General features: G+C 55.0%; 5 protein-coding genes across 9 annotated transcripts; 4 read left to right on the forward strand and 1 right to left on the reverse strand.

Annotated features, from left to right (window-relative positions):
- The first annotated feature begins 19584 nt into the window (after positions 1-19584).
- On the forward strand, positions 19585-77751 carry FRMPD3 (FERM and PDZ domain containing 3). Its single transcript, XM_068157522.1, has 17 exons — positions 19585-19615; positions 40528-40646; positions 41368-41522; positions 47374-47536; positions 47799-47901; positions 48280-48325; positions 49588-49692; positions 50726-50833; positions 51376-51507; positions 52020-52139; positions 52272-52408; positions 53226-53349; positions 54019-54108; positions 55583-55762; positions 67283-67427; positions 70942-71763; positions 72526-77751. Exons 4-17 carry the CDS (start codon positions 47386-47388, stop codon positions 75402-75404), a joined length of 5142 nt encoding a protein of 1713 aa, XP_068013623.1. The 5' UTR covers positions 19585-19615; positions 40528-40646; positions 41368-41522; positions 47374-47385; the 3' UTR covers positions 75405-77751.
- Positions 77752-87259: 9508 nt separating this feature from the next.
- PRPS1 (phosphoribosyl pyrophosphate synthetase 1) lies at positions 87260-101142 on the forward strand. Its single transcript, XM_068157523.1, has 7 exons — positions 87260-87547; positions 90526-90709; positions 91038-91136; positions 92856-92980; positions 94836-95009; positions 96538-96697; positions 99076-101142. Exons 1-7 carry the CDS (start codon positions 87426-87428, stop codon positions 99166-99168), a joined length of 957 nt encoding a protein of 318 aa, XP_068013624.1. The 5' UTR covers positions 87260-87425; the 3' UTR covers positions 99169-101142.
- Positions 101143-104341: 3199 nt separating this feature from the next.
- Positions 104342-105907, forward strand: LOC137450663 (thymosin beta-15A homolog). Of its 2 annotated transcripts, none has more exons than XM_068157477.1 (3): positions 104342-104429; positions 104800-104904; positions 105383-105907. In XM_068157477.1, the coding sequence occupies exons 2-3, from the start codon at positions 104805-104807 to the stop codon at positions 105418-105420; spliced, it is 138 nt and encodes a 45-aa protein (XP_068013578.1). In that variant the 5' UTR covers positions 104342-104429; positions 104800-104804; the 3' UTR covers positions 105421-105907. The 2 variants fall into 2 exon arrangements, with proteins under 2 accessions (XP_068013578.1, XP_068013579.1); XM_068157478.1 differs by having other exon boundaries at positions 104362-104429; positions 104791-104904.
- A 7037-nt stretch (positions 105908-112944) lies between these two features.
- Positions 112945-119443, forward strand: RAB9B (RAB9B, member RAS oncogene family). Of its 3 annotated transcripts, none has more exons than XM_068157525.1 (3): positions 112945-112999; positions 114640-114707; positions 115950-119443. In XM_068157525.1, the coding sequence occupies exon 3, from the start codon at positions 115985-115987 to the stop codon at positions 116588-116590; it is 606 nt and encodes a 201-aa protein (XP_068013626.1). In that variant the 5' UTR covers positions 112945-112999; positions 114640-114707; positions 115950-115984; the 3' UTR covers positions 116591-119443. The 3 variants fall into 3 exon arrangements, with proteins under 3 accessions (XP_068013626.1, XP_068013625.1, XP_068013627.1); XM_068157524.1 differs by lacking the exon at positions 112945-112999 and adding an exon at positions 113353-113967; XM_068157526.1 differs by lacking the exon at positions 112945-112999 and adding an exon at positions 113353-113866.
- Positions 119444-125526: 6083 nt separating this feature from the next.
- On the reverse strand, positions 125527-131601 carry PLP1 (proteolipid protein 1). 2 transcript variants are annotated; one of them, XM_068157528.1, is made up of 7 exons: positions 131478-131601; positions 129035-129221; positions 128411-128567; positions 127360-127528; positions 127083-127156; positions 126913-126978; positions 125527-126448 (listed from the first exon to the last, which is right to left on the reverse strand). In XM_068157528.1, the coding sequence occupies exons 1-7, from the start codon at positions 131479-131481 to the stop codon at positions 126377-126379; spliced, it is 729 nt and encodes a 242-aa protein (XP_068013629.1). In that variant the 5' UTR covers positions 131482-131601; the 3' UTR covers positions 125527-126376. The 2 variants fall into 2 exon arrangements, with proteins under 2 accessions (XP_068013629.1, XP_068013628.1); XM_068157527.1 differs by having other exon boundaries at positions 128306-128567.
- Between the last annotated feature and the right edge of the window lie 5906 nt (positions 131602-137507).

Here is a 137507-nt window from a genome sequence, read left to right on the forward strand (position 1 = left end):
AGCAGTGCTTGGGCTATGAGTCAGATCCAGACTTGTCACCATCCTGTGGCTTCCCAGTCACAAGGACATGTTTGTCCCCTCTCATATTTGTGCTGCTGTGAGCCTCAAAGGAAGAGGAGCCAGAACTCAGTTCTGTGGCTTGCTCTGCCATAGGTCTACAGCAAGACACTCAGTGTCCAAAGGAACAGATCTGCTTGGAGGTTCACTTTGTGCAAACCCAGGTGGCAGTGTGGGGACTGAGAAGCAGGAAGCCCATGGTCAGCTGCCCTCCCCAGTCACAGGCTGGAATCACAGAATCACCAGCGTTGGAAGAGACCTCAAAGATCATCAAGTCCAACCTGTCACCACAGACCTCATGACTAGACCATGGCACCAAGTGCCACGTCCAATCCCCTCTTGAACACCTCCAGGGATGGTGACTCCACCACCTCCCTGGGCAGCACATTCCAATGGCTAACAACTCTCTCTGGGAAGAACTTCCTCCTCACCTCCAGCCTAAACTTCCCCTGGCACAGCTTGAGACTGGGGCTCTTAGCAGCACTCTCCCATCCAGAGGAGGTTCTGTGCTCCTTCCTGGCTATGGGTGCCTGGGAAAAGACCTTCAAAACGTGTATCAGGTACACTTAAACTGAGTCAGCTTTGCATGTGTGGACAACTTGCCCCAGAGGACAGCAATCAGCTGCATTAACAAAGCCTGGTTTCCAGGAATTTTCCTTGCAGTGGGCGTAGGATAAGCTAACATGGACCTTGGTGATCAGAGCTGGATGTGTCTCTCATCCAGATGGGTTCAGGTGCCTCACAGATCCTGAAACAGCATGCTGGTTTCCCCCAACAGTGGGAGCATCAGTAGGTTTATCTTCCACCTAGCTGAGTTTTGAAATGCAAGGTGTGAAACCGTCGCTCCAGCTGCTGCTGACAGAGGCATAGAGGTCTCACTGTCGTTAACCACCAAGCTCAGAAGCTGCTGAGAGTGGAAGGGGAGAGGAGCTGCAAACAGCACAATGCTATCAGCTGCCTCTTTATCAGAACAAAACAGGATGAACAAACAATTAAACTGCTTAGAGAGCCTTGGGAGTGGGGAAACAGGACTGAAATCACTTTGGGGAGAGAGTGGTGCTACAACAGAGCTCTAAAAAAACCTCAGAGCAGAGTGGCTGGGGGTGGTGCACATCACGCTTGCAGTGGCTTCAGGCTTGAAGGGGTTAACTGTGCTGTTAACCTTTCCACTCCCAAAACCTTAGGCTACACGATGGAGCTGGGCTCCCAGGCAACACCCCATCCCCAGGCAAGCGAGCTGTAAAGTGCAGCTCCTCTGGGAAGAGGCAACCCCTTCAAAACCCAAGTGCCTGCACTCCCAAACTCTAGCCTGAAGGGAAAGGCAGACACCCAGCACCTGGGGACTCCATGCTAACAAACAGGAGATAACAACTTCGACGTTCACTGCAGGGCCACTTTGGGGGCTTCTTTTTAGGGTATGAAGAACTGGTGAAGTCTGCCTGGGCCATGCTTCACAGACAGTGGGGTGGCCAGTTTGGACACTCTCCCCTAGAATGGGCAGGGGTGGTCAGACTACTGCCTTCCCTGACCAAGAGCATCCTCACTGGCCTCAGCCCTGCAGTCTCTCAGGATGCAGCTACACCGAGCATGAGTGAAGCATCCTCTAACAATGTTTCCTTTCTATATCTTTCACTTTATTGACATCTGTCTCCTGACTTCTGGCCTGACACTTGCTGAAGGTTCATTCAGGTTGTTAATGGAGGCAAAAGTCACTCCCCAAGCCTCAGGTCCCCACTTGCAGCTGCTGTGTGAGCTCTGGAGCAGCTCTCCATCACCGTACTGGCCTAGCTGGGCAGGGACCACAGCTGCCCTCGTGTTGGTGCCATGCCAAGCAGGCTGTTAGCTTCCAATAAAAACTAATTAATGCTAAAGCAGACATGCAGAGTCTCTTCTCTTTCTGGTGCTTAGGCTTTTAAAGGCAACAGGATCACAGTGGCTTGACTTTCTTCTCTGGCCAAAAGAAAAGAGGAAGAGCACTTAAGCTCCTGACCTTGCATTTATCTTCCGCCCTTCATTAGCACCATCTGTCTCCCTCTGCCTGGTGAAAGGCGACAGTGCTTATCCTCGTGGCTGGGACAACACAAATATTGCTCAGGAACAGCAAAGCTCTAAATGCAATTACTCAATTGCCATGTTAATTGAATTATTTGAGTTTAATTACCCCGTTAGGAATTCCGGCAGTGCAGCTTCAGTCGCTGTGCTCTCTCCCTGGGCTAGTGGCACGAGGCAGCATCTGGCCACACAGGGAAGGACTGGTTTCACCCAGACAGCCCTAACTAGGCTGGGCTTGACACAGATATGGAGGGATTAAGTGGTGAAGTAGTTGTGCTTTGAAGAACTTTTGCAAACGTGGTCGTCTTCACCTGCCACGTTCCTTCCTCACTCACAGAACAGAGAGCCTGGCACATTCACCCTGGCTGCGGTGCTGGGAGCAGCTGGAGCTTGCAGGTAGAAGGACCTCCTGTGGTTGCTAGCTGTCAGATCCACTTTGCAAGTATCCCTCCCTTCCCTTCTGAAGGAGAGAGACAACATACTAGACCGTACCCAGCTTGGGTGAGCATTGACTCCACCAGGCTCTCCCAGTGAGGCTCAAGGCTTTTTGAGGCAGGGGTGCCTGACTGCAGGCACAGATGTGCCTTTGTGCACCCCAGCACAGGACTTCTACTGCTGATAGAGCTGGCCATGGCACAAAGCTGGGGCTAAGCAGCTGTGCTGAGCCCAGGAGGCTGCAGCACCAGGGGAGGCAGCTCCACATGGCACTCAGGGGCATGACAAACACCACCCAGCTGAAGCACTTAAGAGACTTCAAGGAGCAGAATGCAGTTAAAGCTCTCAGCCCTCTGCTAGGATGCTCTGGAGCTTGAGTTTGGTGAGGCGAACAGGGCTCTTCCTTCACTCCTAGCTGGAAGCACAGGGTTTGCAAAAGCTTTCTGCATAGACTTTTAGTGCTGATCCAGCTGATGGTTATGGGTGGCAGGGAGGAGTCAGGACAATGCTGCCTTTGGAAACCTTGCCTGAGGTTTTCTTTAAATGGAAAATCTGGACCAGGAGGGCAAAGCCACCAGGAAAAGCTTGGGGCCCTTGCTAAAGACAATCCTGAGTCAGAAGCTGTTCCCCAGCACACTTATTCTGAAGCATTCTCAGATGGACACCAGTTTAAATAATTGCCCTTCAGTCTGGAGATCCTGGCTCTTGTATCAAATCACACCTAATGTCACTGCTGCTGCAAGAGAGCAGACAAAATTGCCTGCCCTATTCTTCCCTCTGTGCTGGCTTTATGCACTTGGCAGCATTTGGAGTCAAATCAATCTTTCTTACTTCTGCTGGACAGCTGCTTAGTTTTGCTAATGGCAGGGTACAGCTTTCGTGCAGAGAAAGGAGAGGAGGCAAACTGTGGCTGAGAACGTGGGGAAGAAGGCTGCAAAGCCCCACAGGCTGGGAGGGAAGCTTGAGGCTAGAGCCTGCATCTGGGATTTGCTCTGTCTGACTCCAGCTCCTTCCCTGGCAGGGAGCATCCTCTGGGCAAGCTGCTTATGCACTCTAAGACCCCAGTCCCACTCACAAGGCAGTTTCAAATGTTCAAGGGTATCTAGGTGCCTACAGAGGTATCCACTTACCATCCAGGCTTCATGGTATCTGCCCTGCCTTTCAAATTGTTCCAGCCTCCTCCTTGAGATGGGAGGAATCACAGAATCACAGAATCACCAAGGTTGGAAGAGACCTCAAAGATCATCAAGTGCAACCTGTCACCACAGACCTCATGACTAGACCATGGCACCAAGTGCCACATCCAATCCAATCCCCTCTTGAACACCTCCAGGGATGGGAGCTGAGGTGATGCTTGTGTTTGAAAGTCCACATGGGCCAAGAATTGGCAGTCACTCCTGCCCTCCAAGGTACCAACCTAACACCCTGTGTGGTCAGAGCACCAAGGCAATGCTCCCTCCCATGGAGAGCTCAGGGTGGGGAGGAGAGCTGAGGCAAGAAAATGATGGTGGTTGGAGGTTGCTGCTTCCCTGTGGTGGGTGAGGCTGGAGCTAGGCACACCACAGAATTCTCAGCAGAGTTCCCACTGGTTCTTTTCACCCAGGCTCTGCTTGTCAGCAGGTCACAGCCACTGCTGGATGTGTAATGCAGGACTCCTAGCAGTGCAGTCAGACCCCTTACACACCACAGCCTCTCTGGAGCTGTGGGCTGTTAGTACCCTCCAGGTGCATCCCTACTTTTGTATTTTGTGCCTTTGCTACTCTAGTGACTCTCCTTTGATCTCACTTCTAAGCTTTGAGGGGGGTTTGTTATCCTGGAGCTGTTCTATGCCTCTGTGTTCCCTGGCTATGAAGCAGGGACACTAAAGTGCTGAAGACCTCTGAAAATGAGAGCTGTTAACCAGGAAACAGGATTGTTTTCCCTGAAATCATTATTACTTGGATTTAACAGCAGCAGAAGGGAACCATGGCAGCCCTGGCATGTCCCAGCCTGTTGTTTCTCTTCACACACAGCCTGAGGAACAGAAGCTGCTGCAGCATGCTCTCTTCAGCGAACGCTGGCTCAGCCACTAGGAGCTGTGCCCTCACCAGCACTGCAGAAGCTGTGCAGTGGGCAGGCAAATTGTCCTTTCCTGTCCATTCCCTCCCAGTGATGGCCATCTAAGGGACTGTTTGGAGAGCACACTGCCTTGGCACCATCACCCCTGGCTGCTCTTCTCATCCTGTGTGGCCTGCACCTAGCAGAGACGAATCTCTTCCCCTTGGCCAAGCCAAGCCATGCTGCATCATGTGGGAGCTGATGGCTGACTGAAGCCATTTCACACCGTTTCCCATGTAGGAGTGCTTGGGGCTGCTGCAGGAGAGCAAGTGCCCAGAAGATGCTCTACACTCAACTGCCCAGCATGGCCACCTGGGTCTGCAGAGGGCAGCCTGCCATGCTGTCTGCCTGAGCGTGCTCCACACAGACCAAGGTGCCAGTGAGAGGGCAGCAAGCCCTCAGCTAATTACTGCTGCCATAGCTACACATGAGACAGGGGAAGTGAGCAAGAGGCACACACTGGTGCTGGGAACTCGATGGCCTTAGGTGGGTGAACTGAGAGACAGGACACTCCAATTAAGTTTCTCCTTTAGCTGTTATCCTTTCCCTAGCTTGCCCGAGGGGCTGGACCTCCTGCAGAGCTCCCCGTGGCAGCAGTCTGCTGTGGGGGGAGGAGGGGCACACACCCCTGGGCAGGGAGCAGCAGGAAGCCTGTGTGATACAGGAGGGGCACAGGGACTGGCAGCAGTGGGGGACACCCTGTCCCACCATCAGGGTTTATAATAACAGCCTTTTGCTGCTTGCCATGCAAGCGTGAAACAAAACACCCTGTTCCCTTAACCAAGGTTTCCAAACGGCCCTAAGGCACAGAGTGCTCCAGCCCTGCATGCCTGGGCGCTGACAGAAGGCAGGGGAACAAAATAATTGATTGCTTTCTCCCTCTGATCCGAAATGGTTTCTGTGTCAGGCCATTCGTTGCGGTAGCTGGAACACTAACACAATTCATTGGAGCTGCAGCCCTGCAAATGAGTGGCTTTGCTAATGGCTAATCTGGGATGATGGATGAGCTGGGGGGATGCTACTGCTGAGTAAGGAGGCAGCAACAGGCTGGGACCCAGCAGGCACTGTCCCAGCTCTCTCCCAGCCAGCGTGGGGGATTGAGGGGGAGCGGGCAGGCAGGCTGAGCAGGTACTGGGTGGCCACGTGAGAGGTAACATCCCAACGCAGCCACCTGAGTTTTGCCAGGCCTAGCCTACGTGTTAACAAAATGATGACAGCCTTCCTGCAGCCCTTCTTAAACATGAGGTTCATTTATTTTTAATGAAAAGTGCCCCTGGGCTGCCAGTGCTCTCAGGTAAATGAAAGGCAAAGCTGAGTGTGGAAGACAGGGCAGCACGGAGCAATGCGGTTGGCCATCTCGGGGGAGAGCAGCCCTGGTAATTAGCAGCAGGCAGGGGCTGGAGCCTTTCCCAGCTCACTGCCCGAGCTTCCCGTGGATCCAACGACTGGTTCCACCTTCCCAAGCACATCACTGTGCTTTGGGGGCGTTGGTCCTGATTTACACTGGGTTGGATGGCAGGAGAGGTGGTGACTGTCGTCCCCACTGCGCGCTCTCCAGGGAAGGTCTGACTGCATCCCACCCCCAAACCGTGGCTTGGGATGAGGATTCAGTTCATGGCAAGGCTGGTGGTTCGGGGAGGAGGACTCTTGGGAAGAGGAGTAGGGTGCTCTGCATGGAGGGGTCCACACTGGGCTCTCAGAACAGCACATTTCAGTGGCTGCAGGCAGGTGAACAGATTGACTGGTAAGCGCTTGCAGATCACGAAGCAGCCTCTCAGCTATCGATCACTTACTGATTACTTCAGCACTTGGTATTCAGCTTGTAAATAAGATTACAGGGCAAATCTCAAAAGGAAGCAGCCTGGTGATAAGATTCTGCTCATTCACAAGAAACTCAAAGAACTTCCCCCCCCACCCCCCTTCTCCTCCACCCACCTCCAGCTTTATTCCAAAGTCCACTAAAATACCTTGGGGAGAAGAAGGCAGAGAGGGGAGCGATTCAAAGGCAACATCAATAAGCACCACTATCCGTGTCAGCATGTCAAGCAAAAGGCACTGAGAGGTGCTCCCAGCCAAACACAGCAGCTGCTCTGAGTACAGCAGCCTGGCACCCTCCCTGCCAGCCTTGGGTCAGCCCTGCTCAGCCCAGGGCTTCACCTCCTCCTCTGTGCTGGAAGGACAAACCCAGCCCAGGTTTGGGGTTGGGTTTTTTTGTAAGATCTCAGATAAGTTTCTATTTTGATGGCAAGCATTTGAAGTGTTAGATGGGGAGTTCAAAGCAGTAGGCTGTTCTCACTGTTTTCAGCCCATCTCTGCAAAAGGGGAAAAATAATGTATTCCTCTTCTTTCCCTGTGCTGCTGCAGTGCTCTGCTTCGGGCTCCTAGCGGTGCCAAGTGCCCTGGATCTACCAAGACAAGCTGAAGGAGACTGTGATTTAATGGCTAGACATTGAACTGCTAAGCACACCACTGCCAGCCCTGGAAGCATCACTCTTGTGATATCAGCTGGCTGAACTAAGTCCCAGCTGCTGGAGTCGTGGGAATCATTGGGAATGTTTAAATCTGGAAGAAAGGTAACCTCTCTTCCACTGGGCATGGAAGGTTTCTCACAGCTCCATCCTGCAAGAGCAGGGAATGGGTTTTTCCTTCTCTGAGCAGCAGCCAGGACATAGCCACGGGGAAGCTGTGCAGGCACTATCCATAAAGCAAGGATCCTCTGGACCTTTTCTTTTTATGGCTGCCACTGCTTTAAGGAAGGGAACAATCTCCTTGGTTTGAGTTAATTAAGGACATGGCATCATTCAGCTCCAGGTGCCCCAGTGACATTGGTCAGGAGCAGGCTTCCCCCTTCCCAGAATGATGGCTTCCCTGCATGGGGTACCAAGGAGACTTGAGAACATTGGGCATCCTGGCCTGCATCAGGAATAGTGTGGCCAGCAGGAGCAGGGAGGTCATTATGCCCCTGTACTCAGCACTGATTGGGCCACTCCTTGAGTCCTGTGTCCACTTCTGGGTCCCTCAGTTTAAGAAGGACACTGAGACTCTTGAACGTGTCCAGAGAAGGGCAGCAAAGCTGGGGAGGGGTCTGGAGCACAGCCCTGTGAGGAGAGGATGAGGGAGCTGGGGTTGCTTAGCCTGGAGAAGAGGAGGCTCAGGGGAGACCTTATTGCCATTTACAACTACCTGAAGGGAGGTTGTAGCCAGGTGGGGGTTGGTCTCTTCTCCCAGGCAACCAGCACCAGAACACAAGGACACAGTCTCAAGCTGCTCCAGGGGAGGTTTAGGCTTGAAGTGAAGAGAAAGTTCTTCCCAGAGAGAGTTATTTGCCTTTGGAATGTGCTGCCCAGGGAGGTGGTAGAGTCACCATCCCTGGAGGTACTCAAGAGGGAATTGGATGTGGCACTTGGTGCCACGGTTTAGTAGTCATGAGGTGTTGGGTGATAGGTTGGGCTTGATGATCTTTGAGGTCTCTTCCAACCTTATTGATTCTATGATTCTATGACTAAACTTTGCTTTTCCCCAGCAAGCTTTGCAGTGATCTGCCCTTAAGCAGGAATGGTCCCAAGTTATCATCCTTGGTGCCATGCCAGGGAAAGCTGTAACCTCCACCCAGCCCTTCCCTGGGAAAGATTTGCACCCCTCAGTGCTTCCAGCAGCTCCTCTTGGCTGCTGGCAGTGGGGCACCTGGTCTGTGAGCCTGTCAGGGTTCACACCATGTGCCAGCATCAACACTGAGCAGGGAGTGCTTGGGGGCAAGCAGTGGTCCTTCAAGAATCAGGCTGCTAAATGCAGCAGGGCTGACAGAAACCCAGATCCATTCATTTTTAAACACAAGCTCTCGGATTCTTGTCCTCTGCTTCTCCATGTCTATCCCCCCAAGCCTCCCTGGGCATTTATGAGTCCTTCAAATTTAATCCTTAAAGAACACAGCCAAAATTCAGTTCCTTGTGCAGCTCTGTGATTTGGGGGGCTGAAGCCTGAGAGAACAAACCAACACCATGAGATGCACGGCCAGGCAGTGAGAGCTGGCAGCGCTCGGTGCCCGTGTGGCTGGGACATCAGGAGCCCCGTGCTGATCCCTCTGAGGCAGGAACAGCCTGTGCCAGCCCTGGGCATTTCTAAAGCTGGCTGAATGAGTGTGCTGCTGAGCAGTGCTGCTGAGCAGTGCTGCTGCAGGAAAAGACAGGGCTGCAGCACAGGGTTGGCCACAGGGACACTGCTTTGCGGGAGCAGCCTTGGCACCTCGCTGCCCGCTTTGGCAGGGCAAAGCCACCTTGGCAGCTTCTGTGCTCCAGAGACTCACACTCTGGTCCTTACCTCTAGGCTGTAGAGATTGCCACAAGCCTTGAAGCATGAGGTGTGGGATCCCCTTAACGTTCAGGAGCTGGTATTGGTGACAGTGCACAGGTACACCCCTGCTTGGGACCTGCAGTCGTGCCAGCTGCATGCCTCCTGCAAGCCTCGTGGCATGAACTGATGGACCTTGTGCTTTCATGGCCTTTGAGTAGCTGCTGACATCCCCCTTTTGCCCATATTAAGAGGAGGAAAAAGCCTCCACTTTCTGCAGGGCAAGGACTTGTGCTTGTGATCCACATACCTGAGGCATCCATGGATTACTGCTTGGGGTAAGGAAAAAGATAAAGTGTCTTAAGTCAGTACATGTGCAGGGCAAATTTCCAGAGGAGACTGTGCCTCCTGGGGAAAGTTCAAAGGCATCTGCAAAGCCTCTCACAGGGTTTTCTGCTGCCAAGGGATGAGGCAGCCCCTGAGCCATGGAATCATTGCCAAGAAACTTCCAGATATTTGCAGGCCCAGCTGAAGGTCCCTTCCTGATTCATACATTCTCAAGCCCACAGCCCCATGCAGCTGCTGGGGAACCTGTGGGTTTTCAGCAGCCTGCCCCAAATCCTGCCTGCTGCCTGAGGCATCCCCAGCACAATTCACAGCCCTGCTGCTGCTGGGCTGGAGCAGTTGGGGAGGAAGTCCTGCAGTCACATTTCCCCAGCAAGAGAAGCCCTCTCACAATGAGTGATCAGGAGAGCCAAGCTCTGTTTCTCTTCTTCAAGGGCCAGCACCTGAGAGCTGTCCATTTTGCCTTCAATCCTAAGCCTTGAGTTCCTGAATCTGGTTCCCATGTGAGTCCAGGCTGGGACTTCTGCTAAAGCATCAGTGGTGATGCTGACTCCTTGCCTTCAGGGGAGCTGGGCTGAGTACTGGGATTGTATCTTTCTGTGTAAGTTTCATTTTAATTGTTATTCTTTTCATTAAAGTACTTTAAGGTTTTCTTTTCTACCTCCCAGGTCCCTCATTCCCTTTCTTTTCCCCTTGGGGAAGGAAGAGGGGATTCACAGAAAGCATTTGGCACTCATTTGTGGCTGACCCAGCCCTCACCCTTGGCACCAATATCTGAATGCCTCCGGTTCCTCCCTCCAGATGAATCACCACAGGACTCTAATGATCACACCTGCCCTGGGTACAGAGCAGCTTCACACCAGCAATGAGTGGGGAGGATTTGGTTCATTTCTTTTATTGCTGCTGATCCTTGGATCTTTCTTCTTTTTTTTTTTTTTTTTTTCATTCTTTTCTTGATATTAAAACATGTTTAATTCATTGCAACGTGGATTAAAATAAGGAAGGCCACAGGCAGCCTCTGGTTTCACTCGAGGGAGAATTTGGTTGCCAGGGTTTCAGTGATGCTGCCCACACTGGGAGCTGGACCGTGCTGGCTCCTGTGCCCTTCCATGCTGAGTGAGAGGCAAAGCCTGGCTGAATCACATTTGATTTCACCACCACACTTCTCTCTGGCTGTGGATTGGTGGTGATTTAGACACCAACCCTAAAGAGATGGTGCTGCAAACGCGTTGCTTCCCTCGCACAGGCAGGTTAATGCCGAGGTTATGACCCCGTGAGGTGCTACAGGAGCAAGAAGTTTCTTGGGCTTTCAGCTTTCCTTAATAAACAGCCACCTCTGCCAGTATGAATCAGCCCTTGCTTTCAGATAATATCTATTTTTATGTTACAAGAGCCTTTGGCCTTCAGTGCTCAGACAGCACTGAATCCTCAGCTATTGTGGAAGCATTTCTCATGCAGCCTGGGAGCGTGCTGCAGAGCCCAAACCTTTTCTGCTTGGTTTGCTTTTCAGGGACAGCAGCATGGTATGGCCTCTGAAGGGAGATGGCACCCTGGCCATTTACACAAGACCTTCTCAGCTGCTTTGGTGCAAGCAGGATGCTCAAGAGGTGCAGAAGCCAAGCTAACAGGCCCTGCTGCCCGTGGCTATGTCACAGCTACTCAAGAGTATCAGTGCCCACCACAAGGGCAAAGACATCCAAAGCCAGGAGCACATATGAGCATCTAGACATCCACATCCCAGCAGAGCAAAGGATGGCTCCCCTTTGCTCACCCTTCTCAGTGCCCCCCACCCCTTCTAGTGCCAGCCCTCCAGTCCCAGCTCAACCATGGAGGAATGTGCCATCACTCCCCAGCAGCAGCTGATGCCTGTGGCCACCCTGGCTAGCTTGCTGTACCTTTGCCAGAGCCCTGGCCACTCCTGCACTCCCCTTCTCCAGCTGTGCCCTGGCCACTGCTTACAGCCTTCCCCCAGCACCTGTGTGTATTTGGGGTTGATTTGTGCCATGGCAGAAAAGCCACTGAGGCACTCTTGTTAGCAGAGAAGGAAGAGGTCTGCTGTGGCCCGTGGCCTCTTCAGCAAGCCAGGATGAGGGCAGTAAATAAGTTTTCACTCTATTATGATGATTTGGGAGTCTTGAAGGAGAGCAGCAGGCTGGCAGAGCTGCAGAGAAGATGTCCTCCAAGGAGCAATTGCCAAACAGCAATTTGCCAGCGTGGCTCTTTGCTCTCCATTTACCTTTCTACCCAGTCAGAGATGGTTTCCAGCAGCTCAGGCTGCCTAGGGTGGGCATGGTTACCCCTGGGGTCCTCCTGTGGGACAGGGCAGGGTGGAGGTCCCCTCCAGCAGCAGAGGTCTGGCATTCATCTGGGTTATGGGCAGTAAATCTGCTTCCTAGGCATCATGAAGCAAGGTAAACCACAGGAAGGGCTTCTCCTACCACATGTAACATGGAGACAGAGCAGCAGCTGTCCCCAGCTAGGATACAGAAGGTGGTGGAGGTCTCTGCTCCCACTGTCTCCATTCCTGACCTCAGTACCTCTGTGTGTCAGCTTCATTCTGTGTGCAAAAGGGAAGCAGCACAGCTTTCCTCCCCTCACTGGGTGGCGGGAGACTTAAATCATCAGCATTGATGAAGCACACCTGGCTCAGCTTCAATCATGGTGATATGGCTCAGCTGAAGGTGGCTCCAGCCCCAGGGAGCTGTCTGCTGGAGGAACACTGCTGCCAGCACTAGGAGGTTATAGCCCTCAGTTTCCCCTGCTGCTGAGTAAAAGCTGGGCTCAGTTGCAAGGCAGGTCACAGAGTCACTGGCTAGGTTTTATGGGGTCCCTGGAGCATGTCTTAGCAGCACCAGTGGTTCTGCAATGGGCCAGCCTAGCAGTGAGGACTGATCTCAGGGGGGTGCTGCCCCAGGCCCAGGGACAAAGGCTCTCTCCCATGAAGTTAGGAAAGGAGCAATGCACAACCAAGCCCTTGCAGTGCTTAATTCATCACTCTGAAGGGCAATGCCAGGTGCCTAAAATTAGACTCCCACCTCCTAATTTAGGCACTTCAATAAATAGACTGAATTCTCTCTCTCTTTTTCCTCCCTGGCACTGCTCAGCACCCAGAGGCTCCCAAGGAGGTGTCCTGTTTTGAGGCAGGTTGGATTAACCCAGCAGCACTATGTGTAAGAAGCCCAAATCCTCCTCTATCCCTGATTGACCCTGGGTAGAAGGTAACTACAGCATCTCCCCACGATAGAACTGTCAGGGTTGGAAGGGACCTCAAGGATCAGCCAGCTCCAACCCCCCTGCCATGGGCAGGGACACCTCACACTACAGCAGGTTGCTCACAGCCACAGCCAGCCTGGCTGCAAACACCTCCAGGGATGAGGCTTCCACCACCTCCCTGGGCAAGCTGTGCCAGTCTCTCACCACCCTCCTGGGGAAGAACTTCTTCCTAACACCCAATCTGAATCTACCCATTTCCCTGCGGGCAGAGCCTTCCAGCCCTGCAGGAGGCTGGTGGCCGGCAAGGGGCACCTACTAATGGGCATTACAATGAAGTACCCTGGTACTTCTTTACCCTCAGCATCCCCAGGTGGGCTCAGCCTGTTTGTTTGTGCCCCAAGGGGCTTCTGATACCCCACTGTAGTGCCCCCCATGGCACCTCCCTGCTGCACGTGGCCTCCCCAGCCTCAGCGGGGGCTGACATGGTTCGACCCTTCTTGGTCCCATGACAGGGGACCAGCGCAGGAGGAAAGTGTCAGACACAGCCAGCAGCGTGGAGATCTAGCTGGGGGTACAGCTCTCTGCAAAGGGAGCCCCAGGGGTGCTGGAAAACAGTCACAGGGAAGAACAGTTACAAACGTAATTAGCTCGGCAGCCGGCGGCACCACCGCAGTTGTTTAACCACATCCTTATCGCTGAAGCTCCTCTGCCTGTACTAACAGAGAGTCCTTCAAAACCAGCAGGAGCCAGGTGATAGCATCAAGTTCCTGCCAAAGTGATGAGCTAACCAAGGGCCCTGTGAGGGAAGAAGAATTCAAGAAAGCTCCTCTCCCAAGGACCCTCAAAGACAGCTGAAGACCACCTGAAAGACCCCCCAGGATGATATGAAGCACACAGAGAGGGGAGGGAAACTCTGCAAATGATTTCTGGGAGCTCATTAGCAAAAGACAGCCTTTTCCAGGGAATGTAATGACTATGGGACCAAAATGTGCATGAATTAACTAACCCCTCAGCAAGCAGCCTGCATGCTGGGCAGGATGATCCCCTGCCCATCCAGAGTGCCTGCTCTTTAGTGGTGCTTTGGTGTTAAGGGGTTTGAAGGGGAGCTCTCTACAGCTCCCCGAAAGGAGGCTGAAGTGAGGTGGGGGTTGGTCTCCTCTCCCTAGTATCAGGTGACAGAATGAGAAGAAATGGCCTGAAATTGTGCTAGGGGAGGTTTAGGTTGGGGATTAAGAGTAATTTCTTTGCTGCAAGAGTGGTCTGGCATTGGCACAGGCTGCCCAGGGAGGTGGTGGAGTCCCCATCCCTGGAAGTGTTCAAGAAACCTGTGGCCATGGCACTTGGGGACAGGGTTTAAGGAATGGAATGGAATGGAATGGAATGGAATGGAATGGAATGGAATGGAATGGAATAGGATAGAATAGAATAGAATAGAATAGAATAGAATAGAATAGAATAGAATAGAATAGAATAGAATAGAATAGAATAGAATAGAATAGAATTAACCAGGTTAGAAAAGACCTCACAGATCATCAAGTCCAACCTATCACCCAACACCACCTAATCAACTAAACCATGGCACCAAGCACCCCATCCAGTCTCTTCCTAAACACCTCCAGGGATGGTGACTTCACCACCTCCCTGGGCAGCACATTCTAATGGCCAATCTCTCTTTCTATGAAGAACTTCTTCCTAACATCCACCCTAAATCTCCCCTGGTGCAGCTTGAGACTGTGTCCTCTTGTTCTGGTGCTGGTTGCCTGGGAGAAGAGACCAACCCCCACCTGGCTACAACCTCCCTTTGGATGTTGATGATCTTAGAGGTCTTTTCCAACTGAAACAATTCTCTTTTATGATTCCCAAGTTTTGGTGACAGGGCCAAAGTGATGCCATTCTGGTCCCTGCCCACAGATGCTCACTGCAGGAGGACCCCACAGTGCCTGGAGATAGGCAGCTGCCTGGCAGCAACCCATGGGAGGCTGCAGCTGGAGCGATCTGCCTGCACATGCTCCACAGGACGTGTCATTAAGAAAAAGATCAGAGTTCCCAGGAGCTAAAAATAGCACCCAGCAGCAGAGATTGGTCAGGAGCTGAGAAGGGACATGTGAAGCAGAAGGTGTCATTTCACTGCTGGTTCCTCCAGTAACAGGGAGCAGGGAGAATGGGGACTGGAGAGGACAAGGCTGCACAGAGGAATGTGCTGTGGAAGGTGGGGTTTGGACATGTGGAGAGACAAAGCTGGGAGAGGCAGGAACAGTGACCTGGAGGCTGGTGATCACTGTGACACAGCTGCTGTTGGACTTTCCCCCCAGACCTGGGCTGGGCAGCTCACACCTGTGAGTGGGGCAGATGCTGCTACCAAACCTCCTTATGACTCTTCAGGAGTCACTACGTCACCCTGGGTACTTCTGGTTCTGTGCAAAGTGCTTGTGTCCACCCTGAGGATCCTTCCAGCTTAGCTCTGTGCATGCCCCAGGTTTCCTGGCTGTGACAGCTGGGGAGTGGCTGGCACGAAAGCTTCATGTCCTTGCTGCCAGTTGGTGACCCTAGGAAGAATGAAAGAAAAGGCAAGAGCCTCCTCACAGCTGTAGTTTTGAAACTGCACATTCTGGGCTGCCTGGGGCTTGCCAGTCTCCTTGGCAGCCCATGCAAAGGAGCATCTCCATAGTCCCCTGAAGTGATGGCAGGTGTTAGTGTGCCCAGCCCACTGGTGACAAACCCTTTGGAAAAGGCAATGGTGTTTCCCTGTTCCTAGCTCTACTCTCTCGTGCTGCTTCTCTCCTCTCAGCTCTCCTCTGAGCCTGTTGCTTATATAAACTGCTCACTCTCGAGTGCTGATGGAGCTGTTTGCTTCCCACCCCACTGGGCTCTGCAAGCTCATTTTATTTTTTTCTGGGCTTAATGGGATGTTTACTCTGCAGCAGCCTTCCCTCAACACCCAGCAGGAGGGACTCTCAACCATCACCCCAACAACACTCTTGACTTTCCCACTGAGGCAGGAGCTGACGCTCCCTCCCCGCTGCAGCTCCCAGTGCTGCTGGTGTTGGATGCTGGTCCTCAAATCCCACCTGGCTGACCTTATTTCTGCTTGGGGAAGAAGCTGCTTCTTTGAATTGGAGTCTGAGGACTCTTCAGCCTTGTGAGCAAGTAGGGTTGGGGCCACAAGAAGGGCCAGAGTCCTGCCGTGTCATGACAGTGCAGCTATAACCAGGCAGCAAGGATCTGGCTTGACAACTGTCAGGCTTGTTTCATGACAACTGCCAAACAGCCATCAGGTAGTCGTGATTTCTCCTACTCACTCTGGCTTGGAGCGAGGGACAGAGTAGGAGGGGGCTGCTCTGCTTTTCTTCTACAAGAGAGAAAACCTAGATAGCACAGATGCCTCTTTCACCTGTCCCCCTTACACAAGTGTGACACTTGTTGTGTTCCCCACCTTCCCTCCTCGTGGGATCCCTCCTGTGTGCTGCTCCTGGGACACTGAGCATTGTGTACCAAGGCAGGTGCTCTTACAGCTGCTGTTGGTACCACCAGCATCACTGGTGTGGCTGTGCACACTGGCTCCACGATGCCTCTGCCAAATGCTGGTGTCATTGAGAGAGCTGTTAGCCATTGGAATGGGCTGCCCAGGGAGGTGGTGGAGTCACCATCCCTGGAGGTGTTCAAGAGGAGATTGGATGTGGCACTTGGAGCCATGGTTTAGTCATGAGGTCTGTGGTGACAGGTTGGACTTGATGATCTTTGAGGTCTCTTCCAGCCTTGGTGATTCTGTGTGATTTTCCTTGACCCAAGCTTCCACTGCTGGAGTATCCATGCAGTTTCTGTGGAGAACAAGAGTGCCCCTGATGTTGGCTTCTCACTTTCCATGAGCTCTGTGGTGTATGTTTGTTTGGTCTCCACTTTGCTGTTCTTTCTGGCCACCAAAAGCCCCAGCAGGGTCTCATTTCAGGTTCCTCCAATACTGCTCTCAGCAGTGAAAGACCTCACCTTGTCATCATGAACAGTGAGAGTCCCTGGGAAGAGGGCAATAACGTAGCTAATTAGTGAGAGGCTAAACCAGCACGGAGCAGAAGGGTGAAAGAGCAGCAAGTGTTGCAGTGTGAAGCCAGAGAGCTTTGCCTTATCCTGCAGCAAGGAGCTGGGTACATGCAGGGCAGGGTGCTGCGCTGCCACTGCCCATGAGCCCACAGCACCTATGGGAAGCATGGGCTACAAAGTGGATGTGTGTGGTGGTCACACTGAGAGATTAGGAGATGCCAGAGGAGGGTCTCTGAACGAACTATCCCTGGTGATGAGCATTAAAACACTGAAAGGTGGCAGAGAATACTCCCAGAGCAACCTATTCAGCCAGCTAAGGAAAAGACATAACTTTGGTTTGCACTCTGGGGCAGTGCACAGGACAGGGAGCAAGGTGCATGTGGTACAGTTTTTCACCCCTTCCCAGCTCTCCCCTAGCAGAAGAGCCTTCTGGAAACAAGCTGGGCAAAAAGTAAGGAACCTTAGTGGAAGAAGCAGCTGAAAGAGTAAAATGCTCACAGACAACACTGCTGCTGTGAGGCAGCCAGCTCCTGCTTTTGAGCAGGCTTTATAGCAGCAGCCCAACTGAAAGAAAGAAGAAGTGGCAGGTGTATATAGGCAGATGGGAGCAAAGAAACAAATCCCAACACTCCACAAGGAACAGCTTCTGTTTTGTGAGGGATGTCTTCATGTACAGTCAGGCAGAGAGAGGCATGGGTGGGGGTTTTTGTATGGAATACAGGATACCAAAATCTAGAAAACCATTTGAACTTTGTTGTATGGAATGGAATGGAATGGAATGGAATGGAATGGAATGGAATGGAATGGGATAAATAGAGTAGAATAGAATAGAATAGAATAGAATAGAATAGAATAGAATAGAATAGAATAGAATAGAATAGAATAGAATTAACCAGGTTGGAAAATAACTCACAGATCATCAAGTCCAACCTATCACCCAACACCATCTAATCAACTAAACCATGGCACCAACTGCCTCACCCAAGTCTCTTCCTAAACACCTCCAGTGGTGGTGACTCCACCACCTCCCTGGGCAGCACATCCCAATGGCCAATCTCTCTCTTTGTGAAGAACTTTCTTCCCACCTCCACCCTAAACCTCCCCTGGCACAGCTTGAGACTGTGTCTTCTTGTTCTGGTACTGATTGCCTGGGAGAAGAGACCAACCCCCATCTGGCTGCAACCTCCCTTCAGGTAGTTGTAGATAGCAATAAGGTCTCCCCTGAGCCTCCTCTTCTCCAGGCTAAGCAACCCCAGCTCCCTCAGCCTCTCCTCATAGAGCTTGTGCTGATTGTGTGATTTGAAGGAACCCAATCAGTGCACTGCTGTCTCCTTGGGTCTCTGTGGCTGCAAACAAAATCTCTGAGCTAAGGGCACTGCACAAGCCCCAAATTAATTTCTTTACATCAGTATCTGCCAGGGAGGATGTTGGGAAATTCACACCCTGTGCCCTTTCCTATGGCAGATAAACCCGAAGAACTCTCTCAAACTCAAATGCCAAAAAGAGGTTTTGGGGGGAAATATTGATGAAATGAAGAGCAAGGGATTGCCAGGATCAGGCAGGATTTCCCTAAGGGCTCTGGAAGAAGAGCAGCATGGAGCTGCTGAGCTGCCAACACAGCCAGGTACACTGATGTCACACGAATGGGAGGCAGGAAATGTGACTGCAATCTTCCTAAAAGCTGAAAGCCAGCAGGCTACAGGCAGGTCCAACCTCTGCACAGAGCAAAGGAGTCGCTTCAAGCTCGGATGAAGAACAGAATGGGGGGATTTGGAAAATTACATAATGGGAGCCAGTCAGATTTTCCAATGAGGGATTCATGCCTTGCAAACCTATTAACATTCTTTCTTCAAGATGTTACTCAGCTAATAATGTACTTAAACTCCCCAAATCCATGGTAACCTCCCTCCCAGCTCTCCTTTCCCACCCTGTTCATACGAAATGCACACAGCCCTCCGCTTGTGGATTGATAACAGAGTTTCCTCAAGAGCTTTTGTTGACTACCTTTTTTTTTTTCCCCTCTTCCCAGACTGGGAGGGATGTTACCATGGAGTTACCTATGGATGGGCAAGCAGACAATCCCATGCATTTGGAAGAGGATGGAGAGTAAGGTGTCAATGTTTGCACATGACACAGAATGTCTAAAGGTAATCATTGTTTTTAAAACCCCCAAACCCCACGCTAATGGAGCACTGCAGAAGGGTCTCACGAGGTTGTGCCCAGATGATAACATGGCAAGTGGCATTGAAGAAGTGCCACAGGCAGAAGAGCTGGCAGGAGGGGCTGGGCAGGCACAGCGGTGGACCCGGAACGGGCTGGTGCTCGGAAGGCGCCTCGGCCGCTCCAGACGGGTGCCCCGGGCAGGCTGGCGCAGCACCCAGCAGCAGGGGCAAAGGCAGCCCGGCCGTTTGGGCGCGGACGGGGAGCGGAGCAGCGCTTTGCAGGGGCTGCTGCCGCTCTGCCCGCAGGCCTGCCTGGGCTGTCTATAGCGCTGCAGAGCTGGAAGGGGGAGACCCTGCAGAAGGGACCGGAGAGATGCTTCGGCTACGGATGGAGCCGGCGGAGGCCTGACGAGGCGGGCGAGTGGCATGTCCGGTGACCGCTGATGGAGTCGCGGTCCTCCGGTACCCACCGAAGGTGACCGTCCAGGCGCGTCCAGAAGGGAAGGGGGGGTAATGCCCGCCGGCTCCCCAGGCCCGGCGGCGGCAGGCGGACCCCGCAGCTTCCTGCAGACCCCCGCAAAAGACCCCCCTCCTCCCCGGTCCGCCCGCCCCGCGCCCCGCCCTGCGCCGCCGCCGCCCGCCCGGGCCCCGCAGAACCGCGCACAGCGCCCGCCGCCGGCCGCCGGCCGGGGAGGGACGGGGAGCACTGGGCCGGGCCGGCATGGCGGGGGCGGGCGCTGCGGGGCGGAGGCATCGGAGGCGGCGGGCCCCAGCTGAGCGCTGAGGGCGGTGGCGGCAGCGGCGGGCCATGGGGGCGGCGGCGGCGGGGGGCTGCGGGTGCCCTGCCCTGCCCGCCCGCCGCGCCGCGCCGCCCGCCGCGCCGCCCGCCTGAGTGCCGAGGGGGCTACGGAGGGAGCGGCGGCGGAACCCAGGTGAGCCCTTGTCCCGGGGAGCTAGGGGTGCCTGCTGGGGTGCAGCGGGGCGCGGCGGCAGGGAGACGTATCGGTCTTGTGCCCCACCAGGGGCACTGATGGCTGGCGGGAGTTGCTGGGCATCCCCAGAAACGGGCCGGCCCGAGCAGGGTGAGTGCGAGGGGCAGGAAGACAGCCATCACCTCCCTAGCGCTGCCAGACACCCTAGTGCCAGGCGGATGCGTGTTTCCCACGGGAGGGATGCCCGGCTCCCCGAGCTCCGGGTGCCCGGCAGCTGCCGGGAGTGTGGAGGTGCTGGAGCAGAGCTCTGCCTCGTCCTTCTGCGAGAGCCCGGGCTACGGGGGCAGCTGGAGATGTGTGTGTGGCCCTTCATAGGTACCGAGGTAGTGCCAGGGTGTCCCCTTGCTAGCAGTTCTGCTGCCCTGTCGCAGCCCCCGTGCCCCCGGACGGTGTGTCTGCCGAAGGTACGTGCCGTGATGCACGGGGAGGAGGAAGCTGGTTTGAGGGGTTTGCGTGGTCTGAACTGGATTAGTGCTGCTCAGCACCACTCTCACTGGAGATGGCTTTCACCTCCTGGGACCCCTGGGCAGGGCAAGACTGTGGAGAGAAAATGGGGTGCAAGGGAGGGAGCGCTGCCACTGCCCCCCAGGTCACCTTGGCACGCTCCAGGGTGGTGGCATTCTTGGTTAGTCCGTTATTGTAGCTGTTGTCATCATAGATCGTGGCTGATTGAGCTGAAAGAATAGAAACAAATGTACTTGGCTCCAGGCTTGGGGCTTGTTTGGGTTTTTTCCCTCATTTCCCTCTTCTGGAGCAATTTGGATGGGATGAGTTTTCCTCCGTGTCAGCAGCAGGACTGATAGAAGTAGCTTGGGGGAGAGCAATCTGAAAGCACTCGCTTCTTTCTTTCGCTTCTTTCATGACAACCAATGCTCTGTGCGTGTTGCCGTCCCGTGCCTCAGTTTCCCCATGCCTGCAAGGGAAGGTTGGAGGAGGGAAGAGCTGGTTTGCAGCAGGGCAGCCTGGGATGTGTGATCGATGTCATGTGTGAGAACCTTGCCTGGCACAAGACTGCCTCGGGGGCAAGCGAGGTTCTGGGTCAGGCCCAAGGGAGGCTGAGCGTGTGGCCTGCCTCTGAGCGAAGGCAGGTGCTGAGGGCAGAATTGGGCTGGCACTGCCTCCATTCCGGGCAGAGATCGGGGCAGGGTGCTTCCCTCTGTTTAGCAGCCCTCCATACTCATTCATGCCTGTGCTCGAGCTGCTGGCATCCATGTCATCCTGCAGCGAGGAGTTTGTGCCACACCTGAGCAGCGAAAAAAAAGCCCATCTTTTTCGGAGAGGCTTGTTGTTTGAGAAGGGACTGCTCCGGCATCGCCTGCCCAGGCAGTGCCCTCTGCCCGTGCCTCTGGGCAGCCTGTGTGGCTGCGCTTTCAGCCTGCCGCTCTCCAGCTGCTCGCCGGGGACCTGCTGCTGTGCTCAGCCCCCGCCATGCTGAACTTTCCCTTGCTGACACCTTGCGTCTGCCTCCTTCCAGCGTGGCTGCTGCCGCCCGGGGACGAGCCGGCGCTCCTGGCTGTAAACAGCCGGCAGCTGAAGCTGGGCTGCCATGGGGAAGAGCTGAGGTGGGGTGGGGAGCAGGCTCTGGGGACTGTGTGCACCGAGGAGTGCTTGGTGTTTAGTGAGGACATCGGCCAAGAGCCGGCTGAGCTCCTTGGGCTGTGTGATGCTGCTGCAGGAGCCCACGGGGGAGAGCAGTCCCCAGGGCTCCCCGCTGTGGGTCCATCTCGGGTAGCGTGGCTGCTCTTTGGGTTTGGCAGTTCGGTGTGCCGACTGCCCGCCTGATTGGCATGGCAACGGCCACCCTTGTGCTGCAGCACCGCTTCCAAGCTCCAGCTTCAGCACTGTTGCTGTAGAACCCACCTGTGAAGGGGACACGGGGTGCTGCTGAGGGGGTGCTGCAGCATGGGTAGCCTCCTCCCAGGGCTTAGCACTGCTGGCAGCAAGGGCTGCCCCTACAGTAGCCCCAGCTGTTGCAGCTTGTCCTAGTGTGAAGTCCTTCATCCCATCCCAGGGGTCAGTGCTGGTGAGGGCCAGCAGCTAACTTGCCTTCCTGGGAGACTTTCCCAGGGCAGGGGAATTGGGATTGCTTGCTGAGGAAGGCCTGTGGAACAGATGTAAAACCATGTCCTCTGTACAGTGGCAGTCAGGGGAAGCACACTGGGGAAGACTCAGGTTTGGTTCTTCCCTCTGTAAGCCAAGAAATGTGCTGGAGATGAGGCTGGAGAAAGGAAGAGGTGCCACCTGATCAGGTGGACAGGGACCTGCTGGCTTCAAGCTTCCTGAGGCAGGAAGGTGGCTTGATGCTTACAGTGGACAGTGGTGTGCTTGTAGCAAGTTCTGGGGATCATTTATGTCTTGAAGTAAGCTAGTTTGAGCTTTGAACTGAAGCCTTAAAGCACAAAGCCCAGTCTAGCACAGAAGTCCTTCAGTCAGGAGGTAAGGTGCTGTCTGCATCAACTGCCTTCACGCTCTGCTTCACCACCCGAGGTCATGGGAGCTGACCTGCACAGTGGGGGCAAGCAGGAAGCAGGGCTCTGAGGCTCACCTGTGCCTCTGCAGAGCTGGTATTTTGCATCCAGTTGCAGCCCTGTTACTGTACCAGGAAGAGGCTTTTATGATTTCTTTGGTGGCTGCTCCCTGGCACCAAGGGACAAAGCCTCAGTCTTCAGCTGTGCCTTGGCACCTTAGGGTCCTTCCCCTTTCCCACTGAAGTCAGCAGCAAGCCTCTTTCCCAATCAGTACCCTTGAGCTCAGTGTGATTTGTCAGGATGCTTCCAGCCCACAGGCACCATGTTTCTGCTGTCTTGAGGAGCCTCCAGTCTGGCTGGAAAAAGGCTCAATTCATCTTGGGTTTTTCCATCAGATGAGGCCCCCACCATCACTGGGGCCTGGGGCAGCAGGCTCCCATCTCTTCTGCCTGGGGAAGAGGGCAATTGAGGTTTTCTGGGGCTGAGATGCTTTTCAAAGTCAACTTCCCCTCCCATGGCTCAGCTGTGGCATTGCTGGGTGATGTCTCAGAGCCTGCAATGGGAGGAAGGTGAGCTGTTGTAGTGGGGCCTTTTGCTCTCTGGCAGGGCAGGGCTTGTTTGGCCATGTTTCATCCCATCCAGCACCCATCCTCAGCACCAGTGCTGTTGGGTTGCTTGAGAGTTTGAATTAGGGAATAAAGACATGGACCCACATCAGCCAGGGAGAAATGCTTGGGAATGTGGAAGGAAAAGTGGTGCCATCCTCAAGACCTGTGCTTTGGGGAAGTGGTACCATGGGCTGGAAGATGCCCCTGAGTTGCTGAAGGAGACATCTTTTTCTGATGGGTTCAGCCTACCTAAAACAGAATCTTCTATGGCTTGTGCTGTGAGACTGTTGAGATCCTTGCTGCTCAGAGGACTGGAATCTCTGATCTGGCTGAACATGATCTCTGGGCAGTGCAGTGGCAATCTGTTGGCACTGTCAGGACTGTCTGTAGGGTTCAGCTCTTCTCCACAGGGAGGAGTGGGATGGCTCCTTCACAGCCTTCCACTGGCTTACCCAGCTAGGCTTCAGGAGCTCTGCTCATCCCCTGCTCTGACTTGTTCTGGAGGGAGTAGTCCTTTCCCAAAAACAGAGGGCCAGGTTGGGGGAGGCCCTGCATGCACCACAGAAGAGACTTCTGCAGCCAGGTCAGAGGCAGGAGCCACCTTTGAGGGCTTGGCACTCAACAAATCCTTTCGACTCACTCCAAGTGATGATCCAAAGACCAAGGCTGGGTGAGGGATGGCAGAGGAGCCTGAAGCCTGGTGCAGCCACAGCTGGACTCAGGGAACACCGTGTCCCATTTTAATTTGTGCAGAGCACAGCGAGTGCTCATAAGGATTCACAGATGGACCTTTTCTTCCCCAAGGGTGCATGGATCCTCAGCTGAGGAGAAAACCCTGTAGCTCTGCCTAGCTGTTCCTTGTGGTCCCTGCTGGGTTCAAAGAGACTCAGGACTCTGTTCTCAGGTCACAGGGGCATTTGAGAGTGGAGTTGCATCCCTCTTAGAAGATGGGTCCCTACACAGCCCCATCCTGTTGTAACCTAGGGACAGATGGCCCAATCCATCCTCAACCCAAAACATCCCCATGTGCACATCCTGAGCACACAGGACTGATGCCCACTGATGTTTGGAACACTTCTGAGCTCCCTGTTCTTTCTCTCTCTAAAATTAATCAGGAGCTGGCCTCAGCAGCCAGTCAATAGTGAGATTTATCTCTTAAATAGCATTATTGATTGCCTGGGAAGCCTGGTTTTGTACTGATAGATACATACACATGGAGACAAGCCCTGTGCCAGGGCCTGGTGGTGAAAGGCACAGTGTGATGTGCGGAGATGGCTTGGTGCAGATGGGGTCATGTGTGTGTCCACGTGAAGGAGATGCAGCTCCCCTTTGGAGAGCAAGGAGGGGCACCCCCACGATCTGTGGCTATGAACCCTCTCACATCTGCCCACTGTTGCTGTGCTGCCTTGACCACGCATGGGCTTCTGCCCCTTTCTTCCTCATACATGGCACTGCAATGCAAACCTCTGCCAGCTTGCAGTGCCTCTTCTTTTGCAGCTAGGATGCTGCATCCTTCCTGGGGATGAGATGTGCTAATATCTGCCCACAAATTGCATGGTCTCCCCAAAAGCCATTGACCTTTCGGAGATTCTTCACCTGGGAGACTTGAGATGGATGTGCAAAACAAAGTCTGCTGTAGCATTGCATGGAGGGGCTGCTGGGAGAGAAGGATGGATGAGACAGGCTGGACCCACCCTGCCAGGGAGGGTTTGTCTTTGTGCCCCTCCTTGGGCTGGCAGTGCAGGCTGTGAGCATGGTGGAAGCATGGTGGGATCAAGCTGAGCATCCAGCAGGTGGAACTGTGGGAGTGTGACAGGGGAGACTGCTCACTGCCACATCTGCTTGGGAAAAGGCAAAGTCTGCCACTCTTGAGCCATCACCCTCCTAGTAACAGGCAGCAGGTAGAGGAAGGCTCCCATGGGCTGTGGGAACTTCACCACCTCGGGGTTCAGAGTGGCTCTTGTCCCTTGGAGGTGGGGGAGTGCTTGCACAGCTGGAGTTGTGGCACTGCTGAAGGTCCTAGCTGCCTGCACTGTGCATGCCTCTGTGGCTTTGTAGTGGGGGGGGACACACACAGTTGTTGGTAGCACTGTAGAAGAGGGGCTGAGGACTGGAGCTGAATGTGAACCAAGCCTTTGTCCTTTTAGTTTTGGGAAGTGCTACTAGGCTCTCCTTGAAGCAGCACTATGGTGCTGGGAGCCTGGCTGCTCTGTCTGCCAGGGTCGTGGAGCTCAGCCAAGGTGCAGTGATGCTCGTGAGAGGAATTGCAAAACCTCTTGCTGGGTTTGCCAGAGCAAAGTCCAGGCTGTGGCAGTTTTGCACTGATCCTGCAGAGCCTTGCCTGGCACGGGAAGCCCTGCAGGTGCCCCAGCAGCAAGCCCCACATGTGCTGATTCTCACTCTGTGTGGCATGAAAGAGCACAGTCCCGTGGCATGCTCCACTCTGGCCTGGGATTAGCCAAGAGCATCAGCTGTGCTGGCACAGGCAGCTGCAACAGATGATCCAAAGGCTTGGATTGCTGGAGCCCAGCAGAGAGGGGCCTTGTGCACGTGTGTCACTGTTCAGCTGATCACCAGGCACGGGGAGTTGTCGGGTGTTGTCGTGGCTCTGTGTGTGTGTGCGTGCACAGAGCTGTGTGGAGCACTACAGCATCTTGCTGCCATTCAGAGCCCTTCAAAGCCCTTCCCTAGGCCAAGCTTGCCCCCAGCAAGTGCCCAGTCACCTGATCTTAGCAGGCCAATCTAGGCAGGGATCTTGGGAGGGAGCAGTTGGGGTTTTATGAAGCTGGCATAATTTACAGCTAAGATAGCACACCAGAAAGATGTCCAATCCAATCTCCTTTGTAATCTTGTTTTCATTTAAGCCTCCAGGGTGGTGATGGGGGCAGCAAGGAAAGCGAATGGCAAAGGGAGTTTATGACCCATGCCAGGGAGATTTGTGTGATGCTCTGTACCAAAATGACCTCAATTTGCAGAGGTTAAAGCTGGCTGTGGTGTTCCCTGGCTCGAGGGGTTGTCTCCTGCTCGTGCTGAGGGCCTTGGCCGCAAATCCTTTTGCGGATGGCTGTGTGGCGTTCTCAGGACTGTCCCCACCGTGGAGCCATCCCAGTGCCTGCTCTCCAGCCCAGGCAGCAAGAGCAACGGTGATGCATCAGTGCTCAGCGTGCCTGTGGCAGCCTGGCCAGCTCACCAGGAAGAGGAATGAAATTCTCTCGCTGCCGCCGCCGTTGCGGGTTGCATCGCTCTTTAGTTTTCAAGCCACATATTGTCCCAGATCTCCTGCCAATAGGAGGGAGCAAACTGATAATGCAGCTGCTATTAATAAAGCAGCGTTGTTACATATTCATATCAATCAGATTCCTAATTCCACAACATTCATTTCTCTTCCAAAGGCAGCAGTGCTTCACCAGGGCGATGGAGGAAGGTGTCAGGTGGGATCGTGTCGGAGATGCACTCCGCCAGCGTCGGCAGAGCCCGCTCCCCTCATGCTGCTTCTCCCAGGGGATTCCTGTGCTGAGCTGGCCCTGGGGTCCTCACCCACTACCCCCCACCTCAGCCTTCCTTCTCCCTGGCAGTGCCAGGCTAGAAGGTGGGATCCCACAGGCGGTCGCAGGGTCCCCGGAGCAGTGGCACCACGTGGAAGGAGGAGCGGTGCGAGACAGGGGAGCACTGAATTCGGGTGGGGGGGGTTGGCAGGGGTGGCTTGGTGCTCTTCCCCCTTTCACAGGGAAATCTTCCCATGTTATGTAAATGACAGAGCAGAGTGTGGAAAGCCTGGGTATAAATCTGGGAGGTATGTGTGTTTGCACAGCCATTAGAGAGGAAAACCTATCACAGAATCGTAGCCAGTGGATAAACATACTCAGCACTGCCATTCCTGCAACAAAATGTGTTTTCTCCTCATTGCTACAGTGTAGGAAATACTCCAAAGTGTCTCCAAAACTGTGGCAGCATTTGATGGGAAGCCCTACACTGGAGGAGATGCTGCATTATTCAGAGTTTGAGAGAGGTGCTGGTAAATGACTTCATCATTAAGGCTGCACCGAGACTTGTCCCTAAAACAAAAGCCTCTCTCTCACCTCTTAGTGATTGAATTCGATGCCCAGAATTGGCCAAATAAAATCTTGCAGGGCCAAGCAAGTTTTCCATGAGCACTGGTCTGGAAACTTGCCCTTATCCTCCAGCTGGGAACATTTTGAAATGCAGCTGGTGGGATCTCTTGAGTCCTCCAACAAGCCCCGTGGTTCCTGAGCCTTTCCTGGCTCTCTAGTCCCTGGTGTGCCAGAGCTGCTCCCATCTCATCTCTTCTTCCTCTTGCTCCCAGCATGTGCCAGCAAAGGGAGCATGGTTGTTCCACTGGTTTCTCAGCACTGGCAGTCCTGGGGAGCAGGCTGGCGTCGAGCCCTCCTGACAGTGGCTCTTGGTTGCTGCAGCAGTTTCCAAGCAACATGGAGGCTGCTGGTTTGAAAGGACTCTTGCTTGAGGCAGGTAGTGGTAACTGGAGCTATTAAAGGGACCCCTGTGAAAAAGGTTGTAGGGAGGGCAGCTGCTGTGCTGTAGCCATCACCTGTCTCCTAAGTGCTTTAACAAATCTAGAGGCATATCTCAGAGGCCCAGCAAGACTGCAGGCAGCTCTGGTTCCCAGCCTGCTCCTGGGAGTGCTGGGAGTGGGCTGGGTACAGGGCAACTCTTGTCCTGCCAGCTCTTCAGCTGGGCACTCAGAAAGATGAACAGAGTGCAAAAGATGTGGATCCTGCCCCAAGGAGCTTGTGTCTCAAACCTCCTTCCATCTTTTTTCTTTGGAGCAGTTCTGTTACCTGGCTGTAGCATAGCCCACAGTGAGTGCTCTGCTCCTCTGGGAACAGCAGGGAGAAGGATGCTGGGTGGGTGGGTTCAGATCTTCCTGTGCAGATATCCAGCCTTGGTCCATGCCCCATTGTGCAGTTCCCCTCTGAAGGCTTAGGTGCTTATTCCAGGGCCCTTTTCCTTGCTCTTCTTCTCTTTATTTTCAGTCTTTCAATACTCCTTTTCATCCTGCTCCTGCTTCTGTCACTGTCTGCAGCCACCTTTAAGTTCTGTCCCCCCCTTCATCTTTGTTGTTGCCTGCTCCCTTTGACATTGGGCTGCAGCAGAGGGCTTTGCCCACACCTGGACCACGGACTGGGCAGTACTGAGAATTACCAGACAGTGCTGCATCAGTGTTGTGAGAGCAGCAGGAAGGTCCCCAGGCACTCCAAGCAATCTGTCCCTTCACAGGGAGTGGACTGGAGGTTGCTCCACAAGCCATCTCTGGTCCGAAGCCATGCAGCATCCTGCTCCCACAGCACTGCCAATGCTGCCAACAGATCTGCCACCCTCCCTGCCCCCAGCCAGCTGCACTTGCTCCAGGTTAAGAGAAAGCTCCAGGTTAAGATAAAGGCTCAGCAGCCTCTCAGTGCAGGGATGCCAAAGCACCAGGGCTGGCATGCTGGGGGTGGTCTAGCAGGGTTGCTGGGGGACGAAATGTGGTGGAGCAGCCTGTGGGGTGCTGAAAGAGGCAGGGGTGGGGTGCTGGACGAGGAGGGAGAAAAAGACCAGGTGCTGCCACCTGGTCACTTGGTCCCCAACATCATGTTGCAGTCAAGTCCAGGCTTGTTTTGGCTAAAGGGGGTAGAAACTGGGGTTAGTGCTGCTGGATGAGCTGGCACTTGCAGCAAGCCCCTTTCTCCCCCAGCAGGGCAGGTACTTGATTTGAGGAAAGAATACGAGGGCTAGAGGTAACTGAGAGAAGTCAGGAGCTGTACCAAGTGGGTTTCCTGGTGTCAGGAGGGATCTGCAGGGTGCCTGCCCTGTTTGCTGTGGTTGTAAGTAGCAAGAGGAGCCAAGCTGTTCTCACCTTGTCCACACACTTAACTTTGTGTCTCTCCCGAGGTAGTGTGAGCCCAGGGTGGGGTAGGAGACAAGAAGGAGGTGTTTTGGCCTTTTTTTTGCTGATCAAAAGCAAATCCAACACATACATTGTTGTGAGCAAACACTGGCATTGCAGGAGTGCTGAGAGGCCAAACACAGCTTTCTGTGGGTAGAGAAGAGCTGCCTGAGGCAAACAGGGTTGGGAAGAGGCTGGGCAGCCAAGGAGGGGCTTGTGGGGCAGCTCCAGTGAGATCCATCTCTCCCTGGGCATGGGAAAAACCTCTTGGATTCTGAAAACATCACTAGGACAGTCGAATCCAGGAATGGATTTGAGAAGGCAGCTGCTGTCATGGTCTGAACAGTCAAAGTCTTGGTCCTCAGGCAGGCATTTCACACTGCAAATGGAAAACTGACTTCAAAGCTTTCCCCTGTGCTCTGTGGCGCTGCCTGAGCTCCCCAAGTGGCCACCTGCACCAGGGCAGCAGCCAGAGGAGCCACATAGCTCCCGGGCAAGCATTGCCATGGGTCTGTATGTGAGACTTCCTACCTGTGCAGGTTGCTACGCCAGGCTGCTCGCAAACAGGCTGTGCTGGAGGTGCCCAAAGAGGCTGTGACAAGAGGGACAGCAGGGTCTCCCCACAGAACTGGAAGCATAAAACCTGTCTTGAGGCTTAAGGTCCCACATGCCAGGCTAGCTGGACCACTGGGAGTGACTGAGAGGGTAGCTGGCCATCTGCTGCAGCCTAGCATCTCCTTCAGTGGTCTGGGGTGGGTGGGGAATCATTTTGGTGGGTCCCCAGAACTCCTGCCACATCTGGATCCCTAGCCACCCTGGAGCAGCAGAGTAGGTGCTTCACTATCTCTGTCCAGACAGTGCTGGCAGTGGGAAGAGGGTCACCAGTGCTGCTCCTGGAGCCTGAGGGCTGCAGGAGGGCACACTGGGCTGCTGGACCAGCATGGCAGTGCCTGTGCTGCCACCATCAATCTTCCTGGCACTGGCGCATGGGGACAACGCAAAGAGCATTCCTGCTGACTTATGGCTCCTCTGCTCTATGGGGACAGGAGATGGCATTGTGTGGTTGGCTCTGGTAGCACTGACTGCGTCATGAGTTGTCCTTTCTCCCCATGCAACATCAGTGGGACTTGGCAAGTGACTGCTGCCAGGCAGGCAAGCGTGCGCGAGGCAGGGACTGGCGTGCCGGCAGCTGGGGGGCTGGTGGCTCCAGCAATGGTGTGAGAAGTGGCTGCTCTCACTCAGGGCTGCTGTGTGGTTATGGCACAGCAGCATCATAGCAGTTGTGCCTGCTAGAACCAACTCACACCAAGAGAAACGTGGTGGCCAGGCATGAAGCTGTGTCACCACTGCTGTGCTGCCTGGTGGCCCTCGTCTCACCTGTGCCATCCTCCACCCTTCCAAAGCTACTTTGCTTCCAAGGCTGAAACAGCTGTCAGGGATACTGCCACTGCTGAGGATGGCAAGATGCTTGTGGCCTGCTCTGCTTTCAGCCCTTCTGGCTCTGGCAGCAGCTAAACAGCCTGCTCAGGGGGTTGGGGTTGCAAACCTGACCCAGTGTCCCGGCAGCTGAGGCTGGGAGAAGCCCAGAGCGGAGAAGCATGACCAGGGCTGTGCAGCAGTGGGTGGCACACTGAACCCTGCTCCTCTTGAGCTGCTAACATCAGCCCTTGGGAACACTGTTGCCTCTGTGCCAGGGTGATATGCTGAGGCTGGATCAAGACTCACAGGTCCCCTGTAGCTTTCTCCTAACCAGCTTCCTGCCTGCCCTGGTGGCTGCTCCTGTCCCAGCCCATAATGAGTAGGGTTCTTTCCCCCACCCCATTTACCTGTTGCCTCTCTCAGCACCTCTGCTCCACACAAAGCTGACTCCAGCATGTCTGACCTGTTGCACCACAGCTGCCCAGGAGCACTCAAAGGAGGATGGGAAGCAGTGTGGTGCCCTGCTCCATGCCTGGCTTGGAGCATCCTAACAGCAGCACCTTAACCTCTTCTCTGTTTCCACTCACTGGGTCTCAGTAGCCAAGTACCTTCTCCTTCCGTGCCTCAGCTCCCTTGTTCTTCCAAGGGGAGTGACAGTACTGGCTCTGAAGTGCTTTGGGAAAGGGAAATGCTGAGGACTGTTCCTGGAGTGACAGTCAGTGGGCTGTGGTGGCCTCCTGAAGCCCCTCCGTGCCTCTTGGCACTTCAAAGAGATGTGATGGAGCTCTTGGCTAAATGGTGAGGGTTTGTTCTCTGCAGCTCTTTTCTTTCCTGCTCAGCATTCAGGGAGCATCGTTCTGGTAACCACGGTATCTGCATAATCCCTATCTCGGGGTAATTGCTTCCTTTCAGGAGAGGTGCTTATCATCCCCTTGGGTTTTGGGGACCTCCTGTGATCTTTGAGACTGGGTGAGGAGGTGGTCCCCAAAGGGGAGTGGCTGGGCTGCTGCCATCTGGCTTGTAGGGATACCTCCCTCAGGGAGAAGATGCTCAGCAGAGCCTTTTGCCCATAGGCTTCTGCACCATCAGCGATGACCTACTGCCTCAGTTTCCCCTCAGCCCCAGAAGCTGTGAGCTGGACGGGGAGGATTTTCTCACACCACGTGCCTCTGTGCAGCAGGAGGTGAAGCATCTCTCTCTGCAGGAGTTGCCTTGCAAGGGCTGCTCCCTTCTCTCCCTGATGTCCTGGCATGGCAAAGCAGCCGCTGGGAAGCAGTTATCTGTGCTCCGGCAGCACCTGGGGCAGCAGAGCAGGGCGGGAGGGGTGGGGCTGTGTGGGGAATGCCAGCCCATGGGGACACTCTGGCTTTCTGCTCCGTACCACCACGCACCATACACCGTGGGGAGTCTCAGGGGGCAAGTGGTGGCCAGTGCCCAGCATGCCCACGTGCCACCCTCGCCCGCCTGGCAGCATGACTCACTCCCCAAGTGGCAGCTCCCACGCAAAAGCGTTTCCAGGAGACTGAGGAGTTGTCTCTGAACAGCAACAGCTGAGCAGGGAGCACAGGTCCTTGGCCTGGGTAGGGGGTGCAGAGTCCAAGGAGAGCCGGGAAGCAGCTAGGGTGACAAACCAGGCAGCCTGCGTTGGAGTGGAAAGCAGCAAAGCTTGGCCTTGCCCAGCGTTGGCAAAGGTTGGAAAGGCCACGAGGAGGCAGCTGCTTGCTGTCTGGGATGTGGCTGCAAGCAAGGGAAATGCCCAGCTCCGAGGGCTTGGCCTCCCCAGCCCTGCAGACGAGGGGCAGGCAGCCAGGCTTGCAAGCTGGCTCTCAGGTTTGCTGCAGTTGGAGTGCAGGGAGGCAGAACCTGTCCTGGTCTCACACTATTTCTGTGCTGTGCTCTCAAAGCCTACGTGCGCTGCCCATAGCTCTTGGGATGCTGGGGGGTCTGGGACAGGCAGCAGTGTGGCTTGTGCTACCGAGGTTCAACCACCGCTGTGCTGCCTGCCTGCGAGAGGAGACACAGTGTGTGCTCTTCCAGCACCCTGGTGCTGCCTGACCTGACTGCTAAGCAGCGCTGAGGTTTCTCCCCGCACTGCTCTCAGCGTGTGCCAAGCCACGCCGGCCCCACAGCCTTCCCGGGGCGGGAGTAGGGTTCTGTGCCCGTCCCTGTGCCACCATCGCTCCCACCGTGGCTCTGCCATGCAAACTCAGCTCCTCTTCCTTCCTGCTCTGCCCTGCAGGCCCTGCTTCTGCTCTGCCATCAGCCAGATTGCAGAGGCTGCTGCTGCTCCAGCACCAGTCGTCTCCTTGGCTGTACCAAGTCTCCATTTATCTGTGTAAAATCTCGTGTCATTTATCTTCCTAAAGGCTGGCAGCTAACTCTGTAATTGCCATTCCTCCTATGGTGCTGGCTTCTCCTCTCTCCTTGCCAGTTTGATATCCTCTTCAGGCTTAATCCCCCCAGGAGTTTACATTGTCTTTGCAGTCCCCAAGGAACTACACTGCTAAATCCAGATCCCAGTGCCAGCCTCTCTACGAAGCCCTTCATTCCTTTTCCCATTAGTGGGATGCCTGGTTAACAACCCTTTGTGGTTCCTCTCCTCATCCTTTTCCCCACAGAAGTGCTCCAGCTGCTGGAGTGTGGGGGTTTGTGCTCTTGGCTGTGTTGGGGTCCATGCCCTCTCTCCTGGGAGCTCTCACCTGGCCTCAGTGCCTGGTTCTGGCAGACGGTTCCCCCTCTGGGACAGTGCTTCCCCCACACCTACAGACCTCCCACTCTGATTCCTTCCAGGAGGAGGTGAGTGATGCCTCCTGCACCAGGGAGGGCTGCAAAGCACTTTGCACCCAATGCCTTGCCTCAGAGACCCCATGGAGGTTTCTTTCTGCAGCCCCCCTGGGAGGCAGCTCATTGCCATCTCACCAGCAGGGATGGGTGGTGGGATGCAGGACATGGGGAGGCTGTGCTGGAAGCATCTCTCAGGCTGTGAGCTCTTGCTGGCAGAGGATCATTTCTTCAAGGCAGTGGGCACTTGTAGGTGATTCAGTGCCTGGCTGGGGTTTATGCTTTGCTTTCTGCCTTGTCTGTTTAGCCCATATCTGGAGCCAACCTGTAGCTGTTGCTCTATGGCTCAATCCCAGCAGGGAATGGCAGTTGGGAAAAGGAGAGGAGACCCATGGGTTGAAATGAAAATGAAACAGCCAAATCAATGCCAGTACAAAGTTGTACTCACCCCAGCAAACATGTGGTGGTTACAATAAATGTGAGTCCCCAGGAGGAGAAAGGACCTAAGCAAGAGGAAAAAGCCTGAGCAGTGGACTTGCTCCTCAGCAAACTTCTCCCTTTATCCTAAGCTTGACACACATGGTCTGGGATGCACCTGTGAGCCAGTTCAGGACAGCTGCCCTGGCTGACTCAGAACTGCTGATGGCCTGCAGACCATGGCTGGCCTAGGATCTGTCCCAGCAAAACCAGGACATTCCCTTCAGTGGGAATTATATTGTGTGTATGGGGCAGCTGGTAGTTCCCCTGGCTGCTTCTGCATCACCTCTGAGCAGCAGTTGTGAGGTTCCTCTTCTCACTGGCTGTAGAGAGAACTCGAGCAGAAGAACCTTGGGTCTGCTTCTGCTGTAAACCTACTGATCACCAGAACGAGAGGACACAGTCTCAAGCTGTGCCAGGGGAAGTTTAGGCTGGAGGTGAGGAGAAAGTTCTTCCCAGAGAGAGTTGTTAGCCATTGGAATGTGCTGCCCAGGGAGGTGCTGGAGTCACCATCCCTGGAGGTGTTCAAGAGGGGATTGGATGTGGCACTTGGTGCCACATCCATGAGGTGTTGGGTGACAGGTTGGACTGGATGATCTTTGAGGTCTCTTCCAACCTTGTTGATTCGATGATTCTATGCTCAGAGAGGTGTTTCTGAGAAGGCATCAGGTACCTGGTCCTGCCTGGGGTGGGGACACAGAGGAGACCTTGCAAGCAGCATCCCTAGGCCATTAGCTGCAGCTGTCAGCCTGGGGCTCTGCAGGATCATGGCCAGCACAGCACAGTGTGTGCCTCACTGGTGCCTGATAACAATACAATGCTGATTGACTTATTTTTCCTGAAAGCACTCCAGTCAGAATCCTGTAATCCCTGAGGGCACCCGGGCCCGAGCTGGGGGAAGGAACAGAGTGTTTCTCAGAATGCTGGGGCCATCTCAGAGCTGTGAGCTCCCCCAGGGAGGGAGAAAGACCTTTGTGCTGTGGGAGGGAGCCTGAATGCTCTGGGCTCAGCTCCTACCCCTTGGCTGTGTCAGAGGAGGATGCCAGGGCTTGCTTTGTCTCAGCTCTTCAGAGATTTCTTGGTGGCAGTGTGTTCCCTCGCTACCTGCTCCTGCAGGATGAGATCCAACTTAGATAGTCTCCACTGACACTGCTGCTAATAACTTGTCTGTGTTTACCTGCTCCTGGCAATATGCTTGCAAATGAGGTGTCAGCAGGGATCCTGGCACATGTGAGCTGCTGCATGTGGCTTTTACAGGAACAATAAGGCGACCCCGGGGTGTGTGGTCAGGAGGAATCCTGCTGGCATCCAGACAGAGAGCCAGTGACAGACGGGGAAGGGCCTTCTCCTGGGCTGGTTTGAGGTGACAGCATGTTCCCACTTGCTTCTTCACTTGGGGCTTGTTGAACAGAGGAACCTTGTGGAAGGGGCTTGATTTCGAGTGTGCTGACCACAGCTCCTGCAGGCTCCTCTGCTGTGAGCTGGTAGTTTGGTGCCCAAGCTTCAGCACAGGCAGCTTCCCCGGGGTTCACTGTAGCTGGCATGAGCAAGGGCCAGGTGTCACAGCTGTGGGCCTCCTAATCCCTGTGTGACTTGGCTCCTGCATGAAGGAGATGTGCCACAGAAGTCTCCAGTCTCCCAGCCCTGCACAGGGTGTCAGCAGTGCCCCCAGCCACAGCTCCAAGGAGACTGGGAAGCAGCTCTCAGTCAGTAACACTGCATCTCTGCAAGCCACCTTCACCTGCATCCAGGCAAGCTGGTTGCTCCCCTCCAACCTCATTGCAACCCCTTCCCGTGCTTGGAGAGACCTCAGCCAGACCCCAGAGGGGCTGGTTTGATTTAGCACTGACATAGTGGCCACAGAGCCCAGCTCCAATTTCCTGAGGTTTTGTATGCACCTTCCTTCTAGGGCACCTCTGCCCAGCAGGTGGCTTGCAGAGTCAGAAGAGTCTGGGGGGTTGTGACTGACCCAGGGTGCCCTTTGGTGGCCTTCCTGCTCCCTATGCTGATGGCCTCCCTCCCATGTGCCTTGGTGGGTTCCATCCCTCATGCTTCACTGCATAGGGCTATTGTGAAAAACACTCCCCTCCCACGAGGGCCTGGCCACTGCTGCTGCCACCACTGAACCCCCAGGCTGGCTCTTGGCTGCCCACTTCTTAGCTGGAGCTGAACCCCCAGGCTGGCTCTTGGCTGCCCACTTCTTAGCTGGAGCTGAACCCCCAACCTGCCTCTTCCCACTTCTTGCCCCAGGAGCCCCCCAGCCTCCCCAGAGGGACGTCCATCCCAGCCCCAGGACGGCTCCTCTTTCCCGAGAAGCTGCTGGCAGCCAGGAGATGTTGAGGACCAGCTGGCTCCTCTGCTGAGAGCATTTGATTGTTGTTAGAATTTTGAGTGCCTCCTTTACAGGCTAGCAGAAGGATTTTAATCTGGACAGTGAAGAAGGGAATGGAAGAAGGGAGTGGGAGAAGGGAATGGGAGAAGGTGTGCCCAGAGCTAGATGAGGAGGCAGCTGGCTCTCGTGGCTCCCTGTCCACATGTCTGGGAGATGATTTTTATGCTCTTGGCCAAACCAGGAGCATTAGGGAAAGGCATCCCTGGCCCAGCCTCACAGAACAGCAGCTGTGCCTTGTGTTCTCCACCAGCTACCCACAGCTGGTGCCCAGCCTGCCTGTCATGCTTCACCCCAGCCTCACAGATGCCCAGAGCCAGTCACTGCCTCAGAGCATCGATCTGAGCAGGCAGAGGAAGGGGCAGTGAGCTCCCAAGGCTTCAGCTCTCCCTCCCACTTCTTGTGACTTAGCACAGACAAAGTCATCTAATATGTTCTCACCAGAAGCTACAGACTGTCACTCCCCAGAAGTGCCAAGGTGACAGCCATGGAGACCACGGGCAGTGTGGACCCTGCCTCCCTGATGCAAGCTGGGTGCTAATGCAGTGCTGTGAATGGCTGTGGGGGGTCTAGGGAGCTGCTGCTGCCGTGGCAGGCTGTGCCATCTCTCCTTGGAGCCTTGGCCACTGCCCAGCAGCTGCAAAATGAGTTTGTTTCAATCCCTCTTGGTGAGAGCAAAGCAGCAGTGCTGTAGGCAGGTATTTACTTCATATTGCAGCAGCTTGGGCACACAGATGGGGACAGACAGCTTGTGGGAAGGGAGAGGATGGCAACAAGGAGTGGAGCTGCATCCCAGGGCACTTGTCCAGCCCCACCAGGGCTGGCATGGGAAGGTGCCTTGCCCCATCACAAGCTCTCCCTGCCAACACCAGCTCCCTCACCGGGGATGTGTCCCTGGAGGGTTGTTGCAGTGAGTGTGAGTGGCCCAGGGCTGTCACACAGGACCTCCATCCCTCCCCCTGCCATACCCCTGACCTCAGCTTCCTACCTCCCATGCCAGCCCCTTGTCCAGCTGCTTGAGTGGCAGCCAAGAGGTTGTTTCAGCCTGACCCCAATGGCAGCAGGCTGTGGGCATCCTGCTGTAGGAGACGACGTGGATGGGGCCAGGTGAGCAAAACAGCGGCCGGCAGCCCTCGTCTGAGGTGCTGCCTGGAGAGGCGATGGAGTAGAGGCAGTGACCCCACATGTTGAGGCACAGCAGGGTGGCAGGGTGAGGTGCAGTCATGTGTTGCAGCTAATGCTATGTGCCAGTTTGACAGGGCCTTCCAGGACAGCTGGGGCTGCCATGCCATCTGAAGAGCTGTCACTCTCTGGCTTGCACAGCGCAGCGTTTATGGTGAGCAGGCGGCGTGGGTAACGCTTTCCCCCGGTGTTTAAGGACTGGGAAGGGCTGTGGCTCTCTTTGCATATCCTCAGGAAGATGCTCAGCCCCATGTTAACTGGCACTGCTCTGTATCCTTCAGACAGATGGAGCTGGTGGCAGGGAGGGCAGGGAGAAGGGGCATCCAACATGCCCGTGGTGTGGCAATGCCAGATTGCTCACACTGCTCGTCGCTGGCATTGCCACACCCGTGGTCTGAGGAGGGGATTCCAAGCACCTCCCCTTGAATGATTCAGGGCTCTGGCAGGAGCTCAGCTGTGGGGCTCACCCCTGCCCAGCCCCAGTGAGGGGTTTCACACCCACCTGGGCAAGCCACAGCTGCTGCTCATGGTGCCCTGGCTGGGGAGCAGGTGGGGATGCCATCAGCTCCAGGGTTAACTGTGGGGCTGGGCAGGAGCTGCCTCAAGCACCTTCTCTGGGTGAACCCCACTTGAGCATCTCTAGCCCCTTCCTTCCTAACCCTGGAGCTGGATGTGGAGTTTCAGATGTAAAGTGCAGGAGCAGAAGGACATACCACTGCCATCCCCAGCCCCCTGAACTTGACCCAGGATGTCAGCAACATCCTGTAGGTACCACTGTCCCTCTGGCAGGAGCTCTGTGGCACGACAGGCACCCCAGGAAGATGCTTGCAGCCTTCCACTGCTCTGCTCTGCCAGGTGCTCTCGATGCTCTCAAAGAGCAGTGAGGCTCCCAGTGCTCAAAACCTCTCCCTCTCCTAGAGGAACAAAGCAGGAAGATGCACAGCAAAGCAGAATTACCAGCATGTCTGGAGAGGCAGGGAGCTGGAACAGGATGAGCTCTGACAGCTGCTTTCAGGGAGGCTGCGAGAGACTGAGCAGCGTTTCTGCCGTGCACAGCTCCTCCTGCAGAGCATCAGCCCTTCTTCTGCCCAGCTGGCTTTTGGCCCTGCCTGGCTTTACCTGTGGAAAATGCATTTGGAGTGGGTGCTGGAGCAGCAGCTATGGGCTGTGCCCTCATGGGAGGGTGGCTGAGTGGTGGGGATGCACTGGTCCCAGTGATGGGACTGGGAAGCAGCATGTGTTTCCAGACTGAGTCATGCTGAGGATTGTGTCTTGTTCCTTTGAAGAGTCCAGACAGGATATTTGCTTGCCAGGAATCAGCTCATCCACCTCTCCCCCACCTGTCTGTCTCCATCCATTCCTCCCAGTTCCCTCACGTAGCATCTGTAAGGGGCAGGGGGAAGTCTCAGCCAGGCAGATTTGGGCTGCTCTGCAGGGCTATGAGGTCAGGAAAGCAAAAGCTGGCACTTGCTGTGCAGAGCACGGAGCCAGTGCCAGGCAAGCAGGTACTCAGCTGCAGGTGGTGACTTTTGGATGGCATTGGCCTGGTGGAAGGGAGGTCCCCTGGGGCATTCCCAGCACCCCTGCCTGTGACCCCAGGTGCCTGTGTGCCATGGAGGACCATGCATGCATGCATCCCACGAGGACCCCAGGTATCTTCATCCCACAGGGGGCTGAGCATATTTGCCTGCATTCCACATGGGCCCTCGCTGCCTGCATCCCACAGGAAGCCACCCTGGGCTCCCATGGGGGCACTGGGGCACGCGTGCCAGCTCATGCCGCCGCAGGGGCAGCTCCACCTCTCCGTGTCCCATTTCCCCAGGCAAGTGCCTTGGGGTGGCTGGTGGAGGAGGAGGTGTGTGGCTGGTGAGATGTTCACCTCCTGTCGTCAGAGAGACACCGACTTGCCAGGCTGCTGGCTGTGTGCAGGGTTGTACACACACGTGTAGAGAGCGGCGTGGGCGAGCGTGCCTCTAAAGATAGGCCTGCGCTCACCAGCCTGCCCCCTGCAGCTGGCAGAGTACCCTCCTCACCCTGCACCCCGGGCACACGCTGGCACAGGCAGGAGGGCTCAGAGCAGGTTATCAACAGATTGTCAAGTGTAAGTTGATTATCAAGTATAAACTGAGTCTCTCTGCTAGCAGCGCCGGCAGCCCCGGGCTGCAAGCATCGCACTCAGAGGTTCCTCCTGCTCCTGTGGTGTTGTTTTGGTTTGGGTTTCTTTTTCCTTTCATGTATTTTGCCTGCATCTGCCATCAGCTGAAGAGCTTTACCGAGCCTTGGAGCGTGGAAAGGGGACTCAGAAGGGGCAGGGGTGGAGAGGGACCCAGTGATGCTCCGCTCGTCACCTCCTGTAAGCGAGTTGCTGCGCAGCTCTCTCTGAGGCTGGTGACAGTATCTGGGACTTGGGGGGACAGTCTCCCCTATATCACACAGGCAAGCTCCTGGGCCAGCTCTGTCGTGGCTTTGGGGACCTTCTCACCAATGTTATGCTGTGAGGGTTTGCCACCATGCTCCAGGGTTTGCCACCTCTGTGCCAGGGCCATCTCTTGCCATGGATGGACTTTCATAGCTGGTCACTGGACCACCCTGGGAGGTACTTAGTGAGTTCATGGGGTCTGACTCACACTCCCTCTGCACCCAGGGGCTGCCACACAGCCCTCTGGGCTGGGGATATTGCTGTCACTTTTGCAGTCCTGCCTCCTCTCTGGGCATCCCTTCTCCCAGGCCCCTTTTTGCTTTGCTCTGTGCTGGGCGGTGATTGTAGTCCTGAAAACCTCCAGCAAGTCATCAGCTGAGCAAATTGCTCTCTGTAAATCCAGAGTGAAAGCCCTGAGGTTCATGGGGACCCAAGGGAAGGGGCTTGATTGGATTTTCTGGCCTCTCTCTGCAGCACTGGGAGAGAGGGGTTGACAGTCTCCCTGAATCTTCCTCACTGCCACCTGGGAGGGGATGCAGACTGTGCTCCCTCACTAATGGGATGTAAAGACTCCATAACTCTTCCCTGTTTATTTAACTCCCCTCTGGACTTCTGTATGCAGCAATAAATTTCTCCTTCTGCAGAGCCCTCGGAGCGAGGTGGGCAGCTGCAGGGTCCCTCTCACCCTGTGCCTGGGCAGGCGTGGAGGAAGCCGTGCTCCTGCGGCCTTGCCACCAGAAAGGTGCTGCTGTGCCGGGCAGCCTGCCCCAGAGGCTCTGCAGACACGCTGTGTGCATTTGGGGTCTCCTGCAGGAAAGGTTTGGCTTGGATTCAAGGTGCCTGTGCCATCCTGAGAGGGGCAGGAGCGCCTGGGGCTGCCACCCCTTGCCTCCTCCTCAGCACACGAGCGAGCGTGCCTCTGCAGCACCACCAGGAAGCAAAGCTGCTACAAGATGAAGGTGTCTCAGATGAAAATCAGGCAGTACAGGAACTAAGTGGTTCAATAAGCAGCAGCAAATGAGCAGCAGGGCTGTGATGGGGAATTGGTGTCACTCCGAGCCCCCCTGGCAGCTGAAGTGGCAGGCAAGTAAGGGAGAAAAGTGCCATGAATTTTATTCCATCGCTCCTTATCTCTGATTAATCCTCTTAGGTGTTCATCTCCTATTAGCCCACTGTTGACTGTCTGTTTACTGCATTCCTGTAGACCTCGCAGAGATAGAAACCCCTCCGAGCCTGTAACATCTTCCCCAGCCCTGCCCCGGCTGGCTGAGGGGGGCTCCTGCCTGCTGGCACCAGAGGATCACTGGAGAGGAGAGGACCAAGGTAACATGGGCCATGGGCATTTCAGCAGGTGCTAGCAGGGGAGGGGCAGCAAACCAGCTTCTCTCAGGCCCTAGATTAGTGCCCAGCTGCTTGGGCATCCCTAGAGTGAAAGACAAATACCCTATAAGAGCTGTCCCCTGGTGTGGCTTCACAGATCTCACTTAGGGCAGGTGCTTGACACACTAGAGGGGAGATGAGCTTTCCTCTTCCCATTCCTCTCTCACTGCAGGCAGATTCATGGAGCCCTGCAAGGGAAGCCTTGCCTGTCCCAGGTGCCTCTCCTCCAGCCTGGGCTCTCCAGCTCAGACTGATTTTGCCAGCAGCCCCAGGGTAGCAGCTTCCCGTGCCTGCTGCTGGATGAGACAGGAGCGCAAGCCCTCTGGGCCTGAACCTGTTACTAAATGATTTTGCTTTGATCCCCTTCTCAGCAAGGTGCTTCTTCAGCTGGGGAGAACAACAATCCCCTACACAGACAAAAACATCAGGGAAAATCAGAGGAGAAAATGGTGGGAGCCCCCAGGTCAAAAACATCTGTGTTTGTAGGAGAACATTGCCTGTGGAAGCCAGCACAAGGGAGGCAACCCACTGTCTCTGGGGCACATGCAGACAGGTTGCATAACACCCCTGCTTGTCCCTGGTTTGTGCCAGGCATAGTAAGGCTGTGTGCACAGACACAGACCTGGAGGTCTTCAGCTCAACTCAGCATCCTTCGCTTCCACAGGTACCTGATGCCCCGTGGAGCCACTGCCCAGCACCTGCCCTGGAGACCTGCAGCCTCCTGAAGGCACCTGGCAGCACACTTAGGCACCTGCAAGCAGGGTCCCATCTCTGCCACGCTCACCTTCAGGAGCCCAAGCAGCGGCCTGACACGAGCAGGTAGGTATCTGCGCCATGGCGGTGCAGAGGTGGGCTCAGGTACTCTCTTCTCCTCTGAACTGAGGATAGGGCTCATCCCACTTGCACTCTGCTTGGGGTAAGTTCTCTCAGGATTTAGCCAGCTATAGCATGGACATTTTGGAGACCTCTGGCTTTAGTGGCTGGAAACTGCTTTTCAAAGCCAGCTGACTTTGCAGCCTCCTTAGCATCCTGTGGCTGTGAGCTCCAGGGATTCATTTGCTCAAGGGTGGCAAAGGTCCTGCCTTTTGCATGTGTTAAACCTCCTTCCACAGGTGCCCTCCAGTTACCATGTGCTACCTGCTCCTTGCCCCATGCCAGGCTGGGTTTAGGGGCCCTGTCAATGTCCCTTTTCCTCTTCTCCTTTCCAGGCTGGAGGGACCAAGTCTTAGATGGGGAAGGCAAGGTTTGTGAGTGTTTGCCTGGGGAAGTTTCGGATTCTCGGTGGTGCTGCTGGCCATGTCTCACAGGGCTTGTCCCAGGACACTCTCACCCTGCTCAGAAGCTGTTTGTTCTGTTGATCTGAGCATGCCTGGAGTGTGGGGTGCAGGGTGTTTGTTAGCCATGCTTACACTGTATTTTCTGTTGATAAGCAGCATTACTTTGGGAATGGCCTCTCTCACCCTCCAAGATGCAGCTTTGAGTGGCAGGTTGGGCCAGTCCCACTCCCTCCACCTCTCTCTGCCAGCCCCAGGGGTGGGAGTTCCACTTGGTTCCCATCCCTCTCTGCCCCTCTGCCTGTGATGATCTCTAGCTGAGGTGCCAGGACCATTTGAGAAGCTGCAGGCTGAGCAGCAGAGAGCTGCAGCTGCTGCCGAGAGCCAGGCTGCGGCTGCTGCTTCATTATTTACAGCTGCCCTTGGCTGCTCGCTGGCCCAGCTCAGCTCAGTCCAGTCCAGCCCAGCCCAGGGGATGCTGCTCTCTGTCTGCTTGTTCCTGTGCTGAAAACCCAGAGTATTTTTGCCCTGGAGTGGTTGCCATCTGGCACCCAACCTGTGTACCAGCAGTGTACCTGGTGTACCTGCCAGCTCCGAACAGACTCAGCACCCACAGTAAAGCCAACCCTTGGTAACCCTTTGAAGAGCTCTTACTGATTTCCAATTGTTTCCTAACATTGACAGCAAGTCTGAGCTGGAGCACAGAGGGTAATGTCCTGGGCCATATGGCAGAGCTATACAGAGGCTGCAGGTCTCCAGGCTGGGCCCATGAAGGACTTACCTGTGAAGGTCTGGGTCATTCTGCTGCCCTTGACATCGGTTTCAGCCAGCCTGGCATCCCTCAGTCCAGCCCTCCTTGCTTCAGCCAGCCATTAACTGCCACCACAGCAAGGGCAGGCATTACCAGCCCGTCAAATGCCACCTGCCTGCCTGGCATTTCTGAGCAGCTTCGTGGTGGTCTGGAGACACAGCATCTGTTTGCCCTTGCTGGAGACAGCTGACATATTGATGTGTTCTAAATGTAAGCGAATGTTGGCTGGGCACAGATGTGCAGGGCTGGTGGAGAGGTGCATGTCACGGTGGATCCCATACCAGACAGCTCTACCTGCTCTGCTCTTGACCCTGCAGTTGGTCCTTACACACCCTGCAGGCTCCCTCTGAGATGGAGACCGGTGTGTGAGGCTGGAGCTGCCGTACGCTCCCCGTGAGACACTTCTTGGCCCATTCCCCAGCGTTTCCTGCTGCTGCCACACATGGTCAGGATCCCACATGCCTTGCAAGCCGTTCACCAACTGCAGCCTGGCAGATGGAGGAGCTGGCCATGGTTCTGCAGCAGGAGAGACAGGAATCCACGAGCTCTGTTTGTTCTCGGGGTGTTCACGGCAGCAGAGGAAGGGGGGTGAGAGCTGGCACCCACCCCTGCAGCACCATCTGTGCGAAGGGCCCCACCAGAAAAGGCTCAGGACCTTTCTGTACCCCGGGGCTCAGCCCTTCTTCAGCTGTGGAAGGGTTTCCACTTGGTGCCATCCTGTTTAAAGGCAGTTTACCAAATCCCAGAATTGTCAGGGTTGGAAGGGACCTCAAGGATCACCCAGCTCCAACCCCCTGCCATGGGCAGGGACACCTCACACTGGATCAGGTTGCCCAGAGCCACATCCAGGGATGGGGCAGTTGGAAAAGGTGTGAGTGCCTTGAGTAGGTGGAGACCATTGGTCCTCCCAGGCAGGTGCTGCTGGTTCGTTCTGGTGGCTTTTCCTGCCAGCAGAGAGGGTCAGTCAGCACTAAAAGCCAAGGGAGAAAAACAGTCTTCAGAGGCAGCAGAGATTGATTGCAGGAGGAAATTAAAAATGTACAGATCAGCTTTTGCAGTGACTCTTGCCCTGCCTTTATCTGTCTGGGAGGGAATGAGGCCTCTGGATTCACAGCAGAGCTCTGAAGGTGCTCAGCAAGCTGAAGGCTTGGTGGCACATTGTGTTGGGGAGCGACCAGATGGAGCTGATGTCTCTCTTGCCTTGGGCAGCAGAGCATGACCAGACAGTGTCTGAGCTCTGAGCACAGGGGGCATGTGTCCAAGCCCCAGGAGGGAGGATCTCTTCGTGCCATATCAGTCGAGACACCATGAAAGCTGGGCGAGGAGCAGACATAGTCCCACGGGGACATGTCTGTGGTGGGCCCCTGCTGGTGATGGGCACAGGGAGGATTCTCCTGGCAAGTCCTTTTGCCTTGTGCTGAGACATTTATCCAATGACCTCGCACCACGGTGGTCCCCAGGGTTGTGAGGGGACGTGGTGCAGCCTCTGAGGCTGTGGGCAGGCAGCAGGCAAGCAAGGACACAGGCGGGGTGGGGACATGGACATGAGCAGCCATCTGCTTCCTGTGGTGGGACAGGGTCAGTGCTGCTCTGTGCCCACCGAGGACAGTGCTGGGTGTTGTCCAAGCAGCGTGGCCTGGATCACTGCTAAGCCCAGAGTGGGGCTGGGGTTGGGTGCTGCTGGTGGGGCAGAGCTGCAGTGCTTCAGGGGCCGTTTTATACCCCAGCCCTCTGCTGTGAGAGTGAGGCCAAGAGATTTGCAGCCCAGTGGGCTCCTCTGCCTGGGAATTAGGAGAACAAAAAGCAGGATGCAGAGCAGCGATGGCTCCTGCTGTCCTGGTGTGCAGCCAGACTGCAATTACCAATGCTGGGAAGAGTGCTACCCACTGCTGCTGCCTCTGGTTTTCTCCAACGTCTTGCTCTGGTCCAGAGCAAGCACATGCTGTGCCCCAAGCCCAGCGTGGTAGAGCTGCCTCAGGAAGGATGTTCAGAGCCACAGCCTGGAGAAGGCATGGCATACCTGCTGCTCAGCACATCACTGCCCTTCCAGGAGTGGATAAGCCCTGCTTAAAGGACCCTGGTCCTCTTTTATTTAATTTCCTGGTAATGCTTCTGCAGCATCAAAGTCTTATCAGGAGAGGAGCAGCTTAAGAACCTGGTAAAGGAGTTGCATTGTCAGTATCCAGCTCTTTATTCCCCTCTTCCCTGTAAAGCTGGACAGCAGACTGGTTGTGGCTGAAATGAGGTATATTTTCTTTCCCTTTTGTCAGTTTAAGTCTCAAAGATTTCCCCACTAACCGTTTGTGATGGTAATTCAGCTGTGTGAGAAGCTGCTGTTCCTGAGCTGTCGTCAAAGGGTTGTGGCTTGTCTGCAAGGCAGCACTGCAGGGGGAGGGAGAGGCACTGAGACCCACTCCCACATTGCCCACAAAAGGACAGATCTGGGGACACAGCTTTAACTGGGCAGCTGTAGATCAGGACTTAACCAGCCACATGTTTATGACTTGATGAGCAAACCCCTTCCTCAGTTTCCCCAGAGCAATTGCACTGAGTTCTGCCACATCTCCCAGCGCTCTGAGCCCTGCAGTTGATCCTCACGCTCATGTGCTGTGGAGTCTTGTTGGACTGGGGGCTCTGGAGCTCCTGTGGGCAGCTTAGAGGGGGCAAAAAGGAGGTGATGTCCCCTGGGAAGCCAGCAGCTCAGCAGCTCTGCTGTCTCTTGGCAGCCAGCCCCCTCTCTGCAAGCAGCAGCCACGCCAGGCGTGCGGAGATGCAGCGCTACACTCAATCCCCTTTTCAGCTGCAGACAATGGCTTTGGACAAGGTTTGTTTGAGAAAATTGGTTGGATCTTGTGATATTTTTGTTGTTGCTGTTGTTCTTTTAAATGCTCATGGGAGTAGCAGAGCAGCTAATGAGGCAGCACGTAGCTGGTCGCAAAAGAGATGGTCTCGCCTGCACCTCCCTGCTGGTGCACTCTCCTGGCGATGGAGCCAGCCCTGCACCCGTGGGTGCTGCACCCCATTGGGACTGCTGACAGGTTAGGGACTCCCTCCTGTCCCAGGAGATGCTCACACCCTTCCACTCCTCAGCAGTTTCCTTCCCCAGGTCTTGTTTTGCTTCTCCATCTGTGTGCCACTGCATGAGTAAAGGGTACCCGTCCAGCTGGGTCCCAGGGATGGGGCAGGGTGGACCCAGCAGTGGTGGGGTCTCGTCACCACAGAGTGCAGCTCATCCACAACCACTGCTGTATCCCTGACACAGAGGGGAGGCAAACGGAGCACAGAGCCCCTCTGGCTCCCATGGGAGACCAGGCAGCAGGGACAGGGCCAGAAGCTGCTTCCTTAAAGGAAGCCGACACATGTCACCTGGGGGCTCAGGGCTGGCACAGGGCTGCCTTTCCTGGCAGCAATGTACTTAAGCCTGAAGCTGCACTTGCGCCGGCCCAGAGCTGCAAGAAGATCCTGTTCCCTTTCGGCCCCACACGCTGTCCCTCTTCCCTCTGCAGCAGGGACGGGCGAGGGGCGTCAGAAATGCAGACAGATTGCATTAGATGGATGATGCGTCAAACCCTAAACCGATAAGAGAGGGAACAATTGATGTGGTGCCAAAAGGCTGGGAAGGATCTTTTTTAAGCCAGCTGAATAGTCTGAACAGGAGCGAGCAGCGAGCGGCGCAGCAACAAGAGCGCGTTCAGCACTTTGGTTTCTGGTCACGGCCCCGCACGCTGCTGTCTGTCTGTGCTGCGCTGCGCAGCGCGCCGCTGCCAGCCCCATGGCGCTGGCACTGCTCACAGCCCTGCCGGGGGAGCTGAAGCCACAGCTGGTGCTGCTCTGGAATACCAAGGGCAGGCTTGGCACGACCTTGCCCTAGACTAGGTCCTTCTGTCTTTTGGCTGTCAGTGCTGAGGAGTCCTGGGGCTGGCAGTGGAGACTCAGTCGTGGTGCCAGCAGCTGTGGCTGAGGCTGCTTTAATCCCAGTTTTAAGACTGGTTACCCCCTGAGGGGAATGGAATGGAATGGAATGGAATGGAATGGAATGGAATGGAATGGAATGGAATGGAATGGAATGGAATGGAATGGAATGGAATGGAATAGACCAGACCAGGTTGGAAAATACCTTTGAGATCATCAAGTCCAGCCTTTCGTCCAACACCATCTAATCAACTGAACCATGGCACCAAGCACCCCATCCAGGCTCTTCCTAAACACCTCCAGTGATGGTGACTCCACCACCTCCCTGGGCAGCACATTCCAATGGCCAATCTCTCTTCCTGTGAAGAACTTCTTCCTAACATCCAGCCTAAACTTCCCAGGCTTTAAGGCCAGGCTGGATGTGAATCTGAGCAACCTGATCTAGTGTGAGGTGTCCCTGCCCATGATCCGTGAGGTCCCTCCCAACCCTAACAATTCTGTGATTCTATGCCATGCAAGGGAGGACCGAGGCGGGGAGGGGGCCGCAGATGTCCCAACGAGCTGCTGGCAGCTGCAGCGCAGGGGGCGAGTGGAGCGGGGCTGCCCTCTTAAGAGGTGTCAGAGGAGCTGGGGAGGGCCGGGGTGCCTGGCAGCCTGCCCCTTCCCTCCGCAGCGCAGCCATGTGATGCCGGAGGAGCGCAGCGGCGATGATATGGAATGTGGGCAGCTGGCCGCGGACACGCTCCGACAAGTGACGGTCCAGCGGCACCCCCGCCTCGGCTTTGGCTTCGTGGCTGGCAGCGAGCGGCCGGTGGTGGTGCGCTCAGTGGCAGCAGGTAGGGTGTGCCCCGGGCCGGCGGGGCGGGGGGAGGTTCCCTGGATGTGTCTGCAGGGTGTTAGGAAGCGCAGCAGCACCTTCCCCTAGTGGGACCCCTTCCCGGGCTCCTGTCCTCTGCTGTCCCCGCTAGTGGGACTGTGGGGTGCCCTCCACAGCCACATACATGGGTAGGCATTTTAGGATGCTTGGGACCCTCCTGCTTCCCCCTCACCTCACAGCCTCGGGTTGCCTGAGCTGGCCCTGACCCTCTCTCCCGGCAGGCGGCCCCTCTGAGGATAAACTCCTGCCAGGAGACCAGATCTTGGCCATCAATGATGAGGACGTGAGTGAAGCCCCCAGAGAGAGATTCATCGAGCTTGTCAGGTGAGGACAACACTCGTCCCCCATCGCCTCCAGAGTGGGCCCGTGCCTGGTTGCTGTGCCCCGGCTGGAGCCTTAGGGTGTCAATGCACACCCCAGGCTCTGCTGTCACTGGTGGTCACTGCCGGTGTGGGGAAGCCTCAACCTGAGCAGGGGGAGTGCCTTGGAGAAAGAGCCAAACCTGTTTCCACCTGAACAAGGGGTGGGCAGCACTAGCAAAGCACCCAGAGCTATATTACCAAGGACCCCAAGGAGCCTGCAAGGGTCCCAGCCGCCCTCAGGCTCGGGAGGTTGGGATGTGCTCTCTCAGTAGCCAAATCCACATGTTGAGGTCTGCTGCTGTGAGGTCACACCCACCTTCATTTCTCCTTTCTGTCACAGGAAGGCCAAGGACTTCATCATCCTCACGGTCCTGCACACCCACCAGGTGAGACCAGCAGGGCCATGGGCAGCCTGAGGGGAGCCATGGTCGAGGTTAAGAGCCCTTTGGGAGACCAAAGTGGGGTACCTCTAGGTCCTGTGGGATCACTTAGGCAGCTCAGTTGGGGTGCTGGAGTCATGTCCAACCATCTCAAGGCTCTTCCACCTGGAGGGTCTGAGAGCTGCTGCAGCCCCACAGTGTCATTTTAGGGATGCAGGCAGACATCTCCCTGTCTTCATAGCTAACTCCTCACAGGAGGGAGGGAGGAAGGGAACATATCACCAAACCCATATGGTTTGTGAGGGCATCAGGCGTGTCTGACGAAGTGACCTGTCAGGCCAGAGGCAGCATGAGACATGTTGCCATTCCTGACAGACTCAGACATCCCTGGGGAGATGGGAGTGCCAGGCTGCAGCCCCAGGCAGCGTGTCTGGCAGGGGTGCTGGCACCAGATAGTGCCCTGGGGCTGGGCACCTGTGTCACTGGAGCAGACTGAACCATCATGCCAGCGTCGCTGGCGGCAGGGTATCATTTCTGCTTTACTGAGCCCTGTGATGTCAGTGAAGGAGATGAATGTGAGAGCTCCCCCGTGCTCCCCTCCTCTCCAGGAAGGAGATGGCACCATGCAGTGCTGTTCCATCAGGAGTGTGTGTCAGACTCCAAAAAAAGCTTTCTCCCTCCTGGCCCTTGATGGCTGCCACCCAGGACAGGCTGCTTGGCTGACGCTGCTGCTCTCAGATGCGGAGGGCTCTGTGGCACCACAGCCTCCGTACCACAGGGTGTGCAGGCAGAGGCTCCCCAGCTCTCCACACTGCCACCAGGTCTTGCAGGGCTGCCTAGGATCCTGCAGTCTTCTATCTCCAGGTCACTTGGCTCCTCCCTTTGGCTGGAGACCCACATCAGAGGGGCTCGTCTCTCCCAGCCGGAGCAGTGCCAGAGCCTCTGGGCAAGCCCTGGCTCATGTCTCAGAGCTCAGCCTGCACAAGGGGTGCCAGGCACGTGTGTCCTCTGGGGGTGCAGCCTTCCCCATCACACTGAGGGTGCTGGTTTGACTTCAGGGGCTGCTGCTCGTTGTTCTGGCCCTGCCTGCAGCACTCTATAACCACAGCAAAGGGAACTCACTTTACAGCCTCCCATTTCATGGTTTGCTGCCCATTCCTCACCGTCACACCAGCTCTGGAGCGGCTTTTTCTGGGACCCATGTCTGACTTTTGCTGCGCCACAACTCCAAGGGCAGGCAGGTGATTTACCCAGTGCTCTCTTTCCAGTCTCCCAAATCTGCTTTCATCAGCGCAGCCAAGAAGGCGAAGCTCAGGTCCAACCCAGTGAAGGTTCGATTTTCAGAGCAGGTGACAGTCGGTGAGACAGACCCAGTAAGTGCTGCCCCACCTTCCCCCATCATCCACCCCCTTCAGGCATGCCCTGGGCTGTACAGTACAGGATGACTGGAGGCCACAGGGCTCCCTTCCCCCAGTTTGGGCTCCATGGGTGAGAGCAGCCCTTCAGCCCAGGGAACCCCACAGGACAGGTGCCCTGGAGCACATCAAAGCATTGGGTCAGTGCTGAGGGGATATGCTGTGGTCCTCCCTTGTCCCTCCACCTGGATGGAGGCCCAGAAACTATCCTTGGAAATCTGGTCCTATCTGAGTCCCCCTGGGCACCCAAAGGTGCCAGAGGAGTGCCAGCACCTGCCCTGAGGAAGGTCTGTGGCTTCCAACCTGGTGCCAAAGGCTTGAGAGGAGAGCCCATGGATGGGGAAGCTGTTAGGCTGCAGCAGCATTCCACCCAGTGCCATTAGCTCTTAATTGCAAAGAGGTTTGATTAAGCAGCACACAAAACAGCAAAAAAAACCCCACCCCAAACCTGGAAAAAGCCTGAAACAACAACAGCAGCAACAAAAAACAACCCTGGTGAAGTGCCTCTAGTCATTTCTAATTTTAAGCTAAATCAATTAAATAATTATCTGATTGCAACCCTCCTTGCTAAACAAAAGTCAGATCTTCACCCAGCTCCCTGCACAGGGCATCTGCAAGCTGGAGCTAAGGGTCAGGAAAGGGAGATTGGCTCTGAGCCACCTCGACCAGCACCTCCCCTCTGGGACACCACCTGCCTGGTGGGCAGGCCAGGCACAGGCACGGCTCTGGGCTGTGCTGGATGGAGTGGGATGCCCTGGGAGCTGGGGGAGGTGGATCTGTCAGGCAGCTCTGAATTGCTCCAGCTCTGTGCTTCCCAATGGCTCAGCAGAGCTGCTGGATTGCTGGGGGAAATGAGCCTCTTAGGTGGAAAGCCCAGAGAAGAGGAGGAGGCCATAACTGCTCCATCACTGGCACTCATTCTCTCCCCCCGCTATCCCTCTGTCTCTCTGTGCCCCTCACCCTCTTTGCCCTCCCTGCTGCTGTGTGCCAGGACATGTTGAAGAAAGAAGCTCTCCTCCTCATTCCCAACGTGCTGAAGGTTTTCCTGGAGAATGGGCAGATCAAATCCTTCACGTTTGATGGCAGAACCACCGTGAAGGTGGGCCCCTCAGCTCCCCTCCATGGCACTGGGATGTGTCTCTCCTCCTGCCAGCCCAATCCATTTTTCCTTGTCTCCTGCTTCCTTGCACAAATGTCAGCAGTGCTTGGCTGGCTGCAAACTGCCACCACATGATAGATAGCCCCTTTGCCTCCCCGGGTGACACACTTTGCAGCTGGCAGGCTTGAGAATTTGCTGTCCTTCTCCCATTCCTGACTTTCTCCTTGCTGTGAACCTGCCCCCCAGCCGGGATGGATGCTCCTGTGAGTCCCACTGCCAGGGGCCAGCTCCCTGAAGCACCCCCTCCACAAAACATTGCAGTATTACCAGGGTTTGGCTGCTGGTCCTTTCCTGCTGCAGTGTCACTTCACCCAGCAGTGGCTGGGTACCATCCTGTGGCCCCTCTGAGCACTGCAGGTCCTCATTCTGCACTGCACAGCCCCAGGTGCCAGGGAAGAGGGGGTTTTCAGGGGGTGCCAGCCACCACCCCCCCTGGCAGGGAGCCAGTGCCTCACTCCCAAGCCTGTCTTTGATGTTTGCAGGACGTGATGGTGACGCTGCAGGACCGCCTGTCCCTCAGGCACATCGAGCACTTTGCCCTGGTCCTGGAGTATTCCAGCCCCGAGCAGAGCCACCGGTTCCTGCTGCTCCAGGACAAGCAGCCACTGGCCCATGTAAGCTGCTGGGTGTGGGAAGCAATGGCCAGTGGCTGGGGCACAGGGAGGCTCTCCTCCCACCAGCAAAGGGCATGACCAGGCTCGTGGCAAGGGCGATGTAACCTCTCCTTCCCTCTGTGGGCTCAAGGTAGCCAAGGGTGGCCAAAGAGGGAGATGATCAGGGTGCTGACCATCCCACCCTGGATGCTCTGTGCTCCAGCCTAGGCAGCTGCAGCCAGCATTCATGAACATTCTTGGCCTGCCCAGGAGAACCAGGAAGCTGGTACTGCACAAAACCAGGGATAAAATGGGGACCATGGAGGAAGCATTAGCCTTGGTGACATAAACCCTTGCAGCACTAAGCAGAGTTGTCACACCAAGGAGCGTTGGGGCTGTTCCCAGGATGAAGGCGTCAAGTGGTGCCTGGAGGAGAGAAGTCAAATCTCCACTCAGGGGGTGGGGAGTCTCCTGCTCTGCAGACAAATGCACATGGCTCCTAGGCTCACCACTGCCCTCTGCTCCCACCCCAGGTTGTGCAGAGGACACACTACCATGGCATGAGATGCCTCTTCCGTGTGAGCTTCTTCCCCAAGGACCCGGTGGAGCTGCTGCGCCGCGATCCCGCAGCCTTCGAGTACCTCTACATCCAGGTAGGGGACTCGCCCCTGGGAGCTGATGGTGCTTGTGGCCCATGCATCTGCCCAGGCTGGGCCCCATGGAGACATCCCTCGGGTGGTGAGTGCCCTGTGGCTGTCGGGGGACACCTCTCCTCCCTCCTGCAGAGCCGCAACGATGTGATCAGAGAGCGCTTCGGCACGGACCCCAAGCCAGAGATGCTGCTGGGGCTGGCCGCCCTCCACATCTACATCACCGTCTCAGCCACTCGCCCCAGCCAGAAGGTCTCCCTCAAGAATGTGGAGTGAGTCCTCCTCCCTCTCTCCACGCTGCCACACAGCCCTCCTCTGTGCCCCCTGCCGGTGCTCCTGCTCACAGCCCCTGTGTAACCGAGGCGCTCCCAGCAACATCACAGGGTGCTGGGCATGCGATGCCCTAGGAGCCCCCTTGGAACTGTCTGGTGGCTTGGTAGCAGTGAGATGCCACCCCTGGTCCCACCACAGGACCATGTAAGACCCCCCACATCCAGCTGCACATGGCAGCCTTGCCAGCACCAGCAGGGATATTTGCTGTGAACCCAGGATCATTTCCATGGGAACCTGAGCTGATTTTCCACCTAGCTTCAAAGGCAAGGAGGCTTGGTAAGGAGCTTGTGGCTGCATGATCTCAGCCCATCACCATGCCATGCAGCCCTGGCTCAGCCCTCCTGTGGTTCCTGGTGGTCTTAAAACCATACAGAGTCCATCTGTGCAGGCTGGCCTTGCCCAGTCTGCATGGAGAGGAAGGAGGGAGGTGGCACCTTAGAAGGACCCCAAAAGGGGTTTGGGGATTTGCCCTCCATCCCTTCACCTTACATGAAGTTGAGTGGGAGTTGGGCTCGGCTGTAGAGCTTGGCACCTCTGTGTTCCCCAGCCCATGCTGGTGGCTGTGACACCAGCCAGGGATCCCATCCTGGCTTGGGGCTGCCGCAGCTCCTGCTGTGGTACCAAGGAAGCGCTGGTGCGGCTCCAGCTCCCTCTGATGGCAAGAGGATGCTCTCGGGCAGCAGCCGTGGTTTCTGTCCCTCTGCCGGTCGGAGGTGTCCCTGGCTTGGCGGCTCAGGCAGGCTTCCCTCCCCACAGGAAAGAGTGGGGCCTGGAGCCCTTCCTGCCCCCCTCGCTCCTTCAGCTCGTCAAAGAGAAGAGCCTCCGGAAATCCCTCTCGCAGCAGCTCAAAGCCCACCAGAACCAGTCTGGCAGCACCAAGGTGAGCCCAGCCTGCACAGCCACGGCTCAGGGATGCCTTCTGCTCCAGCCATCCTGTTGTCTCTTGACTGCATGGGAACAACCTTTATTGCTGATTAAGTCCCTTTGCCTGGGAAATAAATCCTGGGGTGACAACCATGCAGCCACTCTCTCTCCTGAAGCCACTTCCAAGAGCTGATCTGGATTTTGGAGACTGCAGTGAGGATCAGTTGGGTGAGAGCAGCCAAGAGCAGTAATCAGCTTGGCTGGAGCAGCACACCTCGGCTTAAGCCTGTGTTTATCATTAGCTCTGCTTCTGGGCTTGTGGGGCTCTGGAGGAGGCTGCTGAGCCACTGCCTGGGTCCCTGCAGCCTTCAGAGCACCCCAGGGCCATTGTGTGTCCCCCAGGAGGGCTATACAGCTCTGGGGGTGTTGTACATCAAGGATCTGGGCTCCTCCCTGGCTGTTCCTCTGCTCTGAGTTCCCTCCCAGAATCTGCCCAGGATGGCAGGGGAGTGGAGAGCCTCCAGCCCATGTTGAGCCCCAAAGCCTGCAGCCAGCACAGGCCATGCCCTGAGCTGACTGTCCATGTGCTGCACACTCCTGCTTGGGACCTCCCAGATTCATGCCAGCCTTTGCATTTCTTCCCTGTGGTGCTGGTGCTGATCACCTCTGTGCTGTGTTTTGTCAGGTCTCCACAGCCCAGGCGAAGCTGCAGTACCTGAGGATCCTGAACGAGTTGCCCACCTTTGCTGGGGTCCTCTTCAACACAGTGGGACTGGTACGGTAATTCAGGATGGGCTGGGAGCTGCTTGGCACTGGTCCTGAGTGTGTGCTGGAGGGGAGAGCCAGGGAAGATGCAGCTCCCACAGCAGTTACTTCCCTCAGTCTCTTACTCTGCCTTGCTGGGTTCCAAGCCATCCAGAGCAGCCTTCAGAGCCGGTGCTGACAGTAGGTCAGATCTTCAGCTCCACAGGGTCAGGTTTGGCTCCTTTCTTGCCAGCCCTTTGGGCAGTGACTTGGCCTGCTCAGCAAAGTCAGAGTAGTTTCAGACACATGCTTACAGCTTGGTCCTGCCCTGGCAGCATCTGCCACCCATTTTGCTGGAGGGCCACCCCTGGCAAAGGCCACTGCCTTCCCTGCTTGTCCACACAGGGAATAGCCTGGCTGGCCCTTACCACCTCCATCAGCAGTGATCCATCCCCACCGCTGCTGGCAGCTCTCAGGAAACATCCACTGCCATGGCCCACTCCTCCCTCATCTCCATCAGAGGCATCTCCACCTCTCACCCAAGCCACCTCACTTTCTCCATGGCAGGAGGAAAGGCACCAAGCCAAAGAGGAGAACGGTGGACCCACCAAGGCTCCTCGCTGCCTGGCTCACCTCTCCATCCCTCTCGCTCCACCTCCCATCCAGGGGTCTCCATGTAAGTGTCACCTCTCTGCCATCCTTCCCTTTACCCTCACCCAAGGTCTCAGCACTTCCCTGGCTTCCCTTGTCCCGGGTTCCATCCCTTGCAGCCTTTGATCTGCTCTGCTTCCACCACCCCTCAGAGCTCCTCACCTCACAGCTCAAAGGGCTGCGTGTAGGAAATCAGCGAAGGCAGAGCCATGTGGTGCCTGGTCAGGGCCCTGGCTGAGGGGCCAAAGCCTGCCTCTGACACTGCCTGGGTGTGCAGCATGGGGCACCTCACCTCTGCCCTTTTCCAAGGCAGTCAAAGATCCTCAGCCAGCCTAGGAGATATGGTCAAAAGCATTCACTTCTGCACTGGTCTGCCCAGCTTCTCTTCCCCTCTAGGTCTGGCTTGAAGCATCCTTCATGGGCAGACCAGAGCAAGAAAGGTCTCTGCATTCAGTCAAGGCTTTAGTCTTTCTGGTTTTTTCTGAACTGCATTCACTCCCTCCTCTGCTTCCTTCTCTCAGGGGCAATGTCAGATCAGGCAGATCTGTAACACGCTCTTACTCTCTGTAGTGACACCAGCAGCTTGAATATTTCATGTGGACAGCCAGCTCTGCTTTCTTTCTAAATACCCTTGGCATCCTGCACACCTGTTCCCAGCTCTGCAGAAAGGCTCAGGGAGGGCTGTCAATGGCACCAGCTTCACCTGCTGCTCTGCAAAAGCCATCTGGAACCCAGCCAAGCTGCAAACTTCGAGGTTTGGCTCCACAGAGGGAGCCAGGGTTAGGCTGTGAGGTCCCAGGGTGTGTTTATTCACCCCTGTCTGTCTCTCTTTCCCCATGGGCTTGTGCTACCAGGACGAGAAGCAGCCAGCCACCACGCTTCTGGTGGGCCCCCGGCACGGCATCAGCCACGTCATTGACCTGAAGACCAACCTCACCACAGTGCTCTCAGAGTTCAGCAAGGTCAGCAAGATCCAGCTGTTCAGAGAGAACCAGGGAGTGGCCCGGGTGGAGACAAGCATCCTGGATGCCAAGGTAGGCACCAGGCATAGTGTGGAGGCTGCGGTTGGAGGTTTGGGGCTAACCTTTGGGGAGGTTCAGGGCACAAATGCAGGTTGGAGTTATCTGCTTGGGGATGTCTAGGGACTCAAAAGCTCCTTCCATGTTGCAGTCACAGGGGGGGTGGTCTGTGGCGTCTCCTCTGCCTGTCTGGCTGCTCGTGCCTTAAAGACAGGGACTGACACCAAGGGTATGTGGTGCCACAGACCCACATGGTGCCACTCTGACCATGACCCAAACGCCTACCCTCTGAGACTTGGCCCTCTCTCCAGCTCTTGCCTTGCAGTCTCTACTTCAGCTGGAGCCTCACAGATGTAATTGCAGTGGATTTGTTTAGGATTCTTCTGCTGCCTCCTCTCCTAGTGGATTTTAGCACTTCCTCCCACCAGGCTCATTAATTCCACCAAGGCTGTTTGCCTGCCCTCACTGTGCCTGGTCCAGTAGCTCTGCTGAACTGCAGTAACACCCCAGTAGCCTCTGCCAGAGCCACGCTCATCCTCATCCCCTCTGCTTCAGCTGACCCCTCCAACAGTCTCCTTGGGGTCTTTGCATTTGTAACTCAGTGGGTATTTGGTAAACTCTCATGTCTGTAATATTCCCTCTTCTGCATCCCACTGAGGTCAGTCATTGCCCAGGTGAAGCCCTGGTGTCCTGCTGTGCCTGTTCCTACCTTTCAAAACCCTCAAACCCCCTGCAGCCTGGGCTGTGCAGGAGCCCACTGGGTCTCCTCTTTGCTGCTTACAGAGCAGGGATATTGTCTTCACCATGAGTAACCCTTCTGGTTCCTCCTGGGCTGCATGTGTAGATAAATCACAGTGTTAGTACATCCATAATAAAGTGGCCACAAGACCACACCTGACTGCCCATGGCTCACCGGGAGCACTCAGAGCATGTTCCCCCCCTCACATCTTGCTGGCCAGCTCCCCAGCTGCAAGTAGATTGCAGGGAGACGTGTGGCACTAGCTCTGCTCCACCCTGAGGGGTGCATGGTCCCTCTGGTGCTGCTGTGCCCTCCCTGGCATGGCAGAGGGCAGCTATCCCTCTCCTGGTGCTGAGACTGGTCGCAGGAGCAGCAGATGTGCTGGATGCCGAGGTGCTGCTGACGTCCATGTGCTATAAATTAGGTGGCAATTCCCAGGAGGCTTCTCCACAGATCCTGCAGTGCTGCTCCCCTCAGCCGTGCTCTGCAGCAGCAATTAACTCCATGACATCACCCACCCTTTCCTGCTGTAGGAATAAACTTTCTCTTGTGTCCCCTCTTTCCAGCCTCCCAATTGCTGGAGAAAAGGCAGCTCACACACACCTCACAGGCATGTACACATGGCCAGCCTGAGAAATTCCAGGCAGCTGCCTGGAATGTGGTGGAAGCCACCAAAAGCCCTTCTGCCTGCCCGGAGTGGAGCAAGCATCCCAGCTGTGAATCCCAGCAGGTTCCACAGCATCTTGCCAGGGCAGTGCCTGCTGTGTTTAAGGAGGGCATTGAGACTCTTGAACGTGTCCAGAGAAGGGCAATGAGGCTGGGGAGAGGCCTTGAGCACAGCCCTGTGAAGAGAGGCTGAGGGAGCTGGGGTTGCTTAGCCTGGAGAAGAGGAGGCTCAGGGGAGACCTCATTGCTCTCTACAACTACCTGAAGGGTGGTTGTAGCCAGGAGGGGGTTGGTCTCTTCTCCCAGGCAGCCAGCACCACAACAAGAGGACACAGTCTCAAGCTGTGCCAGGGGAAGTTTAAGCTGGAGGTGAGGAGAAAGTTCTTCCCAGAGAGAGTTGTTATCCATTGGAATGTGCTGCCCAGGGAGGTGGTGGAGTCCCCATCCCTGGAGGTGTTCAAGAGGGGACTGGATGTGGCACTTAGTGCCATGGTTTAGTAGTCATGAGGTGTTGGGTGACAGGTTGGACTTGATGATCTTTGAGGTCTTTTCCAACCTTATTGATTCTGTGATTCTATGAATGTCCAGGCAGCTGCCTGGAATGTGGTGGAAGCCACCAAAAGCCCTTCCGCCTGCCCAGAGTGGAGCAAGCATCCCAGCTGTGAATCCCAGCAGGTTCCACAGCATCTCGCCAGGGCAGTGCCCGCTGTGATCTGTCTTCATTTAACCATTATCCAGAGGGCTGAGTTTTAAAGCCAGGATGTCTGCTCCAAAACGAGGCATGTGCTGATCTCCTGCAGGACAGCAATGGATGAGGCAGGCTAAGAGAAGCAGTCAGGAAGATCATTACTTCGCAGTGCTAATCTGCCTTCTGCCACGATTCTGTTGCACTGAACGTGTCAGTGGCTGAAGCCCTGGGTTGCAAATAAATCTGGTTTCCACCATGGGTCGTAAAGCACTTGAAGCAGTGTCCTGACTGCTCTGGGGACCTGGCTGAAAGCCACACTGCCCCTGGAAGCCTGTCAGAGCCCTGCGGATTGCGGAGCAGCCGGCAGCGTCCCTCTGGGGCCGCCGTGCTGTGCCGCCTGGTGCTGTGCTGCAGGATGTTGGTGCTGGGGCAGCTCCAGTGTGTTCCCCAGGTAACAGCAGGGATGTGGGTGAGGCAGCCTGAATCAGTGGGGCGGCGGCAGCCTGGCACTGCTCGCTGGGTTACTGTGGAAACGGCAGATGGTCAGTGACGATTAAGAGACTGGTGAGGAAAGGCCCTTTGGAATTGCTGAGGGCCAGGTGCCTTGATGCTGTGCAGCTGATCCTAAGGGTTAAAAGAGGGGTCAGGTTCTGGAGCAGCCGTCAGCTGGGAGGCCTGCAGCCCCCGACTGCAGCAGCCAGCGCCATCCAAACCTCCTCCTCGGCGGCTCGCCTGCGACCGCAGCCCAGACGTAGCTGCCAGGAAGGAGCTGGGGAGGATTTCCAGGTAATAAGCAGGCTTGAGGAGATTGTAAACTGTTTGCATTTAGTTCAGGGGGAAAAGAAATGGTGTTTGTCTTATAAATTATTCACTGTGTAGTTAATTGGTTTGTTTTGGAGCTTTTCCATCCTGGGCTCAAGTTTCTGCTTAAAACAGCCCGTGTGAGATGCAAAGCCAGGGGCTGGTGCCTCTGCTTTGCTTGCTTTGGTGGTTGTCACCGTGGGGGTGGGCAAAGCAGGGGCAAATGCTGCAGGACTCCTTGTAGGGGAGCTGCACAACCTCAGGGCAGAGGAACAAAAGCCTCCAAGCCTCTGCTGCTAGATCCAAGAAGGATTTTCATTCCCTGCCATGTCTGAAGGAGCTGCTGGGAGGAAAGGAACAGGTTTTGCCTCACCAGTCACAGAGGGAGTGGAGCAGGTTTGCTTGGAAATGCTGAGAAAGTTTACAGCAGGCAGCTGGGGGCAGGGTGGTGCTCGCCCAGCTGCACAGCAGTGGTGGTGGCATTTGGCAGGATTGTGTGGTTGTTCCCACCTGGCAAAGTTTCATCTCTGCTGGAGCCATCACTTCTCTGCTCTTCTCCCCGTGCTGTGGACTTGCTGGTGTTTGAGCATTGAGCCTGGAGCTGGTAGATTCTCTGGGGGACAGGGTGGTGGCATGTGGTGTCTCCTGTGATCTCTATGCATTAAGTACAGCTAGTCTCAATGATCTGAGGGCCCTGTAGTGCTGGGACCAGCATTTGAGAGCAGCCAGCGCTTTGGAGCCAGCTCAGATTTGGGCTTCCAGGCGTGCATCTCCCCTCCTCCCCCGTGAAAGACTGCAAAGTCCTCTTCTGCCTCTCTGCAGCCTGGGTAGGGCAGTGTCATCATCTTCTACTCAGCATCTGGGCAAGCCTGGCAGTGCTGATGGGGTGCAGAGGAAGCAGAGAGGCTGCTTCCCCATGCTTACCCGAGCTCCCCAGAGCAGGAGGCAAGGGGGGAGCTGCTTAGATCTGCAGTCTCATCAGAGCCAGCTGGGTGGCTCCACCAGGTCACACCCCTGGCTGTGCAGCTCCACAGCTCCTGCAGAAGCAAATGTTTTGTTCTTCCTGCAATGCCTTTTCAAAGGGAGCATTTCTCCTGTCTGATTTACACTGCTACATGCCACTGGGCTTTTTGTTATTAACAGTCTTGACACTGGCAAAAAAATAAAAGCTGCTGAAGCCTTCTGAATGGGAATGAAAGAGGAACACTCAAGGGGCAGCCAGGACAAGCATCTGCAATGTAACAGAGGAGCTGTCCCAGGCTGTGCCCGGTCCCTATGCCAGGCTGCCGGGCGGGAGCCCTCAGGGGCTGGCCACTGGCCAAGCGCAATTCAATCAAAGGCATCAGGGTAATTGACTTCACATCTCCCAGCAGGGCCTGCAGCCAGCTGGCACTTCAGCCCAGTTCGAGATTCAACAGAGGAAAACAAAGGGAAAATTAATTCAGCAATGTCCCTGGCTGCTGCTGTGCCTGGGCTCCGGCTATTGATGTCTGTGTGCCAGCGGCCTCGGCGTGCTTCCAGCCTGCCATGGCCATGAAAAGCTACCATGCCTGGCCAGGGTGCAGCCTTCTCCTCTCCCTGCTGGAAGGAGCCAAGCCCTGCCTGCCACCTGCCCCTCCTTCTCACTGGTGATGGGATGGTGACCCCTTTGCCTCGGCACCTCTGTGCCAGAGCTGGCAGCGGCAGCTGCTGGTGTGACCACAGCTGGCCCTGAGGCCAGTGGCACTTCCCCCAGCAGAGTGTGGCAGGGCTGGGAGTGCCAAGGCTGGTGCCAAATGGTAGCCTGAAAATGGTGGGGGGACTCCATCACACTGATGAGGGCAGGGGAAGCCAGCATTACTCTCACTTGTGCAAGCAATGGCTGAAACCCACCGGATTTCTTCTACATGAAGAGCGAGGCTTTGGAGTGCTGATGGACCTAAAGGCTCTGGTTCCCTAAGCTGAAACTCGTCTTTATTTGCATTAAGCCCCTCTGAAACACTTATCTCATGGGGGACAGGGAGGGATTGAGACTTCTTTTGGCTCAGTACCTGGGGTGAGAGTGGTAGATGAGGTTTCCCCCCCTCACAGAACCTTTCTAGCAGGATGTAAAGCAAAGCACATCCCAGCGCGTGGAGCCAGCCCCAGTGCCATCCGCAGCACCCAGGACAGGAGCCAGCCAGGAGCACGTGAGCCAGCCAGGATACACAAGAGTCAGACAGCATGTGGAGAGGATTAGTTTCCAAGCCTGCAAAGCCAAATTTGATTTGTTTGTTTGTTAGAACAAGCAAACAAAAACCCAAACAACCAACAAGCAGACCTCAGGCACCCAGTGCTGCGAGCGCAGCCGGGTGATGCTGCAACCTTAGGAGTCCTGAGAAGTTGCCTCCAGAACCAGGAAACGTGGAGGATGTCAAAAGCACCAGCAGGCTTTGGTGATTAGAAATCCACAGCAAAGACCTTGAGCCCTTTGAGTAGCTGGCAGCTGCACCGTGACGAGGAGGTGCGGACTGGACCTGCACCTTCCCTGGGACACAGCACCACCATCACAGCAAAGAGGAGAAGACAGACTGATACTACTGTGATACCATCAGGCTTTCAGCCTAGAGAGGTAGCTGTCCATCCACTCCCAACATTTTGTGGGGCCCTGCAGGGCAGAGGGCTGGTGTTCAGCTGCTCAGACCTGAAGGAAGGAGCTGCTGCTGCAGAAACCCGCGGGTCTGCTGCTAACAAAGGCAGGAGGCTTATTGATCAACAGCTGGGAAATAATGGGCCTAATCACAAGCAGCCTGGTATCGATAGAGCTGAGTTAATAATGCTTAAAGGGAAGGAAGGAAAGGTCAATGTACAAGTGAAAAATTGACTGCTGTCTCGTTAGGCCTGGATGCCTATATTATTAAATATAAACTTAGCAGAGCGCCTCAGGTGAAACCAGGGGACATGAGGGATGCAAATTTCATCCCCAACCTTTCTGCTGCACTGCATTAAAGGAAGCAAAGTAAGACCCAAAGTCCATGATAAAGGGGAGAGATGAAAAGGCAATGCACAGAGGCTTAAGGGTTATAGCACACGCAGATTGGCTCATAAATTCATTTAAATATGAGGACTGTTAAGATCCCCCAGCACAACCTTGGCCATAAAATTCCCTTCAGACATTCCTTTGTGAAGCCTTCACCTTTGTCTGAACAAGAGAATAGCCTCCAGAAGGAGGTTTGATTTAAAGGCAGGGAGTAATAAGAGCAGCAGTACATCCTTAATAAGCTAATGGGAAAACTCCTCTCTCATATCCAGTGCAAATGTGTTTTGTTTTGCTTTTCCAGAGAAACTGGTTGCCAAGCAGGAAATTTCAAGGGGGAGGGGGGAGGGGGAAGAATGTCCTTGCAGAATCCAACGGTATGAGATTGAACACATCCAAGTGCCGGGTTCTGTACATTGGCCACAACAACCCCAGGCAGTGCTACAGACTGGGGTCAGAGTGGCTGGAGAGCAGCCAGGCAGAGAGGGACCTCGGGGTGCTGGTTGATGGTAGGCTGAACATGAGCCTGCAGTGTGCCCAGGCAGCCAGGAGGGCCAATGGCATCCTGGCCTGCATCAGGAACAGTGTGGCCAGCAGGAGCAGGGAGGTCATTCTGCCCCTGTGCTCAGCCCTGGTTAGGCCACACCTTGAGTCCTGTGTCCAGTTCTGGGCTCCTCAGTTTAGGAAGATGTTGAGTTGCTGGAAGGTGTCCAGAGAAGGGCAAAAAAACTGGGGAGGGGTTTAGAGCACAGCCCTGTGAGGAAAGGCTGAGGGAGCTGGGGTTGCTTAGCCTGGAGAAGAGGAGACTCAGGGGTGACCTTCTTGCTCTCTACAACTACCTTAAGGGAGGTTGTAGACAGGCAGAGGTTGGTCTCTTCTCCCAGGCAACCTGCACCAGAACAAGAGGATGCAGTCTCAGGCTGTGCCAGGGGAGGTTTAGGCTGGAGGTTAGGAGGAAGTTTTACACAGAGAGAATGATTGCCCATTGGAATGTGCTGCCTGGGGAGGTGGTGGAGTCACCATCACTGGAGGTGTTCAGAAGAAGACTTCATAGGGTGCTTGGTTACATGGTTTAGTTGATTAGATGTTGTTGGATGATAGGTTGGACTTGATGATCTTGAAGGTCTCTTCCAACCTGGTCTGGTCTATTCTATTCTATTCTATTCCTTTTCTCATTAGGACTAGAAAAGTCTAGAAAGCCAGTGTGAGGGGAAGATCAGAGCATCAATAATTTCAGGCTGGTATTTTGCACTTAGATGTAGGAAGAACTTTCTCTTGAAAATGTGTTCCTTCTCCCGTTGGCAAATTGCAGGTCAGAGCTGAACCTTTAGCTGTGCATCCCCCTGGGAATCTGATGCTTGGCAGTTTTAGAGCAGTGGGATTATCTCAGGAAGTTTGCTTTCACCCTCAAAGTGCTGCTGCCCTGACAGAGATCAAATGGGCATTTCTGCTCTGGCATCCCAGGGGAGCAGAGCCCCTGGGGCCATCAGCTCCTGATTCTGTTACACCAAGAACGTGCCAGCAAGGAGGAGGAAGAGGAAGGGCTGGTTGCAGGAGACATGTCATCAGTGCACTGAGGGAAGATAACCAGAGAATTATCCCAGTGGATAACTTGTCCCCATCTCCTGAGGAACAGCTGGGAGAGAGGTACTGCATTTTGTGGCTGCTTCCAAAAAACTCCATGCCAGCGGGGCCAGGAGCAGGTCTTAGAGGGACTGGATCATGAATTCATTTCAATATGAGGACTGTTAAGATCCTCTAGCATAACCTTGGCCATAAAATTCCCTTCACACACTCCAAACAGCAGTTCTGCTCCTGCTGCCTCCTTATCTGCCTTCCAGCTGCTCACAGAAGGCTCTCTGCTCTACTGCACCACCAGGTTTGGAAAACTGATGAAGATTCACACTCCTCCAGGTTGCTGCCTTTTTGTCAGGTCTGCTGTCACTGAGTAGTGAGCTGAAAAACTTGCAGGGGGAGGCAGGGGTGTTACATGAGGCACAGCTCCTTGGGGACTAGGCTAATGCTGACCACAGACACAAGCCCTCACTGCTCCTTGCAGGGTGTTTACAAAGGAACAGAAAGGTCAGTGCCTTTCACCACAAGACAGAGGTATCACAAGGAAGCCCCAGGCACAGTCTACAGTCTTGTGCTGCTGTTACTTAGAGCCTCTCTCTGCAAAACTGCCCTGAATCTACCATCTAAACCCCTTAGTAACATTAGCTGAACAGTGTTCATAGAGCAGTTCAGAAAGCCAACCTTTGCTCAGCTCACCTGTGCCTGGCTGTCTCTGTGAGACCTCATTTGCTTTGCCTGCATGGAGCAGGGTGACCAAAACTGTTGATGCCTAAAAATAACATTTCTGCTAGCTGCCATCCTTGATGCCTCCTCTTGGTAGCCTGACTGCCCAGGGAAACAAGGCTGCTGCTGGCAAAACAAATTGCTTTCAGATCTGTTTGTCACTTTCAGGGAGGTGTGGCAGCAGGGTCCAAGCGTATTTAGGCAGCTGAGCTGCTGCAATCTCAGCAAAATTACCTAAGTGGGTGGAAGAGATTCAGCCGTGTAACCCCACATGAGAGAGGGTTACAGCCAGACCGCTGTTAGGCAGCAGCAGAGAAGCCACCGAAGCCAGAGGACACACACAGCTTGACTGGAAGAGCTTTGTTGAGGTCCACTGTCTTTTCAAACAGCCAAGAATCCATCAGCAGGCCATAGAACCCCTGCAGTGCTGGTCTCTGGGCCAGGAGGAGCTCCGTGGATGGCTTCAAGCTGCCCCTGAAGTGATTTAATCCCTAATAACAATACTTGAATGCTTGGTAATTGGAAAAGAACCCTCCCGTTTCTTATACCCCTCCAGAAGCTCTATTAAGGTTCCTCTTTTAGAGGAGAGAGCTGCAATTAACCCCAGCATGCCATGCACCGATTGCTAGAAGCCAGCCTGGAGTCTGGGCTGGCTCAGACCTGGCAGGGAGCTCAGGGCATTGTGGTTCTTTGAGGCTGTGCCTAGAAACCCACCACAGGCATCTTGGTGCACTGTGTGCATTTTATCTGTGGGCAAGAAACACCACTTGAGGTGATCTTGTCTCCCTGCAGGAGAACTGATCCAGGGGCTGCTTCTTGCCAGCAGGAACCTCCAGTCCCATCTCTGGATGGCTGGGAACATCCTGAAACAGAAGTTAGAAAAGATGGAAACAGGGCTGGCTCTCAAAGATGCTGGTACCCAGCTGGGGGACTGGACAGCAAGCAGGGACGGGGAGGCAGTGAAGGTCCGTCCATGACTGTGCCACTCAGCCTTGGTGTCTCCAAGAGCTGGCTGTGGATCTTTGGTGTGTGATTTACACATGGTGGAAGCTATTCCCCTAGTTTTCCTTTGGAAAGGGAATTCTCAACCCCCCTTGGCCTCTTCATGTAATCTCCAGATAGTGGCTACTCAGCAGCCACGGCCTCCCTCCCCTGGGTGTTTGCTCCCTTTCTTGTTGCTAGCAGTCAAACCCTTGCTGCTTCCTAAGGGAGAAGGGAATGCTTCCATCTCTCTTTATTCAACAGATAGCCTGAAAACCCCAGGAAGGCTTAGCCCTGTGTGGAAGGCACTCCTTTTAAGGATGCTTCATATGTCAGAACTGGAACACATGGTTCCCTTTCATCACTTATGTCAAGACTGGAGCTGGGCTAAGAGGTGTCACCACCACCCCACCACCCCTCAATGCTGCTTCCTTCAAGCTATGAGAGAATTTCTTCTCTCCTTTCTATCTTGATACTTTCCCTTTGATGTGTGTCATCTCAGATTCCTTTTCTATGAGGCAGGAAAAACCTTGTCAAGGGGGCAGGGAGAGAGCCTCTCAGAAGAGGGCATTCATTTGTCAGGTTATTTCTCTTCCACATCAGGTTACTACTTGCTATTTCCCTTCCTGCACAGCAGACAAAGAGGGAACTTCTTAACCCTGGCCCTAGGAGGAATTGACCCCTACCAGAGGCTGGCTTGGCTTGGGGCTGATGGTTTCACACCCTGGTTTACTGCATTGTAGGGTCCAGGGGGTGATGTGCTGTCAGGCTGGCACTTCCTTCGCCAGGTGGCTTAAAAATGCAAGTGTTGAGCAGAGCACAGAGCTGGTCAGTGGGAACCAGGAGCCTTCTGTGGTTATAAAACAAGAAAACCAAAATAACCTCAATGCTTTTCACACTGCATAAGCTTAAGTGGGTTTTAAAACAGGTTGGTTTTGCCCTGGATGTGGAAAACGAGGTCTGAGTCCTGGAGGACTGTCAGTGTGCAGGAGCCCAAGCATGGCTGGATGGGCAGCTCAAGCCACAGCAGCAGTTAAAGAGCCCCAAGTTGCCTCAGATAAGCCCTGTGGCTGGGTACCAAGGTCCTGTAGGTAGATGTGCTTTGTACAGGGGGTAGATGATGGCTGGAGCTGCCATGCATTAACTAGGATGGATGCTAGGAAGAAGTTCTTCATAGAAAGAGAGATTGGCCATTGGAATGGGCTGCCCAGGGAGGTGGTGGAGTCACCATCACTGGAGGTGTTTAGGAAGAGACTGGGTGGGGTGCTTGGTGCCATGGTGTAGTTGATTAGATGGTGTTGGGTGATAGGTTGGACTTGATGATCTCAAAGGTCTTTTCCAATCTGGTTAATTCTGTTCTATTCTGTTCTGTTCTGTTCTGTTCTATTCTGTTCTATTCTATTCTATTCTATTCTATTCTGTTCTATTCTATTCTCTGTCACAAATGCACCTTGAGCAGTGCTGGGGGCTCACAAGCACGGACCACTTGACTGAGCTGTGCTAGTGCAGGCTGCTCTGCCCAGCCAGATCCTAGCACTGCCTGGGGCCCTGCTGGGCAGGTAAAAGTGGATCCCACCCCAACAGCTTCTCCAGGCTACCTAACCTTCTCCCTGGGACAAGCCAGGAGTCAGGCAGCTGGGGAGTCATGGTGTCTGCCACTAGATTGCAGAGTGAGGTGTTAAGTGGCACACAGATCACAACTGATTTTCCCTTCTCTCTAAAGCAAAGACCTTTTTTAGCGTGCAAATAAATGCTCTCCTAAAAAAGAAGACACCATCTGCTCCTAGGCACAAATTTAATTTTCTGAAGGGTTAGACTTAAATAAGATCCACAGGCTCAGAGGGAGTGGTGGCTGGGAGAGCCTGTAAAGCAGTTTTGCCCCCTTCTACATCTTGCTGGAAGCAGATGTCTTATTTGAAGGGCGGCCTGCAGTGAAACACAGGGGCTGGCAGCTGGAGGCTCCACACATCCCCTTGGTTCCCCAGGGCCTCGTGGTGAAGTTGGTGCTTGCAGGTAGGCTTAGAACGTTGGCATGCAGGTAACACCACCAGAAGCCAGCTGCATGGGCAGCCCTGCTATTCACAGGCTGTGCCCTGCAGGGCTCCAGCTCTGTCATCATCTTCAGGAGAGGCAGCAAGCAGAAGTCCCAGCTGCAGCAGGGCTCTCCCTTGTGCACAGCGATCTGCTGGGTGATCAGGAGCAAGGACCTGCACCTGCCTGTGTTTTCCTGGCTGGGTGCTAAAAGTGTCAGCCAGCTCACCAGTTACACCAGTGCAGGGCTGCAGCACAACCCTCTTGGAGCACTGGTCCCATGTCACCTGAGGTGCATGGCTTGGGCTCATGGGCTTTGCCTCTTTTGCCTTCCAGCCCCTGGTGCTGCTGATGGAGTGGCCTGAAGCCACCAACTTCGCCTGCCTGATTGCAGGGTACTGCCGTCTCCTGGTGGACTCCAAGAAGATGATATTCTCCAGGGCCCCCTGCCAGCCACCCCCACCCCAGATTATCAAGGCAGGTATGTTTCAGCCTCTGCTTTCCATGTGAGCCCATTCCCCAGCCTCCTCCTCCCTCTGCCCAGAGCTCTGCAGCAATACCAAGGGGGTTCTCCAGCACCTCCCCTCTGTTCCCATTCCCCCTTGCAGCACCAGCAGAACCCCTGTTCAATGAGGAGACAAATCCTCATTTGGGATAATCTGTAACTTGTGGTGTCATCCTGGGCCCTAAACACTGCAGATGTTGTTCCAGCAGCTCCTTGAGCAGATCCTGGAGGTGCTGTTTGAAAAGACCTCCAATGCTGCCAGCTAAATGCTGGGTCCTCACAGAAGAGCCTGGGCATCGTTGCAGGGATGCAGCACACGCTTCTTGGCTGACAGTCTCACTCCAGAGACCAATGTGAGTGTCTGCACTTAACCAGGGACTCTGCTCCTGCTGCCTTTGGATGCTGCTGCCTTCATCAGTGGGGTGCTGTGCAGCAGGGACAGCTCTGCAAGCACAGCTGCTCTGCACATCAGGAAGGAAACTTTGGTGTCCCAATTTTTCAGGTGCCCAGCCTGATGGAGGGAGCAGAGGGCTGGTCTGGGCACAGCAGGAGACCAGAACAGATAGAGACAGATTCTGCCCACCAGGCACCAATGCTCTGTGCCTTGAGGGTGGATTACAGGTGTGAGTCACTCTCAGGATGATTGATGATTCTCAAGAGTGATTTCAAACACAAGCCAACCACGAGCAAAGGTGGTGCTGGTGCATGCAGGTGTTCACATTGAGTGTCTTTTGCATAGGGAAATATAGAATGCAGGAACAGTGCCTGGAGATGGGCAAAACACCAATCCAGCTGACTATGGAAGGTTGCCACCAGACCTCCCAGGTAACAGTGCAGCTCCAGAGAGGTGTGGCAAAACTTCAGGTTAGCTGGTGCCAAAACTGCCTCCTCAAGGTGGGATTCACTGAGAGAGGTGAGAGGGGTACCAAGAGCTAGCCTGGTCCTTGGGGAAGGACTTGGTGCCTCTGAGGTCTGAGGAAAGCACCCAGGCATGGACTTAGCACATGTGGGAGGACACACTCAGAAGAGGCAGCAGGAAAATATCTGTGGCAACCTCTATGAATGTAGGGAAGGACCTTGTAAGTGATGTTAGTGCAAAGATACACACATGGTTTCCTTTCAGTTCTTCGCTTGCACCTCTTAATGACAGCTGCCTCTGTGCTCTCTGCCCTGCAGAAACACATTGAGTCACATTTTGCTGTCAGTGTTTCCACCTTAACTGGCAATCAGCAGAGTGGTCCTTCCCTGGATCATGTCACCCTGTGATGTGCTACAGGGACAGGTGGGGTACACAGCTGTGGGGAGCCCAAAGAATGTGGTAGGGAGTGGAGAGCATCCAGGACACCCCCAAGGGCTTGGAGGGAGGTTGGCAGCTCCCAGAGTTAGTGGTCACTCAGGGTTTGTTTCAGCATGTAAAGGTGGTGCTTTCACCCACTCTGGCAACAGTGATGACCCTGAGGGATATTTCCTCTAGGAGACTTTGCCAAAACTACCACAATGGGCATGGTCCAAATCTCTGCCAAAAGCAGGGTACTAGAGCTTTCTCTTGTCAGTCTCAAGAAGCCAACAGGGCTGGAGTGAGTGTCAGAGGAAATCACAGTGCAGGTAGGAGAGTGATGGAGCACTCTTCATGCCAAAGAGCTAGTCTCTTACTAGATGGCCTGGCCTATCCTCAAGGGTGCAGTGAAAACCTCTCTGGCCAGCAGAGGGAAATAGTTTCCCTGTAGCTCTAGTACACTCATCCCAGCCAGTCAGACATCCTTCAGAGGAGTGAATTTTAGTGTGTATTGAGGAAACAAGGTCCTGGTCTCTCTCTGGCTGCAGGCTGAGCTGTCAGGAGCTGGGCAGATCACAGGGAGCAAGGACTGCTGATCATTAGCACATCCCTGCAGGAATGATAAGAAAGCCTTACTGGGATGAGTCAAGTTAGCCCAGGCTTTGACTTCCCAGGCTGCAGACAGGCTGTGCCAGGATCTGCAATGTAAAATCAGGCCCTGGCTCATGCTGTTTGCCTAGAGGAGGTGCACATCCATCTGCCCTGTGCCCCATTGAAACCTCCCACTGAACTGCAGGCATTTTTAGGAATGCAGGCTGTCTGGATGTTGTCAGATCCATCTCTCCCTGCAGAGCTGCATGCCAGATCCTTGCCCTCCACAGGAAGGGTTATGACATGCTGAAGCTGCACAGGCAGTTCACTCTCCCCGCTCACACCAACAACCGTCCTCAGCCAAGCAGCTCAGTGACCTTGGTTGCTCTCAACCCTGTGTCAGGATCTCCTCACCCAGAGCATCCAGCAGTTGGATTATGGACTTTAGGGGTTTTGCCCCATTCAGCAGCAAGCCCTGGTTTGGCATGGGCAGCCAGTGAGGCTGTCTAAGAAGGGCAGGCTGCTAGCATGACCTATCAGAGGTGTTTGGCTTTGGGAAAGCCTCTGCTTCAGTCCATGCTACCCCAGCCTGCTGCTGAACACATCCTCCATTCACACAGCTGCCATCTCTCCCATGTCCACTAATGGGAGATGTGTTTTGATTGGGATTTTAGCACTGCAGGTGATGAACAGGGTAATGCAAGCATGTGTTTGGGAAGACAAATTGTTCAATTTGTTGGACTAATGAATTTAATTAGGATTTATGTAATTTAATTTATACTTGGTAAGATGGAGCCTGCATCTCCCCTGGCAGTCCCTGTCAGCACAGCTGCACCATTCACCCTCTAATGCAGACAGATGCCCCTCCTGAGGGCTGGACCACTGGCCAGAAGGTCAGGCAATATTTCAGCTGCTTGCCTTGCAGAAGGGAGCAAGGGGAGGCTGCCTCAGGGTTGACAGCAGGAGCAGAGGGCTCTGTTGGAGCTAGCCTGAACCTGGCAGGCAGGCAGGAACGATGCATGGACTGTAGGCAGTGAGGGGCAAGGGACTGGGGTGTTGTCTGTCACTTAGAGTCAGACAAGCTGCATTGCATGTCACCCTGAAGAGCCCTTGAAGAGCCTTCTGCACCAAGATGAGGGGTGATGGTTTGAAACTAGAAGAGGGTAGGAGCTGAGTACATACAAAGAAGGCATTTTTACACCGAGGGCGGTGAAACACTGGAAGACGTTTCCCAGAGAGGTTGGAGATGCTCCATGCCTGGAAACATTCAAAGCCAGGCTGGACTGGGCTCTGAGCAATCTAGTTGAAGATGTCTCTGCTCATTCCAGGGGGGGTGCACTAAACCTCTGAAGGTGCCTTCCAAGCCAAACCATTCTCTGATTCTGTGACCAGGACCTTTCTTCCTGCACTCATTACTGGCAGATGGGCCCAGTGGTGTGCAGAAGACATTCTGCCCACACACCAGCCAGGTTGCCTGGCTGTGCCACAAGGATCACACAAGGGCTGGAGAACAGAGAGCACGTGGGGGGCTTCTGCAGGGTGATCAGGAGCTTGCCCATGCTCTCTCCCCCCTCCTCCTCCCGGGTGCTGCTGTCTAACTTGCCTGTTGTGGTTTTGGTTTAGATCACCTCAACGCACACAACCTCCAGCAGCCTGCTGCAGCGGGGCACGGGGGAAGGAAGGAGAGTGGCTTGGTGGATGGCTCTGCCGCCAGTGCCGGAGCAGCCGGGGCTCAGGCCGCCAGGGCTGCGGACTCGGAGCTCATCAGCTTTTGCTACCTGCATATGCGAGAGCAGAGGAAGGAAAGGGAAAGCAGGACGGATATCAATGAAAACCTGATTTTTTTTGAGGAAACTCGTCCCAGGACCAAATCTGACCCCACTTCCAAAAGCTCTGGCCAAGGCTACAACGGGACAGCTAAGGAGTACGACCCAGATGGTCTTGACCGAGACAGGCACCTGAGCAGGGCCAGGGCACACACCATAGACACCCACCTGTGGACCGACGGCTCGCACTTCTACTGCGAGTCCTGCCGAGCCAAGATCAAGAGCCGCCTGGCCTCCAGCAAGGGGGGCAAGGCCGGCAGCGGCCGGGACAACATGGTAGACTTGATGTCGCTTCCCCCTCCTGGGAGCGACGAGGAAGAAGACGAGACCACGTCCTTGCTCCCTGCCATCGCCGCCCCGCCTCCCGGCTTCCGAGACAACAGCTCCGACGAGGACGACCCCAAGCGCCGGGCGGCCGCGCAGAGCCAGGAGCAGGGCCGGCACCTCTGCAGCATCCTCTACGACGAGATCCCTGTCACGCTGATAGACAGCGTGCAGCCGCGGACGGTCCGAGACCATGCCCAGGAGCTGGACGATGCCCTGGTGTCCACCCTGCAGGCCCTGGAAGCCCTGGCTGCTTCCGAGGATTGTCCGCACCCCCCACCACAGCAGACAGCAGGTATTTCAGCCGCTGTGACTTTCCTTTTTCCCTCGTAGCTTTCCTGCCCCGTGGTACGTGCTCGTGGAGCAGCTTCTAGTAAAAACTAAGGTGTGGCAACAGCCAAGCCGCTGCTCGGAAGATTCCTAAGAAGCTGAGGTGGGATTCCTCTCCCTGGCAGTGGCTGAAGGAGTCTTTTGGTTATCTCTCATCTGCCGTGGTCCGTGTGCCACGATGCTGGGGTGAGGCACCACCAATCCAGCACTGTGAGCGTGAGTCCCTCCCTGCTGTGGCCCCTCATGCCTGGTATCCTCAGCCCTTGGTCTTCCCAGGTTCCCACCCATGTATTGCAGTCTGTGAGCCCTTCACAGGGCAAGCCTGCTGTCAGATAGGTGTCTCTGGGACCAGCCTGCTGGCAGCACAGACCTTTGTCCCTCTCCCCACCTTGGTTGCCCTGCTCACTATGGCAGAGTAGCTGCTGCCCGGTTTTCCTTCTTGCTCCAGACAAGTCCCAGTAGCTCTGCTATTGCTAACACTGGAAAGCTTCCCAGGACTTTTCCTGGGCAAAGAGCTCTTGTTGAATTAAGCTAGCAAGCCAGCTCAGCTCAGAGTCATCTCTCTTAAAAGCATTAACTCTTAGTTACAGGAAATCACTGAAGTTTCTCCAATGATATGCTGTGTCTTGAATTCCTGGGACCCCCCTGCTTCATGGAGTTCCCCTCTCCTGCACATACCAGCGTGGTGTGAGTGTTGTTGTGGGGTTTTCTTTGTGTCCCTCCTCAGGTCTTATTGTCCTGGCTGCCATCACTCCTGAGTCATCCCTGGATTCTGGCCATGAAACCAATTCCTCAGAGCTAACTGATGTCTCAGAGATGGTCTCTGCTATGAAGCAGCATCAGAACGCAGCCTACTTCCTTGCTCAACACATCAACAAAGAAAACCTCCTGGCCAGAAAGGACTTGCCTTTCCGAATCCAGAGCTGTGCTGCCCAGGCTGTTCTCACCTCACCCTACCCTCTCAGCCGCCAGGAGCCGAGCCCTTCACTGAAGCCAGCAGCATTCTCTCACCAAAGCCCCAACCTTACCAACTGCAAGAGCAAACAGGAGCAGCAGCACGCTGAGCGGACCTGCAGCTTGGATGTCCAGCCAGTGCTGACCCCCCAGCCTAACGAGCAGAACAGGGGGGCTGCAGTGCCAGGCTCTGAATGCAAAGGTGCAGGCCACACTACAGCTGCCTTTGAGGTATCTCTGCATGCCGCAGCAGCCCCGAGCAGGGAGCAGGCACAAGATCCACAAGAGAAGATACCCAAAGAGGTCCAGCTGAGCTCCAAGCTCCTCCTGGATCAGAAAAGCAGTGTAAGCCCAGCCATCATTTCAGCTGTTCTGCAGCAAGTGGCTAACACAAAAGGGTCAGCTCCACAAGTGGCAGCAGCCTCAAAAGAAGACAAGAATATGAATGGTACCAGCAGCTGTGCATCATCCAGCAGCAAGCCTTTGAAACCTAAAGGAGGTCCACAAACTGCAGAGACATTATGCAACTGTCAGCAGCAGCAGCAGCAGCAGCAGCAGCTCTCTCCGCAGCAGCACTGTGAAGTTTCTCCAAGCCCTAAAGAAGCTCATGGCAGCAAGGCTGAAGCTTTCCACCTCACCTCAGCAGGTGAGGAAATGATGCCCAGTAAGGCTTTTGCCTCTAAAAGCTACCAGCAGAAAGTGAGTAGAGAAGATCCAGGAAAAGCCACAAGCAGAGAGCCAGTTCAGAAGGCAGGTGGGGAAGCCACAAGCCTCATCTTTCAGAAACACACAGCTCCTTCAAACCAAGGACAGAAAATGCAACAGGAAAGTTCAGCCAAAAGCTTAAAAGCCGAGAGCAGCAATCTGCATTCTCCATCTCCTAGTAGCACTTTCAGGAACACCGGCGAGGAACCCAAAGGGCCAATCCAGCTGGTGCCCAGATCTGAGAGCCTGCAGATCAGCACTGTGCCTTCCAAAAAAGCAGAAAAAGCCCTGGAGGTGACCCAGCAAGATGCTGATGTCCCAGCTAAACCCAAAGCTCCAAAGGCTCCTTTCAGGTTGAGGAACCTGTTCTCTGCAACATTTCCAACACGGCTGAAGAAGGAGACAGACGAGAGGCAGGCTCAGCTGCAGAAGGTGAAGCAGTATGAGCTGGAATTCCTTGAAGAGCTGCTCAAGCCAAAGAGCAAAGGTGACCTCCCACCACAGGAGTATCTGCACCCTCCCGCCCCTGGGCGCTGCAGCTGCCAGCTCAGGAGCAGTCCTGTGCAGAAAGTGCCAGGGATGTCCAGGGAGCAAAGGCGCAGCTGCGACTGCAAGCGGATTTGCAGGGGGGTGAGGCCACCACCCAACCAGCTGATGATGCCCGAGCTGGAGAGGCAAGGCAGGGATAAAGTTAGCGACGAGCAGAAGCAGGCAGAAGCCATCAGGCTGGCAGGTGTGAGCAGCCCTTCCAAAGGCAAGCGGATCCGCTCCACAAGCCTGGAGTCCAGGGACTGCCGCTCGGAGCCGGAGAACAGCATGTCCTGCTTGGCAACCTGCGCCGCCCGCGGCGAGTGCGTGGGAGCTCCACACTACAGGAAGCTCCTGCGGCGCTACAGCGTCAGTGAAATAGATAAGACTGAGATGACATCCCTGTCCTCAGACATCTACCAGAGCATCTACACAACCAAGCAGAAAGGACCCCAGATAGAGCCTGAGCCCACCGTCCTTTGTCCTGCTCTGAAGAGCAAAATCCAGGAAGCCTCTGCCGCGGCTGACCCCTCCTACGTCCAGTTAGCACAGGAGAAGAAGAACCAGAAGGGTTCAGCAGTGTTCTCCGTCCAGGAAGAGATGTACCCAAGACTTGCTGAGCTGCAGGATGAAGACATGGAGGATGAGAAGTGCTGCTCCATCCGGTACTGCTTCTACTACCGGAAATGCGACGTTGCGGATGATGGGAGCGAGAAGGATGAGCTGTCCTATTCCATCCCCATGCAGATACTCCCAGGAATGAAGCTGGACAATCAGATGGTCCCAGTCATGAGCAGAACCCTCCAGGTCCTAGATGCAACAGCCTGCAGCAGTTCCATTGACAGTCAGACCCAGGAAATAGATCTAAGGACCTCCAGTTTTGAGGGGAGCCTGGCCAAGATCAACACCCTTCGAGGCCATGCCTACAGCTTTCCCAACGGGTTTCTGCAAGTGCAGCTGGACACCAACGAGCTCCTGACTATCCTGAGGCAGTGTGTGACGAGCCCTGACGTCCAGGACTGCAAACCCTACATCTCCCAGCTGGCTGAGTACAAGCAAGAGCTCGCTCTCAAATTCAAGGACTTCCGGGCCTCCTGCCGCCGCGTGGCAGCCGTTGACAAGAGTCCTACCCACATGCTCTCCGCCATCACAAGCAGCTTCCAGGTGCTGAGCAGCCTCATCGAGACGTTTGTGAGGCTGGTGTACGCCGTGCGCTCCGACTCCCAGCGCCAAGAGCTGCTGACCAAGGTGGAGGAGGTGGTGAGAAACTACACCTTCCTCCTGAAGGCTGCAGAGGAGTCCACGGCCAGAACGCTGAGCCACCAGCAGACGGCGGAGCAGCTTGCCCACCAGTCAGCCACAGTCGCCACGGTCATGAGCACGCTGACACGCTCCCTCAAGACGCTGATCAATAAGTAAGCCAGCGGTGGAAACCGGCAAGCCAGCGTGTGCTGGGCCACCTGCTAGTGGTTCCCAAGTCACTGAGGTCTGGTGAGGACGCATGCCTCCAGGCCCACGTCCAGTGGGGCTCGTGGCAGCCAAGATGCTCTTTTATCCCTGCAGAATGGATGGTGGTGGTGGTGGTGCTTTGTAGGGTAAAGTCGTGCCCCGTCCCAGGCTGTGCAACCAGCTCATCAGGGGGCTCAAGCAGCTCTTCTGCTTGCTCCCCCATGTTGTGACAGTACTTGGGGAGCACAGTCACACCCTCTCCACCTTAGCTTGGTCTCATGTGGTTCTGAGCCTCACTTGTGCAAGGATCTTTGTCACGGTGTGTGGTGGGCCAATGAGTTAGTAGGAAAAGAGCTGAGGTCTCCCTGGCTTCACTTAGGCAGTTTGGAGCCAAACCAGTGTCTTGCCACATGAACAGCTCTTCTGCCTCCAGGGTCTTCCTGGCCCACAAGTGCAACGTAATTATCAGCAGAAGGGATCTCTGGGGTGCAAGTTCCTGCAGCTGTGCTAGGGCTTGGGAAGTTGGCCTAGCATGGGCAGGATGCTGTAACCCTAGGGTAGAGCCCTAGCAGGCTCTACTCTCATGGCTTAGGCACCAATGCCCTAGTCCTGAGCACAGATACTGCTTGTGCAGAAGGTGAAGGCCATTCTGAGTGCCATCACACAGCATGTGCAGGACAACCAGGTGATCAGGCCTCGTCAGAATGGGCTTACAAAAGGCAGGTCCTGCTTGACTAACCTTAACTCCCTCTACAGCAAGGTCACCCACCTAGAGGATGAGGAAAAGGATGCTGTCTGCCTAGACTTCAGTTTTGCCTTTGACATCACTTCCCACACAAATTCTCCTAGAGAAACTGGCTGCTTGTGGCTTAGAGAGGTGTACTCTTTGGTGGGTAAAACACTGGCTGGATGGGCAGGTCCAAAGGTGAATGGAGTTAAATCACACAAGTGGTGTTCCTCAGGGCTCAGGATAGAGGCTTCTTCTCTTTGATATCTTTATCAATGATCTGGACAAGGGGATCAGGTGCACCCTCAGTAAATTTGCATGTGACACCAAGCTGGGCCAAAATGTTGATCTGCTTGAGGGTAGGAAGGCTCTACAGGGGGGTCTGGACAGGTTGGATCAATGGTCCAAGGCCAGTTGTATGAAATTCAGCAAGGTCAGGTGCTGGGTCCTGCACGTGGGTCACAACAACCCCATGCAACACTACAGGCATGGGGACAAGTGGTTGGAAGGCTGCCTGGCAGGAAAGGATCCAGGGGTGTTGGTCAGGCATCCTGGCAAGAGTGGTGTGGCCATGGGGGCTAGGGAAGTGATTGTCCTCCTGTATTCAGCACTGGTGAAGCCACACCTCAAACACTGGGTTCAGTTTTGGGCCCCTCCCTAATAAGGACATTGAGGAGCTGAAATGTGTCCAAAGAAGGACAATGAAGCTGGTGCAGGGAACAAGACGTAGGAGAAGCAGCTGAGGGAAGTGGGATTGTGTGGTCTGGAGAAAAGGAGGCTAAGGGGAGACTTAATCACTCCCTACAACTTCTTGAAGTTTCAAGAAGTTGTAGCAAGGTGGCTGTTGGTCTCTTCTCCCAAGTAACAAGTGCAAGGACAAGAGGAAATAGCCTCAAGTTGCACCAGGGGAGGTTTAGATTGGATATAAGAATAAAATTCCTTCACTGACAGGGTTACTGAGGTTGGAACAGGCTGCCCAGGGAACTGGTTGAGTCACCATCCCCAGAGGTTTTTAAAAGACACAAGGATGAGGCACTCAGTGACATGGTTTAGTGGTGGACTTGGAAGGCTTAGGTTAACAGTTGGACTCAATGACTGTGAGGAGTCTTTCCCAACCTAAACAATTCTTTGAATCTATGATTCTGTGTTCCACTCCCTCTGCTGGATGGCTGTGTCCATGCTAGAGAGCCTTCCAAGAGACTGGATTGGTCTTTGACCACTGCAAGCCAGAAGCTGGGCTAGCAGCTGAGAGGTGACCTCTTTCACACCATTCTCCAGGTCATAGAATCATAGAATGAATAAGGTTGGAAAAGACCTCAAAGATCATCAAGTCCAACCTGTCAGCCAAGACCTCATGACTACTAAACCATGGCACCAAGTGCCACGTCCAATCCCCTCTTGAACACCTCCAGGGATGGTGACTCCTCCACCTCCCTGGGCAGCACATTCCAATGGCTAACAACTCTCTCTGTGAAGAACTTTCTCCTCACCTCCAGCCTAAACCTCCCCTGGTGCAGCTTGAGACTGTGTCCTCTTGTTCTGGTGCTGGTTGTCTGGGAGAAGAGACCAACCCCCTCCTGGCTACAACCTCCCTTCAGGTAGTTGTAGAGAGCAAGAAGGTCTCCTCTGAGCCTCCTCTTCTCCAGGCTAAGCAACCCCAGCTCCCTCAGCCTCTCTTCACAGGACTGTGCTCCAGACCTCTCCCCAGCCTTGTTGCCCTTCTCTGGACACGTTCAAGACTCTCAATGTCCTTCTTAAACTGAGGGGCCCAGAACTGGACACAGTACTCAAGGTGTCATGCCTGTGCTTCCAAGGTTCAGGTCAAACCTGTTCTTATTTCCCTTCACCATGCCCATCAGAGAGGAGCCTCAGATAAGCTTTGTAGTGAGCCATGGGTGACCCCGAAGCCATGCAGTGCTGCTGGCACCAGCCACGGCAGCTCCCTCCTTGCTGGAGTGTTGGGGTCCTTTTCCTGTCTTCACCAGACTGACTGCCATGAGAAGGATTGTTTAGTCCTGAGTGATGGTTATTTGTTTGGAGTTAGGGTTTGGGATTGTTGGGGGTCTTTTTCACTTCCAGGTGAATGGTGAAATGATTCCTGATTGCCTTCCTTCACACGCCGAGGTTTCTCTCCTCCTCCCAGCCTAGCCTCTAGAACTGATCACCTTAACTGGTGCCTCACTGCAGTCACCCACCCTCCAAAACAGAACCAGGAGGGAAATGCAAGGATACACATTGCATTGCCCTCCCCCTGCCCTTCACACATGCACAGGCAGAGTGGGTCCTGCTGGGGTCCCTGAGCCTCTCCCCATCACACCCACCTCTGGCTGGAAAAAGGGACACGGTGGCGTCGGCGCCGAGCGTGAGACCGGCTGTCAAACCCAGCCAGCTTGCCCCAGCCATTTGGGGGTGCTCAAGGAGCCCCACCCAGGCAATCAGTACGCTTCCCATCTCTATTATTTGTATAAGTATGCACACTGGAAATCTCTCGTTCTTCCACAGGAGTTATGGAAACACACAACGTGCTTTCAGACAAAGGTGTCCTCTGCCAAGTGCAATAACCACCCCTGGTCCAGCCCGTGGCTGTCCCAGACTTTGGCCAATGCTGTCCAGCAAGGCAGAGAGGACCCTGCTGTGGGGACAGCCTCCTGCTTTCAAGAACCATGTAGCAAATCTACAGTGGAAGAGCCAAGTCAGATTTCAGTCTGTGGTGAGCAAAGCTTGTTGCAATGCTGAAGGCTGACAGAGGGAGCCCTGGTTTGGTTGTTGGGTTCTTTTTTTTTCCCTCTCTGTGAATTACCTGTTATGAAACTCTTGAGTTTCCTCCCTCTTGTTATGCCTATATCATTCCTCCATGAATCTCTCAGTCTAATACAGAGGAAAAAGAAAAAATTTTTTATTGTCTGTATATAGTATACATAAATTTAAATATATATATATAAATTATATATACACACACACACACAAATTTATGTCTTGTTTTACAAACAAGAGAGATTAAATATATCAATCTTAATACCCAAACTAGCAGTTGTTGTCTTTTTTAAAGGAACCCTGAGGAAATGTGGCTGCTCTTGGCTGTTCACAGATCAAGAACCTCTTGTTTCTCTTGCTTAGAGCAATGCAAGCACCTCCAGACTGGAAGAGCCCAGCTGAAGGACTCCACAAGCTGCTGGACTCCACAGCAGTTAAGTACCAGGCTGTGAAAATAGCTGAGGGGTGGGTGTCAAGGGGAAGGTGGCAGTCTCTTTGTGGTGGTGTCCAGTGATAGGACAAGGAGCAACACATCTAGAACACAGGAGGTTCCACCTCAACACAAGGAGACACTTCTTTACTTGGAGGGTGCTGGAGCAGGCTGCCCAGAGAGGTTGTAGAGTCTCCTTCTGTGGAGACTTTCAAAACCTGCCTGGATGCGTTGCTGTGTGGCCTGCCCTAGGTGATCCTGCTTTGGCAGGGAGGTTGGTCTCAGTGATCTCTAGAGGTCCCTTCCAACCCCTAACGTTCTGTGATGCTGTGATTCTCTGTACTGAAGTTGCATGTGTGGCCTAAAACAAAGGTAGTAGCAGTTGAGGCTCACACAGGGTCTCTGTGCCTCTAGGCTCATCATTTTAATCTGCATCACACCAATTCCTGATCTGAACTAACTAATGATGACACTGAATGGGACAAATCTCCCTATTTAGAAAGCTGGATCTGGATCAAAACAACCACCAAACAATGGAAGATTCAGAAGGCTTTCCAACAACCCTGAGAGCCTGAAAATATTACTGACAGCAGGCAGTGCAATCAGCAATTTCAGAGTCGATGCTTAGTACCATCTAGTGGGCAAGAATTCTCTCTTCCCAGCACAGTTATTGCAGTGGCAATGAGTGTTCCAGGATCTGTCAGTGTGGAGGGAGGAGCTACACTGGCATGCTCCCTGAGAAGGATTATTATTGCTGTACTCATCTTCTAGGTGTTACCCCCTGCAGCCTCACTTGTAAATTGGGGATGTCCTTGTGAGTGGTGAACTGCACTTCAGTTACACACCACAGAGAATTTGAAGGAAGTTTGGGTTTTTTTTTTACCTCAAGTCCAGATCCCACTTCAGTTGACCTGCAGACTGCCTTGAACTCATTTAGCATCAGCATTGCTTCACATCAAAGCCCCTGTCAGGGACAGCAAGTTAACCAAAGTCTGCAGTTCTCAGGAAAGGACAATATTGTTTGGCAGGTGTGTGTGCATAAAGAGGAATCCATTTTTCTCCATCCTCTCCCACCACAGCATCTGCCTGAGCGTGGCAGGTGGTTTGCCTTGCCCCCCAGTACCCTCTCAGAGCACTGCCTGCAGTAACTTCCTTTCTCATACTGCCTTCTCCCTGAGCTTTTTGCTGCAGCAGCACAGCTGGCAGAGATTTTCTCCAGAGTTCCCATGAGCATTACTCAATCATGATGCATTCATGGCCATCTGATGTCATTGCACTCCCATAGTCTGCTTCCTCTTTAATCTTCTCTAAATTATGTCCACTCCCAAGGGGTCCTCACCAGGCCTCCACCAGTGACAATGGACAGAAAAGGAGTAAAACATGAGCCTTCACTGGTCCCTGTTAATACACATGAGAAGACCTGGATTCCAGGGGTTAAAGTCTCAAAACCAGGAGCTGGAAAATCAGCAGACCTCAAGCAATAGTCCCAAGACAAGTTTGGATAAAATTGCTTGTGTCTCTGTGGACTTTGCTGTTCATTGTCAGCTGGAGACAACAAAGTAGGCACTTTGAACTCTAATCCCCACCATGTAGTGGCCACATTCTCCTGTGGGGATTTCCATCCTCCCCAAGGTCCTGGCAACACTACACAGGAATCACAGCAGCCCCAGATACAACAGCAGGGCAAGCTGAATAGCTGGGACCCACTGCTGCTTTCATCATGCTCAAGGGAGCTGACAGTCAAAGAGAAATGAGTACTGTCTACATTTTATCCTCACTTAAAGCACAGTGTCTGGATTCCTGTGTAAAACATCCTGACTAATTCCCCACATAGGCAAACACCATGGAGCTGGCTGGGACATCCATGGCTTTAATTGGACAGGGGGGAAGTCTGACAGGGAAGAAAGGTAACTCAGCTTATTTACATCACCCAGCCTGTAGTATATATGAAAATAGTCTGTGCTCATGACAGGAAACTTCTCCACCAAAGGTTTTGGTGTCAGACTGTGTAATTCCATGTTTAGGTATGAGCAGACAAGGAGCAGTTTAGGTTGGAAGGAACTGTAAAGATTATCTAGTTCCACCCCCTCTGTTGTGGGCAGAGACACCTTCCACTAGACCAGGCTGCTCCAGGCTTCATCCAACCTGGCCTTGAACACCTCCAGGGAGGGGGCATACACAACCTCCCTGGGCAGCCTGTTCCAGTGTCTCCCCACCCTCACTGTAAACAGTTTCTTCCTAATCTCCAATCTAAATTTGCCCTCTTCAAGCTCAAAGCCATTTCCCCATATCCTATCACTACAAGCCCTGGTGAAAAAGTCCCTTCCTGGCTTTCCTGTAGCCCCATTCAGGGCTCTAATGTCTAATGCTCTAATGTCTAATGCTCTAATGTCTCCTCAGAGCCTTCTTTTCTCCAGGCTGAAGAGCCCAAACTTTCTCAGCCTCTCCCCGTAGGGGAGGTGCTCCAGACCTCTGATCATCTTCGTGGCCTCCTCTGGACCTGCTGCAGCAGTTTCACATCCCTCTTAGGCTGGCAGCACCAGAACTGGATGTAGTGCTCCAGATGGGGTCAGAGCAGAGGGGCAGAATCATCTCCTGCACACTGCCAGCTCATGTTGAGTTTCTCACCAGCTGACACCCCCACATCCTTCTCCTTAAGACCATTCTCGAGCCACTCCTCACCCAGCCTATATTTGTGCTTGGGATCTCCCCAACCCAGGTGGAAGACCTTGCACCTGGCCTTTTTGGCATCCAATTGTCTTTCAGCCTCCCTCCCCTATTTCACCTTTTGTCAGATTGTTCACTCCTGCCAATCCCATCTCCATGATCCCAGGTGGAAACTAACAGACATGTGTCTGTGTAGGGGGAGCTCAAGAGTTTGTGAATGAGAGAGCTAATTCACATGTTTTGATGTGGGGGGTTGGACTAGATGACCTTTGGAGGTCCCTTCCAACCCAAACCATTCTATGATTCTGTGATCTGCCTTTAGCCTCAGGTTCCCAGTGCCTGGCTCACAAATAAACTGGAAGAGGGATGTTGATGCACAGAGGCATTCAAGAGCATGGGTGGGCAGAGAATGGAATTGAAACCAAGACTAAAGCAAGTGTTTCAAACCCAAACCCAAATATTTTGGGAACTGGAAAGAATTCATTCATCTTCCAAATTCTTCCAGCTGCAATAGCAGCAACAGGACTTCTGCAGTCTGTGTTTTGCAGGGAGGAGTGGCCTTGAAGTAATTTTTAGACTTCACAGCTCTATCACTGAAAAAAACCCAAAACAGTACAGAACAACTATTGCAAACTTGCAGTTATCCCTAACTAGCAGCTGGGAAAAATTAATGTTGTGACCTGTGCAAGGCCCACACAAGGAACACCAACAAAAGTGCCATATTTTCTCAGGTGTCCTCCAGACTAAAGCCCAGGAGTTATCAGTAGGGAATGGTCACAGCCATGTGGATTTTGTGCAATAATATGGCTGCTAGAAATATAGAATAGAATAGACCAGACCAGGTTGGAAGAGACCTTCAAAATCATCCAGTCCAACCCATCATCCAACACCATCTAATCAACTAAACCATGCAACCAAGCACCGCATCAAGTCTCCTCCTGAACACCTCCAGTGATGGTGACTCCACCACCTCCCTGGGCAGCACATTCCAATGGGCAATCACTCTCTCTGTGTAAAACTTCCTCCTAACCTCCAGCCTAAACCTCCCCTGGCACAGCTTGAGACTGTGTCCTCTTGTTCTGGTGCTGGTTGCTTGGGAGAAGAGACCAACCTCCACCTGTCTACAGCCTCCCCTCAGGTAGCTGTAGAGAGCAATAAGGTCACCCCTGAGTCTCCTCTTCTCCAGGCCAAGCAACCCCAGCTCCATCAGCCTTTCCTCATAGGGCTTGTGTTCCAAACCCCTCCCCAGCTTTGCTGCCCTTCTCTGGACACCTTCCAGCAACTCAACATCTTTCCTAAACTGAGGAGCCCAGAACTGGACACAGGACTCGAGGTGCGGCCTAACCAGTGCTGAGTACAGGGGCAGAATGACCTCCCTGCTCCTGCTGGCCACACTGTTCCTGATACAGGCCAGGATGCCACTGGCCCTCTTGGGCCACCTGGGCACACTGCAGGCTCATGTTCAGCCTACCATCAACCAGCACCCCCAGGTTCCTTTCTTCCTGGCCACTCTCCAGCCACTCTGACCCCAGCCTGTAGCTCTGCATGGGGTTGCTGTGGCCAATGTGCAGAACCTGGCACTTGGATGTGTTCAATCTCATGCCCTTGGACTCTGCCCATCTGTCCAGCCTGTTTAGGAGGCATCCACAAGATGCTATCACTTCAATCACCAGATAGTCATCTGATAGTGAAGTTTACTTCTGTGTTATTAAGAGGAGCAATATTGAACAACAAATCAGAAGCAAGGGGCTGTGTTCTTCCTGGATTTGCTGTGTGTCACAGCACATCACAAGCTGCTACAGCTACACCAAAAAACAAAGCCATCAAAATGACCATACATTGATATTCCAGTCCCCTAAGGATGGGAATTAACATACATTTTAACCTAGATGAATTCCAACTTAATGACACCCTGTGAAGGGTTCTAGAAAACCTCCTCAAAGTACCATTTCTTAATCCTCAGTTTGCTGGCCTGTGGGAACAGCAACAGCAGCATTTTGAGCCAGGACAGCTGCAATCCAAAATAAAGACAATGGGGCCAGCCTCTGTGAATTGTGCACTGTTTCTTCTGGATGAATTGCCACAGACTCACAGCAGTAACTCACCAATGCCAAATGCATTGCAGGAGTCGTGTTACCTATGAGGCAGTCAAGTAAAAACCAGTACCAATTACCTGGCTGCATGCAAATCGTGGAGGAACAATTTGTCCCTTGTTTTGTATAGTTTAAAACCTTTAAACACAGTGTTTCTTGGGTGGGTTTTTCAAAAGCTAAATTAATCCACATAATATAATCACATGAAGCCTTGAAAGTTCCCAGGAGAGTAATTATAGAATTAGGTACAAAACCCTGATTGTAAATGTCAAACCCCGACCCAAACTAAAACAGCGACCAAAACCCCCGACCCAAGCTAAAACAGCAACAAAAAAAAACAACCCAAACACCAAAACCCCCGACCCAAGCTAAAACAGCGACCAAAACCCCCGACCCAAGCTAAAACAGCGACCAAAACCCCCGACCCAAGCTAAAACAGCGACCAAAACCCCCGACCCAAGCTAAAACAGCGACCAAAACCCCCGACCCAAGCTAAAACAGCGACCAAAACCCCCGACCCAAGCTAAAACAGCGACCAAAACCCCCGACCCAAGCTAAACCAGCGACCAAAACCCCCGACCCAAGCTAAACCAGCGACCAAAACCCCCGACCCAAGCTAAACCAGCGACCAAAACCCCCGACCCAAGCTAAACCAGCGACCAAAACCCCCGACCCAAGCTAAACCAGCGACCAAAACCCCCGACCCAAGCTAAACCAGCGACCAAAACCCCCGACCCAAGCTAAACCAGCGACCAAAACCCCCGACCCAAGCTAAACCAGCGACCAAAACCCCCGACCCAAGCTAAACCAGCGACCAAAACCCCCGACCCAAGCTAAACCAGCGACCAAAACCCCCGACCCAAGCTAAACCAGCGACCAAAACCCCCGACCCAAGCTAAACCAGCGACCAAAACCCCCGACCCAAGCTAAACCAGCGACCAAAACCCCCGACCCAAGCTAAACCAGCGACCAAAACCCCCGACCCAAGCTAAACCAGCGACCAAAACCCCCGACCCAAGCTAAACCAGCGACCAAAACCCCCGACCCCAAACTAAACCAGCAACAAAACCCCCGACCCCAAACTAAACCAGCACCAAAACCCCCGACCCAAACTAAAACAGCACCAAAACCCCCGACCCAAACTAAACCAGCAACCAAAACCCCCGACCCAAACTAAACCAGCAACCAAACCCCCGACCCAAACTAAACCAGCAACCAAACCCCCGACCCAAACTAAACCAGCAACCAAACCCCCGACCCAAACTAAGACAGCAACAAAACCCCCGTCCCTGGGGGTGTCCCCGTCCCTGGGGGTGTTTAAGAGCAGGATGGATGAGGCTCTGGCCAGCCTGATCTAGTGTGGGGTGTCCCTGCCCATGGCAGGGGGGTTGGAACTAGATGATCCTTGTGGTCCCTTCCAACCCTGAATGAAACTATGAAACTAAAACGGCAACAAAACCCAAACTAAAACAGCAACAAAAATAAATAGATAAATAAATAACCACATTGAATGGGCTGTTAAAATAGTAACCACATAGCTTTCAAGAATGATCCAGATGACACACATCCCCCCCAAAAAAAAAGCACCTCTGCATTTGCAATTCAGAGCATCCACCACAGCCATGTTATTTTTATTCTCAAAACGTGGCCAAACAGCTATTTCCAACAGAACATTTAAATGACAGACAGTGTTACTGAAAATTCTGGGGACAAGTGCAGAAATCGTGGTTCACAGACTTCACGGTGCTTTTTGCTCGCCGAGTTTGCAGCGAGACCTGCTGCACTGGCTGGACCTGCGAGAAGCCACTGCCCCTTCGCACAGGGAGCCTGCTCCTGAGCACGGCGTGCTTGAAGGAGAAGGGCAAAGAAAACCAAATATTCGTGGGGTGTTTTTTTTTTGTAGGCTAGCAGTTTGCAAGACAAGCAAAAGGTTTTATCTTCAGGTGAAGAAGATAAGCACGAATCCTTCAAAAGCTGTAAACCTGCTCCAACTTGACACACGGCCCCACCCGACCTTTGAAGCTAGCAGCCGGGGACCAGCTCCGAGCCCCGGGCTCGGAGCAGCCGCTCGGGGTGCGGCTGATGAGGGAGGCAGCTCCTCCTTCCCCGCTCGTCCTTGAGCCAGCGCAGCCTGCAGCCTAGGCGCCCGTTTGCGCTGGAGAAGCCGCAGCTTCTCCTACGGGCACCTATTCGATGTGAAAAATGACAAGGGAGGCGGAACGCTGGGTGCACAGCTGGCGGCCGCCGCTGCGGCGGGACACCGCCAGGCCTGGGGCTCCGCAGGCCGTCACCCCACCGCTCGGGGTTTTGCTTAGTGCGGTACGACCGCGCGGTGGGGAAAGAGCCACAGAGATGCGGCTGCGGTGCCGCGGCTGCCCGCGTCGTTCCCACTGGCAGCATCCAGCGGCGTGGCCAGGCGACGCCGTGGGGTGCGTGTGCGGCGCCGGGTGCAGCAGCCCGGCTCGGTGGAGGGGTACAGCGCCTTGCGAGGTGACGCCGGCACGGCATGTCATGTCACTGTGGTGCTGCGTTACACCCTGCTCCCGCAGCCCGCCGAGCTGACGCCTGCTGAGCGCGCCGCAGGCCCCGGCAGCCCGCGGCGGCGGACGAAGGAGGCAGCGCACACGGGCACTCTGGCATGCTGAGGTAACCCTGGCCCCGTCACTGCGGAGGCCCTCGCCCGCCGGGGTCGGAGGCCGGCCGGGGGACGCGGGCACAGCGCTCTGCGGTGAGAGAGGGGCCATTTTCCCTCCTCCGCCTTGCGCCTCCCCGGCGCGTCCCCCGAAGGAGGGGAGCCATCATGGCCGCCGGGCGGGTAGGGGAGCGGGGGTCGCCTGCCAATCACGAGAGTAACGAATCTCGGGCGTCCCTCCCGGGGGGCCCTATGGGGCAGGGCTGGCGGCCAGCTCCGCCGGCGGCCGTACTAACCAATCGTAGGCCCCTCCCTGCCTTACATCCCACCCCCCGTGGGGGTCCCTCGCCCCATGCCCCCCCAGGGGCCGCTGGGGGGGTGGGTAGCTAGGCGGCAGGGCCACGCCAACGGCCTTTCGCGCCATTGCGGGGGCACGAGGAGCCCCACCCCTGGCCGCCATGCAGCCAATGTGACGCGCGCCGGGGCGTGTCTGTGGGGGCGAGGAGTCTATAAAGGGACCGCGCGGCGGGCGGGAAGGGGTAAGATGGCGGAGTAGGTACGCGGTGCTGTGCCTTGTGCTCAGTCTGCCGCGTCCTCACCCAGGAGGCGGGTGGGTCCCCGTGCCGCAGCCGGTTGCGGTGCGAAGTGGAGCGGGGAGGAGGAGGGAGCCGCTGCTGCAGCTGCCGTCATGCCCAACATCAAGATCTTCAGCGGGAGCTCCCACCAGGACCTATCCCAGAAGATAGCCGACCGCCTCGGCCTGGAGCTGGGCAAGGTGGTCACGAAGAAGTTCAGCAACCAGGAGACGTGGTGAGTGGGGCGGGGCCATACTACAGCTCCCAGGGGGCCGTCGGGCGCTGCAGCGCTGGGGCTCGCGCTGCCCCCGCGCAGGGGCTGCTGGGGTTTGTAGTGCGGGGGGGGCCCTGCGGCCGGGCCTGCCCCCGGGGGAGCGGTGGCTCGCGGGCGGCCACGCTGGGAATGGGCTGCCCGGCGCTCCTGCCCGTGCCCTGTGCAGGGCCGGACATCTGGAGCGCATACCGCGTTCGCCCCGCAGGCAGCCGCTGCGCAGCCCCCGGGCACGGGCCGCGAGCGCAGCCCGATCTCCCGTGGGCGTCCTTCAGCCGAGGGGGCGCCCATGCAGCGCCGCCGGAGCAGCCGCCTGTCCGCAGCCCCTTTCTGTGGGGCGGCGTGGTGATCCTGCCGCTGGGTGCCGGGCCGGAGCTTACTGGATGCTGGGTAGGAGGGAGCGGAAGCCACCGGCCTGGCACAGCGTCACACGCCGGTGAGCGGCGGAGGAGCCCCGGGAGGTTGTCCTTTCGCGCGGGGAAAGGCCGGGGCTGCGTGCTCCCCGGAGAGCTCCCGGCGGTGGGCCGTGTGTTGGGCTGCTCCGCGATCCGGGACGTGTCTCCAGCGGCCTCCGCTCCAAAGCATCCCTCTGCCGTGCGGGCCGGGGCAGTGGTCGCACTGCGCCTTGCGGAGCGCGGTGCGCCTGTACCTGGAGGAAAAGGTTTGGACATCCGGCTGCTGTGAGCGGTGGAATTCACCAGGCAGACCTTGCCCCAGTCGCTCCAGAAGCTAGGAGCTGATGGGATTGCCCCGTCCCGGGGTTTCACCCACGCTGATTAGCCTATTCTATGCCTAGTCGAGACAGGGATGACTTGACTCTTGACAGTCTTAGAGTGTACCTGCTGCCTTTGAACTGTGCTGAAGAGCATCAGAGTCTTTATTTAGAAAATTACTCAGGAAAGATCAGAGGCTGACACTGCCTTGCAGCCCATGATGCAGTTGCTGTCACACAGTCTGTATTTCCCCCCAGACTCTGAAACCTAAGATTCATCCTGGTTTATATTTATGCTTTGTAAGTCTTGCTACCATCCTGCTTTGAGAAGCTAAAAACTGCTCAACACCCTTAAAACTTGGGTTAGAGAGGTATATTAAGCATGTATCCCCCACACAGTATAACACAAAGAGCCTTGGATGAGTGCTCCAACCCACTCCTTTCTTCTGGAGACAGTGGTGTTGTTTCCAGGAGCATCCAGGATGTACGCAAGATGTAGAACACTATGTTGCTATTGCTTGCAACTGAAGACTTCAGAGGTAGTGCAAGGACTTGTAGAGGAGAGTTGTGAAAAGAGGCTGACTTACAGCCACTGCACAGTTCTCATTGCTCTGTATCTAGTTGGCTACCCATCAGCTTGTGTCAGCAGGTAATGTGACCTTAAGACCTAACAGACATCTGATTTACCCTAATGAACTGATACTTCCAGTACCTGAAGGAGCAAGAAGGCTGGAGAGGAAGTGTTTACAGAGGCCTGCAGTGATGGGACAAGGGGCAATGGTTTGAAATCGGGGAAGAGGAGATTTAGATTGGTTGTTAGGAACAAGTTCTGCACCATGAGGGTGGTTGAGCACTTGAAGAGGTTGCCCAGGGAGGTGGTTGTGAGGCCCCATCCCTGGAGATATTCCAGGTCAGGCTCTACAGGGCTCTGGGTGACTTGATCTAGTGGAGAATGTCCCTGCTCACTGCAGGGGGGGGTGGACTAGATGACCTTTGGAGGACCCTTCCAACCTGGGTGATTCTATGATTCCCAGCAAAAGTAAGATTGTTTTAACAGTATAATTATTTGATAGTTTTGTATAGTAAATGTCTTGAATCACTTTAATATTAGACCATTACTACAGTTGGAGATGACACCTGGCTGCCAGCTACTGTTAATTCAGACACTTGGCTGGTAGGAGGGTGTTGGTAGGAGGGTGTCTGAAGTTACCTGGCTGAAATTCTACATGAGAGCTCGTTGTGTGCTGTAGTCATTGTGCAGTGAGGATGACAGCTGCCTGCTGGCAGACATTGAGCAGTAGCAATGTAAATGCCTAACAGGCATCAAGAATGTGGAGGAAGGAGGGAAATGAAAGCTAAGGTGCTCTATAAATTAAGCCATTAGGAGTCAGATTGGATGACTGTCTGTGCTTGTTCCTGGAGTTTGTGGCAGCAGTCTGCAGCATCTCCAGTGCAAGAAGAAACTGTGGAAGAGCTTTGTCTTTGACTTCTGTTTACTTCCAAATCTGTAGCAGGCTTCTTCAATCATGAAATGCTGGAAGTATTTGGTAACCTGTTTCCCATTGCCCTGGGTGAAACCTCACAACTAAGACTACTGCTTTCCTTCCAACTGCCCCTAGTGCAGCTGTCTTGATACACATGCTGAAGCTGGTGGCTTGCTGCTAGCAAACAGGACCTTTGGCTTCTGTTCAGGCCCTTCATCAGCAAGGATTAGTGTGCATTACATCCAGGAGGAAATTAACCCCACAAGCCTTTCCAAAGTGAAATGCTGGAGGGCTTCTCTGTTCAAGCCAGTGAATAGCTGTTCTGACTAAATGTAGTAATCAGCTGCAGCATAGCTTCTGATAAAAGTTTGGCTTGGCTCTCTGTGCTCATCTGCCACTATTCTTGCTGCCTTTGTACACTGCTGCTTTTAGCTGAGCTGGTTGCACTTCTGATTCCAGGGAGCAGGGCCTGTTCTGGGGTGTTTACATGCTCAGCTTGTGCTGAGATCGAGAGCACACACTGAGTGCTTTTAGCCTTACTGACTGAACCATTAAATTTGATCAGTGAGCAATGTAAAATAGTTACTGAGCAAATAGGCAACAGTGTTCCAGCTCAACCCTCGACTGTGTGACACTGTCAGCTGCAGAGCCTTGGGAGTGCAATGCCTTGGTTGCTCTGCAGGCGTAGGGAATGGCTGCTTCGGTTTGCACTGGCATCCAACTCCCCTTTCCTCATCTGTTCCCAGCGTGGAAATTGGCGAGAGTGTGCGAGGGGAGGATGTCTACATCGTGCAGAGTGGCTGTGGGGAGATCAATGACAACCTGATGGAGCTCCTTATCATGATAAATGCCTGCAAGATTGCTTCAGCCAGCAGAGTCACAGCTGTCATACCCTGCTTCCCTTACGCTCGGCAGGACAAAAAGGACAAGGTAAGAGAGGTGGTAAAGGTTTCTGCTGGGAAGATGAGTGCACACCTTGAAAGTCCTGAGTGCTGGATAAGGATTAGATGAGATGAAATATGTAGAGCAGGGGATAAAACCTATTTTAATGTCTTTAAACCTCAGGGCATTGGACTGAAAGTTCATCTTTTCTTACTGAAAATAAACCAGGCTGTAGTCACTGCTGGATGAAAAGATGGGATGCTACCCAGTACTCCTGTCAGTAACTGCTTGTGAATCCTTGCCTAGGAGTGGAAGGCCTGATGGCTTGATGGAAGAGCTGAACTTGTCTTACATGCTGTTTTTTCTCCTGTGCCAGAGTCGAGCTCCAATCTCTGCCAAGCTGGTTGCAAACATGCTGTCTGTAGCGGGTGCAGATCACATCATCACCATGGACCTGCATGCCTCTCAGATTCAGGTAGGAGCTAAAATCAAAGTACTTGCTCCAGTCTCAGCCTCTTCACTGCCCTGCAGCTTTCCCAGCAATCTGCCTTTGTTCTTTTGGACACAGCAGTGACTGGCATTGGGAATGTGGCACTGAAAGAGACTTGTAGAATCATTTAGGAGAGTAAAGGGAGATGGGTTCATCCTTAAAGGAAATGAGAGCTCTTCCCTGGGGGACTAAGCATTTTCAGTCTTGTGTAAGTGAATGTTTGGCTAGTAAATGATCTGTGCAACTTTATTGCCACACAGTAACTTGGTGTGTTCTGAACTGGTCCTTTGAGGGAGTTGAGATGGAGGATGGCTTTATCAAGAGTGTTCTTAAACATTTCTTGGAGCTTTCTGATCTTTACTGAATTGTCAGGGAGAAAGGAGCAGTGCTCTGTGCAGTGCCCTGAGGTTAGCTGTGCCTCCAGGTCTGCTGGCACAGCTGGGAGAGTTTGGATAGTGTGCTGATGGCAGGATGGGCAATCTCACTTACCCATTCAGCCCACCCTTCTGCATAAGTTGGCCTTGGTCCTCTCCCATCTTCAGGTGAACTGAAAATTACTCATCAGTGTTGCTGACTTAGTGAACAGAACAATTGCAGCCTTGGCTGGGGCTGTGGATGAGGAGTGGCAAGAGTGTGTACTAGGGAGAAGGGGGACAGCCAGTGCTATATTATCAGTCCTTTATCTTTCCACTTGAAGCAAGTGCTCTGAGACCAAGAAATCGACTCAGGGCAACTGAAGGAGGTATAGCAGAGGGGAGGATATTTGTTGTATTGCTGCAAACACTTTGACTCCAGAAAGGTAAGATACCTACTGGTGGTGAAGTTGAAAATGCAGCCATTCATACTTCATAAAAGATCTCCCAGTGTAATTTGCCCCAAAATGCTTTGTCTCAGATGAGGAAAAAATCTGTGGAGACACAGCTGAGAAGACTTTCAGAAACACCATGAAATAAAAGAACAGAGCCCAAGGCAGTCTGCCTCTTTCCTAAGAGGCTCAGAGTTGTGATGGTGTGTGACCTTTCACCAGCAGCAGTGGTGAGATGCAGTTGAATGATAGGATTTGTGTGTGTAAGACCCCCAGCATCTGAAACCAGCCAGTTTCAGCCTGGTTTTTGTAGCTGCTGAGCACAGAAGGAATAAAGATGGTAGGAAGGACCTTTGACCCCCTGTACCTTGAAGCTTTTCTCAAGAGTAGCCACCCCTACTCTCCTGCTTATTACTTCCTGGCCACTATTAACCGGTGGCTTTTAGTGACCTTTGAGGTTTGCCTGCAGGAGTCTGCTGGGTCACTGTGGAATTGTGGAACCAGCTGCATGCATTTGAAAACCAATGTTCCTCAAGCCTTTTCCATAGAGCTCCTGTAGATGTAAACAGAGTAGGTAAGGAGCTGTAAAGATTGACTTTGAAAATGTGTTGGATGCTGGCTTTCTGCAGCCTCTTAGGTTAGAGCTAGTTTCATGTTGTGAAGATGTCAGATGGGAAGTGCTGTGTATGCTGCTAAACCATTTCCAGCTCTGAGGACTTTTTCCATTGCCATTAAGGGTATCCCAAAGGCTGCTGCCCTTGCTTGGAGAGAAGTAGAGAGGAAAGCTTGAAGGCTGTGGAAAGGTGGTGGCTGCATGCCTGATCATATAGAAGGCTTCTTCCAACTTCTCTTTGGAATGTAACCTTCAGCTGCATTTGTTGCTCTTATCTTCCTTGCAGGGCTTTTTTGATATTCCTGTTGATAACTTATATGCTGAGCCTGCTGTACTGAAATGGATCAAGGAGAATATTGCAGAGTGGAAGAACTGCACCATTGTTTCACCAGATGCTGGTGGAGCCAAGAGGTGAGCTAGCTTGAGGAACTGCTGCATCTGCATGAATTCCTGAGGGGGTGTGTGACCTCATTCTTAAGGCACAGGTTCCCTCTGCCAGCCTGCCTCCTGTGAGACAGTCTGAGGCAGCTAGTGAAGAGTGGTCAGGTATTCTTCCTAGGGAAGAAAGTTTCTTGGGTTTCATGGAGAGGCAAATAGCTTCTAGAACCACAGCTGCATATGAGCTGCACAATTCCTGCATCCCTTGGACTAGAACAACTCTTTGTAGAAGGGTAGTCATGCAGGGTGAAGGAAGGAGTCCTGTGGCTTACACCCTGTGCCAAGACACTGCTGCTGGTTAATGATACTAAGCTGTACTAAGCTGAGTCTTACTGAGGCCTTTTTTTATTACTCTTGATGTGAATATCTAGTGAAACTTTAGCCTGCTGCTGCTCTCTCTCTTCCCTGAGAGCAAGGAAGATAGGTGGTTCCTTTCCAAAAAGCAGCAGCAGGTGTTACTGTTGTGCTTTAACCCCAGCAGGCAGCTGAAGCACCATGTGGCTGCTTGCTCTCCCTATGGGATGGGATGGAGAATCAACCCCATGGGCTGAGATAAGGAGAGCTTAGTAGAACCCCAGAAAGGCAGAAAAACAGCAATAATGAAGTGGGTGACACACAGCACACTGGTCTCTGCACTGGATACCTGACCCTGGCCAGCCTGCCCCTTACACAGTGGGCATGGTGTCAGTGTGGGATTGAACACCCCACTGGCTGGTTCTGTGCTCCTTGCTCTGGCCCCCTCCAGCTTCTGGTGAAAGAAATTATCCCTATCCTAGCCAAACCCAGGACAGTTACAGCACCTTTCTACTTTGATAGTCTTGATTCCCACCTTTCTGCAGATAAACATGTCAGTGTGTGGGCAAGTTTAGAATGCTCCCAGCTGCTGCTTAGGAGAAACTAGGCTTTGCTTTGATGCTTCTGCCTAAGCATCAGGGAATGGCAAAGGGACCCAGACATATTCTTTAATCCAGGACTGTCACACCAAAATGTGACATGCTTTCACATACTTTAGAGTGTTAAAGCTGTCTTTTACCTCCAAGAGATTCTAGCACTGTAGGTGGAATGTGTGTCTTCCTTTAGCTGTGTTATTGCCCATGTATGGGAGAAGACCTTCTGTGTGTTCAGCTACTTCTGTGGGTAGTGTCACTGTGCAGTATATGAAATGCCAACTCAGCCAGCTATAATCTGACTCCTGATAAAACCTTTTCCAAAGGTTTTAGCCAACTGAAATCTGTCAGTCTTAGCTGGTGCAGTATTTTATGGAGACACTGCAAGACTGAATGCTTCAGTGTCATGCAGGGATCCTAGAGTGATGGGTCTGATCTGCTTGAGACTAGGAGTCTCTGTAAAGCTTAGGTCTCTCTGGTAAGGTTGTTCTGTGTAACCATGATGTGGTGGATGTGTACTCCTGCCCCTCTGTGCATGACAGCTGAATGCTCATGTAAGTGCAAGATCTCTGTCATGGCACAGCTCAAGCCTTTCCAACACAGTGCTAGAAAGATGACAATATCCAGAGCATTCTGACCACTTCAGCTTTGCCAAACCTGGTGGCTAAAGCTTGTTTGGAGCTTTAAATGCCAAGTAGTGTAAGGGTGGTCAGGATGAAAACTGCCTTACCTTCATCTGGTTGCTCTCACTGGGGAGGGATTAGCTCCGAGATCGCAGCTCAACTGCTCGAAAGGAAACTGAGGTGGCAGAGCACCTTCAGTTAGTTGTTTGGGAGCAGTAACGTGGTGACAGCTTCTCTTACTGCTCTGTCAGTTTGTGGTCAATGGCTTTTTGAAAGAGATTTGATTGAAGTGCTGTTTGGAAACTGCTCTCTCTTCAGAGTGACCTCCATTGCAGATCGATTGAACGTAGACTTCGCCCTCATTCACAAGGAGCGCAAGAAGGCCAACGAGGTGGATCGCATGGTGCTGGTGGGTGATGTCAAAGACAGAGTGGCCATTCTGGTAGATGATATGGCAGACACCTGTGGTACCATCTGTCATGCTGCAGACAAGTGAGTAGGGCTGACTGGCTCTTTCCTAAATCAGAATGCAACACAGAATGCCAGGTTGGAAGGGAGCCCCCAAGGATCGTCCGCTCCGAGCTTTCTAGGTGGTAGTGCAGACTAAAGGAGCTGGCTGAGCTGCCCCAGCACCCTGCCAAGCTGAGGCTTAAAACTCACCAACCTGGGGCAGCCCACTGCTTCTCTTGGGAGATTATTCCAAGGCCTAACTGTTCTCATTGTGGAAAAACTCTCTTCTGGGCTGCATCAGGAGAAGTGTGGCCAGCAGGGCAAGGGAGGTGATCCTCCCCCTCTGCTCAGCTCTGGTGAGACCCCACCTGGAGTACTGCCTCCAGTTCTGGAGCCCCTGTTACAAGAGGGATATGGAGATGCTGGAAGGTGTCCAGAGAAGGGCCACAAGGATGATCAGAGGGCTGGAGCACTTCTCCTATGAGGGCAGACTGAAGGAGTTGGGGCTGTTCAGTCTGGAGAAGAGAAGGCTCCGAGGTGACCTAATTGTGGCCTCCCAGTATCTGAAGGGAGCTACAGGAAGGCTGGGGAGGGACTGCTCAGGATCTCAGGTAGTGATAGGACTAGGGGGAATGGAATGAAGCTGGAGGTGGGGAGATTCAGGCTGGATGGGAGGAGGAAGTTCTTCCCCATGAGAGTGGTGAAGCCCTGGAATGGGTTGTCCAGGGAGGTGGTTGGGGCCCTGTCCCTGGAGGTGTTTAAGCCCAGGCTGGATGAGGCTCTGGCCAGGCTGATCTAGTGTGGGGTGTCCCTGCTCATGGCAGGGGGGTTGGAACTAGATGATCCTTGTGGTCCCCTCCAACCCTGACTGATACTATGATACTACAGATACCAGTCAGAAGCTCCCCAGGAGTAACTTGTACCCATTGCCCCACGTGAGTCCCAGGGCTGTGTAGTGAGTCCCGGGGCTGTGTAATAAATGAATCAGGTTATTTGCTTGGCAGGTTTCACAAAGCAAGTTCCTTGATTATCTAGTGTCACACAAAAGTCAAAAGCCTAGCTGAAGTTCTCTCCAGTGGGAATAACTGGCAGACCATAGTGTCTTCAGTATTTGAGACATGCTTGGGTCAAAAATGCCTTCCACTAGGCCATCAGTGACTGTGCTAAGTAGAGCTTGGTCCTGCCTGGTTCATCAGTTTAGGGTCATACAGCAGACTTCCTGTTAGAAGTAAGCTTTGCAAGCTATAATACCTTTCAAGCCTTCTACAGTGGAAACACCAGCATATGCAGCACTCAGTGTGAAACACCTGCTGCCTTGTGTTTGCAGAAGCACAAATGTCCCAGGGCTGAGAACAATCTTTTTGTTGCTGTGTACTTTGCCTGTGGTGGGTTTATGGTTACTGCTTACACTGTGTTCCTCCTGTGACTCAGTGGTGGGCTGGAGGAGGGAATCAAAGGTGGGCTGTCCCCTGAGCATATTGTATTGTCTCCTTCCATGCTTGTACTCTGCCCTGATGTCAGCTTAACATTTGCTAAGAAGTTCTCCTCCTCCTTTCCCCAACCCTTGCAGGCTTGTGTCAGCTGGAGCCACCAAAGTGTATGCCATCTTAACCCACGGGATCTTCTCTGGGCCGGCAATTTCTCGCATCAACAATGCCTGTTTTGAGGCAGTTGTAGTCACAAATACAATACCCCAGGAGGACAAGATGAAACAGTGCCCCAAAATCCAGGTGAGCCTCTCCTGTCACTCCTGGGGAGTGCCTGTCTGGTCTGCTGGTGAGGAGAGAACCTCTGATGTTGTCCAGTGCTGACAGCAGTTTCATTGGTACTGGAATTGTTGGCAGTGCTGGAGAAGAGGAGGGCAGGACTTGGGGATTTCCTGTGCTAAAGGGCAGTTGGATGTTGCAGCTTGACCTGAGCATTCAGGCATAATAGGTCCATTAGAAGCCTCAGGTTCTGCTATAGCACACACACAGCCAAGGACTTCTCAACACTAGCTTCACAGCACAGATATGGGGGACAGACACCTGGAGATGTTGGAAGTGAATTGGGCAGCTAAGAGACAGCCAGTCCTGTGGTGTGAGAGGAGTGGAATCCCTGTACTGAGCTTCTGGCAAAAAGGAAGCTCATTTGGTTGAAGCTACAGTGAATTTTAGGCTGCTGTTTAAGTGACAGGCTGATGGCAAGCTGCCTTTGGGTTGCAGTTTTTTCAGCACTGGGTTCTGGGTGATGTTCCTGCAGCTGAGCACATCTAAAAGATGCCTGATGCTTCAAGTGCTTTCCAAGCTCCACACTACAGTTAGTGTAGGCAAACCCAGTATGTAAACAGCTGTAGCCAAAGACTGCAGTGGAATCATTTTTCTGGCTCTCACATAAGCCCTCATCTGATGTTCCCTGTTGAGAAATCCAGACTAAAGGCTCTGTTTTGAGTGTCTCATGCTCTCTCTGCTGTCTGCCAGTTACAGCTGCTGGGCTTTTTCTTTCCTTCCTTAGGAGAGGAAAACACTCAATGTGGATTTCAGTTAGGTTGTTTAATGCAGTGTCAGCATGGTGCTGCTTACTGAGACTACACATGGAAATGCTTTAGCTGCTGGAGTTCAGAGCTGAGTTTTACTGAGACTCTCACTTTTCCCTGCTGTTAACTGGATTTACCCCACCAGGTGGAGCCAGCACAATGACTGGGAGCTGAGCTGCAGCACAGCAGCTTGGCCTTTGTTAGGCTGCTGGCAGTGGTGGTAAAGCCTCCTGACTCAAGGGAAGAGATCTGGCCTTGATTTAGACTCCTCCAACTTCTCTGCACAAAGTGAATAAGATAGGCCTAGTGTAAACAGAGGGGGCTTAGGGAGCCTCAGCAAAGAGAGGTGACAGTAAACTGTCATCCTGAGAAAGATCAGCAGGGAAATAGTTATTGTAATGCTCTGAGTAGAATGTATTCAGCATTTACATGTCAAGATATCAGTCCTGTCTGTAGAAGTCATTTCTCTGCATCTACAAATTTGGATGCTGAGTTTAAACTCTTCTTAGAACAGAATTAACCAGGTTGGAAAGGACCTCAGAGATCATCAAGTCCAACCTATCACCCAGCACCATCTGATCCACTAAATCATGGCACCAAGCACCCCAGCCAGGCTCTTCCAAAGCACCTCCAGGGATGCTGACTCCACCACCTCCCTGGGCAGCACATTCCAATGGCCAATCTCTCTTGCTGGGAAGAGCCTAAACCTCCCCTGGCACAGCTTGAGACTGTGTCCTCTTGTTCTGGTGCTGGTTGCCTGGGAGAAGAGACCAACCCCCACCTGGCTACAATCTCCCTTCAGGGAGTTGTAGAGAGCAAGAAGGTCTCCCCTGAGCCTCCTCTTCTCCAGGCTAAGCAACCCCAGCTCCCTCAGCCTCTCCTCACAGGGCTGTGCTCCAAACCCCTCCTCAGCTTTGTTGCCCTTCTCTGGACACCTTCCAGCAACTCAACATCTTTCCTAAACTGAGGAGTCCAGAACTGGACACAGGACTCAAGGTGTGGCCTGATCAGTGCTGAGCACAGGGGCAGAATGACCTCCCTGCTCCTGCTGCCCACACTGTTCCTGATCCAGGCCAGGATGCCATTGGCCTTCTTGGCCACCTGGGCATATTGGTTCAGCCTACTATCAACCAGTACCCCCAGGTCCCTTTCTGCCTGGCTGCTCTCCAGCCACTCTGACCCCAGCCTGTAGCACTGCATGGGGTTGTTGTGGCCAATGTGTAGACCCTGGCACTTGGATGTGTTCAATCTCATGCCCTTGGACTCTGCCCATCTGTCCAGCCTGGCAAGCTCCCTCTGCAGAGCTCTCCAACCCTCTAACAGATCAACTCCTGCCCTCAGCTTGGTGTCATCTGCAAACTTACTGCTGATGGACTCAATGCCCTCATCCAGATCCTCAGTAAAGATATTGAACAGGATGGGGCCCAGCACTGATCCCTGGGGGACACTACCAGCTGCCAGCTGGATGTGGCACCATTCACCACCACTAACTAACAACCACTATCTAACCCACCCCTAGCTAGCCAGCCCTCCTTCCAGGCTCGATGTCTTTGCTCAGTGACGCTGATGGGTTTGTCTTCTCTCTCCCTCCAGGTGATTGACATCTCAATGATCCTTGCTGAGGCCATCAGGAGGACTCATAATGGGGAATCTGTCTCCTACTTATTCAGCCATGTCCCATTATAACACCAGGTGTCAGCTGCTGCTTGTATGGCTTTTGTTTTTAAAAGAAACCAAAAGTTGTTCAGCTTGTTGTAAAGTTCAGTAGAAGACTCTGCTTGTTCCAGTGCAGCTCTCCACAGCTACTCCTGCTTAAGTCAGGCCTGCTGGCTCTGATCCCACCCCCCAACACTGGGAAGCTGGGAGGGGAAGCTCATCTCTGTAACACTCCCCAAGTCCCACCAGCAACCCTGTGCATTAGGGCTCAGTAGTATTGATGAGTATCAGATCTGTGGAGGGCAGGACTGACACATGGCTCACTGCCATCATTCTTTTTAGGGGGGGGGAGGGAGGGAGAGGGTTTGTCTGTGGGCAGGGTTAGGTGATCTGGCATGCATACCCAAAATCCTCCTAGGGAGCTCTACTTCCCAAACACCTTGATCTGGATCTACAGCAAAAGCCCAATAGACTGCTGGCTGTTGTACCACTCTACACCTGACAGGAACCCTTGAAGAGCAGTGGGACAGCTTGTGTCTTGGCCAAGCTTGACCCTGGGTGAAGCCCTGGGGGCCACCTGGGAGGTGGTTCTGCTGCAGCTTCCTCCCATGAGAGGACAAACTTGACTTAGTAATTGCAGCTGAAATTCAATGCCCTTTAGCATGCTACACAGCCAGGGGAAGGTGAGGGCACAGTCTGTGCAGTACGGCCTTGCTGCTTGACACAGGGGTGCATCCTGGACCAGCATTCCTCTCCATGTGTAGAGGACTCATGGTGGCTGTGTGCTTCTAGTTTCTAGTGTGGCTAAACCCAGTTCCTCAATTCCACAGCTTACTCCTACCTTTGCTAGCAATTAGAGGGCTGCTGTTGTGTGTCATAGCTGCACCTGGACTTGCTGTGCACATCCTTGCTTTACAGTAGTAAACTGAGCCTCTCTGTGCCACAGTAGCTTGGTTGTTGCACCTAGAAAGTGCCTGCTCAGACACTGGGGCGACCTAATAATACACAGCAGCTTTGTGGCCAGCAGTCTTAGCCTCTCATTGCCTGCAATCCTGTCCTGTAAGTTACTGATCCATTCTGGTTGCTTGTCCTGGTCATTGTCTGCCTTGCCTTGTAAGTGTTGCTCCTTGCAAAAGATCTTAAACCAAGGAGCACAGGAGGTTGCAGGACTGCTAAAACCTGAGGAAGCCTTTGGAGTGGGTCTGATGCTGCTAATGAGTGCTTACAGCAATGGGTTGAAGAGGCTAGTGGGACCTAGTACTGGGAAAACTGTAGATCTAACAACCACCTGAAAAGGGGGGAAAAAAACCAGAAACAAATACCAAAAGCAGAGCTGGCTGAGGCTCCCTGGTGTCATAAACATGATCTGAAACTTGAATTCTCAGCAACTGTACCAGACAATCGTGAGGTGAACTGTTAGGTCTCTCCTGGACTCTTACAAGGTCATAGACCAAGCTGTTTTCTGCTCTGGGTTTTATTAGCACTCCTCTGTTAATTTGTTTTTGAGCTGGAGGAGAGGAAAAAGGGAATAGGAGGAACTTGAAACTCCTTGCTGGAGTAAGCAGCATGGCTTTGAGAGGCATGTGGCTGGGGGTGTAAGTGGGACTAACTGAAAGGCTTAGTTAAGACCTAGGGAAGTACTTCTTCAGTTGTGCCTTTTGCTGAGGACTTCTCTCCCTCCCTAGAGCTCCTGTCCTGTGGCATTGTTAACATTTCTGTTCCAGTGTAGGGTTTTTCTTGGTTTTTTTGTATAAGGATTGGTGTTTGTCTGGAAAGTGTCTCTTGCTTCTTTGCTTTGCATCCTGCACTGAGCTCTACCGAGAGTCTGATTCCTGCCTCCTGCATTGGAGCCCTTGCTGCTGCACTGCCAATGGCCTGAGAGCCAAAAGCCAGGACATTGGAGCCAGCAGCCTGAGGATTTTCAGCAGCATTTGTGTTTGAACTTAAGACCTGATGAAGGAATTAAACTTTTATTTAAAAAAAACACATGCCTACATCTGTGGCCTCTTCCTGAATGCTTCTGACAGCCTTACCAGTGAGGTGAGGGTCTGCTGAGCTGGGTCCCTTGCAAAGGTAGACCATGGAGCAATGCCATTTGGAAGGGACCTTGGAATGTCATCTGCTTTAACCCTCTTGCAACAGGGCCAGCTGAGGTTTAGCTTGGTTGTGCTCACATTGCATGGAGGATAAAGCTTGGGACTGAGCTACTTCTCTTAGTGGCTGGTGGCTTTTGTCTGTGTTTCCTAGACTTAACTGTTAGGAGGGTAAGAGCGGTAAGGGCTAACAAAAGCCCTTCTCTGAACTGCAAGGGGCAGCAAAATCCACTGCAAGAATGAGCTCTGAACTGCAAGGAGCAGCAAAATCAACTGCAGGAATGAGCCCTGCTCTAAGACACAAAAGCCCTGGTGCTCTCTGTGCCTGCCCTGGTGGAAGGAAGGGACTGTGCAGGAGGATGGGGTTAAAAATGGGCAGAACAAAATAAACTGTGGCCCTGGGGATTAGGGAAAAATGGCTCACAGCCAGGCAGTGGTGGCTGAAGGGGGCTCAGGTCTTGGTGTTCTGGCTGTGGTGTTGCCCTGCCTGTCCTTCCAGGCAGGAGGCTGAAAAAAAACCTCTCTGATCAGATAGAGAAAACCTCCTGCCTGCTCCTTCCTGTAGAAGGGAAATAAAGTGTTCTTGGAAATGGCCCTCAGTGAGGATGCATCTGAGCCCTGACAGCCTTGTTCTGTGGGAAATGTAAAACTCATCTAAAATGGCTGGCAGTCACTCTCTTCTGTTTCAGGTCAATCTTCTTTTTGCCTTCCCCCTAATTGTTGCTGTCTCGGTGCTTTTGCTATCAATTATTGAAAGCAGGGCTAGCAGAGCACATGGGGAAGAAGCAGGTTGGGCAGTTGTAAGAGGCTTCACAAATTTGTCATGGGAAATAGCTCTTGCAGGGATCCAAGCTCCTGTCTTGCTCTTTGTGCAAGATGGGATTTCAGAGCTCCCCAGCAGCAGCCCCACGCCTTGCCTGCTGGAAGTGCAGGCGGTTGGCTTAGAGCTGCTCTGGCCGTGGTTGGTAGGAGTGTGGCAGCAGCTCCGCGGCTGTGGCCGGCTCAGGGGAAGGGGAGCTCCCATTCCCCAGCCTGTGCAGCCTCTGTGGCAGCTTTGCCCAGACCCAGACCCCAGGATCTGCAAAACGCTGCAGCGTGGAGGAGGTGCAGCACGTTGCAGAGGGGCTGTGCCTCGGCTGGGGTGGATGCAGCCGTGCCGGTGGGGGGCATTGCATAGGGAGCACGGGAGCCAGCTCCCTGTGCGCTGCCTGCCTGCGAGGGACATACAGCTCCAGCAGACTGCAGCATCCACAACGGAGAAGCATGTGGAGAACAGGCAGAGACAGAGGGGGAAGGCAGACACAGCTGGAGTGTAAGCATGCAGCAAGACACTTGTGTGGCAATTCGCATAAAGGCAGAAATATTTCCTACTTGAATTTTGAAAGTGGGGTGGGTGGGTGGGTGGGTGGGTATGATTATCTTGTGGCTGTCCAGGGAAAAATTGAGCCCTTTCTCAGCTTGGGATGGGTTTTGTGATGCAAGCTCTGCAGGGTGAGTTTGAAAGATGCTTGTGAAGGCAACCTTGCTCGGGCTTGCAACTCCTGCTCGTGTGGCACCCTCCAAACCTGGCCCCACCAGGGGAGCTGCAAAGCCAAATCTGCTTTGCAAGCAGCCTGGCTGGGGGCTTTGGCTGTAGCTTCTTCCTCTCTCCCTACCCAGGGGATGTTTGCCACCCAGACTTCTCTCTGAGTAGCAACCACATACTGGGACCTGGGCATAAAGTTTGCCCTTTGCTCTTTCTGTGTACACCCTCCACTGGCACCGCTTTAACTCAGAGCCCACTTGCTGGCTGGAGTGGCAAGGTGCCCGTGTCCTGCAAAGAGCTGCCTCTGGCCAAGACCCCTGCCGTTGCTGGAAAGCAAGTCCCTGTCCCAAGATGGCAGGAAATGGGACAGAAACCTAGAGGTTGGCAGGCTGGGTGGAGGTGGTTGTGAGTTGCTATAGTGCAGATGCTTCACCTGGTAGTCTACAGCAGTTTTGTGCTTGCTGTGGCACCAGCATCTGTGCAGGAGGGCCTTGGCAAGCCTGCCATGATTATATGGATGCCTTCTCATTCCATGAAAGGCCTCCTGGACATCCTGCCCCTCCAACCATTCCCCATCCTGGTGGCCAGTGTGCAGGTGCCTTCTGGACCACTACTGCCCTTACTGCTCCCCAGTGCAGCCAGGAACAGGTAGGGTGCCTGTTCCTAGGCTTGGCTTTCTGCCTTTCCAAGGTTATTTATTCCATATGCACCCCAGGCTTTCTACACCCTGTTGCCTTGTTATATCCAAGCAAGAGTCTGTGCCTGTGAGCGTGGTGAGCTCCTTGCCCACCCCTGCTGCTGTTGTAGTAACCATATCTCCCTAGGAAGCCCTGTGTCTGCAGGCAGCCTGGCCATGGGCTGACTGATGGTGAAGCATCTGCCACAGCTGTGGAAATACTCTGCTATTTTTATCCCAAGGCCTTGCTTTCTTAAACAAGCTCTGCTTCAGCAGGGTGAGTGTGTGGGAGAGTGGTCAGCATATCCCTGGGAACAGGCACAGGGCACAGCCACCCCCAGGGCTGCTACCTACTCAGGGCTGCTGCCTCTGAGGAGGGTTTGGGGCTGGGCTGATGGGCCAGGAGTCACCTGGTCCACTGTGGACCATGCTGCTGCCCCTCACAGTGGCACCCAGGGGTGGGAAGCAGAGGTGGCAGCAGGGGTGGGGTGGGCTGCTGGGGATGAGGCTGCGTGTGTGTGCCCGCATGTGCACAGGCAATGTCTGCGCTGGGGGCGTGCAGGCAGGGCGTGCACGCGAGGTGCTGTGTGTGCGAGTCCGCAAGCGGGCTGCGGGTGTGCATGTGTGTGCAAGGACGCATGTGCAGGGCTGGGTGTGAGTGCGTGTGCCCATGCGGGGGCTGTGGGAGCGTGTCCGTGGCCGCCTATCCCGGGTACCACCGCTGCAGACGCGCGGCCCCGAGCGCGCCCCGCGCTCCGCTGTTTCCCCACCCCGCGCCGCGGTGCACCTCGGGAGCGGCAGTTTCCTCTGCCGCAAGCTGGCCGCGGCCACGCGGAGACGGGACTACGCTTCCCGGCAGGCCCCGCGGGCCCCAGACAGCCAATGGGAGCGCAGGCTGGGCGGTGTCCGGCTATTTAAGGCGCCGCCCCACGCCGCACGCCCCAGCCTCACCTGGTAGAGCAGCGGAGCGGGAATAGCCGGAGCAGCGCCGTACCAGGTAGGGCGCGGTGTGGAACGGCACCGGCTCTCCCGCCGGCGGGACTGCCCGCGACGTGGCTTCGGGCTGTACCGGGGAGGGGGCTGCACGCAGGGCTGGTGCAAAGAGGGGCTGCCCCGGGGCGCCTCTGGCTGGATGCTGCAGAGAGCCTGGGGGTGACGGGCTGCATACCGCGCTGAGCGCTATTGGTGAGGGTGGGGTCGCTCCTCCGGTGGGCGCGGGGGCTGGCCGGAGCGGCGCAGTGCCGTGCCCGGGGCGGCGGCGCGCCCCGCCCTGCGCTATTGTCCGTGGCGGGGGCTTGGGCGGGCCGCCTTTGTCTGTCGGTCCCCATCCCTGAGAACCTTGGCTAACCTCGGGGAAGGTCTTGCAGCCAAAATGTGCGACAAACCAGACCTCTCGGAGGTGGAGAAATTCGACAAGAAGAAGCTGAAGAAAACCAACACGGAGGAGAAGAACACGCTGCCCTCCAAGGAGAGTGAGTATAGCCCTGGGGGCGGAGGGGCCGAGGGGCGTCCACGGTGCTTGGCTGCTGGGCAGGCAGGCGCTGGCCGCGGCCGGCGGAGTGTGTGTCCTCTTCGGGTGCTGAGCTGGCTGTCGAGGCATCCGCTGGAGAGAGGCGGTTTGGGGCAGTTAGGCTCGGCCCTAGAGAAAACCACCGAGCCAGAGGTGAGGGGTCAGGGTATGGCCCTCCAGGGCAGCCGGTGTGATCGCGTTGTTCCGAGGCGATGCCTTAGGTAATGAATTCCCTGAGGAGAGATGCAGGCAGATGCCCAACGTGCTGTCACCCATGTGTCTCATTACCCTCCGACTTAAAGTGTTTGTCTACCCTGCTTGGGATCAAACCATAAAACTGTGTTCCAGGGGCTGAGTGACTGCCCTGCAACCTTCTCCAGTGGATGTTTCCACGTGAAAAAAAGAGCACTAGAGACTAATGGACCTCTCTTTTCTTGCAGCTATTGAGCAGGAGAAGGAATGTGTGAAGTCTTCATAGAGTGAGATGGCCTGGCAGGAAGAGCTACCACTTGATTGTTATTTCTTTTTGCTTTGAATTCAATCATGTGTGGGGTTGTTTGGGCTTTGTTTTAAATCTGTATCATGTACATGTATAAAAAAACAGCTGCATCACCTAACCCCCTGTCCCAGCCTGCTGGCAGCTTTGGTGGACCAGTGGAACAAAGTGTGTCCACCTCAGTTCATCGACAGCCTGACCCAACCCCATCTCTGCTGCTCAGCCAACTCCCGTTGACAGTGTTGATCTTCACTGCAATGTGAGGAGATGAGCAAGGGCTATGAGGCTCCTAGGGATGAACCTCTTCTGCCTCGGGGTGTGGGGGATCCTTTCTGGCCTGACCTGTGGCCAGGGTCTGTCTCGCATACTTTTCACTATGGTGTTCTGTAGCCTCATTCACAGGTTTGTTTTTGTCTTCCTTGGGGGAAAAATGAGAAGTTTATTATAAAATAAAAAATGTAATGGCTTACCTATGGCTTGTGGCTGCTTCTCTGGCAAAGGTTCAGGCTTCAGCCTGGATTGCCTTGGGGGGTGCAACTGTCTCTGCCTGGTGCTGCGGCACCACTGGTTTGGTGTTGCTCAAAGGGTTGTGTGGGATGGTTCCCTGCAGGGTGAGTCTAGCCTGATGTTTGTGTAGGGCTCAGTTCCTGAGGGAGATGGGAGCTGGGAGCATTGCTGGTGTGACACTAGGGTGGGAGGCTCAACTGGCTGAGGCCACTGTTCATCAGCAATACCACCACCATAGCAGTTTCTCGATGCATCTTTAAGTAGAGGCTAACCTTGACCATGCTGCCCACCAGAAGGCAGAGCCTCCTGCTTCAAGGAGGCTGGCATCTCCTGCTCAAGACAATTTGTGGACTTGGGCTGGCTCTTGTGCATGGCTGGAGGTGCCTGTGCTGGCAATGTGGATGCTGGCCTGGGTCCCACTGCTGCTTGGAGCAGAGCTCTCAGTGCCTGGTACAGCCCTTCACTTTGAGCCAACCTCTGTCCCTGCCTTTGGTTGAAGGAGGACTTTTGTAGCCTTGTAAAGAAGGATTAATGCAGTAGACCCCTTGGGTGCCTTCCAGGTTGATCCCAGCCCTACCTTGTTGGAGTGGAAATCCCTGTGTCCTGCAGCGTAGGCGAGGGGCAGTTGGGGTCTGGTAGTGCCTCCAGGTCTATGCTGAGACTTCCTGGGTGCTGCCAGGAATTCCTCACCTCCACCTGGCCTGCAGGGTCACTGAAAAAGCTTATGGAGGAGGTGGAGGCAGACTTGCCAAATAAGAGTTTTGGCCAGCGTCCCTCATAAGCCTGGTCAGCTGCAGACAAACACAGGGCTGTTGTGCCTGCCCGGACATGGCTCATATCTGCTGAGTACCTCCACCCACACTGCCTGCCAAGGGCTGCAAATAACCCTGCTGGTGTGGCTGTGGCTGCCTCTGCTCCTTAAGCAGAATGGGAGGAAGGAGCTGGAGGTAAGAGGTTGGTGATTGTGTGCTGTTGGGGCAGCGTGGGGCGTTTTTCCCTGGTATGAGGGCAGTGAGGAGCGATGCTGCGGCCCAGCTGGGGCTGCTGCTGCACTAATCTGGGCACTGAGAAGCTTGGCACATGCCAGTGTGGCTCTGCCCACTCAGAATCCCTGATGTCCTTAGGACAGCCCTATCACGGATGTGGGGGTCCTTTTTTCCAGGGCCAGCTGTCTGGGTGGGCTGTCAGGATGCTGGGGTGGCAGGAGCCGCTCATCACTCCAGCAGGGATTGTCCCTTCTCCAGGACCCCTTCTCACCAGGCAGGAACAGGCTCGGCCCTGTGCTGGGGAGGGGTTGTGGAGCCCCTTTGGACCCTTCAGCGAAAGCAGGAGGTAAAAAGGGCCATGTCAGCAAGAGCTGATCTCGGGAGCAGCAGCCAGGGCTTGCAGGCTAGTAGAAGTTAAGCACCTCCCAGCTGGTTCAGCATTTCCTTCTCACGCAGAGGCGTTGCAGTCCCTTGGCCACTTGATGCACCCAAGCTGAGAACTGGGTCAAACCTGGAGGTAAGTCTAGCCTGAGCCTTTTGCCCATCCCCAAAAGCCAGAGTGTGAACTGAACCAAGTAAAGCCTTTGGGATGGAAACACAAAGGAGCAGAGCTGATCCCCTTCCCTCGGTGGGGCTTTTGGGAGTAGAGTGGCCTGGGTGGCTGCCCACAGCACCCTATCTGCTCCTGACACCACCCAAGTGCCTCTCCCTCCTGCACACTCTTTAGTCACACTGCAGTGGGCCACTGCAGGAGTGGAAAACCACCAGCCAGCTTATCTCCCCTTGAGTCACTCACACCTCTCTGCAAGGTCACCACAGGTGTGTCTGTCCCCAGCACAGCTGTGCTCACAAACCCCTCCACCTCACCTCATGTTGCACATGCAGGCAGCACAGGCTGCTCAGGACTGCCAGGTGCCTGCTGACCACCCACCCCCTTCCTCTGGGGCTGACCAGTTCACCAGCCAGGATGAGGGCTGCAGCTCCCCAAATGTCAGGGATGCTGGTGCCAGGAGCCAGCAATACTCCAGCATTTGCCCTGAGCCTGTGGAGCTAGGCCATGGGAATACCTTGCTCCATCCTTGCTGCCCAGAGAGGTGGCTGAGGCCCCATCCCTGGAGACATTCAAGGTCAGGCTCTGTGGTGCTCTGGGTGACCTGATCTAATGGAGGATGTCCCTGCTCACTGCAGGGGCATTGGACTAGATCACCTTTGGAGGTCCCTTCCAACCTGGGTGATTCTATGACCCTGAGGAGCTGCAAAGTGAGGTCAGGGGTGTGATGAATCAGGGTTTGGGTTGCTTTTTCACTGTGGCCACCACAGGGACACAGCAGTGCAGGTTAAGACATGGGGTTATGCACTGGCACAGCTGGGTTTGTGCCCTGAGGAAGCCACTCCAGAGGCTGCCAGCCCCAGCCTGGCCCTGGGGACACCCAACTCAGTGGGTTGTGTGGCTGATGTATCTGTGTCCATCTGACATGAGGACAGCCCAGGCAGTTCTCCCACTCACATCTCTGCCAGAATGGTACACAGGGAGGTACCAGACACATCGCCCCAACCCATACTCTCATGTCTGAGGATAAAGACACAGCCATTTTTCAATCCAGTGCCCACCATGTCCTTGTTGCCAGCAGGGATTATCCAGTAAGGGAGAAGCATTGCAGAAAAGCCTTTTATGGCAACAGTTTGCCTCCTGACCTGACCTGGACCTTCCCTTTTTCACCCCAGCATGCATGGGCACAGAGCTGCTAGCAGCATGGGAGGCCAGGACACCTGGCAGTCTGATATCCCTTAGAACCATGGCAGGTTCACCCCAAGCACAAAGGATGCCATGCTGGGAGCTGGGCCTTCCTGGCAGGGCTCAATGCCACCTTCCCTCACTGGGCACCAGGGATGTGGAGTTCCTTCTGGCAATATCCATACCTGACCCTGGCCAGGGTGCTCCTGGGGTGGTTTCCTCCCATCGCTGGAGAGCTTTGGCTGGCACTGCAGAGGAGGGAGGAGGAAGCTGAGTCACCAGCAGAAGGAATTTGGGCAGATACCTGGTGAACAACAGCAAAGGGTGAATTCAGATCAGGGCTTGTGGACCTAAAGCTGGGATGGGCATCTGGCCCTGCTGCTGTTCCATCCCCTCTGACTCAGCTAGGAGAAGATTTGGCCCCCTGTACACTCTTACATGGAGAACCATAATCCCACCTCTTGCAGGGAATGCCCAAGTCAGCCTGTGCATGCCCTGCCCTGGGCACCCTGGTGTGCCTCTCCTCCTGGCTGTGCACTCACCCTGCCAGGCTGCAGCACCCTCTAGCACCATGCTGGCTTGCAGCACAGATTGCCCAGTTCAAAGGAAGCTGTAGCACTCCAGCAGTCAGGGTTTCACTTTGACCCCTCTCCATCTGGCAGTCCCCAGAGCTGCATCAGAAAGTGGTGAGAGCCAAGAGATGGCCTTGACCAGGCCCTGGGGCAGCTTCTGAGTTTGTACAGCAGGAAACTGCCAGCCCCAGCCAGCACTGCAGTCAGCCCAAGCAAACAGCCCCTGGAGGGTGTGCATTTATCATCAGAGCAAGCAGCATAAGGTGGAGCCATGCTGTGCAGCTGGGCAGATACTGTGGCTCCCCCAAGCACAGGTTCTCCCCCAGGCATGGGTTTTCCCCCACCCACCACTCCCCACATCCCCAGAGAGAACTTGTCACTCCTCTGTGTCACCTGAGTCAGCCTTTCCCTTCCAGGTGTCCCCCCACAGCCTGGGTGGACATGCTGCCATGAGCAGAGCTCAAACCCTGCAAAGGCAGTGGTGGAGAGGGGAGGTGAGGGGCCAGCAAACTCAAGCTGCCAAGGAAAACCTCTGCTGGGAGTTGCTGGGGGGGGGCTAGCTGCATGCATGTGGATAGATAGCTGCGTGCCTGGTTGTAACAGGAGAAAGCAGAAGAGACTGGAAAGAGGGAAATGAAAGTGTTGTGGGTGCTGGTGACCATGCTGCTTTGGACATGAAGCTGATGGGAGGCCTCCAAGGGGTGAGAGAGTGTGTGTGAGGTGGCACTGCGGGTCAGACATGCCCTCAGGACACTCAGTGACACAGCAGGGGAGATTAAGAGACAAGCTGTCCCCGTCCTGCAGTGAGGAGCAGTGCCATGCTGGAGAGCCCTGTAGCCATGGGGTGGGAAAGACACTGCCCCTCATTAGTGGGTGCCAGTGCACCAGCACAGGGAGCCAGGTACCTCGAGACACCTGCACTGGTAAGCCTGCCTGCAGGGTGTGTGGTGCTTGGCAGAGCTGGGCTGCCACACGGGGCACACCCCATGACACCTTACCCAGCAGCAGAGATACTGCCCAGGAGGTCAGATTTACCAGCAGTGGTTTATCCATGCCCTGCCAGCAGGGGCTCAGCACAAGCAATGATGAACCAGGAGTGCTCAGCTTCCTGTCCTCTCCTCCAGAGCCTCAGCAAGGGCCAGGCCCCTGCCAGCATCCAGGTCTAAGTAAAGCTGGGGAGTTATGCACTGGGCCACCCCACAACCTGCCACACTCCTCATGCTGGCTGGGGTTGTTGCTGGTGCGGAGCACAGGTGGGGAGCAGCTTTGCCACATGCCTTTGCCTCATGCCTTTGCCAGCAGCGTGCGTGCTGCTGGCGCCTGGGCACGTCAAGCCCTTTGGTGGCTCGCAGCCTGCTCCTGTGAGTGGCCAGAATGAACTGCTCATTTCTCTGTGTGTCCCCCTCCTCAGCTGCATTCTGCAGATTCCTGCAGGCCCGTGGGGCTGAGCAGGGAGCTGCAGGAACACCTGCTTCGCTGGGGGATGCTCCTCCGGTGTCACGCTGCAGCGCCTGCACCTGTGCTCCGGCTGGGGCAGCTGATGGCGGAGGGGAGTGCTTTATTTTAGGGAGCAGCTGGCTCACACAGGAGACATTGTTTCTTGCCTTTCTTCCCCCTGGTGCTTTATTACAAAGGATTATGGCATGAAAAGACATTTTGTTCCCCTGCTCCCCATGCATAGCAGCTGGGGTATGGTGACCCAGAGAGCTGGTGGCAGACAAGGTAGGGGTTCAAAGCCATGGCAGTGATGGCAGCAGGGATGCATCCGGTGCCCAAGCTGCAGCACAGCCAGCCAGGGTTTGCCAGGGGTGCCCAAGACTGCTCTCAACTGCACAGCACATCCATGACATGAGGAAACCAAAGCCTTTCTGTGGTGGTGTATCACAGCTCCAAATCTGCCTGGATGAGCCTATGGGGGAGGGTCCCACTGGCCATGGGGAACCGGGGCCAAGCTAGGTGCAGAGAGCACAACGTAGTGTATGAGCCGGGCACAGAGTATGTAGTGCACAATAAAATCTGGGATTCAGCAGGGGAATGTGGCCCTCTGCTGCTTCCCCCAAATCACCTGTGAGGCACCTCCAGAGCAGGGGCAGGAGTGGCTTCCCTCCAACCCTCTGCCCAGGCACACTCCTTGCCACGTGCCACGCTGTCCCTCTGCTCTGCCCTTGCCACCACGAAGCCTGTTCTGCTGCCATGTGCCTTTTCTGTGAGTCCCTGAGCAGGTCCTGCTGCAGCAGGGGCCAAGCTCCCCAGCGCAGGGCTGTAAGCCAGGATCTGCCAGCCAGCCCCACAACTTTCCAGGAACCTGCAGGAGCAATGGCCAGCAGATAAGCATGTTGCAACAGATGCTCTCTGCTGTCTCAAAGCTCCAATCTGCCTGCACACCTACGTCAGGGTGAAAGGATGGCTAGTGCTTCCTCCTGTGATGCTGCCTGCTCCACCACTCTGTCACCCAGCACCTCCCTAATAACTGGCCAAGGGCTCCAGGGAAAAGCTGGGGACTGGGGGTGAGAGCAAAGGCTGTGGTGATAGCATGCAGCTTGGCTATGACCAGCCTCGGGGCTGAAGTGGAGCTGGGACAAGCCCCTGCTTGCAGTGTTGTGTCTTAGAGAGGCCTCATGGCAGCCTGGGCATGTTCCACTCCCCACTGCCTTTCCCACACCACTCCCAGATAAGTAGGGAGGGACCTCAGAGGGCTGCAGGTTTCGAAGGGGAGGCTCAGATAGCACCTCCAGCATCTCAGTGCTGTGGGGAGGAGGTAACTCCCATCCCTGCTGCCATGGTCCCAGTTCCCCTGCAGTGTTGGCAGACTCTCTGTCGCCAGCTGGTCACCTGCTGTGTGGTCTTGCTGCTGTGGATGATGCATTGGGAGATGCTGCTCCATCCCTTAAGACACTTCTGGCTGCATGGGGGCTGGCAAGCACCGAGTTTGCAAGGTCTTAGCTCAGCTCGAAGCCATACAGGGTGCATCTTCAGGGCATCTTGAGCTGCATGGGGTGGATGGAGGTGTGTGGGTGTGCCTTCCCCAGTGTGGCTCTGCTGTGTTGGTCCTGGGAGGGCAAATGGGTGCTGGAGTGCCTGGCAGACACTGCCCATAGCTTGGGCTTTGCGTGACCAAAGCTGAGGATGGCAGGGCCGTCTGGGGTGCTTCAGAGCAGGGGCTATGGGCTTATCCAGGTACAGGCCTTGGAGAGGCAGCTGCAGAGCTGAGCGCTGGGCCTGGAACAAAGGAAGAGCCCCCCCCCCGCATCACAGGACATGGAGGCAGCAGCCAGCGGCGAGCATGGTTCTGCTCCCCAGAACCCTCGGCAGCCGCCCGGCTGTCTGGTGCCCCCACCTCTGTCCTTGGGGAGGGTGCCGTGGTCTCACACGGGCTCCACGGAGACCCCACCACTGCGACACGGCAGCCCCTGGTACCGGTCGGCTGACCCAGCGAGGGGGTCCCACGGCGCCTGCCGTGCCGGCAGCGCGGAGATGGCGCGGAGATGGCATGGGCACGGCGGCGCGGCAGGAGCGCGGAACGCAGCCACAAGCGGGGGACAGAAGGGCACGGCGAGGAGGGCGGCGAGGGGACAGCAGAGGGCGGCGAGGGGTCAGCGGGACGGGAGGCGGCGGCGCGGCGCGGCGCGGCGAGCAGAACGGCGCCGCCGGCCCCGCCCGGGTGATGCTCGGCCCCGCCCCGCCGCGGCCGCCGGCGGCAGGGCGCGTGCGCTGCGCAGGCGCGGGGGAGGCGGCACCTGCGGGTCGGGGAGCGGCGGCAGGTACGGGCGGAGGGGAGGTAAGGGCGGGCGGTGCGCGGCGGCGTTCCCCCGGCTCCCAGGCGCCTCCCGGGGCTAACGGAGCCGCTCGGTTCCGGCGGCCTCTCCCGAGGGGCCGCGGGCTGGGGAGGGGGCTGCGCCGCTCTCGGGGTGGGCAGCTCCTCGGCTGCGGCATCCCGCTCCCTGCGTCCCTCCGCGGCCGTCCCGCCCCGGGGCTCCGGCAGTGGACCGAGCGAGGGCCGGGCTGCCGGGCGGGGCCCGCCGGGGAGCTTTGCCTCCTGCCGAGCGAGAGAGCCACGGCCTGGGGCGCAGGCCCCAGCTCCCCCGCACACACCTCACTGTTTTTCTCGGCGCACAGGTGCTGGCCTCCTGCGTGAGAGGTTTGTCCTGCTGCGAGTCGAGGTTGGCCTCCAGGATAGCGTGCGAAGGGCTAGAGAGCGGACGCAGGTTGCATGCAGCGTTGCTAGCATCGGTGCCATGGGTGGCAGCGTGCCCATCGGTGTCATGGCTGTCAGTAGCCTGCTGACCTGCCGGGCTCAGGAGTAGCCTGGCATAACCCTTTGGTCATTTAAAAACCGTCTGCTTAGTCACTTGCTACAAACCATTTCTAAGCAGCAGCTCTTTGCCAGGGATGCTGGTGTGTGTCAGGTAGGGCTTTGGTGTCAGGGGCTGCTTTAACACCCCCTTTCCTCAGGAAGAGTTTGGCAGAGGAAGAGCAAGGGTTCTGATAAGCTCACCTGCTCAGGGGAGAGTTCCCCGAAGCTCTCGGCCCCAGGGAGCTGTGCTGCAGTTCCTGTTTGTCTCTTCTGACATTTGCATTTTGTTCTTTGCTTCTCACAGATGCCTCTCAAAAGCCCCAAGGCCCATCAGGTTAGTTCAGCACTCCTTGGTCTGGGTTGTTTTCTGTGCAGAGGAAGTGAAAATCGGTCAAACTTTCTGGAGAAGCAGAAGTTTCTGATTCAGGCTCAGTGGTTAGCACTGGTTGAAAGAGCTGCAAAAAAGGACAGAAACAAAGTTGAAACAGGCTCCCTGGGATTAATGCCAAAAGTGGGGTTTGGCCTGAAAGGTAGAGGAGTGCTAATCTGGGCAGTGGCAAGTGCTGCTGTTGCACTTGCTTGGAGGATGGTCTGGTGGTGGTATCACGAAGCAGCACTGTGGCATCCACACCCTTCCAAGGAATGTTTGTAGCAGGTGTAAACAAGCCAGATCTCTTGACAGTAGCTGGCTCATTCCTCTGGTTAGGAGATTCAAGTACATGTTGAATCCTTAGATTAGATTCCAGACTCTGTGGGCAGGCAGGCCAAGCAGATCAAAGCTATTGATGTCCCCTGGATTGAGTGCAGACATGGATTACACAGCCCTGTGCACTCATGCCAGAGCTCCTTCAGTTTAAACTCCTTGAGTTTTAGCACCTAGGAGCTCTGCCTGGTCAGAAATGGCATGTGTTCCATGTTGCTTAGGGAAGGGGAAGCTCTGTCCTCAGTGCCTTGTTCTTGCCTGTTTTACTCCAGCCATCAGTATTGCACTTTCAGCCTCCTAGAGCTCTGCAGTCTGTTTGTCCAGCCTGAGCCAACATTGCAGGCTGAAAGGCAGTGCACTGAGCACAGCTCAGGCAACCTCACTGACTGATGTTTGTTTTTCAGTGACTTATGCTGGAGGAAGGAGTTCCCTGGACCGTCCTGGAGACAGAAGCATTGTGTTTCTAGAGCAGGTACAGTACCAGACCTCTTATTCCATGTCAGGCCTTTACTTCCACTTGCAGATTGTCCCTGGGAGAGGGAGGACTGGTTGGCACTTGGCCTTTCTTTAGTGACTGCTGAACCTGTGGTGGCAGGATTGTTGCAGTGTGAAGTTGTACCTGTGCCCTAGCAAGGTGGCCTGCAGAAAGCCTTGGCAGACAACAGCAGCAGAGGAGCTGGGTCTGTGTGCCTGGGAAACCCCTTCCGAGCCGCGGAGATCACGCGCAGAAGGCGAGCGCAGCACCGCTCGTGAGTCAGCCTTCTTGGGGTGATTAAGAACTGGTTTGCCAGATGACTTGTGCTGATGTGAGGCCTCTACATCTTCTGCATCCTTCCAGCAGAGCAAGTCATAGAAAAGAAATTATTTAACTAGAGACCCTGCAGGGGAAATGAAGGCCTGGTGACGGTGATTGCTGTTGCTGCTTCTCTGGTAGCCTGAGGACACGGCCGGAGGAGATGTTTAATTAGTGATGGTAGGCTTAGGAAAACCTGACAAGCTTTCAGATAAACTAATTTTGGTGAAAACTCTGTTAACTGATACTAAACTCCCAACAAGTTGTTCTCACCTCGCTCTCAACAGCAGTGACCTGCTGCTTCCATTGTGGGCCGGCTGAAGGACCTGTGTGCCTGAAAGCCTGGCCAGTTTCCAGCTTCAATCTCTACAGTAAGAGAGATTGCCTCCTGTGTACAAAACCTGTTCAGCAGTGGGGATGGGAGTACCATCTTCTGTTCTTTTGTGTGTGGCTTTCTGCAGAATCCAGGAGTTCTGTGCTATTTCTGTTTTGGCGCACAAACCCTACGAGGAGAGGCTGAGGGAGCTGGGGTTGCTTAGCCTGGAGAAGAGGAGGCTCAGGGGAGACCTTCTTGCTGTCTACAACTACCTGAAGGGAGGTTGTAGCCAGGTGGGGCTGGTCTCTTCTCCCAGGCAGCCAGCACCACAACAAGAGGACACAGTCTCAAGCTGTGACAGGGGAAGTTTAGGCTGGAGGTGAGGAGAAAGTTCTTCACAGAGAGAGTTGTTGGCCATTGGAATGTGCTGCCCAGGGAGGTGGTGGAGTCACCATCACTGGAGGTGTTTAAGAGGGGACTGGATGAGGCACTTGGTGCCATGATTTAGTTGATGAGATGGTGCTGGGTGATAAGTTGGACTTGATGATCTCTGAGGTCTTTTCCAACCTGGTTAATTCTGTTCTGTTCTATTCTGAACCCTGCAGCTCGCCTTGGTCCTGCGCCCCTGCGTCCTGCTGCGATGAGTGGGAAGTCCTTGCTCTTGAAAGTCATTCTGCTTGGGGATGGTGGAGTTGGGAAGAGCTCCCTCATGAACCGCTATGTCACCAACAAGTTTGACTCGCAGGCTTTCCACACCATCGGTGTGGAGTTCTTAAACCGGGACCTGGAGGTGGATGGACGGTTTGTGACCCTCCAGATCTGGGACACTGCGGGGCAGGAGAGATTCAAGAGCCTGAGGACTCCCTTTTACAGGGGAGCAGACTGCTGCCTGCTGACCTTCAGTGTGGATGACCGGCAGAGCTTTGAGAACCTCAGTAACTGGCAGAAGGAGTTTGTCTATTATGCTGATGTGAAGGACCCTGAACGCTTTCCATTTGTAGTCCTGGGCAACAAGATAGACAAAAACGAGAGACAAGTGAGCACAGAGGAGGCCAGGGCCTGGTGCATGGAGAATGGGAACTATCCGTACCTGGAGACTAGTGCCAAGGATGACACCAATGTGGCAGTGGCCTTTGAGGAGGCTGTGCGGCAGGTGCTGGCAGTAGAGGAGCAGCTGGAGCACTGCATGCTGGGCCACACCATTGACCTGCACTCCAGCTCCAAATCAGGCTCCTCCTGCTGTTAAGAGTGGCTGCTGCTTCGGGAAGGTGGCTCAAGCCAGCAGCGGGGTCAGAGTAAGCACGGGCAGCTCGGGGGCACTCTGAGAAGAGTGGCACCAAGGACAATAGGTGGTCTGCTCACTGGGGAGTTGCAGTGCCACCATCTGGATTCTGGCTGGGGCTTTCGTGCACAGAGCATGTTCCTGCAGGAGGGAGCTGTTAAAGGAACACCTGAGTGTAGTCCTGCTTCCATCTCTGCCTGGTTTAGCAGGTTTAGAGGACCGAGTTAACGTCTTCTACGCTCACTAAAGACAGCAGTGATCTGAGCTGCATCAAGAACTGCCTGTGGAACACAGCTGAGAGCACTCTAGACGCTCTTGGAAGTGTTTTAGTCCTGAACTCAAAAACATCCTCGACCCACTGAACTCATGACCTTACTGCCAAAGGAAAATGGAATCAGCAGACTGAAGGAAACCTGTCATAGAAGCTCTAGCCCATGTGACTGTGAGAATGCCAAGTACTGGGGTGGCTGAGATGTGTGTATCTGTTGTTTGGGCTAAGTGCTTTGTGTCCTGGCCCTTGCCTTGTGCTGAGAACTGTGACAACTCTGATCTGAAGCAACATGTAAGGAGGAGAGGTGGAACTGTGCTTGTGGCAGCCTCGCTTCTCCATGGCTGCCTGTTCCTGGTCTGGTTTCCCTCACCTCCAAGTTTGTCTTGTGTGAGTGTTGCTTTATGGAGAGACTGCCTGCTTCTTGTTGTAAGAGATACTTCCTTGTCTCTTGTGGAGGCTCAACACTGAATCTCGCTTCTCATTCCTGGAAGCCCTGGGTGGACAATAACGGCGCGGACCCTTGCCCGGTCGTCTCAAAGGGTTTAGACTTGCTCAGGAGGAGTTCAGGAGATGTGGAGCATGAAGCTTCAACTGGTTTCTGTCACAAGTAATCAGCATGTCCATGTGATGTGTCCTAGCAGACCAGATGGCAGGTGGGTGGGATGTCTCCTAGGTGTGCAGGTGGCCCTGTGGGGGTAAATCCACTCATTCCATGTGCCGGGCCAGTGACCACTGCGCTTCCTTAGCTGGCAGGTCAGCATCTTCAGTTCCTTTAGCATGTGTGTTCTTGTTGGGATGGTGCAGCACAGATCAGTTCACTTTATTACCTGCTGTGTCAGGTGCAGCACTGCTGAGCACAGTTCACTGCTGCCACTTTCCTGCCTCTTATTGCCTAGCAGGGAATCCAGTGTGGTTCATCTGTAATCCATATGGCAGACTTCGCTGGCAGAGGGTGGCCACTCAGTTAAGTGGCCTTTGTTACAGGTTGCTGAGTTCAGTCCCCTGAAGGGAGAGCTGCAGTGGTTCCATCTCTGCTCCAGGTGACTGAAGAATGGTATTCCTAGGGGCAAGGAGCCTGTAAGAAAAAGGTGCTGGGCCTTGATGGTCACAGCTCCTGCCCCCTGCTAGGTGTTAGTCCCAAGCTGTCTGTGTAGCAAAGAGATTAGTGCTTGCTGACTGCTCTCTTTACCATTATGACCTCATGTCCTGCAACTTCCCAGGCAAATATTTGTCCAAAACTCTGGCTTTGCCCATGAGCTCATAGCAGCCTGCCATGGGGAGAGCTTCTCTGAGTACCTATCTGCTGAATGCAGTTCCCACTGTGATGAGCTACTGGATGGTGGATTTTGTAGCTCAAATCGAGCAGCCTTGCTTGTGCTGTGCTTTAGAGCAGGGCAGGCTCTGCCCTTCCAGCTGGTGGCTGCTAACCCACCTCTGAGCATGCAGGGAGCCTCCTCTGCTGGAACTCAGGGTGAGCCTGCCCTTCTCTGCAAGGCAGCCAGGTGTGGAAGGGAATGAAGCTTTAATGCAAAGTGCTTTAAAGGGATCTTGTGTCTAAAGGGGGCTGAAGACTCGTGTTTGTGGGGGTGGACAGGGAGTGCTTGTAGGCTCTGGAAAAGCAGATCCCTTGTGGTGTAAGAGAAGGCTCTGCCTCTGCAGCTGCAACAGATTTTTACAGGATACTAAAGTTTTGGTTGCTGTTTGTTTACCAATGTCTGACCTCTCTGGGCCTTTAGGCTGTGCTTTAGTTTAACACTGCTTGGTATTTCCTTCAAGGCCCCAGACCCTGGAACCTGTGGTTCCACTGTACATCTCTGAGCAGGTGTTGGAGCTGGTTCACAGAGGGGCTCAGGCCCCTGTGCACTGCCCTGCCCGGCCAGAGGCGCTGCGGGGGGAGCCTCCTGCCGCCGCTGCTTCCCCAGCAGGGGTCTCACGGGAGCTGTGTGAGGATTGGCAGCTCCCGTGGGGAGAGGGCAGAGGCTGAACGAGCCAAGGGTGTAGGAGGCACGGGGGCAGCAAACTATTTGCTGTGCCCTGGTGCTGTGCAGATGCTGACAGCTGAAGCCCCTCATTGTGCACAGGTATGTGTTGCTGGAAGCTGCTGCACAGCATCTTTTACTTCCAGCAGGCACTGGCTCGTTGACTGGAAGGAAAAGAACCCAAACCACCCTGGTTTGTTAGGCTTATGTGTTTTAACAGTTCCTTTCAGCAGGTGCAGTGTAGTCTGCCTGTTCCCTTTATTGTGAATGCTACGCACAAGTTCCAAAGGAGCAACAGTTTCTGAGGTGCTGTGGCAGAGTTCAGTGCCAGCAGCCATCCCCTGCCTGTGTCCACTCATGCTGCTGCAGTTGTTGCTATTGCTACAGAACTGGAGTTGTAAACCTCAGATTCTACCTTTATTTAAGCAAATAAAACCTGAATGTACTCAAGTGAATTCAGAAAGTGGCTGCCTTCTTGCCTGAGCAGAGTGCCAGCTGGCTCCTGGCCTGGGGGAGGAGCAGGGGGCTGGCTTGGCTTGTAGCATCTGGCAGAGAGAAGCCACTAAGGGGTGAGAGGGATTGTTCTTCAATCATGGAATGGTTTGGGTTTGAAAGGACCTCTAAAGGTCATCTAGTCCAACCCCCCCTGCAGTGAGCAGGGACATCCTCCACTAGAGCAGGTTGCCCAGAGCCTTCTCCAGCCTGACCTTGAATAGCTCCAGGGATGGGACATCAACTACCTGGAGCCTTCTCTTCTGCAGGCTGAACAAGCCCAGCTCCCTCAGCCTGCCCTTGCAGCAGAGGTGCTCAAGCCCCATGATCATTTTTGTGATCCTCTGGACCCTCTCTGTCAGGTCCATGTCCTTCCTGTGCTGAGGGCTCCAGAGCTGGACACAGTGCTGCAGGTGAGTTCTTACCAGAGCAAAGTGGCAGAATCCCCTCTCTGGCTCTGCTGTATGTATGTAGCCAGACAAGCAGTTGTTGAAGGAATGTGACTGACTGACCAGCTGCACCCAGTGAGCAGTTTTGTCTTCCCAAGAGTGTAGCAGCACACATTTCCATAACACAAATACTCTGCATTGCTTCCTTCTGTCACTCCAATTTCATTTCCAGCCTGGGCTCTCAGCAGCAAGCTGGGCACTTTGCTTTCTTCCTGCAGCCTTGGAACCAGGCCCTCTGGCTCCAGGGGGCTGTGACCAGCCCTGGCTGCCATAGGATGCTGAGGCAGAGACCAGCATATGGGAACTGTTCTCTTCCGCTCTCCTGCCAGGATGGTCACTTATTTTGGGAGGCTTTCCCTGCAGAGCCCCTGCCTGCTGTTCCTGTTGGCAGACCCTTTTAGTTTCTCTTCCTCCCACGTCTTCTTGCCTGTCTGCACTTCCCAAGGCAGTACAGGGTTTCCAGTCCTTGGAAGTCCTTCTTTTTAAATGTGAGCTGGAGTATCTGGAGGGGAGGGGGGGCTCTAGCATTCTACTTCAGCCATTTCAAAACACAGTTGAACCAGGCAACATGAACTGGTGAGAGGCCTTGGAGCAGTCACAGGGGTTGGGTGAGGATGTCTCATGTGAATGAGGGTCTGTCTAAAAGCATTAGAACCACTGAATCCTCTGATGTGAGATGCAACAAAATGCAGGGCAAAGGCAGGAGCAACAGTGGAACTGTTCCCTCATTCCCCCTTGGCCACCACAAGCAATAGCAATGGTTTCAGTGGGTTTTGTCCTGGGCTGGGGAGAGAATGGGTCCCTGGAAGGCAAAGGGGTGTCTGCAAAGGAAAGCAGTGAGCTACATGTGGAACAGATGCTGTAGCATCTCTCTGTGTGCTTACAAAGGAGAAGGAGTGGTGGGGACTCCCCTGGTCCTGTCCATCCCTGTATCCCACAGCCCCACTGAGGATTTTGCTGCTCTGGATCAACTAATGCAGCTGTAAGGCCATGCACCTGCTTGGTGAGCTGAGGAAACTGAAATCTTCTCTAGAAATTCTGGCTGAGGAGCCCCAAATGGCAACATGTGCCCTGGGGTTGCTGTCTGGGTCACCGAGGCTGCTCACATGCTGTGTGTTTCTCAAGCACAGCTCCTCCCTAGCTCCAGAGGCTGGCTCCTCACAGCCAAGTGCAGCTGTAAGGAGGTTTATGGGAACACAGTCTCTGGGGACTGCATGTTCTTGCATGTGTTTGGGGGTGAGCAGAAGTACATAAAGCTTCTAAAAACCCCACCCCAGGCTGCAGTTTTCAACAGGCAGCTTGTGGCAGCTCTGGTGCCAGGGACACTGGCATGCTCTGCTCTGCAGTAAGGAGCCCTCCTTGCTCTGCCAAGGTGGGAGATGATGGAAACTCCAACAGCAGCTGCCTAAAGGCCTCAGCTGAGTCCAAGCCCCACAGCTGAGGCCTGGGACAATGTGTGAAGCCAGTGAAATGATGGGTTAACTTGCTGAGGTCATTGCTGGGGCAAAAGCACTCAGGAATGGATAGAGCCCAGTGCTTGACCCCAGGGTTGTGTGGATGGTAGAGCAGCTCTTTCCTGGTAGCTTCCTTTAGAGGCTGCTGCATGTGGACTCCTGTCTTCATAAACAGGCAAGTACAGCATTTGCCTGGGCTGTTGGTGGCTGTCTCCATGAGGGCTTCCCACTTGCTCTTCCTTCCTCAGCACTGAGCATCTTCCTGGCAATGCAAAGCTGTGCACAGAAATGGAGAGAAACCAGTTGGTGCCCAAGAGGTGGCAGGTGAGACCTTCCCCTAGGGCACATGGGCAGCAGTGTCCTGACTGTCCACTCTGAGTGTTGCTGCAGGCAGGGGATGTGGAGGGTGCAGGCAGGGGATGTGGAGGGTGCAGGCAGGGGATGTGGAGGGTGCAGGCAAGGGGATGTGGAGGGCTGAGCCAGGACAGCAGGCAGCAGCTGGGTTTGCCTCTTAGTGCTGCCTCTCTTCCCTAGTCACAAGTGACAGGAGGAGAGGAAATGGCCCCAGGTTGCACCAGGTGAAGTTTAGGTTGGATATCAGAAGCTGAAACAGGAACAAGCTCCCCAGGGAGGTGGTTGAATCCCCATCCCTGGAGGTGTTTCAAAGATGCAGAGATGTGGTGCTGAGGGACATGGTTTAGTACCAGACTTGGCAGAGTCAGAGAGGGGTTGGACTGGATGATCTTAAAGGTCCTTTCCAACCAAAGTGATTCTATGATGCTATGAGACGGTAATTCGTTCTGACGTGGCCGGTGGGCTGCCGCTGATTCGGAGGCTCCAGGGCACCCTCAGACGTGCACGGCGGGGAGGGCTGCTCCGGCCGCCGCCGCCGGGCAGGCGCCGGGCAGGGCTCGGGGTTCGGGAAGCCGGAGCACGACACCCGCCCGGCCCCGCCGCGCCCGGCAGCGCCATCCCGGGCAGCCGCCACTGCGCCCGGCGGCCGCGGGGAGGAGACGGAGGACCGGGGATGGGGGAGCCGCTGCGCCTGGCCGAGGGAGGCAGCGGGAGGCGCATCAGCCTGCCCGGGCTTCGCCGCAGCGGAGGGCTGGGGACCTGGGGCCGTCCCTACAGGAACACTGTTGTGTGCCATCTCTCCTCCTCCTCCTCCTCCTCTCCCTGCGCAGAGGAGGATTTTATCTTCGCTGTCCCAAGGGCTTGCTCGCTCGGTGTCCCTTGCTAGCAGCATCTCTCAGAGAGGCAGGGCATGAAAATAAAGCAGGGGAGTCACCAGCAGAGCAGCCCGTGGGACCTGCTCCAGGTCCCCTTCTCTGGTCCAGCCTTTGTGGGAGCAAACTGCAGCCACCTGTCAGCTGCTCAACAGTGTAAAGTGTTTGTTTGCACTGGCTCCCCTCCTTGGAGCTCTCAGGATGGGCCAGTGTACAGAGATGTGCTTTGGTACGAGGCAGGTTTGTACTGACTTTTCTCAGCCAGGTCCTGAGGCACACTGGGTGCCCAGGGGAGGAGCCGTGAGGGTGGGTCCCATGTCCCCAGGTATGATGGCAACAGGACACAACCAAGGGCACACCCAGCAAGAGGCTACATGTGTCCTTGAGCCCTCAGGCTTGCCCAGCATCTTTGCCATGCTGGCTGCTTTCACACACTACCTCGTGCTGCTTTCTCCAACCCTCACTCGGGCTGAGGGGCACCAGTCTCTGCCAGGGGAAAGAGAAGTGTTTTGTTCCTCATCTTGCTCCTGCCCAGCGGCTGATCACACACACACAGGGCCCTTTCAGCACTGGGAGAGGAGGGTGGTGGCATCTGGGAACACAGGGAACAGAGGGGACTATTGATGCTGGCTACAGCCCCATGGGTTTCTGTGAGCTGGGATGAGGCTGGTTTGCAGGCACAGCTGTGCACTGAACTGGGGCAGCAGCAATGCGTGAGCTAAACCTCCCCTGGCTGGGCTGCTTGGGAAGCCTTGCTGCCTGAGTGGAAGGGGCTGAAGATGGGAGAGGGGAGGTTTGGATTTGGGCTAAAGTCTCATTTAGGAAGAGCAGACAGAGTCCTAGCTGGGGGGTAGGTAACAGCCTGCCAGCTCTCAGCCTGCCCTGCTGCACATGGGCACCTCACTGTGCCTACAATCAGCCTCTCAGGCAGGTTTGCTGCAAACTGGAGCATTGCTGGTGCCTGAGGGGGGGCTGGGAGCATCCCTCTGTGGCTTTACTCTCTGGAGTCTCCTGAGCACAGCTCCTGAGGGACATTTCCAGGAGAAACAGCACTTGAACTGATATTTTTGAGCAGCTGGTGTAGAAATAGGCATCTAAGGGCAGCATGAGCCTGAGCGGGGGCAGAAACACCCCAGGCAATGACCTCCCCACGCACCAGCACTGTGCAGACTGTTCCAGTGGCATGCAGCAAATGGCATGCAGCCACCCACGGGGCACACCACAGAACATGTAGGGCCCTGCAACAGCCAAGTCTGGCCTCATGCCCAAGCAAGACCATCCTGTTTGACACAGGGCTCTCTGCGAGGGAATCATGCATCCCACGTGGCTCTGGCTGTGCTCACACCACACACACTGCCTGGTGGGACCTGCTGAGCTTTGCTTGAGATGTGCCAGTTAGTTCCTGCTGTAGGTGCCACAGCAGCAGGTGTGGCAAAGGCTGCCCCCAAGGCTGAGCATTAAAGGCCAGCAGCAGCACATCCCCAAACCTGAGCAAGCGGCTCCAAGACTCCAGCTTTCCTCTGGGTGGCTGGAGGAGAAACAGAGCTTTTAAAGGCCACCCAGCTTAGACACCAAAGATTTTGAAGTCAGAGCTATGAACCTCATGGCAGGGATGGGGCAGAACCCTGGGGAGGCTACTGGCCCCCAGATGCTGGGCTGCTGGGTGCTGCTCCTCTGGGACCTTCTCTTCACCACCACCACCACCCTCCCCCCCCCATTCTCTGCCCTATACTCAGTTTTTTTTGGCTGGGGCAGCTCAGGTGGCAAAGCCAGCAAGAGAGAGAGGGACAGACAGACAGACAGACAGACAGAGAGGTCTCTTGTTCAGAATGTTCTTAATTTTAATTTATTTTCTTTAATTTTTATAAAATACATCTGGTAAGATGAGTCTTTAAAAACTTGCTCCTTATTTGCTTGTTAACATGTTGAAATTCTAGATCAGAAAGGGAGGAGACACTTCCAGTTGAGTAACTCTCTCTTTGTGTGTTTGTGTGTGTGTGTGCACAGGTCTGTGCGTGTGTGTGCTTGGGGTCTGGGGACAAGGGTGGGAAGGAGGAGCTGGTTATTTGGTTTGTTAAATGGATACCAAAAACTAAACCACCCCAAAACAAACCCCAACCCCCCTCCTCCCCCAAGAGAGGTGGCATCGAGGTGAATTGCCAGCCCTTGGCTGGTTTCTCCCCACCCTGCCATCCCTCCTGGAGTGCCGTCCCCCCACCCCCACCCCCCTACTCCCCAGCCTGTGTGCGTTGGTAGCCTGGCCAACCCATTTCAGCATGCCCAGCGGCAAGGATCCTTCCAATGCTCTGCTCAGCAGATCTGCTCCTTTTATCCTTGCCTCTGCTGAAACAGGCACTTGAAAAACCAAGAGAGTAATGCAGGCCCAAATGAACAAAGAAAAGATTAAAAAATCCACGCAAGATGGAGCTACAGTAGGTTTCTCCAATAAATAAACAAAAAGGTTGGCAGGAGGGAGAGGCAGGGAAGGCAAAATACCAGTGGGTGGGAAAGGCTGGAAACAGCACTTTGGCAGGTCTGGCTGGATCCATGCTACCCAGCCAGAGGGCATTCCTCCAGCTGCCGTGGAAAGCGATCGTAAGGGAGAGGTTGTCCCTACCAAACCCCTTGGCCCACTGCTCCCCTCCCTCCCTGGGAAAAGACTGAACTGGCACCAGAAAGAAGCCAGTTTGCAGGGATGGTCTGTGTTTCTGCCCTGTGACCCCCAAACCACAACTTTTCCTTCCCTTCTCAACTCCTTCATGGGTTTCAGCCATTAGGGTGAACTCCTTCATGGGTTTCAGCTGGAAGCAAGGTGCTGCCAGTCCTTCCCACCTCGGCAGAAACATGACAGTTGTCCTGACTTGCAGGAAACATGGGAGAGAAAAAAGTGAAGGGAAGAGGGGGGCAGAAGAAGGGAAGGTTACATTTGACATGAGTGAGGAACAAATGAAGCTCTCTGACACAGTGGCGGTTAGAGAAGCAGACGTCACCCAGAGAAGAGCACCATTCTGAAGGGACAAGAGCATGTGGCGAACACGGCGCTTGCAGGGCAGGGGTGGGCAAAGGGCCACAGTCCAGAGGGCCATCCCCTGCCCACGGAGGGATGGCTCTGGCTTTGCACTCCCAGGGCATGGCACAGAGATGTCCCCTTTCGGTCAAATCTATCTGCTGCCTCTCTGATGCCTGGAGGGTAAAGCCGAGAGTCCCCTTTGTCTACAGAGACACCAAACTCCTTTAGGCTTTAATAGGAGCAGCTGGGTTAGGGCTTTATCAGCAATGGGGTCAGCACTCTCTTCTCCACAGCGGGAAGATCCTTGCCCTGAACTCCCTTTGCCTTGGCTGCAGCAGGCAGTTTAGGGTAAATTCATCTTTCTTTGCTAAGGGGGAAAAAAATAATCCTTCTCTTATTCTCCATCCACGAGTGGTGACAGCAGACAGCTCCAGGAGAGTCTCTAGCAATGGTACCAGGGCTGGGCCAACTTCCTTTTCTCTCTAGGTAGCCTCCTGCTACTCATGGAGCAACCTACATGGATTTCCTCTTTCCAGGAGCACGAAGGCCTTTGCTCATCCCTAGGCAATACCGGGACACTGGCGTAAGTCCCTCCTCTTCTCTGGCTGGTTTTTGACGGGCTTGGCCCTAGAGCGAACCGGTTATGGATGAGCAGAGAGAGAAAAGTGCATGCAGAGGTGTCCATTGGTGGGAAGCTCTCCTTCCTGGTCACGCTCAGCACGATGATGGATGCGAGGGAGGAAGAGGAGGGGAGTCAGCGGCGAAGGCAGAGTTAACGCAGGAGACCTGGTGTCAGGTGTCTGCAGTGTTAAAGCCTCGGGGTTAGAGCAAAGAAGGGCGCTTGGTCTGGCTGGGCTGGACTCGGGAGGCTAGAACTTGGTGCCTCGGCCCATCAGCTTGAGGACGGCAAAGTTGTACGTGGCGGCGATGATGAAGGTGAGCTGTGGGGGGGGAAGAGAGTGAGCGAGGAGGAGAAGCAAAGTTCCTGCAGATGAGGAGGGCGTGCAGAGTGGGACTCCTTGCTGAGCTATGCCCGAGGTGGCATCCCCCCTCAGCCCAGCACCCCAAAAGGGCAGCTGCCCTGCAGAGCCCCACGGCTGCACTGCACTAGCAGGGCACTGCAGCGTCTCCTCGCTGGTGTAAAGCAAGAAGAGAGCCAGGGAAAGGCAAGGCACTCAGTACATGGGCAGCAGAACCTTTCCCTGGTGGGCTCCTAAAGCGTCTCCAGATCCCCTCCAGCACCCACCTCTACCTTCTTATGGCTTGAATTCGCCATCTGCACTTATGTGCCAGAAAATGCCACGAGCACAGGTTCTGTCACATCCGTGCCCACCACCTCCGCTGTCCTCTGACCCCACTTCCTCGCCGGGTGTAGCACTGCCGGGCAGAGGGAGCACCAACTCACCAGTGACACCAGTGTGGCGGCTGCCCCCACGAAGGCCGCAATGAAGAGGTGGAAAGTCATCTGGAACTGCAAGGGAAAAGGGGGTTGAGCACCCGGGCTCCTGCCTGCCAGCTGGGGAGGCTGTTGCCAAGGCTGAGGGGAGCTGGTGTGAGGTGACAGGACGTGCTCACCTCACTGGTCTTGCAGATGGAGAGCAGGTTGGAGCCGCACACTTTGCCAGGGAAAGCGTTCCAGGGCAGAACACCTGGTGAGACACAGGGAGCTGGGTGAGCCAGCCACAGACTGCCGAGCCAGCTCAGCCTCTCACAGCCACGTGCATCACACATACCGCAGCGTTCTGGGGTTCTTCAGCACTTGCCCCTACTTCATCCCAACCTTATCCTCCTGGGCCCCTCTTCCATCCCCTCTCATCTGCCCTGACTGCTGGGCAGTGAATCTGGCACTCACCATACATCCTGGCATCTGCACACAGGGTGCCAATGCTGGCCGAGGTCTTGCTGGGGTTGGCAATGGACTGGCAGGTGGTCCAAGTGTTAAAGTAGATGTAGACAGGCACCGCAGAGCAGGCGAAGACAAGGAGCCAGATGATGGTCAGGACGTAGGTAATGCCCACAAACTGCAAGGGGCAGGACAAGCCAGGGCAGAGATGTGGTTAGCAAATGGCCAGGGACGTGGACAGGGGAGCGCGAGGGTCCCCAGGCAGGAGAGGGTGTGGGGCAGGCATGGGACTGAGATGCACCTGGCTCCCCACCACCCACCAAAGCCAGCACCTCCTCAAGGAGCCAGCACAGAGCAGCAGCCCAAGCTGGGTGCCTGCGTGGCTCACAGGGCCAGCGCCGGCTTTGTGACCAGCTGCGTGTGTGTGCGGGAGCGACCAGCGGTGGCAGCAGGATGCCTGCCACGTTCCGCCTGCGGAGGGATGACCCTGGCCACGGCCAAGCAGGGTTTGGTCTCTGCGTGAGGGCAGCTGCCAAACCTGCCTCGGAATGCAAATGCGGCTCTCTTCCCCTCCCCCTGTGGTGCCACCCCCCCAGTCCCCCAAGGGAACCGCAGCCCCCCCCCTTCGCTCCCCCTGGCCACAGGCTGCCCTTGCCAGCACTTTTGTCATGGTCCCCAGGCACAGCAGGGAGGACGACCCTGAGAGCAGCGGGCACCGGAGAGCCTGGGGCTGCCAGTGCCGTGTGGGTGCTCGTGGGTCTCCACGCTCAAGCACAAAGCAGTTTTGTGTAAGGTGGCCATTGGGGCTGCTTTGGTCCCCAGGGGCCACGGCAGGCCTGGGGGAGGGCGTCGGGGCTGCGCTTCCCTTCGGGACGCCCCCAAAACCCGGACGGCCACAGTCTCCTGCCCTTCATCCACCCCGAGCGAAGGGGTGCCAAACCCCGGTTAAGATCACCTTGTCAGGATGTCCTAGCCACTTTCCCAAACACTGACACACCCGCTGCAACGAGTGAGCTCGCTGGGGGCCTCGCGCTCCCCTCCCTTTCGGGCCCCCAGTTACCGTTGCGCTGAGGCCCTTGCCACAGATGGTGGTCCTGTAGTCCCCGAAGATTTGCCGGACGGCGCCGGTGGTATAGAAGCCTTCAGCTAGCAGCAGGGCTCCGTAGAGGAAGAAGAAGGAGGCCGTGCCGTAGATGACGTACTGAAAAGCATGGATGCTGCCGGGAAGAGGAGCGGGCAGGGGTGCTCAGGCGCCAGGGCGGTGCCAGGGAGCTCAGCCCCGTGTGTCACACGGCCAGGGCAGCCTGGCTGTGGGTGACTTGTCCTCCCCATGCCACCTTGGAGGGAGGGCCAAAATGGAAGGTGAAGCCACGAGAGGAGCAAGCGGGGGCAAAGCCATGGCAAGCAAGGCTGGGAGCTGCTGCCAACTTCCCTGTGCCCTCTATACCTACCCAGTGCGGAGGTCCAGCACTAGACAGGGTCATATAAAACAGGCATGGCATGAAAACAAGCAGCCCGTGGGCCCTGCCAGGCAGTCACAGCACCGCACATGGCAGAGGTAGCTGGGATTCTCCTTGGTGCCTAGGTGAGGGCAGCCTGGCCAGACACCTCCTCCTGGCACAGAGCAAGACAGAGGTGCCAGGGGCCCTGGTGTGGAGGCAGTGCACCACAGCAGAGTACTTACACGTCGATGAGATACTCGTAGTCCTGGTAGTTTTTGGAGAAGTAGGTCTCAATGAGCTGCTCTGTGCCTGTGAGGGCTTCGTGCCCACAGCCACAAAACAGTGCTACCCCGAAGAAGCACAAGCCAGTGGCAACCAGTGAAGCAAAGGGTGCCCCGATCAGACATCTGGCACAGCACTCAAGCAAACCTAGGGAGAAGAGAGGTGAGGTGGAATGGGGCTGCCAGGACCGGGAGTGCTCAGAGCCTGTGGCTCAGGAGCAGGCAAGCACGGGGGAAGGAAGGTGCTGGGGTGGAAGGGAAGCCCAGAAATGATCCTTTGCAATGCTGGAGGGGCAAACCCAGCAGCTTCCCTGAGAGCTCCCTAAGCAGTGGGACAGGAGTGCACCCAAGTGCCCAGGGACAGGGGGCACTAGCAGGGCTGGGAGGCAGCCCCTGGGCGTGAGGCAGATGGGCAGCCGAGGCGAGGCAGCCGTGCCAGGCCACGCGAGGCGGGATGGGAACACAGAGCGCTGCAGCATAATGCCAGTGGGACCTGGCAAACAGGCTGCTAATGGCTTCCCTGCTGCCGGCACAGCCCAGCTGCGGGCCTCAGCCGTGCCAGCTGCCTGCAGTTCAGTTTTGCCACCAGAGATGGAGGGCAAACCAACATCCCCACAAGGACAAAGCCCAGCGGAGGTCCAGCAGCGCGGCCCGGTCCTGGGACAGTTCGGGAGGAGGGGACGCACACCCTGAGCACCCCAGGCTGCCAGGGGGCACGCTGGGTCACACTCCTCTCCTGGCTGCCCAGGCTGCAGCAGTCCCCTTATGTGGGCAGCTGTGCCTATGGAGTGGAGCCATTTAGTGCCCTGAACCTTAGTGCTTGTCTTAAAGACAGGGTCCTCCAGGACAGGTATTTGGCATGAGGCCATGAGTACCTGTTCGTGGGGAGGGGCAGCGAGGGCATGTGCCAGTGTGCTGCTTGGATTGCCTGAAAGCTGGGCTTCTTTTCAGCAGTGGGGGCATGGGCACCTGCTCCTGCTGCATGTTGGGGCTCTGACATGCAGGATCATTAGCTCAGGCTGCTGACGGGCTGCTGCTCTCCTGCCTAATTTGGGGGCAAGCAGCCAGGTGTGTTTGCATACCCTGGCATCTGGCTCCCGAGCATCAGTTTAGCTGCAGCAAAACTGCAATAACCTGCTGCCCTGGCTGCAACAGCCCTGCACAGCAAAGCTGCTCCCCTTCCCCAGGCTCCAGCATCCCGCTCTGGGCATAGCAGTTGCTTGGGCACATCCCATCTGGGCATAGCATTTGTGCCTCGAATGCCAAAGAGGCACTCGTGGGAAGTGTTCCCAAACCCACGCTCCCTCCGCAGATCCCACAGTGCTTATCTCCTCCCTCAAAGGACAAGAAAGCCATGGGGTCTTGGCCAGCAGTGCCCTCCCCTCCACACTGGGAGCAAGGTCGTGGTGGCACCGAGGACAATGGGGGATTGTCCTGGCACTGACGCCCCGGCTGCTATCCAGTGCTGAGAGCAAACAGGGAACAAAGGCAGCGCTATAGGAGAGCGCGGAGCCCCCTCCTGCTTGTTTGCCTTGGACATGGCAGGTCCAGGGGAGGTCCTGCTCCCCCTGGCCAGTGCTATTCCCTAAACTTCGCTGGGACCCGTGGGGATGGCCCTGTGCACCCAGAGGGGCGCTGGACTAAATGCTTTCTTTGGGGAAAAAAATCGGTTTTAGTCACCTGGGAAGTGGCCTGGCAGTGCCTGGGGCATGCTGGAGGGACCCATTCCTAGGGCAGGGTGCTGGGATTAGGGTCCTGGGGAGCAGCAGGGCCTGGCAGGCTCCTGCCTCAGCTCCATCCCCTCAGGGCTTTAAGAAGCAACACTGGGGAGATCTGGGAGGGGGTGCGAGGAGAGAAAGAGTCCTTATGCCTCTATGGCTCATCTGCTGCTGGAGCCAAAAGATACACTGCAGACAGGAGGAGGAGGAAGGGTGCCAGCACCCCACAGCACCCTTGAGAACAGAGCATCCCTGATGCCCTGGGGGGTTGCTGGTAAAGCATTGGCTCTGTTGCATCAGCAGGGAAACAGCAGGGCACAAGCTGTGCCTCAGTTTCCCCATGACTGCTGGCAGATAGGTGGCAGGAGCTGTGGCAGGTCTCATTCCCTGCCTGGACCTTCCAGTTCTTGCCAGCCCTGGGCAAGAGCTCTCCTCTCTCCAGCCTCTGTGGAGAGGACTGAGGTGGGGCTGGCTGTGGGGAACAGCAAACTGCTGTGGGAAAGGAAGTGCCATCCCTGGCATGCTGAGGCATCCTCCTCTGAGAGTTCCCATGGCCATGCCGTGGCCACTGCGACTTGCCTGGCGCCAGAGAAAAGTGCCAGGGTGCTCTGATCTGGGACAAGATCCCCAGAGCCACTAGTGACAACTCTCTAAGTGTCTGTCCACCACCCTCACCCCATACTCACCCATGATGCTGGACTTGTCTGCTCCCCGACCGCCGGCTCGGCTGCTTTGGTGCTGTCCGCGGGAGCCTTTGCCTGCCTGGCACTCCCTCGCCCTGTGTTTCCCCCTCTGGGTGCCTGTCCCGCTCTCCAGCAAAGAAAAGGGCTCTCTGAGTGACAGCCACCCCCCTTAAAGGGACAGGACCCCGCCCCTCCCCTCCGGCCCCACCAGCGGCACCCCTTGGCTGCCAGCTCCTGGGTGCCTGCCGGCTGTGTGGGCAGAGCCACCCCACGGCCCTGCTCGGGGCTTCTGGGGGAAAAGCTCTGCTAAAAGAAAGAGAACAGCTTTGTAGGGGTGGGGGTTTGTGGGGTGTCCCCTCCTTGGTGATTCTGGGGACACCCTGGGCCCAGCTGGGCTGTGCTTGCCCCAGGCTGCCCACTGTGATAACGTGGGAGACCAGCCCCACAGGACAGTAGTGATGCCCTGCTGTCACTTCCCTAGCTCCTCAGCACCCATCACCAGAGAATGGGGGCCCCCCCCTATCCCAGGGACCTGCTTTCAGCCTCAGGGGCTCCAAAGTGGGAGTTTTTTGGGTGGAAATCCTACAGCTGCTTTCCTTGGCCCCTTGGCTCCCATGAAGGAAAGGTGGGCAGGTGGGCACAGCCATTGGGTCCCCAGGTGAGGATATGGCTCCAGGGCTGCACAGATGGAGCCAGCTCCCTTGGGCGCCCCACGTTCCATCGGTGCTGCAGCTCCCCTGGGCGCTGCAGCTGCAGAGCCAGCACGGGGCCGTGGAAGCCTGCAGAGGGCAACCGGCCCCTTCCCGGCAGGCACAGGGTGGACAAAGCCTCGCTGTGTCCCTCAATGCCCTGCTTTGTGCCAGGCAGCAAGGTGGCAGGGCCTGGCTGTCCCTGGGGCTGGGGATGCTGGCAGGCTGGGGGGTTCCTGGGCTGTGGCAGAGCAGGAGCAGGGTGGGCTACCTTGTGGGGACTCCTTCCCGTTCCTCTCTCGCCCAAACAACCACCCCCTGGCTTGCCCGCTGCTGTGTTGGGCTAAGCATCACTTGGGCAGCTGTGCAAACGCTTGCCAGGGCTTCACGGAGGCCAGCTGCACCCTACACAGTGGGACCCAGCTGCTGCCCCCCTGAAACCCCCTCCTACCTTTGTTTCCTACCGTGAGGCAGGGTGGCAGAGGGCTGCCCAGGGACCCCAGCCACTGTGCAATGGAAAGGGCTGGGAAGGGACAACAGAGCAGGAAGCCTCTGCCTCCACTGTGGGCAGCATCCTTGAGCACCTTTCTTTCCCATCCAGGTGTCACCGGGGTGGCCTGGCAGTGAGGTCACCCAACCACAGCCACCTTGTAGTGGCCATGGGAGGCTGACAACATCCTTTGCAGCCGAGTTTTGGAGATAACCCACGACTCTTACGGCCACTGGAAACCAGCAGAGCCCAGCCTGAACCCCAGGGCAGGGAAGGGAGACCCCTGGACACCAGGAGGGAACAAAAATGTGACATAAAGAAACCCTGTAAATATAGCATATAAAATATAACATACTATAAGAGAGAGATTAGTAGGTATGATGCTGGGGGGGGGGGAATGCAAGTCCTTCTTTTCCTTTCCACAGAAACTCCAATATTGCCAACTCTGCAATTTCTGAATGCCCTGAGGGGAAGCTTTACCTCATCAGAGAGAAGGAGGGCAACCAGGACAGACCAATTTCGTCCCAAAGTGGATTAGAAGTCTTGGTGATCAGGCAGTTTGTCAGCAAGGGCTTGTCCCCTGGGATGGCATCTCCTCATCGCTGCAGCTAGCATCACCCTCTGGCAGTAGGGACCAGCCTGTCCCCCCAGCAGTTCTCCTGTAGGTGCTCCAGAATGCAGACACAAAGCAGGGAGAGGAGAAAAAGGGGGAAATCCTCTTCCCTGGATTTCTGAGGGTTGAGGGAGAAGGAAGCATGCAGGAAAGCCTTTGGAGGTGCCTTGCCTTTGCCAGCCCAGCATGCAGCCTGCACCGAGCAGCTGGGTGGGCAGCCAACAGTGCACCCTAAACACTGCACTGAGAAGAGCAGAGCCCCAGGGGTATGTGTGGCCATGGAAATGCTTGATGAGACCTTGCATCCCTTCATCTTTGCATTTCAGTTGGAGAGGTCGGGAGAGCATCTCCTGAAAACCCTCAGTGCGTAACCAGCTGCACGCTTGGAGCAATCCTGCAGCTCAGCCTCTTCCTGGGTGAGGCCCCAAGGGCAGCCTTGTGGCTGCAGGGAGCCTGCCAGTCCACATAAAAGTTTCCTTGTCTGCTCATCCCTGCCAGAGAAAATGCTGCTAGCTCTCAGGAGGGGAAGGAGAGATGCACTCCTGTTTGCCAGCCAGGAGAGGGCCATGCCAGGCTGGCACAAATAAACATCTTTATAAATCAGTCTGGAGCACCTTGCAATTTGTTCTGACTCTTGGGACAATTATGCCCAAAGCCACCCTCCATGAGGACAGCTAAGGGTTAGCTACCTGTGCTCATTAACAGAGCCTAAGAACTGCCCCCCGGCCCCTTGCAAGGTATGGCAGGGGCTGGCCTCAGAGAAGGCTACCCACCTCTTCTTCCTCAGCCACCCACCTCTTCTTCCTCAGCCACCCACCATCTGCACAAAGACACTAGAATGGTCTGCACCAACATGAAGCCTGTGGAGGAAAGCACACATGCAGACCTCTGAACACAGCTGCATGGGAAGGCCTCTCTGGGGTGCTCCTGGGGTCTTCAGTCCTTGGTGCTTTGCACCTGTGACTCAGATCCAGGCTTTCCCCAGGCCACCAGGCTGGTGTGACAAGCAGGTGACAGCAAGGGTAGAGCCACAAGGGCACCACTGCTCTCCACTGTTCCACCTCATGCACAAAGAAACGAGATGGGGAAGCAAGCAGGAGCATATGGGGCAGAGGACCAAAGCCTCCTCCCTGTGCCTGTGCCCATATGCAGCCTCCTCAGCCCTAATCACTACAGACAGCCTGTCACACTCGCTCCCATCACGCTGATGCCACAGGACAGCCTTCTGCTCGCCCTGCTCCCCCTGGCACACACCAAACGCACTGGGCAGCCCTCCCCAGGGTGAGCTCAGAGGCAGCATGGAGGCCAGGCACAGCAGGGACCACCTGGGAGGGTTTCTGGTCTCTGAGAGTAGCCACAACCCTGCAGTTTCAGGGAGGACTTTTCCCCCCCTGGCTGATTGTGTCCCCACAGGCTCATTTTCTGCACTGCCCTGGGCACAGGGCTGGATTTGCAAAGCTGCATGGTGCCCAAAATCACACACTTTAGAGGGTGCCAACCCTGCAAGGCACAGCAAGCCCTTCCACCATGCACCCCCAAAACGCAGGCACAGCCCTGGCACACCCAGGAGGAGCCAGCACCAGCACAGGCAGTGCCCTTCTCCATTATACATGGGGCAGCAGCAGAAATCCCAGTGTATCTTGTCACAGCTGAGAACCTTGCTGCTATTTTTAGGCTGAATTTCTCATTACCTGCTGCTGATTGGAGCTGTCCTCGCTCACCACCTCGCTGCCTCCATTCAACCATCAGCGAGATTGGAGGTGTCCTCGCTCACCACCTCGCTGCCTCCGTTCAACCATCAGCGAGGCACAACCACCCCAGCCAGGGAGCCTGAGATGCTTCCTGCTGCGCAGTGCCCCAGGGCAGCTCTGTGGCCAGGGCAAGCCAGGCAGATGGCCACAGCACCCAGGGATGCCTAGGGGTGTTCCAAGTGGATAGAAGGCAGCAACTGTGGGAAGGTCGCAGCGGCACCGGCAGCATCTGCCCAGCTGCCTCTTGCTGCGGTGCCAAGGATGCCCGCGGAGCCATCCCAGCTCCCCACTGCCCAGGCCTGGCTGCACTCACTGTGCTATTTGTATTCCTGGGTTGCTGCAAGGCTGCAAAATGTGCTAATAAAAAAAAAAAAAAAAAAAGATGGATTAAAAATAAAAATAAAACCAGCAATTGGCAGAGGCTGTCAGAGGACACGGGAGGCACGCTGAAGGACACAGGGAGAGGCCAGCGCTGTGGGATGACAGAGGAAGGGCAGGCACTCCTCAGGAGAGGAGTGAGGTAGAATCATAGCCAGGCTCAGCCAAGGGCTGGGCAATAGGTATGAGCTTTGGGCGTGGGAGTCGGTAGCAGCCACACCCCACACCCTGAGCACCCCCCAGAAGTGCTCCAAGGCTCTCAAGAGCCCCCCAGCATGCAGGGCTGCAGGCAGCGCAGCAAAGCCCTGCAGGATATCCCGGGGCAGAGCCCTCCTCCCAGGTAGCAGCACCTATTTCCTGCCTGCATCGGCTGCCAGACTTTATCTGGGACCACAGAGGCAGCCCCAGAGGTGCCAGGAAGCTGAGATTACACCCAGGCTGAGCTCACCTTCCCACCTAGCCACCCCTCAGAGAAGACAAGCAGTTGCCCACGCCTCCTTTTGGATGTGCCTGGCTGATGTTTCCCCCTGCAAGAGCCTGATTTTCCTTTAAACACTAAGTTTGAAAACTGGGAAGGTCTCTTGTCCAGCCATGCACCCTGCCTGGGCTGGCTGGTGTGGAAGGAGCCACTAGCTTGGGGGGCGGAGGAGGTCACCAGCCTGGGGGGGCAGAGGAGGTCACCAGCCTGGGGGGGCAGAGGAGGCCACCAGCCCCACAGCTGTGCTCTGGGCAAGGTGTCTGGCATCCCAGAGGCAATGTGTGCAGCAACCCTGCTGCCACCCTGCTGTCCCCACATCTGTCACGAGCTGTGAAGCCCAGGATGGCAGGGTCACATAGCACAGGGGAATCAAGGATGCTGGCAACTCAGTGCCTAGGTGATGTGAGAGGCAGCCCAGGCACCCTGTGCAGCTCCTTTCACCCACCCACTAGCCCTGTTCCTCACTGCTCAAACCGCCCTGCTGAGCCAAGCTGCTTCCTTAGTCTGCATTCTCATTTCCCCCCCAAATTCTCACCAAGCTCCTCGTTCAGTGCAGCCAGTCCCCTGGGTTAGTTACATGCTTGGGGGAAAGGTGGCTCTTCTCTTTTCCTTTCCCTGTCTGATTTTCCAGGAGATTTGCCTTTCACATCCACTGCCTTTCTCCTTGGGTTTTTTTTTTCCTTCCTAAAGCAGCACAAACAAAAGCCTCACGCTGATGTTCTCAGGGCTGTTCATTAGTCTCTTGCTCTGCTGTTCATGGGGTCACATTCTTGAACTGTTCTCATTTACCTTGCAGAAAATCCTGAAGGGGAAAAGACAAATGTTGTTCTGCCTCCTTGGATCTGAAGAGCAAATGCAGCCCAGGATCACTGTTTCTATTGGTGCCTGCAAAGCTGGAGCAGGCTCTGGAAAGGCAGAGGGCAGGCAGCACTGGGGGCAGGCTCAGCTCTGGGGCAATCCCAATCTTGCTGCTCACTTTGAAATGCTCAAGTGGATTTATGGGCCTCTAAAGAGGCAAGGAGCTGCTCACTTGTCTCACACTCTCCCTGAGCCCAGGGGAGGGAGAGCGATGTTGAGGGAGGTTCTGGGTTAGCCAGGATGGTCGTTGGGAAGCAGAGGTTGTGCCCACAACCTTGGATCTCTATTCAGAGAGGATGCTTTTCCCCTGTATTTCCCTCCAGAGCCAGGGAAGATGCTTCTCTTCCTGCATGCCTCCACGCTGGTCCCAGCCCCAGCTCACCCATGTGTGCCAGGGCCGATGCCCCTCCCATGGACGAGGGGACAGGGGTCTGACCTGGGTGCTCCAAGCCCTGTCCCTGGGCTGGCAAGACCCTTCTCACAGCCAGTGGGTGCCAGCTGTGGCTGGCAAGTGAGATGAGCAAGTGGGCATCAGGAAGGTGACAGCTGGGATGAGCAGCAAAAGGGCAGCAGCGAGAGCCCCAGGGTGGCATTACTGTCCCAGCACCTTGTGCCCAAGCCACAGAGAGCACACTCTGGTGCTTCCTGGAGAGCAAACCCGACGGCAGGAACAGGAGGTGGGTGTGAGAGATGGGAATGTTTCCAACCCAGCACCCACTGCCTCTTCCCAGAGCTGCAGATGCAGGCAGCTCTCAGAGAGCTGGCTGGGGAGCAGC

This window comes from Melanerpes formicivorus, unplaced genomic scaffold (genome assembly GCF_026170545.1).
Source record: "Melanerpes formicivorus ecotype bairdi unplaced genomic scaffold, bMelFor1.0.p_v2 SCAF_37, whole genome shotgun sequence".
NCBI classification, from domain to species: domain Eukaryota; kingdom Metazoa; phylum Chordata; class Aves; order Piciformes; family Picidae; genus Melanerpes; species Melanerpes formicivorus.

Bases quoted from the DNA above. Each gene is read 5' to 3' on its own strand.
- FRMPD3 (XM_068157522.1), top strand. From the start codon at position 47,386: ATGCCGGAGGAGCGCAGCGGCGATGATATGGAATGTGGGCAGCTGGCC. The intron at 52,409-53,225 runs GTGAGTCCTCCT...CCCTCCCCACAG, and splicing joins GTCTCCCTCAAGAATGTGGA to GAAAGAGTGGGGCCTGGAGC. The intron at 55,763-67,282 runs GTAGGCACCAGG...TTTGCCTTCCAG, and splicing joins CAAGCATCCTGGATGCCAAG to CCCCTGGTGCTGCTGATGGA.
- PRPS1 (XM_068157523.1), top strand. From the start codon at position 87,426: ATGCCCAACATCAAGATCTTCAGCGGGAGCTCCCACCAGGACCTATCC. The intron at 95,010-96,537 runs GTGAGTAGGGCT...CAACCCTTGCAG, and splicing joins ATCTGTCATGCTGCAGACAA to GCTTGTGTCAGCTGGAGCCA. The intron at 96,698-99,075 runs GTGAGCCTCTCC...CTCTCCCTCCAG, and splicing joins AACAGTGCCCCAAAATCCAG to GTGATTGACATCTCAATGAT.
- LOC137450663 (XM_068157477.1), top strand. From the start codon at position 104,805: ATGTGCGACAAACCAGACCTCTCGGAGGTGGAGAAATTCGACAAGAAG. The intron at 104,905-105,382 runs GTGAGTATAGCC...CTTTTCTTGCAG, and splicing joins CACGCTGCCCTCCAAGGAGA to CTATTGAGCAGGAGAAGGAA.
- RAB9B (XM_068157524.1), top strand. From the start codon at position 113,837: ATGCCTCTCAAAAGCCCCAAGGCCCATCAGGTTAGTTCAGCACTCCTT. The intron at 113,968-114,639 runs GTTAGCACTGGT...TTTGTTTTTCAG, and splicing joins TTTCTGATTCAGGCTCAGTG to TGACTTATGCTGGAGGAAGG. The intron at 114,708-115,949 runs GTACAGTACCAG...TGAACCCTGCAG, and splicing joins GCATTGTGTTTCTAGAGCAG to CTCGCCTTGGTCCTGCGCCC.
- PLP1 (XM_068157527.1), bottom strand. The intron at 128,568-129,034 runs GTAAGTACTCTG...TCTTCCCGGCAG, and splicing joins TACGAGTATCTCATCGACGT to CATCCATGCTTTTCAGTACG. The intron at 127,529-128,305 runs GTGATCTTAACC...TGCCCCTTGCAG, and splicing joins GGCTAGGACATCCTGACAAG to TTTGTGGGCATTACCTACGT.